The sequence below is a fragment of the Ochotona princeps genome, chromosome 5, assembly GCF_030435755.1.
Source record: "Ochotona princeps isolate mOchPri1 chromosome 5, mOchPri1.hap1, whole genome shotgun sequence".
Lineage (NCBI taxonomy): Eukaryota > Metazoa > Chordata > Mammalia > Lagomorpha > Ochotonidae > Ochotona > Ochotona princeps.
In genome coordinates, this window is record NC_080836.1 from 66,792,662 (window position 1) to 66,936,840 (window position 144,179).

General features: G+C 39.0%; 2 protein-coding genes, 1 non-coding gene and 1 pseudogene across 6 annotated transcripts; 2 read left to right on the plus strand and 2 right to left on the minus strand.

Annotated features, from left to right (window-relative positions):
* Nucleotides 1-3,094: 3,094 nt before the first annotated feature.
* On the minus strand, nucleotides 3,095-13,245 carry ORMDL1 (ORMDL sphingolipid biosynthesis regulator 1). 3 transcript variants are annotated; one of them, XM_058664724.1, is made up of 4 exons: nucleotides 13,153-13,245; nucleotides 10,879-11,059; nucleotides 7,141-7,292; nucleotides 3,095-3,824 (listed from the first exon to the last, which is right to left on the minus strand). In XM_058664724.1, exons 2-4 carry the CDS (start codon nucleotides 11,050-11,052, stop codon nucleotides 3,689-3,691), a joined length of 462 nt encoding a protein of 153 aa, XP_058520707.1. In that variant the 5' UTR covers nucleotides 11,053-11,059; nucleotides 13,153-13,245; the 3' UTR covers nucleotides 3,095-3,688. The 3 variants fall into 3 exon arrangements, with proteins under 3 accessions (XP_058520707.1, XP_058520705.1, XP_004577033.1); XM_058664722.1 differs by having other exon boundaries at nucleotides 13,083-13,202; XM_004576976.4 differs by having other exon boundaries at nucleotides 13,016-13,202.
* A 135-nt stretch (nucleotides 13,246-13,380) lies between these two features.
* On the plus strand, nucleotides 13,381-104,270 carry PMS1 (PMS1 homolog 1, mismatch repair system component). Of its 2 annotated transcripts, XM_058664726.1 has the most exons (15): nucleotides 13,441-13,504; nucleotides 14,199-14,362; nucleotides 21,752-21,850; nucleotides 22,244-22,395; nucleotides 28,497-28,679; nucleotides 39,978-40,080; nucleotides 51,096-51,259; nucleotides 77,635-77,751; nucleotides 86,137-86,259; nucleotides 87,121-87,264; nucleotides 87,425-88,314; nucleotides 95,531-96,016; nucleotides 97,801-97,931; nucleotides 103,014-103,174; nucleotides 103,916-104,270. In XM_058664726.1, exons 4-15 carry the CDS (start codon nucleotides 22,264-22,266, stop codon nucleotides 104,078-104,080), a joined length of 2,799 nt encoding a protein of 932 aa, XP_058520709.1. In that variant the 5' UTR covers nucleotides 13,441-13,504; nucleotides 14,199-14,362; nucleotides 21,752-21,850; nucleotides 22,244-22,263; the 3' UTR covers nucleotides 104,081-104,270. The 2 variants fall into 2 exon arrangements, with proteins under 2 accessions (XP_058520708.1, XP_058520709.1); XM_058664725.1 differs by lacking the exons at nucleotides 14,199-14,362; nucleotides 21,752-21,850 and having other exon boundaries at nucleotides 13,381-13,504.
* LOC118757864 (small nuclear ribonucleoprotein G-like) lies at nucleotides 29,497-30,077 on the minus strand (annotated as a pseudogene).
* On the plus strand, nucleotides 76,344-76,447 carry LOC118757913 (U6 spliceosomal RNA). Its single transcript, XR_004995424.2, has one exon. It is a non-coding gene; the product is annotated as a U6 spliceosomal RNA (small nuclear RNA).
* Nucleotides 104,271-144,179: the final 39,909 nt, after the last annotated feature.

Consider the following 144,179-nt stretch of genomic DNA (forward strand, 5'->3'; position numbering starts at 1 on the left):
AAATGAGTGTTAGTAGTTTGATAAAAAAAAAACTATTTAATGAATGTCAGGGTGAAACATAACAGCACTATATGTTGAAAACCTGATGTTTTTGTGACCATAGAATCAGTGATCAGTGGTATAAGCTAGTGATGTTAGGCTGCATTAAAGGAAAACAAAAGGCACCCAGAACAAGGGAAATGATAATGCTGTAATCATATCACATCCTAAACATCTCTTGTATTTAGCCTTAGCACTTCAAAATAAACTGGAACTTAACAATTGCTGTGAAAGTGGGAGAGATATGAAACCTTATTACATTAAAATGGTAAAGGCTGTAGCAGTGTCCATTCAGTTTCGTAGATACCAGTGTGAAAATTCTTCAAATAGCTAGAGTTATATGGGATGAGGACTTGATTTGGGCGCAATGTAAAAGGTTATGAAATGTGTTACAAAAATGGAACATAAGGGGCCAGTGTTGTAACCTAGTTGATTAAACCGCTGCCTACAAAACTGGCATTCCTTGTGGTCACTCTTTCTCTCTGCTGTTCCACTTTCTGGTCCAGTTCACTAATGCCCTGGGAAAGAAGATGATGGCCACATGCTTGGACCCCTGCCACCTATGTGACAGACAACGAGGAAGCTCTTGGATACTGACTCTGACCTGGCTTTGGCCTTGGCCATTGCAGCTACTTTCATAGTGAACCACTGGATGGAATACCTTTCAGTATCTCCTCCCTTTAGTAACTAACTTTCTTTCTTTCTTTCTTTTTTTTTTTTTATTGTTAATTATTTTGCATTATGTGACAGTTTCATAGGCTCTGGGAATCCCCCCCTCCCTCCCCCTTAGTAACTAACTTTCAAATGAGTAATCATTTTTTTAAAAAAAGAATATGTTGTATTCTAAATTGAAATTCCTCTTTTAGGGTAAAATGAACCGAGCAAAGTATTTGTCATTCCAGTTTGAGGGTTTGAATTCCATGGCTTTTTCCGGCTCAATCAATAAGCTGTATGAACTAACGTACAAAAATATCACTGAGGACATACTGTTCTTCCCTTTAGGATCTTTATAGTTTTAAAGACAGTAACATGATTCCTTTGAAAGAAAGCAGCAGCAAGTCAAAAAACTTGTCTGAGCCAACCTGGAAGAACTCCCCATGGTCAAAGTTGGAGGACATTGAGTAAAACAATGGCCTAGAACCCAAAGCATAGGATACCCACAAACTGTATTGTAGATGATTGAATAAGCTGAAGAGAAGGCACAGGTCATCTTTACAGAAATCCAACAAATACACATAAAAGGAATGAGGTGAACAGTTATTAGAATTCCACAGTAATAGCTGCTGTAAGATCCTCAGATAAACAAATGCTGGCATTAGTACAATTCCACATTCACTCCTTAAAAAATTTCTGGTATAGCTCTTGGCTTCAAGTCAGGAGCAGTTATAGCACAGTTATTTTTTCCAAATAAATTTATAATTTTTTTTAAACTGTACAAACTTTTTAAATGTATCAAGTTTTTATATTGAAATAACACAACTATTCACCTAGGTGATATGATAAAACCAGTAGTCATTTAATTCCTTCCTGTTGTCTTAGTGCATCAGTCCCATGAACTGTAATTGCAAAATATATCCCAAGTCTTGCCATTTCTCATTTCATCCCACTGCTTCCCAAGTCAGCAACTTCTAAGTTTCCATTTTTCCTGCCTTCTAGCTGTTTATTCCCTACATCAGTGACCTATAAAACAAAGTTAGATCCCTTTAATCTCATAAGACTTGCCAATGGCTGCCATGTTTAGAATAAAATCTCTTCATTACTTTGATCAGTAAACTTTATAACGTGGCTTCTCCTATGCAGGCCTCAGATCGCTATATTTGCTCCTTCACATTAACAAGATCTGTGTCCAAAACCACCCTTAGAATTCTTAGGAAAGACCTCAGGCAGGCTCCTCTGTCATCAATGTTTTAACCCCATAGCATTAACACTTCATGGAATAACTCTTTAATAATGACCTCTAATAGAATGTAACTTCCTCAGTGGAAGGGTATGGCTTATTTATATTTACAGACTTTCTGTAATGCCTAAAATACAGCAGAATAAGTCTTAAAATGTCTACAGAATATTTTTGAATCATTAGAAGGAGAAAGCCAGGAATCTACGAGAATGCAGCCTTTATCTGAGAACAGTTTCTATCTCTGAAATATGGGAGATAAATATCTTTTGAAAAAAAACTTCAAAATGAAGTACAGAGAATACTTTTAGTTATCTTAATTGTACAAATTCAGTTGCTTGAAAAATTACAGTGTCATTCTTTTATTATTGACCTGGAGAACTTTTGAGATAATTTCACACCAAGAAAAAACTTTTATTATAGTAGACTACCAGTTATTTAAAAACACATGGCAAAAAGACAAACATACAAAGGCAGTATCATACAATTATGTTTTGAAACTCAGTGTTTTTGAAATACAAAACAATGATTGTTATCCCCAAAAGTCAGTTTATTGAGTCAAACTGATTTTTAAGTTGGTCTATAACCATTTTCACTCAATTTTGCTTATAAATGTTACTCTTTTAATTTCACCTCATATCAGAACTTCACTATTTGATACTTTTCATGTAGTATATAATTATTTCTCATAGTTAATATCAACAACTACAGGAAAATTTTCCTAGCTCTAGTTTTCAATATGGTTGCTCTGGAAATAGTTATCATTTTAGGTTGTCTGTACTAAGAACCACGTAGTTAAAGGCAAAATGCTAGTATTAATGGGCAAACTTTGAGGGTTAAGAAGAGAACTTAGCAAAGACTCCATTACTGACTGTTACTATTGCTAGAGAAACAGTTACTGCCAGATCACAGATTGGATGCAGTTCTGTACTTTTTTCTTTTAATCCACTTTATATTTCCTTTACCAATGAAACTGCTCAACCAAATAAGTAAATACCTTTAAATAAATGTTTAAATTCATTGCTTGCAATAAATTTTTTTCTTAATTGGATTGGCAGCCTTGTTTCTGGAAAACAGCAAAACGCACTTTGTTCCAGAATTAGAACACTGACTCACAGGCTGCTTGTAGGATCCCTGGCTATCTCTCTCAACAGTCAGTCATGAAGGTAGACCTTCGTGAACTCTGTAATGGAGTAAATGTAAAAATGACTTACCTATCTTAGCATTGAGCCAGTAAAACCAAAAACAGACCATTATAAGGTAGAAACTGGCTTATATGAAATGAGGGTATATGTCCTTTTCTATAAGAGGAATATATATGGTAATAAAACCTATAATAAACATACAAAGAGACGATTCCAATTTACATAAGTCTGCTTAAACTGACTGGAAAGTTTCTTTTCTTAACATAATGCCCACTCATTCTAAGTTAAGCTGGTTCTAGTTTCTTTTTTTTACAACTCTCTTGTTTCCTTGGATTTATCTACCATGCCCTTTCTGCACTGCCATCAATTTATATGCTGGGCCTGCCCAGCCTGTTTTAAAAGCCTCTTCAGAAATATATCAGGTGCATTAAACCGAGGCATCTGTGAGAATTCTGCACTTCAAAACAGCACACAAAGAACCTGGAATGGGACTGGCCCTCTTAATGCCGTAACTCGTTTACGCTGTCACAGAAACTGTGCAGTTTAATAACCACTCTTTCCTTACAGGAAGCTTGGTAGCTGTAAAGCTCATGATTCAATTTCAAAACATTCAATACTTATTAATTCCAAAGATCCGAACACCATGTAGTTGTGGCATTTTGGGAATAAGCACACTCAGGAGAGAAGTTGTGTTTAGGATGAAGTGAGTTGGATCATACTTTGTATAGAAACTTGCCAGAAAATATCTGCAGAAATAAAAGAATACATATAATATCCAAAAATGAAATTTATTTGGAATTAAAACATAGATAAAGACACTGAAACTTAAATACTTAGAAATAAAACCACTCTTGAGCACTAAAATGAGAAGGAACCACTTTAGCTTAGGGCCAAGTTTATTTGACTTAGATTTAGAAGTTTGTTTAATGGAAGTACAGACTTGCTTTTCTACAATTACTTCATATTAACTCAAGGCTCCTTTGCATCCTCTAAAATGGAAGATTTTCAAACTAGGGTTCTTATGTCCAGATTTTAGATCTAGTTTTATATTTATGTATTTGGAAGATCTGGATCCAAAGCATCCATTATGTTCTCAAAGGATTCTCTGACTCACCAAAAAGTCTGAAATTCTGTAAAACTTTAATAAACAGCCTTTTTAAATATATTTGCACAATTCAGTATCTTTAAAAGAAATGCTCAGCTGTCCTTTTGAAAGTCTTGATTTTGTACTGTGGTTGAGCCAGTTTAACTGCAAACTTGAGAGACACTCTTGTAAAACCATGTTTTACTGTAACCAAATGGATGTATGTGTTCAGATGTCCAACACCTAAGAATCTGAACAAGCATAAACCATCATAAGGATCATAACTTGATGGGTCTGGAATATTTAGTTTCATCCAGGGGTATATCAGAACAGATACAGCATGTAGCTACTAAAAGACTACTGCAACAGAGATAAAATGTAAAAAATACAACTTCACACCTTACTTGATCATAACTTAGAAGTTAGATTTTGTACTAGGTGTTTGTTTAATTACTTTTAGAGAACATTGTAATTTTTTCTAGGAATACTGTCCTACTTTCTTGTAAGGGAAATAAGTATTTTATGTAATGTGGTAAAAGAACAGTTACTTCCAAGGAGAAGTTAAAAGCAAAGAATCAGACCAGTGTGTAGTGCAGTGGGATAAGCTGCTGCCTGCAGCACTGGCATCCCATATGGGCACCAGTTCAAGTCTTGGCTTCTGATCCCTCCTGATGCACCTGGGAAAGCAGTGGAAGATAGCCCAAGTTATTGGGCTCCTGCCACCCATGTCAGAGACCCAGATGAAGCTCATGGCTCCTGGCTTCAGGCTGGCCCAGTCCTAGTCATCACAGTCATATGGGGAGTGAACCATGGGATAGAAGTTCTGTTTCACTGTAATTCAAATAAATAAATAAACAACTGTATGTATAATTTTTAGAACGTTTTATAGAGAAGTCACTCTTCTTGATTCTATATACTTGAAAAAATATTTTTATACTTTTAAAAGTTATTTATTTATTTGAAAGGCAGGGAGTTAGGGGAAGAGACAAACAGAATCTTCCATTCACTGGTTCATTCCCTAAATGGACGCAAGGGCTGGAGCTGGGCCTGTCCAAAGCCAGGAGCTTCTTTTGCATCCCTGTGTGGGTACAGGGCCTCAGACACCTGCGCCATCCTCCTCTACTTTCTCAGGTACATAAGTATGGAGCTGGACTGAAACCGGAGCAACAGGAACATGAATCCACACCGATATGGGTTGCTGGCAGTATAATCAGCAATTTAATCTATACCACAATGCTTGCCCCTATGTTCACATTCTTGAAAGGCAGAGCAACAGAGAGAGATCTTTCAAAATTCCATGTGTAGATTATATGAAAATTACTTGACTCCTAAAAAAGCCAGGGGCCTCTCCAAGGGTATACAAGCACAGGTGCTAATCAGTTTGACAACATTCATTTGCCAGGAGATACGCTGGAAAGTGCCATTTGTTAGAAAATAGAAATTCAGGGTTTAATCTGATCTCTTTATTCCAAAGACCATAAGATGTTGAACAGGTAATGCATTTAAATCTTTTTATCTAAAAATCTAGGATAACAGCGCATATTGCATCTGCGGGAAAAACTGTATGATCACATGGGAAAGCACAAAAAGTACTTTGAAAGCTATTAATGTTGATAGGGATTCAATCCTTATTCTTGTTTCATATGGAATTTAATCAGAGTATCTGAATTCATACTATAGGTTAAAAAGTCTTTGGAGGACCATGGACATTGTACACAGGTTAACCTTAGCTGAATGATTTGTGGGGACTACAGTTAAAAATTCAGCATGTTATCTTTTCCACGTATTCTAGTACAATTCTCTACATTTTACAAATGAGGAAACTTACTCTTTCCCCAAAAAAGAGCTAAGAGTCACATAGCCTGAAAGTTATAGAGCCAAAATGCTAATTTAAGGCTATGTGAGTAACTGTCACTCTTGGTATTGCATTGACTTTTGTTATGCCCTTCACACAACTTTCTTTTGATGTTAACTGTATATGGGACTGTGCCAATTCAAAATTCCCCCAAATTCTGTGAATATATGGAAAAGGAAGCTTATCATTTATAATAAATATATTCCTTTTATTTGAAAATGTTTCAGTTAGTCCTACCTTAATGAATTCCTGTAAGAAGTCTTTCCAGCTAGCCCAAAGCAGTGATTCCACTGTGGGTATATTATATTTGAGCTATGTGGCATGATGTATTAGTTAACAAGTGAAACAGATCTATAATGTGCAGATCTCTGAATGTGATTCAAAGCAATTCAAGTAGTTTTATACACACACACACATATATGTAATTTTTTGTCAGTTATCTCTCCACAAGCTGGAGGGGTACAAAAAAGGAGAAAGCAGTTTAGGTAAAAGTGATTTCAACAGACATGGAATCCTTGAAATATTTAAGAAATCCTGTGAAGAGCATGACAAGCTGGGTGAGATAAAATATCCACTTGAAGGGGAAATGGCATCAGTATTATTTTGACTATCAGAAAAAAGGAGGAAATTAGATACAAATAACAGATTATACCTTTAAAAGTAGATACATCAGCATCAGGAGTAAGATAGGGATAAGGTAGGTAAAACAATGATGGCTGGGGGATACATAAAGTTTTCACACCACACTCAACTAAGGAATCTGGATATGAAATTAGGTTGAATGTCCAATGAAACTGTTCTGATCCTCTCTACCATCATTTAGCATTAATCTAATGATGCAAAGCATAATGATTTTGTAATTGATTTTTTTATGAACTTGTGAGGAGTTGGAATATATTTGCTCTTCATGTCTTAGAATTTCTCAGCACGTGGTAAGCATGTAATGTCTGTGTAGTGACTGAAATGAGAACTGCTTTATTACCAACTTGATAGAGATTTTATCTTTGTATGATAGTTACTTATTGATAAAGTTCTCTACAAAATATTGTTTCTAATTACAACTCAGTCTGATAAAAAGATATTTCTTTTATTCAAATTTCTTCATTAAAATCTCACTACTTACAGAATAATTGGAGAAATTGTGAAAAACTTTCGTGAAGATGTAAACTGTACTCCATAGTCCAGTTGTTCCCAATGAGTTAGGAGCCTTGCTTTACCTTGGTCAGGAGTTTCAAAAGGTGTTCCCTTCACTGCATGCAAAAATACATACATCCCCTGAAAAACAAGTAAGGAAGTAATAATCAATATCAAATACAAAATTCGGTTTTGCCTGTAAGTATTCACATAGTTCCAGGGATAGGCATTTGGTATCCCACCAGTGCCTGGATGTGGGTCCCAGCTCTGCCCCTGCCTGCCCTGAAAGGCTCCTGCCAACCACATGAGACTCCTGGATTGCTGACTCCCTGTGTCAGCCTGGACAGATATCTGTAAGGGTATCTGTGGAATTAGTCTGGCACATGAAGGGTCTAGCAAGATGAAAGGGGGAAGAAAAAAAATTTATATATATATAAAAGCTCCAGGTGTTGCATTGTGATTTTGCTTAACAGCTCAAGTTTTAAGTTTCCATATAATGGTGAAAAACTGGACAATTTCTTTGTAGTAAAATAAAACTTTCTGGAGAATACAAATATTACTTTGTGAAAATCAGTAAAAGATCAATGAAAAGCAGCCCGTTTTCATCCCTCCCTATTAAACTGAAAATAGGATCAGGGTAGCATTACATCATTCCATTTACATTTTCTAACACTTTTCCTATTAGGAAATAGAATTAATCCTTTTCCCAAGGCACATGAGGAAGCGTTGCTTTAAAAAATAAAATTTAAATTTTTATTAGAAAAGCAGATTTACAGAGGGAGAGACAGAGAAAAATAACCTACACGATAGTTCACTCTCCAAATGGCCACAAGGGGTGTCCCTGTATGTACAGAGTCCCAAGGCTTTGAGCCATCCTCTGCTGCTTTCCCAGTCCACAAGCAATGAGCCAAATGAGAAGTGGAACAGCCAGGATACAAATAGGCACTCATTTGGGATGCCAGTGCTTACAGGCAGAAGTTTAGCCAGTTGAGCCATTGCACTGTTTAGGAAACTTTTCTTTAGCGTGTCATATTAGTAAACACATAAATACATACAAGTTGATGAAATATATATGTCCAAAAATAATAAAATTCATGTTTTTTGAAATATTTAACTTTAGGACTATCTTTGTTTCAATTGTTCTATTCCAAAGCAACAAAGATGTTTTTATGCAAAAGGTGTAATACTGAGCTCAATTCATTTTTTTTTTTTCAAAAAGTAATGCATTTATTTAAAAGGCAGAGTTACAGAGAGAGAGAAGGAATATTCCATCTGTGGTTTCATGACCTAAATGAATGAGCAACTATGGCTGGACTAGGCAAAGCCAGAAGCCTGAAACTGGATTCAACAAACATTAAGGATTGGCTTATGTGTACAGAGTACAGGACATGTACATTCACATGAAGTTGAACAACATTCTCCATAGTCTTGAAAAAAATTATTTTCTAAGGTTATGGTACAGAAAAAATCTGATATGCATAAATAACTAGAAGCCAGGGCAGAAATTACTACCAAAGTTATAATCAGAATATTAGGAAAATACAGGACAGAAAGATTCCTTGTTGCTAAGGCAATATGTTGATACCAACCATGTCAGCTGCCTCATTTTTGAAATTTCAGCTCAATGACAGCTCCTTAGTGGAACCCTTCTCATTAGCAATCAATAGCACCTTGTATAGAATAGTACTTATATAGAATTAAATAAAAATAGCTTTATTACAGTGCATTATACTGTTTGAGTTGTTAGCATAATGCTTGTTTTCCCAGTGGCCGGACTACTGAAGGAACAAGTGCTGGCACACAGCAAGTGTTAAATACATTAGAAGGTGACAGGACGGTAAGCTACTAAACTCCAAAAAAGTTAAGGATTTCTATTCTAGACACTTGTGTGTTAGAATAGAAGGAAACAATCCTCTCACCAATTCCATCAAACATATGCTCTTCTTAGTGTCAAGAATATAATATTCAAACAGTTTTTTTGTATCTCTTCCAGGAAAGATTAAATTTTATCTGATCATATATAATCTATCCTAAGATGTTTGTTTTAATAGTTTGCATGTAAAAATATTAGTGATTATACCTACCTCAAAAATAATGAAGAAAACAAAGCATGTATGCCATAGTTAGTCCTAAAAAAAATTTACTGAATCAAAATGAAGAGAATTCTCATTCAATTTTAAGGGTAGGCCAAGAGTCTTGTAAAGCATTAATATGCATCTCTAAGAATAAACCAACACCAGATAACCTTTGTAGTTTCCCACTGATATATTTACAAAGGCAAATACTATATATTTTCCTCTGAAGGTAGAACAATTAGGCGTCATATTACTTTCCCATATTTCAAAGCATTCAGTGTGTTTCACGTTTACTTGGTTTAAAAGTAGACTATCTTCAAAGGAAACTTATATTTAGAGTCATGTAATAATGACTGCATCTATGGCTAGTTATATTAGGTTTTCAGCGTGGTGACCTAATAAAACTAAATCTTCCAGGGTGCCAATTATATATTCTTTGTCCTTTGCTTATAATGTGCCTCCAAGTCAGTCAGTATACCTCAACAGGTGGGCAAAGATGGCTTCTCAAATATATTAGGACATGGGCCACTGGAGAAGGAAAACGACTTACTTGTTCAGGATTTAACTATGTCACTGGAAAAATTATTAATTATAAAGCTAAGATAATGGTAATAGAATGGTAAAACATGGTAATAGAATGCAGGGAGTTGTGATAGCTGAGTAGAGATTTTCAGGAAACGAATCAGGTGGGAAGGAAGGATATTAAAACAGTAGAAAAGGTTTAAAAGGTCAAAGCAAAAAAGTTATGGAAAAGATGATTATCCACCAAGGACTTAGGAATGATTTGAACAGACTTGCATTTAAAAAATAATGTGGAAAGGAGGAGGGTCAATTTGGAGGAGCATTAGGACCATTTCTTTTATTGTAGTAGTCAAGAAAAAAAAATTTAAAAAAATGAGGGTTTGGGGATTAAGTTGATTGACAAACAACAACAAACAGTAGAACAGTTAGGGCATTGGCCAAAGGATATGAAATATAAAGGACAGGGTGGCCGTTATCCTAAAACAAGTGTGACCATATATAGTGTTGGCTTGCACAGGACAGTTTTACTTTACATTTTGCCCGGAGTAGTTATTACAAGAATCCCCCTGTACTCCTGCAACAGCCTTAGCTTGGATGATAACATTGTACTGATCACTGTATCACTGACATTAAATTGGCTAACTTGACTTCCTAGGCATGCAGTGATTCCTCTAAATAAAATTAGAAACAAAGGAGCAGACTGAACGTGGTAAGGAATAAATCAAGAATGAAATCAGTTTGTACTTATTTGGTGTAAGCTTGTAGGGTGGTCTGGTTGTATAAATATGATCATTATTCTAGAGTAGGGGGCATATCACCAAGACAATGGGATAGGAATGGAGCTGGAACTTGAACCCAGCACTCCAGCATGGGCTGTGGACATCCAAAGTGCCATCTCACCCCTGCACCAAACACCTGTCTCCATTCTAACCATTTTTGTAAGCGTAAACTTCAGCAATATTAAATGTTGGTTAACCATCACCACTACTGTCCATCTCTACAACTCATTTCATCTCATTAAAAAAAAATGCAAACTGTATCCTTTTAAACAGTAATTCCCCAGTCCTTCTGCCCCTTAACCTGTAGGAACCACTACCTTGTTGAGTGTTGATTAAATGTGGAATTCTTACCAGATTATGTATAATATTTGTTAAGGTCCAAGCAACAGGAACACTGAAGAATGGAATGCTGAGTAAGACTATATGCAGCAAGCCAACTCCCAGTGTGTATGTCAGCCACATGCCCCGGCTGTTCATTACGCGGGTGTTTGGATTCACCTCACTGTGAGCAACTCCGACATTCATGTTTGCTCTATAGGGAAGAAATGGTATCAGTCATCACTATATAATTAGAAATTCAAATACCACTAATTCTGACATGACAAAGTAAGTGTTACTAGGATTCTTTGAAAAAACCTTGTTTTATTTATTTGAAAGGTGGAATGACAGAGAGAGGTATCTTCTATATCCTGATCACTCTTAAATGCCCTCAAAGGCTGGTCCAGGGCCAAGCTGAAGCCAGGAATTCCCTCGGGTCTCCAAATGGGTGCAAAGACACAATTGGGCCATCGTCAGATGCCTACCCCAGTGCATTAGAAGGAAATTGGATGGGACGTGGAGTAACCAGGAAGCAAACTGGCCCAGACACAGCACTGTGTTGTAAGCTGTGAGTTAACATGGTGCTGCCACTGTGAAATACCAGATTTTATTTCTCCCTAGTTTATCTGAACTGTAATAGTGTCCAAAGTTTACTACTTGATGCAGGTGACACAAAAATCTTCAATGTCTGAACTTATAATAAAATAAGACTTTTTTTGGTCTGTGAAAGCTTATTTTTAGCATATTCATTTTACTAAATGAAATAATGGCCAGGGAAACTAAATGAGAAAATTAACATTTTTGGGTATCATGAGAGCAAAGTAAAAAGCAAGGAATTAAAACTCAAGAGAATAATTTATTTTAAAAACTGGGGAGGGGGAAGGCATGTGGCACACTATGCTACTCAGGAACACCCCCCGCAGCAGAGTGCTAGCTGAAGTCCAGGAGCCTAACTACTTTACTTCTGATCCGACTCCTTGATCATGTGCCTGGATAAGCCACAGAAGACGGCTCTGCAACTGTCCATGTGGGAGACCCGACTAGACAGTTCCTGGCGCCTGGCTGGCCCAGCGTGGCGTGTAAACGCATGGATGAAAGATTTCTATCTCTGCTTCTGTCACATGACTTTCAAATAAATCAGTCTTTTAAAAAAAAAGGAAACAGAAAGGACCCAGCCAGTATGATCTCAGTAGTCAGACACCTAAGTCTTCTATAATGTATCTGTAGAGTGGTAGGAGTCCAAAGCATTCCTTTTTGAAGAGCAACATGCTTGGACATGGTATAAAATTCACACGGTGAGGGGATAACTGTTTCTCAATTGTGTGACTAGTCAACTCCTCTAGTTCTTATTTTCTCCTTACCCCTTTACGTTCAAGATGAACAACACAGTGCGAAGTTTCAAGTTATCTCAATGATGCCAATTACTTGGCTTTAAGAATTCCATAAACAGAATCAAACTGACTTATACCATCCTGGGGACGGGAAAAACGGAGCTGGGTAACACATGGCTCCGAAGTACAAATACTGAATTTCTTTCTATTATCTAAAGAACACGGCTCCGATGTACAAATACTGAAACCCTTTCTATTAGCTACAGATGCATGGAGAACAGTTTCTCAATCCCCTCCAGTATGTTTCCCGCGGATAATGTCCCCTTTACCTGTGAAAGATCTATGGAGCAGATATCAAGGTATATGGTGATGAAAGCTTCAGTAACACACAGCAAGTCTCAAATTTGCATTATAAATCCTCGTTTTTTTCTTAACGTTACAAATTATACTAAGAACATGCCATCACTCAAGATTCATTTCCCACTTGCCACAGAATGCAAGTAAAATGCTCAAAAGCAACCTAAGACTTACAAGAGCTGGAAGACAATGCTGGCATGGTACTCAGCCATTGAAGGCCAGAAGCCCCTTCCCAGCAGGGATGCGGCGCCGCCTCCAGACCCGCAAACAAAGGCTCTGCAGGCTGAATGGAGGCTCTGCTCAGCAGAGCGCAGCCGACCCTTTCACCGGAGTCCCGGTCCACCCCCCCCCCCGCCCAAGGAAAGCTCCAAAGATGTCCCCGGTGCCTAGGCCGCCGCGCCGCGCCGCGCCCCTCACCCTCTTGCCCTCGCGGCCGCACATCCCAGCAGGTTCCTGGCCCCGGGACCGGGAGCCGGGGTTACCTGGCCCGCACAGCCCGACAGAGAGCCGCGCGTGCAGCCGCAGGCACCTCTGAGCCCTAGGACACACCGTGGTCCGTCAGCTGCCGCCTGCCGACAAAGGCCGCCGCACAGTCCCGACCACGTCCGTGCCCGCTCACCACCACAGGCGGCCGACCCGGCGCGGGACCTTCCCGGGGCCGACGGCTGTCTCACTGCGAACGCCCGGGCTGGGCTGCGGTGCTGCGCAGCTGGTGGAAGCCCCCTGGGTGAGCTTGCTGCCAGGCGATTGGCCGCGAGCAGCGCCAATCCCACGTTGACTCTGGCAAGGCGGGACCAAGCGCCGCGCGCGCCCGGTTCCCGTCCCGCCCCTCTGCGCGTCCTGGGCGCCTGGTGCGCAGGCGCGGACGGAGCAAGGGGCTGCATCCCGCGAAGCCCAGGCCTGTGTACAGGTGGGACGCTGTGTGTTGTCTGCCTGTGGACGGTGATTTCCTGCCTCGCGCGAGCAGGAAGGTAGTGTCGTGTGGATAACGGGCATTCATCGGATATTCTCGTAGCCTTGGGGGCTCCTCATAGTCCTCCAGGTCTGAGCGCTCTGCACCGGCGCCCCAATGGGCGCCTCCCCGGGGGCGGGAAGCTGAAAGCGGGCTCGCTGGCGAGCACACGTGGCGAGCGTTCCCTGGGACAGGTCTGGCCCTTTGCTGCAGCCCCCTGCCCAGACTTTTCTCGCAACAGAGTGAAAAGTTGCTTCCTAGACAGAAGTTACTATCCATGGCAACCGTAACTTGACTGTAGAGTGTGGCACTTTATATAATGTATATTGTGGCATCACTTCAGGGGTACTTGTAAAACTGTTTAGTTAATTGCAATTTTTTTTTAACCCATGTCAATCCAGATTTTCCTATACATTGGATGTAGGCTTCCTGTACCGCATCCTGTGAAGGCCGAAAGTTGGTATTATTTGAAACAGTGAAAAGCCTTGAGTTTTTCGAATCAGCTTTGAGACCAGCTTTTCTTTACCTTGACACTTCACAAAATGTGTGATTTTTATTGCTGAGGTAACTTTCAAAAGCACTTACAAATTGAAATGGCCAATACAGATAGGAATATGTCTTGCATTTCTGTTGATTCTTTGAAATTAATTGGCTTAACATTTGTTCTCACGAAGTGTCTTTGTGCTGCTTTCTGAGAGCTGTTTCTTCTTTAGGTCCACTTGCTGTCCTCAGCAGGCAGTTCCTGAGCTTCAGGACCTTGCAGGAGTGTTCCATTCCCTCTTGACAGACATGGAAGGCTGATGATCCTGACTTCCTCAGGCGTCCCGGGCTGTCACGCGTAAGCCTCACGTTAATCTTTCCCCTGTCTTCAGCAGAGGTCACTGTGTATAGAGGTAGAATGCTGTATTCCAAAATTAAGTTAGAGATGTGTAATATAAAATCCCAGTCTTCAAATCACCATGATCTGGGAGGAAGGAGCAGAACAGCAAATGCAATAACCTAGAATGAGTTTTGGGTTAGAAATAAGGAAAAGGTTTAGTGGGAGGACAGAACAAGGAGTGCCATCTGTTGAGAGTACAGGAAGGGAAGTTTGAAACAAAGAAGAACACATTTCTCCTAAGGAGTTAATACTTGAACTAACTGGAAGGTGACCATCAGTCATCCTAGAGGGAATTGTGTGAGCTAAGGAATGAGCAGTTGCCATCAGTCAGGCAATATGAGTGATGGTGCATTCGGAGAATGGTAGGATGAAATTGAAAAGGTAGGGAAAGCTTCAGTTGTTAAGATGGATCTAACCTGGTTAGCAGTTGGGAACAGCTAACTGGTGAGGAATAGCAACATAATGAAACTGCAGTTATAGGAACAACCCTGCCTAGTATGTGATTGTGTTTCCGGTCAACATTCCATAAGTGGTTTTCCTAATATTTCAGTGGGAAAATGTTCAATGTCTTAATAGAGATAGTATAGAGAGAAGACTAGTTTGAGATATATTTACATATTAGAATAGACAGGCCTGGGCACCGGCAAACAGAAGACTTTTAGGTGACTTCTAGGTTTCTAATTTTGTTGTATCTGATAGGAAAATGTTTGAGGGCATGGCCTTCGGAGACAGACATGGAGGAGTATGCCTCTGTTGTTTAATAATTGTGTTTGTTTTTTTTTAAGATTATTTTATTTGGGAAATCAGATTTACGGAGAGAAGGATCTTCTATCTGCTGGTTCACTCCCCAGGTCGCCACAGAGGCCACAGCTGAGCCAATCTGAAGCCAGGGGTCAGGAGTTTCTAGGTCTCCTGCATGGGTGCAGGGTCCCAAGGCTTTGGGCTGTCCTCAACTGCTTTCCCAGGCCACAAGCAGGGAGCTAGAAGGGAAGTGGAGCTGCTGGGATATGAACTGGCACCCATATGGGATCCTGGCACGTGCAAGGCGAGGACTTTAGCCACCAGGCCCTAGCTGTGTGATCTTGAGCAAGTTTTCAAGCCTTTAAATCCCATTTGTTGTAAGGAGTGATACTAACATGAAAATGTTATGATGTCTGATATTGATAATGTGTGTTAAGGGTTCTGTGTAATCTTATTATCATCAGAAATATGTGAAGAACATAAGTTAGGAAAAAATAGACTCTGAGATCACTTGGGGACATGTTAAGTCTAAGTTGCCTCAAAGTTGTCTAATGTTATGTAGCAGGTAGGTGGATAGGCCCAGGAGGAAGTAAGCTTCTGAAATCAAGAGTAAGAATGGTGTTTGCAGTTGGAGCTGGGCTAGGAGATGATACAGAACCATGAAGATGAAGTACACAGATGGGATGAATTGGGGCAGTTGTGGTCTAATGAGGGGAGGGCACTGCTTCTCTGCTGCTCCATTGGTGCCAGAAGAGTGCTGATGAACTGTTTGTAGTGGTCTTTCCTCAGTCCTCATGAGGCGTTTGTAGGGAGTAAACTCTGGTGATTGCTATGTGTGGCCTCTAGAGATTTGTACCGTATGATTCCCTGGACTCTCAAATGGTACAACTCACTTTAGAGGTCTGATCAGCGTCCCACAAGCTAGGCAACCACCTGCTTTAGGAATGTGTGGGCTGAGGGGAAAGGTCAGTCCTAGCTGGGTGACCAGAAAGGATTGCATTGTCCAGCATGTGGAATTGGGTCCAGACTGATAAGAAGGAAGTAAGTGTGCAAATAGAGAAGGATTGCTGGCCAAGGAAGAGTGAGGATTTTGTGAAATAGTGAAAATAAGTGAGAGTCCTAAGGGGAAGGCATCCATATAAGTCCTGTTTTACAGATTTTTATCTGAGGTGGCAGTGGCACTGTTAGAAGCACCTGTTTTAACTTGGTAAGAGAGAGATCGCTGTTAGGGAATGCAGATTTCAGTATGGGTTTTAAGATAACCAAGAAGAAGGGAGAAGGTTTGAGGAATGCTCACATTCTCAGAAGAGAGTGAAGCAAACACAGAAGTCAAGAGGTTAGGTGAAGAGATCCTTGAGAATGAGCTGGCTTCACTGCCACTTGCCTCAGGGAGGTCGGGGAGCCTGAGACCTGAGGAAAGGATCTCATGACTAAAGAGGTGACTGGTAAGCTCCAAGAGAGGGAATCCAGTCAAGGTTGCTGTGTCAGCCACTCTACGGAAGCTTTAGGAATGAGTTGGCAGCAGGGAACTGACAATCTTAAAAACTTACTAACTCAAGTTTGGTTTCATAACGAGAAAAAAGGTAAATGCCAAGGAAAAAGCATAGAAGGGAGAGAGAGGGAAGTCTTCTGTTGGTGTGTTCACTCCACAAATGGCTATGGTGATTGGGGCTGGGCCAGTCTGAAGCCAGGAGTCAGGAACCCTGGTCTGACCTAGGTGTCAGGAGCCCAGTGACTTGGGTCATCTTTCATTGCTTGTCCAGGCTCATAAGTAGGGACCCAAATTGCAGATGGAACAACTGGGACTCAGCCTGGCACTCACCCAGATGCTGATGTCACAGGTGGTTCTGCACCACAGTGTCAGCCTTGGTGTTACTGTTTTTGTATGGAATAGATTACATGCAATCTGAGCCCATAATAATCATGGTATATTTAGGAAGTACCTGGGGTTTTCTTCCCTTCTTTTTTCCCAAAGAAATTCTTCACTACAGCAGGATTGGAGAACCTTTTTCTGCCAAGGGACATTTGGTTGCTTATAACATCTTTGGCAGGTTATAAAAGCTATCAGCTTGAAAAAATTAGCCTGCTGTAAACTTACTGACTTTCAAGTTTTATCTGCAGTTGCCTTGGCAGAGTAAGACCAAATCATTTCTCTGACCTTATACAGCCTTTGGGGCAGCTACTCTCTACCCCTGCTCTAGAGGAATTGCAGATTGCTAAGCTAGTGCTTATTGTCTCAAATTAGGCATTCAAGACATGCTAAGTTTTGTATGTATGGAAATTCCATATGATTTGTTTAAACAAAGCTTTTTTTAAAAGATTTATTTATTTATTTTTATTGCAAAGTCAGATATACAGAGAGGAGGAAAGACAGAGAGGAAGATCATCTGTCTGTTGATTCACTCCTCAAGTGGCCGCAATGGCTGGAGCTGAGCCAATCCAAAGCCAGGAGCCTGAAGCCTCTTCTGGGTCTCCCACATGGGTGTACGGTCTCAACGCTTTGGGCTGTCCTCTACTGTTTTCCCAGGACACAAGCAGGGAGCGGGATGGGAAGTGGGTTTGCTGGGATTATAACCAATGCCTGTATGGGATCCCTGTGCGTACAAAGTGAGGACTTTAGCTGCTAGGCCAGCACGATGGGTCCTGAACAAAGTTATTATATGTAAAATAATTACTCCGCTATATATTTTGATCTTGAGATTGGCTTGGCATGAGAAGGACCTCTAGTGGCCCACAGAGAGTTAAGCTTTATTTTTACCTGCTTTGGGGAATTACTTGACTGTAACTGATGTTTTAGGCAAAGTAATGAAAATGATACTTATCTGACACATCTAGGATCTGTATAGTCCAGATTAACAGTAATTCTAGAGTCTGGATATCCTTGCTTCAGAGGGACTCAGCGATAGGAAACTACATTGTAATTAATCAGAGCATATGGGTGACATAGGATGTTTAGTGAATTGTCAATGAGGCACACGACTGACTTCATTATCCACTTGCCAAAGAGATGGCACCACCTGCTCTTGCCCAGCCAGGCACATCTTGTGTTAAACTCCTTGTGATGCAGTTGGTCTTACTCTTCAATTATTGCCATAGTACAATTTGTCAACCAAATGATTTAAGACTTTTTTTTTTTGTAACATGCTTGTCCCTGTCATTTCGATATTTATGTGCTTTCAGTGACATGCTGTAATGTTAGGAATGAGACTGACATAGACATTTAAGGAACTACATTTGAGATAAAGTGTTTAAGAAGACAACCACCAACAATAAACATCCTTCGGGACCAGGGAGGGGAGCTTTCTCTGGTCCTAGCCTGGTTCCGGTTCTGGACCCCCACCCTCCCTCGCAATGACCATCGGGATCGCTCCGAAACCCCTCAAAACAAACAAACATACAAACAAACAAAAAAAACCCTAGAATAAATAGACAAACAACAAAAAGTAAAGCTTAGAATCTGACAGGAAAGAGCTAACGTGGATTTACTCATACCTCACTAGGTGGGACACAAAGATTAGTCACTCCTCACCATGGTATTGAGGATTTCTCTGCACACCCCTCCAAAAACAAAATGTTCTGCACCTTAATTGTCGACAAATGTCTTGTTAGAGTTATAAGCCAGTCTAGATTATCCCAAATCCTCCAAGTTCAGCAAAATTATACTTCAGCACAACAAATGGCTAAATACTAAAATGAAAATAGACACGAGACAGCTGAATAGTACCCTATAGCCATTTTAAGGGGTATAGCAGCCGGTTCTGTATATAAACTAAAATTGAAATATCAATGAGCTAATCACAGGATGTGGCTAAGAACTTGCATTTTTTTTTTAACATATTGGCTACTCAAAACCATGTCAATTCCATAATGTTGTAAATTGCTGTTGATGTTGTGTTGGGACTCTTAATTGATTGGGACGATAATTCTGCCAGCTCTACCTTCAGACCAGAAATGGTCTCACCAAGAAACTGTTCAACATATCTAGGCAGTAAGATGCTGGACTCTATACTTGGTATATGTTTGCAAAGAAAGAATCTTGATTGAATTTGAACTGTAATACTGCATCAAGGTGGAGGAATCCACCATGGGGGGAGGGGGTTGGGGAGGGTTGGAGGAAACCCAGAGCCTATGAAACTGTCACATAAAGCAATGTAATTAATAAAATTAAAAAAAAAAGGAATTAAACAATGACAAAAAAAAGAAGAAGACAACCACCTAGGCTCAGTAACTTCATGAGTTAGATTTGGAGTTTCAAACTTTTTTTTTAATTTTAAAAATTTATGTATTTATTTGAGAGTGAGAGAAACAGAGAAATCTCCATTTATTGGCTTCACTCCCCAGGGCTGCAGGAGCTGGGAACTCAGTCTGGGTCTGCCACTTTGGTGACAGGGACATCAGGCAACACTTGTTGCCTCACTGCCAGGCTGTTCATGAGCAGGAAGCTAGAATTCAGGGAAGTGTGGAACTAAAAATTCAGGCGCTCCGATATGGGTTATTGGCATCTCAGGGACATTTTAACCACCCTATTTTTTCTGACTTTTTAAGTGGTCATTAACTATTACAGGTTAAAGGCAGAAATGTAATCCTACCAGGCGAAGTGCTTAGGTTCGTGATTCTCATATTAGATTTTTTTAAAAATGTAATTTTTTTTTTAATCCATTTTATTGTATTGTTGTTGACAATCTTTACATAGTTAACTATAGTTGAAGGAAAAACAAGAAAAAGAAAAAAAAAAGGTTCAGGGGGATAGGGAGGTGGGCAATGCTATTATGTCCATATTGTTTCCATCATGTATCTGAGGTGAAGGGGGATATTGAGGGAGAAGCCCCACCTGGTTTCCCGCCCACCCCAAGTCCCGGATGTGGGGCATGCTCTGAGATATGTGCTCAAGTGGAGTTAATAGTTCTCCAGTTATGAGTCACTGCCAGTTTCGCTCGATGAGGTGGTCCACTGATTGATATGGTCCATCATGAAGTCTCCATTTGTCCCATATTTCGCTGCCAACATGTAGCTGAGATGAATGATTGTCCTATTCTGTCTTCTGTCTTTTCTTGGTTAGAATTCTGAGTCCAGCAGTTCAAGTGGGGAGATCTCCAAAGATACTTTGAGGTATTCCCAGATTAGTTTCTTGTTTGTTCTAGCAAGCACAGGGCCCGGCACAGTCCATCACCCTGATCAGCTGGTGGTTGCAATTGCTGTGTTGGTTCTGTTTTCAGTCCCGAGTTGCACTGGAACCAATTAAAAATGTAATTTTTATCCTTTTAATTAATGGGCATAATAGATTGGGTTATCAAAGGTCAGGAATAATGTAGATTAATTAGGAAACAATTCATGATTTTAGAAGCTTGAACTTTTTTTTTTTTAAAGATTTTTTTTTTTTAATTTTTATCACAAAGTCAGATATGCAGAGAGGAGAGTCAGAGAGGAAGATCTTCCTTCCAATGATTCACTCCCCAAGTGACCGCAACAGCTGTTGCTGTGCCGATCTGAATCCAGGAGCCAGGAACTTCTTTCCGGGTCTCCCATGCGGGTGCAGGGTCCCAAGGCTTTGGGCCATCCTCGACTGCTTTCCCAGGCTACAAGCAGGGAGCTGGATGGGAAGTGGAGTTGCCGGGATTAGAATCGGCTCCCATATGGGATCTTGGCATGTTCAAGGCAAGGGCCTTAACCATTATGCTATCACGCCATGCCCGGAAGCTTGAACTTTGAATGCAAAGAGGATTTGGAGGAGGAATTAAATGTAATAGATACTAAGAAAAGCACTGATGGGTCTTAGGAATTTGTTTTTGAGGCAAGGTAAATGGAGTGCTCCGATAGAAGCATCCCGGGACTGAGAGGAGCTGGTTAGTTTGAGCTAATGATTTCAGCAGGCTCTTGGGAATGAATGATTGTAATTGAGTACAAGAAAAATCACACAAAAACCTCAAGAGAGAATAAAAGCACTATTTTTCCTGTTATATTAACATCAGTTTTCCTTAAAAATGAAAAAAAAAAACACATAAAACTTAAAAAAAAATCAGTTTTCTTAAACCCACTTGGGTCATTTTTATTCGCAAGAGGTGACTGGTTACAGTGGATTACTTGCCTGTATCTAAATCTTAGTTTTGTCTCACAGTTGGATGACTTTGAACAGGTTTTTTTTTGTAATTTCTTTGTGAATCAAGAGTCTTATAAAATAGAAGTGATAATGGCATCCATTTATTTCTTTTTTTTCCTTTTTTTAAATTTTAGATGATGTTTATTACATAGTTGATCAGGGTGGAAAGGATCCAAGTTAGGGAAAAGTAGGTGTGATCGTTGTTTCTGAATTTTCTATTTCTTCTTCCTGTTTCTGGAGGGAGAGGGAGAGATAATGGGAGAAGCCATATCCAGCCTGCCAACTGTCTCAGTAGCCAGGGATGGGGAATGGCCACCCAATATCAACCCAGGGTCCCAATGTGGTGCCCACTCCGATGGTTCTGCCCAGGTGGATGTAATAGTTCTGAAATGCTGTCGATCTCGCAATCCAAGCATGAAGAACCCCTTCCAATGTCTATTGACTGACACAGTCAACCTTAGAGTCTCCATTTACCTAGATATTTGCTGTCATTTGGCTGGGGTAGCTGTCCAGTTTGTTCTGTTTTCTTTCCTCTGCAGTGATACCAGGAGTCTTCTGCAGGGCCCAGTGGACTGCCATATCCTCTGTGTGCATCAGGGCCTGTTGTCCAATCCATCTTTTCCACTGAGCAGGAACAATTCTCACAAGTGGGCCCAAGGACTTAGGCCAAACTATTCAGACCCTGCTGGACCCCCAGCCCAGGGGCTCATGGTACTGGCACCACTGCACAGAGTAGCCCAGTACCCAGGTCCCCAGGCCAGGCAACCCAGACCCTTCTGGACGCCCCACCCACAGGACTCACGAATTTGGCACCCACCACGGAGGCAGTCCCAAGAACCTGGCCTGGATGACTTGGGCCCCAGTGGTGCTTGTTTTATAAGAGATTATTACTAAGTGAGTTGTCTAATATCGTATGTATTTATATTAGAGCTAGACAGGGAAGTTCTATAAATGTGAATCATTGATATTGTTATCATTATTACTGTACCAATTTTATTAGGAATGTTTATCAATTTGTAACTTGTGTTTTTGTATTCCAGCTACTCTGCTAAAAACTAGAATGAAACAGTTGCCTGCTGCCACAGTTCGACTCCTTTCCAGCTCTCAGATAATCACTTCGGTGGTCAGTGTTGTAAAAGAGCTCATTGAAAACTCACTGGATGCGGGTGCAACAAGCATTGATGTTAAACTGGTGAGTGGCCTTGAGAAGCCAAATATTTTTGAAGCAAAACAGAGTAGACCAATGTTTTCTACTTAAAATATCATCTTTGTTTTCTTATTTTTTAGCACATTGGATCCTTTATCTTGGGTGTAAACTTTTAACAATATGTCTTAATTTAAATCAACATGATAGTAACCTAAAGGAAATTGGAAAGCATGTTCTTTAGGAATTCATCACTTAAAACACCGATTTTATGTCCTTATAAGAGACTGAGGAAGAGGTGATTTGTGACTCCAGCGTTCTGCTGGGGGCAGGAGGTGAACACACAGTCCAAGGCTCCCAGCAGCTTGGCAGCAACCCAGTCACCTGAGCCACTACTGTTGCCTCCTAGAGTTTGCATTGGCAGGCAGCTGGAGTTAAGAGCTGGGTATCCTCTGCAGGCCTTAAGGAACTGCAGTAACCTCCTTTGCATCTGGACATGTCGTCCACTGCTCCATCTTAACCACTGAGGAGGCTCAGTTCTGACACATGCACTCCACAGTCAGTCCAGATTTCCTGCAATTCTCCACGTGGTTGGAGTTCTGAGTCCAGTGATTCAGTTGGGGGATCCCCAAAGAAACCATGTCTGAGGTGATCCTAGATCTGACTCTTGTATGTACTTGCCAGTGCTGGGTCCAGGTGAGCTCATCACACACATCAACCTCTGCACACACTGGTAGTTGCAATTGCTGAGTCAGTTCTGTTTCCAGCCCCATCTCTCTCTCTTTTTAAGATTTATTTTATTATTATTACTCTTTATTGAAAAGTCAGATATACAGTGAGGAGGAGTGACAGAGAGAGAGATCTTCCATCCGATGGTTTACCCCAAGTGGCTGCAACGGTCAGAGCTGAGTTGGTCTGAAGCCAGGAGTCAGGAGTTTCTTCTGGGTCTCCCATGCAGTGCAGGGTTCCAAGGTTTTGGGCTCGACTGCTTTTCCCAGGTCACAAGCAGGGAGCTGGATGGGAAGCTGGGCCATTGGGATACTAACCAGCACCTTTGTGGAATCCTGGCATGTACAAGGCAAGCACTTTAGCCAGTAGGCTTATGTGCCAGGCCCCTAGCCCCATCTTTTACTCAAATCAGTGGATACTGCGGCCCAACCCAACCCTGCCCACCACACGTTCGGCCCTCACATACTTCAGTGGGAGCTTCAGCCTAGTTTCAGCAACCCTGAATAACTCACACCAGGCCTGACCCCAGCCCTCCTTCCTGAGCTTGCTAGTGTTTGCAGCAGACTGGTCCAGTCTATCCCATATCCCATTCAATTGTAGTACACATCAGTGGACACTGGAGCCTAGTTCAACCCAACTGACCTCACTATCCAGCACACATTCATGCCAGTGGATGCCATTGCCTTGCTAGTCAGGCCCACCCTTCACCCTGTTTTTCATGCTCACCAGTGGGAGTTGCAAACCATCGGAGAGATGCCCACAGTTTGCCTATTGGGCAAACTCCCACTCCCAGTCCCAGATTCTCCTGTCCAGCTTGACAGGATTTGTCCCCGGTCTAGCACTTGCCGGCTCATGCTGTGGCAGAGCTCAACCAGCCTGCACCTACTGTGGCCCATGCATGCACCAGTGGATCCAGTTGGTTATCCCAGCCTGGCTCTCCCCCAACCCAATGCTCATGCAGGCCTACAGGCATTGAAGCCCTACCCAGCCTGGTCTTCCCCCAGTCCCAGTTCTCATGTTTGCCAGTGGAAGTAGTGGCCCAGCTGATGAGCCCCTACTGTCTCCCTACTGGACTTGCACCTCTCTGCCCAGGTGTCACGTGTGCTGGTGGGTACTGTGGCCCAGTCTGCCATGGCCCGCCTCACCTCCACATTTGCTGATGGGTGTTGTAGCCTGGCCCAGCCCAGTCTGCTCCCTGGTTCTAGCTCATGCTGGTGGGTGCTGCAGCCTAGCCCAGTGCAGCCAGCCCGCAGGCTCAGCCCTAATGTGAACTGGCCAGTGTTGTGGCCCGACTTGGCCTGCCCACAGACCTGAGCCTCACGTATGTCAGCAGATACTGTGTAACCTGGCCTGGTCTGGGCTGCTCCCAGCCTTGGTTCTTGCACTCACCTGCAGAGGAGCTCCCCAAGCTCCTCTTTCAGCCTCCCAGTGGCAGATTTCCTGCATACCAGTGGGTCCTTGGCTAAGACTGATTTAGTTTAACTTCTGTCCTGGTAGGAACAGTGGCCTTGCCCAACTGGCCCACAACCATTCTGATTGTTACTGTTGGGTGTTACAGCCCAGCTTCACCTGTTCCATGCCTAGACACAGCTCTCACATGGTTCATTTGGAGCTATGACTAGCTCAGTCTGTCCTACACCCACCCTGGCTCTCACGAGCATCAGTGGGTGATGGATTCTAGCCTAGTCTGGCATACCCCAAAGCCAATCCACACCCATGTCAAGGGACACTGCAGCCATGTCCAGTCAAGATTGCCAACCCCATTCCGGCTCTTAGGCCCACCCAGCTGGGGCGTCCCCTGAGCTTTCCAACCAGGCCTGTTCCCAGAAACAGATCTTGTGCATTGCAGTAATTGCTCTGAACCAGCTTCGCATAGTGCATCCCCCATCTTGGCTTTTGCCATCTGATGCTACAGCCTGACCTGACCCAGCCCACCCCCAAGTCCAAGCTCTCGCTGGCTGTTGCTTCAGCCTAGCCCTGCCCATTCTGCTCCCATCCCTGGATCATGCAAACAGGTGGGTGTGATAGCCTAGCCCAGCATGCCCAACACTCCAGGCTGGCTCCTGCACATGCCAGTATCCATCCCCCTCCAGAGCCAACCCACACACTTTCCATCGGTGGAGCTACCTTGCCTTGCCTGACCAACACCCAGGCCTGAAAAGCATGCTCACCAGCTATGGCCCTCCAGGGGTTTCCCAAGTTCGCTCACCAGATCCACTCCCATACCTAGATCTCGCGAGTATTAGGCTCTTAACTGGCAGACTCTGCCCTTTCCGTCCTGACCTTTGTATGAACTGGTGAATGTTGCAGCCTATCCTATCCCACACCCCATTTTTGGGTGTGCCTGTAGGTGCTGCAGTCTGGATCAGCCTGGCCCGTTCCCAACCCTAGTACCCATGAGTGTTGTGGGGTTCCTTGGTGATGCATGGCTCAGTCCATCATTACTCTCAGCTCTTAAGCAATCCAGCAGAGATTGCAGTTCCACAGGGGTGGGCCTACATGTCGCCTCTAGAATCTGTCCCTGGACTTAGTTCTCTTGCATGCTCGTTCGTGTCATGGCCCAGCGTAATATTTCCCATCCCCTATTCTGACACTCACTTGTGGGTACTATGAGATCATAGTACCCTGCCAGGTATGTCTGCAGCTCTAGCTTTAGTGTGCGCCAGTAGTTGTCTGTGAGTGATGCTAAGTCTCCCACATGGACTAGAACATAGGTCTGACCCTTAAAGGCCCTCTAGTTCCCGCTTCCAAACTGCTTAATTTCAGCCCCCTTGCTTATGTGCAAGTTCAGTGGTCACTCGATGAAAGTACCTCAATAGTCATTGCTCACCTGCAACATACTCCCTCAGTGGTCCTCCTTCCTACACATTCCCTTATCCCCTGCCTGGGCTGTCTACATTGTATCCTCTGCTATGGTATCAGATGTCCTTTGGAGGCCGCTATGGACTGCCATATCCCCCATGTACAGCTAGGCATGCCACCTACTGCTCTAAGCCACTGGGGAGTCTCAGATGTGCAAGAATAGTAGCCTTGTTGATGTGTGTCCCTCAGAGGTCATTTCTCACCTGGACATGAACCCCCCAGGTCCTGTGTAAGCCCACAACCCAAGACCCCGATGGACTTGTCACCAGGTGGTTTGGTGACTTTGCCCAGTACCATTGGTGCCCAGGCTGCACTGGCTGAGCCATTCCTGGCCCCCTCTGAGGCTCCTGGGCCATAATGTTGTATAATTTTTAAATAAGTACATTAACTGTGCTGCTGTGCATAGTAAGACCTATTATAATTTCTGCAATGCTAGTTGTCCTGAGAAAATGTGTTAAAATTAATTGAACATTTATACAGGCCTTTGTGTATATTTTACTTAGATGCCTGCTGAGTTATATTTCAAGATTTATAATTATGTAATGATTTTTCATAAAATTAGGCAAAGAATTTATTAGAATAACAATTTTTTTTCAAGATTGTTTTAGTTTTATTGGAGAGACAGATTTATCAAGAGAAGGTGATACAGAGGGATCTTCAGTCCACTGATTCACTCCCCAAATGACTGCAATGGCCAGAGCTTAGCTGATCTGAAGCCGGGAGCCTCCTCTGGGTCTGGCATGCAGGTGCAGGGTCCCAAAGCCCTGGCCCATCCTCAACTGCCCTCCCAGGCCACAAAGCAGGGAGCTGGATGGGAAACAGGATGGCCAGGACCAAAACTGGCATCCATATGGAATCCCATGGTGTTCAAGGCGAGAACTTTAGTCACTGATCTACCATGCTGGGCTGCTATTTTTTCCTTTTATAACTTGCATCAGTGGTCAAGTACTTAGTGGGGTCAAGCTTATTATAAAAGTTGCTACATTTGGAATATGGCATTAATAGCAATTTTGGGGGCCTGCACTGTGTCACAGTGAGTTAAGCTACTGTTTACAGCACAGCATCCCATGTGGGTACCAGATTGAGTACTTGTTCCACTTCAGATCCAGCTCCCTGTTAATGCAGGTAGGAAAACAACAAAGAATGGTCCATGTCTTTGGTCCTTGCACTCATATGGGAGAAGCTCCTGGCTCCCAGTGTTGGCCTGGCCCAACTCTTGGGATTGCAGCTGTCAGGGGAATGAACCAGCAGATAGAAGATTAGCCTCTTTCACTCTCTTTTTTCCCATCCCTCTTTCCCATCCCTTTCTTAGTAACTCTGCCTTTCAAATAAATAAATAAAATTTTTTAAAAAGAAATTTGACCACTATAGGAATTTAGAGTTTGATTTTTTTTTTTTTAATTCTTTTTATTTTGGTAATCATTACATAGTTGATTAGGGCACAAAGGGCCGAGGACTACAGAAAAATGTTAAGACCATTGTTTCCACATTAATATATATATATATATATATATATATATATATATATATGTTTTTTCATATCCAGGGTAAGGGAAGAGATATAGAGAAAAGCCCCACCCAGCCTCTCACCCATCCCAGGTCCTCGATGTGGGGCATGCTCAAAGGCTCCTGCTCTGAACTGGCAAACACATACAAGAATCAGGTCTGGGGTCACCTCAGACGAAGTTTCTTTGGGGATCCCTACTACTGAACTGCTGATCTCAGAACCCCAACCATGAAGAGACTATGTCAGCCAGTGGATTCTGAAGAGATTTCATTGAGTTTGGAGCAGTGAGATTGGTAGCAATTCAGAACTGTTGAACATTCAAAACTGCATGAGCAGGACCCTCGGAAAGTTTGATTTTTATTGGATAATTATAATTTAGTTTTAGGATGTAAAACTATGCTCTGAGTGGAATTCTGAAAAACTTTTTTTTTTTTTATTTAAAATTTAAAGCTCACAAAGTTGCCGAAATAAATGTGTTTTCCCAGTAGCTTTGTGTTAGATGACTATTTATAGAAACAAATGTAGGAAATTATAATTTAATAAATAGAACCTCAGGTTTTTATGAAAACAGTAGGAAGAAGGTCTTAGAAATTTATTTGCATAATGATATAGCTAGATTCTTTCTGGTTAGACAAGTATTATTTTGTTAGCGATGGTGTTGATTTTCTTTGTTTAGAGGGTTATATTTATACAAGATGTATCTAATTCAGAAGAGTATTTTAAGAAAAGTTTAAACGTAAGTTATTATAAATACTCATTGTATTGAAATACTTAAACATTAAAGCTCAGGCTGGCCTTCCTATGAGTCCAGAGAAAACAAGCAATTTGTTCATTGTATCATAAGATAAATAGGTAGAGCTGATTAATTTAAATTGTCTCTCTATATGTCTAACGTATCTATAATCTGTATCTATATCTGTACTTACTGTATAATGGTTACATGTCCTTAAAAGCTAAATGACAAATTGTTTCACTTGCAGTTCCTTTTGTTTTCTAAATGTGATAACTACTTCATGTTTTTTGTACTAAAGGGGCTTTTAATTTTTCACAGGAGAACTATGGATTTGATAAAATTGAGGTCCGAGACAATGGTGAAGGTGTCAAGGCTGTTGATGCCCCTGTGATGGCTGTGAAGTACTACACCTCAAAAATAAATAGTCATGAAGACCTTGAACATTTGACAACTTACGGTTTTCGTGGAGAAGCCCTGGGGTCAATTTGTTGTATTGCAGAGGTAAGGCACTTTCTATTAACTGTTTTAGTGATTCCACAGTCATAGGGTGCTAACACAGTGTTTGGTAATGTATGTGTACTTTAAATTATAATAAAATAGTAGATAGCATGAACTTTATATCATTTAAGTGTACAGTTTTAAGTGTACAGTTCACACAATGTCGTTTACATTGCTATGCATCCTTCAGCAGGATTCATCTCTAGAACTTGTACTCGTTAAACAATAACTCCCCATTCTTTTCTCCCTCATCTCCTAATAATTCCACTTCCTGTGTCTTCGAGTTTTACTGTTCTAGATAGCTCATGTAAGTGGAATCATGCAATATTTTCTGTTTTGTGTCTGGCTTGTTTAACTGAGTATAATGTCCCAGGATTTCCTCTCTTTCTAAGGCTGAGCATTGTTCCATTGTGTTCATATCACCTTTTCTTTATGCATTTATCCATTGATGGGTACTGAATTGCTTCCATCTTAAGTAGCTGAACAAATGTACAAATGCCAGAATTCTAGGCTTCAGGTCTTTGGAGTCTACTTTTTAACCCAGAAATGAGCTTAGCTATGTCATATGGCAATTTTTTGTTTAATGCTTTTTAGAAATAGCAGTGCAGTGTTGTGCGATGTTAATATTTATTATTAGAGAAACACTATTGTTTAATATTAATGTTTCGTTGGCTTTAAAAATATGTATTTTTTACTATCACAAAAGTTAATTGCAAAACAAAAAAATCAACGAAAATGCACATGTTCCAACTTTCATATCACATCATAGCAAAACAGGTCCTTTTTGAGATGGGATATAGATTTTTCTGTTGAATACTCATTATACTTGTTCCAAGGCTTCTAACATGATGATCATCATATTCCCTTGTATTATCACCATTACAGTCTTGTTCTGCTGTCCACTCTTTGCCATCTCCACACATTGATCTATCACCAAATTCATGAAGGGATCAAATCCTCAGTATTCCCTGGACATGTCTGTTGCCACTTAATTTTTTTTTAAAAGATTTATTTGATTGTTATTGCAAAGTCAGATATACAAAAAGAAGGAGAGACAGAGAAGAAGATCTTCCATCCGATGATTCACTCTCCAGTGGCTGCAATGGCTGGAGCTGATCCAATCCAAAGCCAGGAGCCAGGAACTTCCTTCAGCTCTCCTATGCAGGTGCAGGGTCCCAAGGCTTTGGGCCGTCCTCGACTGCTTTCCCAGGCCACAAGCAAAGAGCTGGATGGGAAGTGGAGCTGCCGGGACTAGAACCGGTGCTCATATGGGATCCTGGCACATTCAAGGCGAGGACTTTAACTGCTAGGCCTCTAGGCTGGGCCCTCCCACCATTTAATTTTAAAGACAACTTCTTGTCCATAAATTTTTTTCCGTTTGGGAGGGTGAATTTTGCTCATGGCAGTGGCTCGGGACACTCACAGAGCCCTGGAAACAGAATCGGCAACCTCCCCATGATCCTGCAGCAGGTCCAGTACTTGGCATCTGACCAAAATACAAACTTTAAAAATTAAACGTTTAACTGTAACACTTCTCAGAACATCTGCTGTACTAGTGTGCATTGTGAATCCCTAAGGGTGGTGGTTTACAGTAGATAGACCTATTTCACTGTGAAATTCTTGAGAAATGTAGCACTGTTTTCTTTGTTTCTTCTCTGTATTACACTCTAATCAGATAATGAGATTATGCTTTAGAGATGTGGATTGACTTGACCTGAATCCTAGCTAGTTAAAAGCAGGTTGGAAGCAGGTTGGATCCTAGAACTTTTCTCTTCTGACTAGTTGTAGGTGCTTGTAATGTCTATGAAACCCTAAGTGTATTGCCTGCCATCTTTAGTTGCATAGTACCAATTACACTGCATGACTTCTGCCCCAGATTTTATAGCTAATCTACATCAAAGTGCACGTACACCTTGGTGTCTTCATGGGCATGTTTTGCATGTGTCTGTGAAATCCGACATGAGAAGTAGACCTGCAGAATTGTAGAGATGGTGAGTTATAAGTAGGAGACTTGGCTATTGGACATGGAGGTACAGACATGTCTGGCTTATAAGAATCTAGACATTCAGACATGTTAAAGGAGGAAATCCTAAAGCTAGTGCTTAAAGACTGCTGAAACATGTGGTACATCGTGTGCCTCTCTTTCTCATCATGTCCTTTATTTAGATTTCAAAGAGTGTTTGGATAAATATTGGCAAAGACTAACTGGAGGATGGCGATGGGCATCACCTTCCCTTGTTTCCTAAGACTATATGTATACATATGAAACTGCAGCCTACATCTGACATGAAGACTCTTTAAAAGAAAAAAATGGAATGACATTTGTAGGGAATTGCTGAACCTCCCAGTGTTTATACTGTTGTTTGAGCTCTCAGTGGCTATTTCGATTTCGGAAGTCATATTTCTTCTCATAGTATGTACATATTTTATTTTTTAGATGCTATGGAAACTTCTCTCATAATCTGTAACTTTTTGGGGGGATTATTAGAAAAGTTAATTTGGCATGTGTGTGTTTGCTACAGGTTTATATAACCTCTCAGAGCTAAAGTTGACCATGATCAGCTTTGTCTGCTAGATGGCAGCACTATACCTATTCTTTGTAAATTTGTTGGTGCGTGAGTTGTGATTTTACTTCCCTGTAGTTATGATTTTAAATGGTAGTGTTGCCAAGTTTTTGGCCATCAGTCACTATCTTATTTGTTGAATTATTTAAATCAACTTGTTTTCTAGGTTGATCTTTTTTTATTTTATTTTTGAGGCATTCATGTGGCCTTGAGTGTACTTAAAAACCTTCTGTTCATCAGAATTATGGAACAATTTTTAAAGTATCACAGTAATAGAAAAAATAAACATTAAAAAGGTTTTACTTTACAAGTTGCAATGCCATGTATTTCTCTTTGGAAATATTAGGAAATCATCTTAGACACACACAGAAAATCAAGTTTTATGAGTATATATCCAAGCTTTTATTAATTTTTAATGATAACACAGGTTTGGTTGTACCTGAAAGCTGATGAGAATATAGAACTGGAAGGGGCCCTGGTGCAGTGTCCTGATACCACCCTTCAAGACTGAGCTCTCATCCCTAGATGCCAAGAGTATTGGTGACTAAACCCTTTAGAGTTGAGTTGTATCTAGAGATTGTCTGTATCTCAGCTGAATAGGGCTCCTTTGCTCAGGTCATGCAGGACGAGCAGCATCTGGTGACTGGTTCAGGAGAGGTTTTAAAGACGAGGTTCCACTCCAGGACAAGAAGTCATGAGAAGTAGCATCCTCAGTAAACTCCCTATGCAGCAGTCTGCATCATGGGTGTGGCAAGGTACAGCAGAGGTGGTCTGTGACTCAGTGTTCTTATGCTGATGGTGAGAAAATAGGGTCTGGGGAAGCCAAAATCCAGGTTATCCCAACTTTAAAACACAGGTTCTAGAAGTCTCTTAGTCTTTTATTGTCTAGTACAAACAGGTGTTTTGTGAGCTAATTTGTTTCAGGGAAACTGCATAGCAGAGTAAATGGAGTATGAAATTTATGACCTACTTATGGGTGCAGAGTGTATCCATGTCAAAGCCAGAGATTCAGTTTGTTTTGTACCTCTACAGTATGGAGTTTTGCACAAGAGACCATGTTGCTTTCTTCCTCGTATGGTCTTAAAGGTATTTATAAGTTTAAAAAAAAACACTGCACGTTAATATAATAAATGTACCCTGGCTAGCAGGGGTAGTAGTCTTGGGAGATACACTGTCAGGAGTGGTCAGGCGTGGGAAGACTTTTGTGTGGGTGTTTCAGAAATACAGGCTGTAACACCAGTATTTGCTTATTTAAATCAGTTATGTTGAAAATAAGCACTGTTTTTCAGGATAACATTAGTGAATGCTTTTTGAGGGAAAAAAAGATCGCTTTTTAAACTTAAAGACTGCTCTTCAGCATGCAGAAAGACTTGTGAATTTATGTGTAGAAGTTACATACTTGTTTTGTAGCCTCTGGTTTATTCTGAGATTTTAAAAGCAGAAATTGTGGTAACATCATAAACATTAGTGATCTAATTATACTATCCACCAAACTAACTTATACAGACAATTTTTAAGTCATGTAGTTGGATAAGGGAAGATTTAAAAACAGTAAGTTCTTTATATTCTACTAGAACCACTGAGTACTTTATAACTAAGAGTTATAACTAAGAGACTAAGAGACTAAGAGTTTCCTGGGATCCATCTCTGTTGCACTAAATTAAAATTGAAGTTGGTCTTTAAGCCTACATTTTCAGTAAACATATCAGTTAGCTCTTAGATCCATTAAATGAGAAACTTGGATTGTTATCTCTTTAGAGAATATGTCGATAAAATAGAATTTTTAAAAATCAAAAAAAACCTTTGAACTAGGATTTAGAAGCTCAACTCTGAATTCCAGTGTCCTGGGGTGCACACTGTGGCTCTACAGCTTAAAACCACTTGTTAGGATGCCTGCTTCCCATTTCGAAGTGCTGATTCAACCCCCTGCATACCCACTTAGAATCCACCTTCCTGCTTACCTTTCCTGTGAGGCGTTGGATGATGATGGTTCAGGTGCTTTGGCCCCTGCCGTCTATGTGGGACACCTAGTTGGAGATCCAGGCTACTGACTTTGACCTGGCTAAGTCCTGGCTATTGGCAGCAATTTGAATTTGGGGGTGACATCAGTCGAAGGTTTCTCTCTCGCTCGCTCTCTTATTCTGAGTAGGCGTGAGAGAGAGAGAGAGAGAGAGAGAGAGAGAGAGAGAGAAATTGCTTATTCTTGTGTCTGCAGTCAGTAGTTGATTTCAACTTTCAAAGCTTATGCATGCTGGTCTGTGTTTTGGGGAAATGCTTTCTGTAGTTCAGCTATAGAAATTCATTGGTAAACAATTCATTGGTATTCTCCTTCTGATTTAGTTTAACAGTCATTCATTGGTAAACTCCTTCTGATTCTACTGCTTCTGAGTCTTCTTTAATTCTGCAGCAGAAATTTATCTTTTCCTTTTATTTTTCCCTCAGAGGAAACAGAAGAATATAGCATTCATATTTATAGACCTATTCATGCATCATTTTAAAATGGTTACTGCATTAGTCTGTCCTGTCATATTCATTTCTCATAATTTTATGATGAGATCATGGGGGACCTGTATGATTTTTGTTTTTAATTTTATTTATAATATTGTTCACATAGTCGAGAGGGATGGATGCTTGGGGAAGGTTGAGGTATGGAGGATGGTGGGTGGAACAAATATTTGAATTTTTTTTCTCCTGCGTCCAAAGTAGGGGAAGGAGAGGGAGCTGCTCATTGTCATCAAAATACATCAACACCTATGGTTGGGGGACTGTCATTTGGTCATGCCTTAGAGACCCTAATGTGGGAAAGAGTGTTCTGAGGTTGTTAACTTGAATGGTTTTGATAGTTCTGATATGTCATGGACTTCTTTGCACCAGGATTGAGAAAACTTTTCCAGGGTCTATATTGGCTGACCAGATGTGCTTTAGTGCATTCACAGACTGAGACACTGGCTATAAAGCTTGGCTAGGAGAGCAGTTCAGCATGTTCTATTTTCCATCCTCTGACAAGACAGTTCCCTACTGGCCTAGATAAACTGGCCATCATGTGCCCCTTGTGCATTTGAGCACACTGTCACTGCACAGGCAGACATCAGCAACTGAGGAGACCCCATTCCACCAATACCTGTACTTCAAGGTTGGAGCACATATATTGTTATCTTGTCTATGTCTGGGGTTTGTGTCCAGTGATCTAATTGGGTAGTCTCTCAACCCCATCTCTCACAACCTCATAGGTGCTGGAACCAAGCCCAGCTAAACCTGCCACAGACCTGATCTTCATGCACACCTGGATGGTGCAGCCTTGTGGGGGAAACCCTAATAACCCCCACCAGGCCCACCCCCATACCCTGGTTTTTGCATGTGCTGGAGTGTGCTGCAGCCTAGCCCAGTCCCTCCAACATCCCATCTGGCTCTCACAGGTGCTGCACTTAGCTCAGCCCAACGTACTCTCAGACCTGACCCACACATATGCTGATGGGTTCTGCCACCTTGAGCAGCCTGACCCAGTCCCAGCCCTGGCTCTCATGTTCACCAGTAGTTGCTGCAACCCAGCAGAGAAGTGCCCGCAGTTCCTCTACCAGACCAGCTTCCAGTCCCTGATGTTGCACCTGCCAGGGGATACTGCAGTTTAACCTGACATGACTTACACACAATCCTGGCACCTGCCAGCAAGTGCTATGGCCTAGCCCAGCTTCCCTGTATGCATTCAGATTTTCATGCACACCATTGGGTATAGCAGCCTAACCCAGCCTTGTCCTACCCCAGACCTAACCCATATATCAGCTGATGGGTGCTGTAGCCCTAACTGGATGGCCCGTCTCCAGTCCCAGCTCTCACACTCACCAATGAAAGCAGCAGCCCAGCAGGGGAATTCCTGGAGATCACCTACCAAGCCCATTCTCAGCCTCTGGGCTTGTGTGTGCCAACAGGAGTTGTGTCCCAGTCCGAGATGGCCCACTCCTAGTCTCAGCATTCACCAGCAGGTACTATAACCTAGCTCAACCCAGCACACCCCCAGTCCCAGTTCTCACTGGCAGGTACAGCAGCCCAGCCCATCCTGGCCCAGCTCCAGCCTTCATGTGAACAGGTGGGTGTTGCAGTCCAATCTAGCCCGGCCTGCACTACATCTTGGCTGTAGTTCACTCACTATGTTCTGTGGATTTAACCAGTTTGACCTGCCTCTCAGACCAGGCTCACACAAGGTACTACAGTGAAGCCTAGCCTGGCTTGTCCCCAACCCTGGCCCGTGCCTATTCTGGCTTTCACTGATGGGTGCTGTAGCCTAGCCTCATGATCTGCCCTCATTCCCAGCCTTTGCATGCTCCAGTGGGTGACGCAGCTTGGCCCCAACTGGCATATTCCTCCTAGCCCTGATTCCTGTGAGTGTCAGGAGAGTTCCAATGTCCAGCCTGGCTCAGCCTCTTATCATCCCCAGCTCTTGTGCAAACTGGTGGTTGCTGCAGTCCTACATAGATGAGCCGCAAGTCCCCTACAGACCCTACCCCCAGATCTGGTTCTTTTGCATTCTGCATTTGCAGGCAGGTAATGTGGCTTAGCTCATCCTGGCATGCCCTCCCAGCCCCAGCTTTTGCATGTGCTAGTGAGCAGTGAGTGGTGCTACTTAGCCCAGCCCAGTTTCCTCACATGGGCAAGTGCCTTGACCTGACCCAAACATACCCTTTGGCTTTCCTCACCTAAACCACATGAGCTCAGCTTGCTCACCTACTTGAAAGTACAGTGGCCTACTCTGTAGAAGCCCCTAGAAGTCATCTTCCCCTGTCAGACATTGTCCTCAGTCACTTATACTACAACATGTTTCCAGACCACCTTCCTCAGGTCATGTGCGGCCCCCCAGCCTGGGACTAGAGGGGTGTCCCAGCCCATCCTGGTATTTTCCACCTTCCCCATATATCTTTTTTTTTTTTTTTTTTAACAAAGAATAGCTAACTATGCTGGCACACTGGTAGAGTTATCACACATTTGGCATTAACCAGGTCCAGAATGCTCATCAGGTGTTGTCTGCTTTTTCACCAGCTTTGTAACACCTGTCCAGTACAAGGAAGCCTAGATAGTTGTATGTTTTTTTGTTTGTTGGTTTACGTTACTTTGAGCCTCCATGGTTTAGAGGAAATGGGAAAGCAGATCATCCTTTTATAAAGGATGTAGAAGTTGGAAATCCCTAATTTGTGGTCCCGCTTGCTATGAAAGGTAAGGAAAGCCCATAGCATCATAGTGGTGATTAAGTCAGGAAAATGCTTCTTGACTCCTTTCCCTGTATAGGTTGCCTCTTCTGTTTTATAGTCTTTGTAGCAGAGGTTTGGGTAGAATAGGCATCCAAGTTTTGGAAGCAGTTTAAATATACTGCTTCCTAAATTGAGCTTCTTCACAGGTGCTAGAACTCTGTTGAAAGGTGAAAATCCAGGGCTAAGCTCTTTGTGTTGCTGGTCTCCCCATGGCAAGCTATCTGGGTGTACTTCTGAATCCAAAGTATGCAGCCTATGTAGGTATACAGCTCTGCACAGGAAGGCAGACATACACATAGACAGTTCAGTCCATCGGCAGAAGTGCGTATTTCATCTGAATTGTGAAACAGTATTCTGGGTTTTCAAACCTATATTTTTGGTGCCATAAAACCATGTGAAATCCCAGAAAACCAATAGGCTTTGTTTTAATCATAACAAGTAAATTTTTGTTAAGATTTTTTCCTGAATTATCAAGCAATATCTTACATTTTTAGTTTACTTATTGTCTGAAAATTACAGAAAAGCTGTGGTTATCTAAAATGTCAGTACATTTTTGTAATTAAAATTTTATAACACTAGACTTTCTTGAAATCTAGTAGTTTAGTCAGTTTTTCATAATTGATAACCTCTAAGGCTTTTTAAATTTCTGCTTTTGAAATGCGAGTTTCTTTGTGTTCTCCCTTGAATACTCAGTGTGACAGTTCCTCAAGGTCTGCCTGCCATATGAATCAGCAGTTGCAGTTGGTCATATCCAGGGTTCTCTTGATGATGGAGTTACTGCAGGTTCACATGCCGGCCACTGCACTGCTGACACATTGAACCTATGCCTGCTCCAAAAAAAGGTTTCCTACATACCACACAGGGTCATATGGTGAAATGAATTCTTGAAATACAATTCCTTCCTCTGTGGAACACATTGTATTTCATGAATTTGGGAACCATTTAGCCTTGATTCAGAAAGCATTTCCTCAGAAAATGTTCACAACACCTTGCAAGCTTAAATTTTTTTTATATGTTGGTAAATAATGTGTTCTTTTTAGAATTTTAGCAAAATACTAGTCTGCGCATTAAAATTCTGTTTTGGTTTTTTGCACTTTAATTTATTCATTCAGGTTGGTTTTTTTGCCACACACTAATATTTTTTCAAGAACAAGATAGTATCTTACGAAATGCTTTGAAGTCATTAAAGCAAAAATGCTGTGTAACCTTGTAAAACACTACCATTATCTTATCGTGCTCCCTTAAAGATGTTGGTGTGATCATTTATTCAGGAGCTTCTGGAAGCCATTAGCAGAGTTAGCACTGAAACTCAGAGTTCCAGAGCCACCTTTGCTGAGTCACCCTGACTTTATAGCAGGTGTCTGGCTCTTTGGATTACCTTGGCTTCTAGTAGTAGTGCTTGGATACATATTGATGTGCTTTTAACAGTCATGGAATAATTAAACAGAGGAATCTATTTCTGTCCTCTTTGAACAGATTTTACTAAAGGAAGTAACTTTGGACATATAGGAATTGTGATTAGGAAAGGTTTTTTTGTTTTTTAAACCAGGAGGCTTAAGTAGCTGAGTCCTTGCCACCCACATGTAAAACCTGGTTGAGTTCACTACTTCAAGCTTTCTCCTGGCCCAGGCCTTGTCACTGTGGGTTTCTGAGGAGTGAACCAACAGATAGAAGACCCCTGTTGTCTCTCTCTCTTTACCTTGCAAATGAAAGATTATTTATCAGGAAAACTTAAAATGCTTCAGTTTTCCAATCATGGAATGGATTTTTGAAAGTAGAAAAATTGCATAAGAGTGGACAAAAGTTTACAGCTGTTTGGGATACATGTCATTTTGGAAACATCTCGGAAGTAGTGGATTGACACAGTGCCACCTAGAAGAACTTTACAGTTCTATAGAGAAAAATCTGATAGACTGTACTAAATAGTGTAAGCTAGAGAAGCCATATTGGTGGAGGGTACGGTGGGAGGCAGCTTGTGGTGTTGCTTGCCCAGCCAGAACTCACACTTTTCACAGAACCGGGTGGCCTGGAGTAAATGAACTTGGTTAGAAGAGGACGTCAGAGGGCTCGGCAGCGTGGCCTGGTGGCTAAGGTCCTCGCCTTGATCCCATATGGCCGCTGGTTCTAATCCCGGCAGCTGCACTTCCTCTCTATCTCTCCTCCTCTCAGTATATCTAACTTTGTAATAAAAGTAAAATAAAATCTTAAAAAAAAAAAAAAAGAAGAGGACGTCAGATCCAGCGAATGTAGACGCAGTGCACTCAGGCTGCTAGCAGAGGAGCCAGATCTTTCTGGTTTTGAAATTAGGTAGATTTCTTGTAGGCTATCTGAGTCTGCTGAGGGCGAGGATGATCCGAAAGATTCCTTCCAGTTTGGGGTCGTTTGCTCGCCACCATGTGAGGAGGCTCCCCTCACCAGACTTCCTTGCTTTTCTAGTCAGCATTCCCACTTCCCATCTTTGTGTTTTTCTGACAAGGATAACATTTGACTCCTGACAGACTGTCTTGCCCTTCTCCTGAGTGTGATGAACACGATGCCAAGGGGGAGGGGTAGCTCAAAAGAGCGCAGACATTCTTTTTTTTTTAAAGATTTGTTTATTTTATTACAAAGTCAGATATACAGAGAGGAAGGGAGACAGAGAGAAAGATATTCCATCTGATGATTCACTCCCCAAGTGAGCCGCAACGGCCGGTGCGCGCTGATCCGAAACCGGGAACCTGGAACCTCCTCCAGGTCTCCCACGCGGGTGCAGGGTCCCAAAGCTTTGGGCCATCCTCAACTGCTTTCCCAGGCCACAAGCAGGGAGCTGGATGGGAAGTGGAGCTGCCAGGATTAGAACCGTGCCCATATGGGATCCCGGGGCGTTCAAGACGAGGACTTTAGCCGCTAGGCCACGCCGCCGGGCCCAAGCGCAGACATTCTTAAAAATGGATCTCTTAGATGAAAATCTAAGGGAATATTTTCATGCTGAATTTCCGTTTCCTCTCAGCTTACACTTACATGTTTTAATGTTTTCTAATTAATGAAAAATTTACACTTAAATAATGAAATTAAACCTTGGGTTTAAGAAAGTTTATAAATATCTATGTATGTAATTTAAAATTTCTTGTGTTTTTCAACTATAATCTCAAAATACAAGAAGTATGGTTTACACAGAATTTAAAGGATGAGGAGATTACAAAAGTATAGTTTACTTACCATCAAGTTTACAGAAATAGTCTTAAAAAAATAAGTTTCTCTGCATAGTTTGTCTCTTCATCTCTCTGTAACTTTGCCTTTCAAGTGAAATAAATATTTTTTTTAAAAATTAAAGAATAAGCTGGTGCAATGCTTATTAGTATAAACCTAAGGAATATTAAAAGGAAAGTAATCTTGAGAATTTAAGTAAAATGTTTTCAGTAAATGCATTGTATTCATTATTTCAAATGTAATTCGGTAATGCACCCATTGTATTATCTAAAATGATAACTTACTAGAATTTTTTTTTAAACTTCCAGGTTTCAATTACAACAAGGACAGCTGCTGATAATTTTAGCACTCAGTATGTTTTAGATAGCAGTGGCCACATAATTTCTCAAAAACCTTCACATCTTGGTCAAGGTAAAAAACAAATTTTGTGTCTTTGCCTTTTCTGTGTTAATTGTTTAATACAAATGTTTTCTTGGATGTAAACGTATTGCTTTGGGCTTGGTCTTGGTCCAGGCTGCTATAAGCAGTGAGCGATGCCTCTAGCCACCAGCCTCTTCACATGCTTAGGGTTGTCCTCTGGAAGAGCTCCCCACCAGAGACCGAGGACAGCTCCGTGGATTACCCACTCTACCATAAAATGTCTCTTCTTGTGGCATGGCCACTGTCTTCTTTCTCTACAGGATATAGTATATTATTCAAGCACCTGAAAGAGCATTGATTTAGTAATTACGGTAAAACAATTATACCATCAAGATCATATGATCAAATCCTTTAAGATACATTTGTTTACTCACCAAAAACTTCAGACCTACGTAACGGTAGGAATAGGGTAGTCATTGTTCAGTTTCAGCACTTACCAACTCATTGCCAAATTCCTCCTATCTAATACCATCACCCATTTCTCCTTTTCTGTTATTTTGAATTAAATGGATACATTAAATTAATGTTTCTTTATTGCTGTATTAAGTCATTTTGTTACATTTTAATTGGTGCATTCTAAGTTCCTCTGGAAAGTATTATTAAAGAAAAAATTCCTTAGGCATGGTTTTCACACATTTCATCTTTTCATACTACTAATTTCTAGTAATAGGATGATTAAAGAGCCTGTTGAAAGTATTGATTGCCTTTTTAGAGTCATATTCAAAAGAATTATTAATTTATGTTGTGAATTTATAATTGATTTTGTGGCTCCCATTATAATTTATCCAGCAACTGCATTTCCTTTCCTGTTGCTTCTTCCTTAAATTATTAGATTTATGTTTTTTAAGGAAATAACTTCTGTCTTGTTGAAATTTATTTTTTTATACTGCTAAAACCAAATTTTCTCACTTTTTCTTACTTATAAATCTTCAGCTTAGGTACTGATTGTTTTTGCCCTTTAGGAAGTAATATTTTTATGTCCATATTGGGGAAAGTGGAAACTCCTAAGGAAATACATTCATTTTTTCCCATTTATTTGGCTAATGATATAGAACTCAAGTCTAACAATGTTGTGACTCAATGTGAAGAAATAAATATAGTACATGTTTGAATTAATATAATAATTTTTATGTATTTAAGATTATTTAAGGTTTATACTAATAAGAGAAGGCATTTAAAAAAAAAAAGATCCTTTTCCAACATTGTTGTGAATGCATCTTAGGAGTTCAGATTAGGAAACCATTAGATTTGTGAGTAGCTGTCTAGTGTAGTACTTTGAAGTAATCTAGTCACCTTATAAAACTTGAATGTTTTTATTTTTATCTTAGTAGTAATCGGTCTAGTCTGGATGGCCAATGCTTCTGCATCACTCATGCTTCTTGTGCTTTTCTGTGTTCATCTCCATGGGAACTGTGAAACAGCAATCCTTCAGTGGGAATGCACCTGATCTTTTGCTGGCTGATTTTTCTGCCCTTGCTGACCTTAAACTTGTACCTTGAATTAGTGAGACCAGGTGTACATATTACGCATTTTGATAGTCAATAAAGGAACTTGACTTTATTCAGCATTATCATTTTATATTTACAGACAGCATACTTGGAAGGTCAGTAGTTGCCTTTCATAACTCTTTTTTTCCCCACATAATTACCATTGATTGGTTAGAAAAACCAAAAAAGATCAAACTTACTTTAAGTATATTTATGGGCACAAACTCATGTTATGAAAGTGCACAAATGCTTTCAAAAATCCTTTACATTTATTTGGCCTTGGTGCTGATAGTTTTTGAGTGATTGAGTCACAGACTCACATTTCACCAACTGTCATTCAGCTTCCATTTGAATATTTTCTGTGTAAGATAAAACTACAGTTCAACTATCCTAATTTATGCCTATGCTTTTGGGGTTCTTATAGATTACTTTCTGCTATGGTGTGAACATCATACTTAGCATTTACTTTTCAAGTCCTACGATGGGACAGTAGCTGTAGATAGCATCATTACAGCTGAAAAACAACCTAAATGAAGTCATATTTAGCTGTCATTATCCTTTCAAAAATAATTTTTAAATGCTTAAAATTATCTTCTTGAGAATTCCAGTTCTGGTTCCTTGGTTGTAGGTATTTGTTTTATACATTAATTCAGCTAATTTTGCTTTGTGTGTTTAACAGCATATCATTTTGAATTGGTTTTACCTTATGATTCACTTCTAGTTTACATTTTTGCTAAAAACTAACAAGAAATATAAAAATGTCCCCAGCCTAGAAATTCTTTTTTCAGGAGTGCTGACCAAATTATGTTTTAGTTACATCTTTTTCTGTCATCACTTCTATTCCTTTACCCTAGATAATCAGAAGTAAGCTTTTAAACTAATGTACCCTCCTGGAATACTGTTTTAACACCTCCTAGTTCTTCTGCTTGAGGAATTTCTCAAATATCAAAAATAGTATATGTTTTTTGTACTTTCATCGGGGTATTTTCTTTCCCTGTCCTGTTACTAGAGTAGAGCATCATGTTCCTTGTAAATTCCTGCTATGTGTGATTGTATATATACTGAAAGATCTTTTCATTGTAATTTAAGAATGAAACTTTCATTCAGAAATTCAAGAAAACTTTCAGATGTATTAAAACACATAACTTCCATGTTAGGAGCATAAAGAACTACCTTTAAATGGCATAGCAGGGTCAGGTTAAAAAAAACAAGGAGCATATTATAGAAAGATATTTAATTCTGGTATCTGTGGAGTGTGCTGAAGTTACAGAGCTAAGCAAATCTCTTCATTTAGAATCTTACAAATGATTACTTTCAGTAAGTTTTATTCATACATGATAATTCTGATTAGTAGTTCCCAGTTTATTCTAAGAAGGTAAGTTCAGATGCTAAAATAATACTATTCAGTTTAAGTGTATTATCGTGTTTGTTGATGAATTATATACATTTAAATTAACAAATTTTTTTGCTTTCATGAACACATCTGTTTTTGCCATGTTGATTTCTGCCTTCCTTCCCTCAGTCCACAGCAACAACAGATGGCATTGTCATGTAGAAACTCAGACTCACAGGGAACAAAGACAAATAAAAATATATTAAAATGCAGCATCAAATTGTCTAGAGAGAGCTTATCAAGTATTTCAGAAAAGATGCTTTGCTTCTAGATGAATAAGTAAGAAAGTATGGAACTATAAACTTTTTAGCAAGAGAGGAAAGGCGTATAGTTTTCAAAAGATCATTGCTGTTTGTGTGTAGCAATTAAGAAAAAGAAACCATATTTTTAAAAATTTGTGTTGTTTTTTTTTTTGAAAGACGTTGAAAATCTGTGTCACTGGGAGGAACCAGCTGAATTTTGTTTTTTTAAGTATTGACTTGCTTGATAGGCAGCAGCAAAATCTTCCGTCTGTCCGTTTACTCTCCAAATGTCTATACCAATCAGGGCTTTCACTAGGCCAGAAATGCAATCCAGGCCTCCCGTAGGGATGATAGAGACCCACTTACCTGAGTCACCACTGCTGCTACCTAGGGTGGGGAAGAAACTAGACTCAGGAACAGAACAGAGACTCTAACTCAGTCTCTCCAATAGGGAATGCAGACAGCTCAAACTGGCTAGGTCAACCGTATGCCTCTCTATTTGAACTTTTAATAGCCCCATGTGGGCTGACATAACAGGTTGTAATATGGGATCCTCAAACACAGTGCTAGTTTGCCCTTCACACTGAATCTCATAAGGACTTGTGCTGAATAAGCAGTGATGAAGGGGGGGGTGGGACTGAGTTGAAGACAGAAAACTCTTAAAGCCTTGCTTGAGAAAGAGAGCTGAGTCCATATTCAAGACATCTGAAACCAGAGGTGAACTAGAACTAAATAAAGGGGTGGCTTAGCTGCAACTCAGAGAAGTTCCCAACTAGATCGGAGAGATTTTCTTCCTAGTTAACAGGAAACAGAGCACTTGGTGGAGAGGAAGGAGTGTGTATTTATTGTTTTCCATGTCTCTATATGTATATAAAGTGTGGAAAATTTAAAAATTTGGGGAGGAAGGAAAAATAGGATCCATTATGAGGAGAAAAACTGCATCTAACTGCAGATGACCTGGCATTTGAACTTGAAAGCTTTAACTTTTAGGTTAATAATTTAGAAGAAAACATACAATAAGAAGATAGAGAGTTATAGTAAAGAGATAGAAACTAGCAAAGAACCAAGTAACAATTTTAGAATTCAAGAAATTAGAATAATAGGCACTTTACTGGCTCCTAAATGCCTAGATCTCATATAGGGTACCAAAGTTTGGGCACTGAGAATTTAGGTTTGGATCCAACCAAATATTGATGTGCATTTGGAAGGCAACATTTGGGTGCCTGTTAACCACATGGAAGACATGGATGGGCTTCTGGCTTCCTGGATTCAGCCTTACTGTAGTGCTTAGTATTGCAGGCTTTGGGGTGTAAATGGGACAAGATTTCTGATGTCATTTTCCCTCTCCATTTTCCTCTCTTTCTGACTTCCAAATAAAATAAATACATTAAAAAATATATTGTATCTGAAGTAATGGAATGGGCTTAAAAATACATAGCAGAAGAAATGATTGAAACTTGAAGTCAAGTTTGTAGAAATTATGTGAACTGAAGCATGGAAAAAATAGATTTGAAAAAAGAATGAAAAAATAATGGAGGGCCTGGCACGGTGGCTCAATTGGTTTATCCTTCCTCTTCAAGTGTCAGGATCTCATTTGGGTGCTGGTTTGTGTCCTGGCTGCTCCGCTTCCCAGCCAGGTCCCTGCCTGGCCTGGGAAAGCAGGGGAGGATGACCCTTGATACCCTGCAGCAGCATGTGAGATCCAGAAGAAGCTCCTGGCTCCTGGCTTCAGATTGGCTCAGCTTAGCTAATGTGGGCACTTGGAGATTGAACTAGTGGATATCTGTCTCCTTCTCTCTCTAAGTGTGCCTTTACAATAAAAGTAAATAAATCTTTAAAAGAAAGAAAAAGAATAAAGCGTTAGAGATACATGGAAAAGTATTAAACAGCTTAACGTTCATGTGACTAGAGCCAATACAATAAATCTGAAGAGAAAGTGAGAAATTTCCAAATTTCTAAAAGACATCAAGGCACAGATCTAAACAATTGTGTGAATCTGAAGTAAATACAAACAAAAGCACAGGGGAGCAAATGAGCAAAATGCTGAAAAGAGAGAGAATACTAAAGCCGCTGGAGGGAGAAATATACTCAGGAGTACAGTAGTGAAAATGACCAGTAGCATCCTCAGAAACATAAAAGCCCAGAGAAATGAAATGACATCATCTATGTATTTTTGTGGTTTGAAAAATGTATCAGCCCAGAATTCTATAGCCACTGAAAATGTCTTAAATAAAGCTAGTATTGAGCCTTCCAGTTCTTTGTTTTACATTAAAACACATAAGTTAGAATCCTTGCTTTGGGACAATGAGAAGCATTGTGATGGGGTCAAGCAGTTGAGCCCCTGCCTTCACATGGGAGATCCAGATTGTGTGTGGTCCTGGTTCTTGGTCTTCTCTTGGTCCAATTGAGGCCTATTGCAGAGACTTGGGGGATAATCCAGTGGATGAGAGAGTGGTGTTCTCTTGTGTTTTTTCCGTAATTTGTTTCTCCCTGACTTGCTAAATTGCTCTCTCTCTCTCTCCCCCTACTCTCTCTGTTACATAAATTTTTTTAAACATTTATTTTTATTGTAATGGAAGATTTACAGAGAAAAGGAGAGACAGAGAGGAAGGTCTTCCGTTCACCAGTTCATTATCCAAATGGCTGCAATGTTCAGAGCTGAGCCAATCTGAAGCCAGGAGGCAGGAGCTTCTGTTTGATCTCCCACACAGGCGCAGAATCCCAAGGTTGTGGGCCAGCTTCTTTGTTTTCCCTGGCCCTAAACAGGGAGCTGGACAGGAAGTGGAGCAGCCAAGACACAAACTGGCTCCTGCATGGGATCCCAGTACTTAAAAGTGGAGGATTGGCCAATTGGAGTCATCGTGTTGGCCCCTCAAATAAAATTCTTAAGTGAGGACAAAAAGGAGAAAATTGCCATGCAAGTGACAATGTTACTATTGACATACACCACTGAAAACACTAAGGAAAGGAAGATTATTCTGGATGCAATAGAGAGAAAAGCATTTGGTAAAGTCAGATATACAAAAAAAATTAAAACTCAATTATCTAAAAATTATTTTACAAAAAGAAAATGCATTGTGGAATTGATAATATATTGGAAGTAAATACATGCTAAAAATTCTTTGGAAATTGAAAGAATAAATGTAATTATATTGTGAACAGTATAAATTTGTAACATAAGGATTTATATTATAATCTCTTGGAGTAACCGCAAAGAGTAACGCAGTGAAATACAACTAAAAAGGCAACAAAGTAAATGAAATGGAATACTAAGGATGATGTACTGAAAATCGGCGGGAGGATTTGAGGGTATTGGAAGCAGAATAGTTTAGAAAAGGGAGCTTGGGGGCCTGGTGGTGTGGCCTAGCGGCTAACAGTCTTCACCTTGAACACACCGGGATCCCATATGGACACTGGTTCTAATCCAGGCAGCTCCACTTCCCATCCAGCTCCCTGCTTGTGGCCTGGGAAAGCAGTTGAGGATGGCCCAATGCATTGGGATACTGCACCCGCGTGGGAGACCTGGAGGAGGTTCTAGGTTCCCGGCTTCAGATTGGCACAGTACCAGCCGTTGCGGTTCACTTGGGGAGTGAAACATCGGACGGAATATCTTTCTCTCTGTCTCTCCTCCTCTCTGTATATCTGACTTTGTAATAAAAATAAATAAATCTTTAAAAAAAAAAAGAAAAGGGAGCTTGGGTGTTTGACTGAAAGCTGTTTTATGAATGTTAAAGAGCTTATACTGTACTTTGCAGGTGACAGTGAGTCACAGAAATTTTGCAGGCAGAAGATTGTTATGCTGTTTACAAAATTGACTGGTAGCACACTGTGACCTCCTCCATAAATTATGTATTACTATACAAGGTGTTACCTTGAACTAATATTTGAGAAGAGAAGGGGCTTAACTAAGATTTGAGAGAGATTTTTGGGGATAGACTAGATGGGCCTGGATTATTTACGCAATATTGGTAGCAAAATGTAGAGGGAAGAGTCAGTTAAATACGAGGTACCTGCCTTTGGAAACTGTTGTATGTCAATGTTGAAAAGTTAGGTTTGTTAAACACAAGGAGGAAGGCAAGTTCAGCCCTCTGTGTGGTTAACCTGAGATGTCCTGGGGACATTTGGGTGGTGGTATTAAGTGATCATCTGTAACTTGAAGAGTGCTGTGTGTCTTAGCTAATTAGTTCTTGGAAGTACATTTTGTCACATTTTGTCATCTGGAAACACTACAGATAATAATTAAGAGTATTTTTTTTTAAGATTTATTTTTATTACAAAGTCAGATATACAGAGAGGAAAATCTTCCGTCCGATGACTTACTCCCCAAGTGAGCGCAATGGCCGGTGCTGCACCGATCCAAAGCCAGGTACCAGAAAGCTCTTCCAGGTCTCCCACGCGGGTGCAGGGTCCCAAGACTTTGGGCCGTCCTCGACTGCTTTCCCAGGCCACAAGCAGGGAGCTGGATGGGAAGTGGAGCTGCCGGGATTAGAACCAGCGCCCATATGAGATCCCAGCATGTTCAAGGCGAGGACTGTTAGCCACTAGACCACGCCGCCAGGCCCAAGAGTATTTTTTGAGCAGGTATTATTGTTGAATGTTCTTATAGAACTTGTGCAATTTATCTTGATTGAAGGAATAACTAATTTTATGTTTTATTGCAAAATAAATGCTTTATGAGACTTAAGGGTAGATAGGCACAAGCAGATGAAACTGTTAAAAATTACAAATATTGCTATCATGGAAAACATTGACACTGAAAATAACTGGACTAAATTGCAGTATCCTAGGGATAGGTAAAAAGCATTTCTCAAAGCATTAGGAGGCTGGTGTGACTAATGCATGTTTGCACACGACTGTTGTTAATGCGTTAATCAAATTTAATTGATGGTGTTTTTAATTTTTTTCTTTTTGGAGATTAATAAAAGCGGTGCTGCTTTTTAAATAAAAAAGTCATTGGACTATAGAGAGGAACTGAAGCTTTGGAATGGAGGAATTATCTAAGGAGAATAGAGTGAAATGAGTAAGAGGCACAAGAGTTGTCCGAGTAGGTTGTACTCTGAATTCTGGTTTGCATGCTTAGCGGTGGAGGCGGAATGTATAGCTGTTCTGATTGCTAAGTGCAGCCATTCATTGCTCTGTATCAACTTCCATCGAAAACTTGACCTGTGACCTTTTTACTTTCTTAAAGCAAAGAATGTTATCACCAGTGTCACTAGTGAGGGTTCCAAGGCATTTAATAATGTGTATGGAAGTGATACATGCAGATAGGGTAAAGAAATACCCTAGACAAAAATAGCTGGGACCAGCCAGCATTGTGGCACTGAGGGTTAACGCACTGCCTGAGACACCCACATCCCATCTGGATACGATTTTCTGCCCTGGCTGCCCCATTTCCAATCCAGCTGTGTGCTGATTTGCATGGCAAAGCAGAAGAAGATGGCCCAAGTGTTTGGGCCCTGCCATCTATGGGGGCATCTAGATGAAACTCCTGTCTCTTGACCCTTACTTAGCCTTCTCCCAACTATTTCAGTCCTGTGGGGAGAGAACCAGAGGAAGAATGATCTCTCTGTCTCTCTTTTTTTGTAACTATGTTTCAGATAAGTAATTTTTTTAAGTTGGAAAGCAAAACACAAATTATTACCAATGTAATTACTGAATAAATACAAGATGAAGGGAAAACACCAGAAAAATATCATATGTGAGCAAAATAGAAATACAGCTTTTTTTCCTTTTGTCTTTTTCCATAAGTTTTGTTTTCTCAAATCTTGTTTTTCATTCAGGAAATTTTCTTTAATAAATTATGAAAGTACCATGAGTTCTTATAGATAAGAAAGCGATCTCTTTCTCTGTTGTTCCTCAGTGCACTTAAAAATTTGACAGTTTTCAAAATGAAGTGGCTACAGAAGAAGACATTGTCATTGTTTCAGGTGTGAGGGCATTGTAAGGCAAGCAGTAAGTGTTAGGGTTTCTAAATCTTATGTTGATTATTTCCTAAATAGTTCTTGTATTTCCCCCCACTTTAGTGATTTGCCCTTTGCTGTAAGCAATAGGATGAAGACTGAACAATAACTGTGAGCCTTTTTGATTTCACAGTAAGAAATAAATTTTTAATTGCAAACCATTCTGTTCAAACCTATTTAAGGCAGAAATTTGTGAAACGATATATACTCTTACTGTGATTGACTCACTTTAATTTTTGTTCTGGTTTACTATACCTTTTTAGTCTACCTAATTTTTTTTAAGATTTATTTTATTTTTATTGGAAAGTCAGATATACAGAGAGGAGAAGAGGAGGAGACAGAGAGGAAAATTTGTCCATTGATTCACTCCCCAAGCTGCACTGATCCAAAGCCAAAAGCTTGGAGCCTCTTCCGGGTCTCCCATGTGGGTGCAGGGTCCCAAGGCTTTGGGCTGTCCTCCACTGCTTTCCCAGGCCACAGGCAGGGAGCTGGATGGGAAGCAGGGCTTCTGGGAATAGAACCAGCACCCATATGGGATCCTGGCACGTTCAAGGCGAGGACTTTAGCTGCTAGACTACTATGCTGGGACCTATCCTATCTTAAAGGAGAAAGAAAAAGATGCTAGATGCTATGTGCTGTATCAATTTTTCATAACTGTGGTCAGCTTTAGGCATGAACAGATGTACTGCAATATTGGAAACACTTCAGTGACACAGCTGGTGAGGGTCCAGTAGAATGCAGAGTATAAGAAGGCAAAGCTCAGGTCTCTTAGATTTTTCTAGTGAGTGCTGCTACTCACCAAAAAAATGTGATCAAATGTCAGAAGTGCCAAGTGTGAGAAACGGAAGGATAAGTTGTTTGTTTGTCTCTTTAATGCAGTGGTTTTGAATTCTGGCTATACATATACCTCATTAGAATTGAATGGGAAAATTGAGGTAATAAGTTAGAAATTACCTAGGGATTAGGAGATTTAAAATGGATGTTTAAAAATTAAATAATAACAATAATAGTTATTCAATCTATTACATATAGCCATGACAAACATCCAGTCCTCTGCTTGTTTTATTGTTTTTAAACTAAAAGCTGCTCATTAACAATAAAGTAATATAATAGGTTACCCATTTAACCTGATAGGTAAGCACTATAATTTTCATATTTATTCAATTTTTAGTTAAATTAATGTATAAATTAAAGAAAACCTTCTGCTTTTATTATATTGTGCTTTGAATGCTTTTTGGATATGAGAAAAATTAAGTCATGTTTTTAGATATTAGTTCAGGTAAGGTTTTTCAAAGCAGAATTAAGGGTATCACATGTACTACATATTTCTTATATCAAATATATATGGTATTTTAATATTTCAAGAAATGTACTTAAGAAACAGAGGCAGACAGGAATGACAGAGGAGGGAGGGAAAGATGAAGAAGGAAGGAGAGAGAGCATACTCCTACCAAATGCCCACAGAAGCCAAGTTCTAAGCTAGATCAAGACTTTGAGCCTAAAACTCAATCCACATTTCCTGTTTGGGTGGCAGGGTTCCAATCGCTTGAGTCATCGTCAACCTGTTACCCTCCAGGGTCTGCATTAGCTGTTGGAGTCAGGAACCAGAGCTGAGATTTGAACCCAGATACCCCAAAATGGAATATGAGCATCTTATCTGCTAGGCCAAGTGTCCCCAACCCTACGTGTTATGTTTTAAAGGGCAGAATAAGTAGCATCTCCAGCTGGGTTTGAAAATGAGTGGAATATTGTAATAAAATATTACATCCTGGTGAGCCCAGTGGGGAATCAGCCTTATTTGAGTTAACCAGAGTTGGAGAACTGACCTTCAGTGGTAGAAGCTGTCACTAAGGATTATTTATGGCTTTGAAAGTCTGTAATGTTCTTTCCAAACTAAATCTGCTTTCCTGTTAACTGCCAACAGGTACAACTGTAACTGCTTTAAAATTATTTAAGAATCTGCCTGTAAGAAAGCAATTTTACTCAACTGCTAAAAAATGTAAAGATGAAATTAAGAAGATCCAAGATCTCCTCATAAGCTATGGTCTCCTTAAGCCTGACTTAAGGATTGTTTTTGTGCATAACAAGGTAAGCATTATTGTACTTTTACAACATTTTTTTTTTTGTTACAAGGTAAGGGACTGCTTAGTTTTCCCCAAATCAGATGTGTGTTTGACAAAATATGTGTATATTCCCTCTCCCTCCTCCCAACTCTTGCTGAAAACCTGATCAGCAATGTGACAGTTGAGTTGGAACCTTCGGGAGGCATTTAGAATCAAGAGGGAAGTTACTGCATGGATGAAATTTGTGTGTTCGTAATAAAGAGCCCAGAGAGCTGTGTTCCTTCTTCTAACAATGCAGACACACTGAGAAGGTGTCATGCTTGCACAGTGAGTCGGTCCTCGTCGCACATTCTACCATCACCTTGATTTTAAACATCCCAGCCTCCAGAATCATGAAATAAATATCTGTTGTTTATGTGAATCTGCTATAGCAACCCAATGGGAATATTTAGTTTTGTTTTTGAAAACTGAGCCTGTGTTCATTTAGCTTTATCATAGATTATCTTTAATTTGTTATCTAACCTTTAATTTATTACCTAATGCCTATATGAAATTTGACTGAGGCTTTTGTTTCTTAATCTGTAATAAGATCAGTGATTCAAGATTATGTAACCAAAGTGTTTATGTTCAAAATCTTTGGTCATCTTCAAGAAAAATAAGAAAAAAATTAATAGTCAGCCACCTGTTCCTGCTGGCACAGAACTCAACCAAACGATACCTTGAGATCCCTTCCAGTTCTGCCATGCTGTGATTCCCCTGGATGTTGATGGATGGAGGCTCATCCTGCTTATATAAATAACCCATAGCCTCTTGGTCCAGAGTACATTTAGTAAATCAAAGTTGAATGTCCCCATGTTAACACCAAGGTCAGAGGAAACAAAACAATCAAAAAGGAGAAATAGATAAAAAGATAAAAAATGATGACAGAAGTTATATGTTCATGAAAGAAAATGATTAGAACTAAAACAGTTTTTGATAAGAAAAATGTAACATGAGAAAAGTTGATTTTCTCAAGTAATTAAAATGAGCACTCATTAATGCATATATATATGTCTTTTTCAGATGTTTGTATCATTCTGCTGACCAATGTAAGATTATTTTTTTGAGTCAGAAAGCAGAGTATTTTAATATGTCACATTTTACTATTTTTGGAAGACATGAGTCTGAATTTACATTAAGCAAATGCAAGTGTTTCTGTATCCTTTGTTAATTAACATGCAGTTTAAATCCTAGAGAGTTCTGTGGTATACTTTATGCCATCAGAGCAATTTAAAATGATTAGATGTCCTGTGATTAAATTAAAAATCAGCTATTGTTATGTAAGAAAACTCCAGACTATCCATCTTCAAGCTTTTTTCTTAGTACAGTTTATTTTTCCTTTTTAAAAATTTTTTAATGTTATACCTCAAAATGTTAATATAAATAAAACAATTAAAAAAGCACATCTTCTAAAATCTGTTTGAATATTAGTACTACTCTGGTCTTTTAAACATATCATTCTCTTTGTGCTTTTGTAAAGATTTTTTTGTTTTTGTTTAAAATTTAAGCAAGATATTGGTTTAATTTTTTACATTAGAAACAAACAATCATATTGCACATAATATGAGAAGTAGTTTTGCTATTTTGATAACTTGGATTAGATAGTGTTCCTTCTTTTTATGAAGGTTTAACCTGCCAAGACATTCTTTGAATACTGATAATGTTGATGTTCTTGCCAGTATGGTTATGTTAGAAAGAAGTATTTTTCTTCTTTCATCACCATGTTCCTTGAAAGCATATTGAATAATGAGACAGCCAAAGGGAAATTTACAAGTGGATTCAGTGAGTTTATTTAAAGTGGATATTATTTGGAAATGTCTGATGGCTCGCTATTCCTTAGATGAGCGCTAGTTTTCAGCTTTAGTAATAATAACTGAATCATTGTGAGATCCTACTGTATATATTCTCATTATAAATTATTATTTCCAGAATTAAAATTTTTTCTCAGTGTGTTTGTATCTGAAACTCAGTTGATATTCTCAGCTGTTTAAGATGAATATGAATAATGTTTTAGATTACTAGCTCAATCCATAATATTAAATAACGTGATTTCAAAGAGGGATCTTCCCATACTTGGTAACTATTGGTTTTCATGAATACTTTGTTTTTCTTAAAATACTGCCTGTGGTTTTAAAATTTTTCTTTAATTGACTTTTGTTTTAGTAGTAAAGATTGCAATAGCTCAATTGGACATTATTATAACTGGAAGTTTTTAAGCAACTACAAAGTTGTGATGTAATACCTGGACCCAAGGCCCAGCTCTGCTGTTGATTCTAACCCTCTCCCTCCACTGCCCCTGTTGTGCACTAGCAGTCAACAAGGGATGACTCAAGTGTCTGCATCCCTGCCACCCTGGTAAACAGCGCAGCTTGAGTTCCTGGCTCTTAGTTTCGGCCTGTGATAGCCCAGTGTGTTGTGGGCATTCAGGTGGAGATCCAGCTGACAGATCTCTCTCTCACATTTTTCCAAGTAGCCTTTTTTTTTTTAAAAAGACATCTTGGTTTAAAGAATGACCCCCCTCTTAGTCTCATCTCTTATTTTCCAATGAGAGTAAAGCCTTATTGGAATTAGTTGATGTTTTTCATTTTTTAAAAACATTACTAAGTGAAAGCATTGCTGTTACATAATTAATTAAGCTGATACTCATAATGCAGACACCCTATATGGCTGCTTATTTGAGTCTCAGCTGCTTCACTTCTGGTCCAGCTTCCTGCTAATACGTCTGAAAAGCAGCGGAAGATGACCCAAGTGCTGGGGCCATGCTTCCATGTGGAAGACCTGGCTGTGTAGTTTCAGTCTCCTGACTTCACCATGACGCAGCTTCAGCTAAAATGACAATTTGGGGAATGAACCAGTGATGAATGGTATTTTCTCCACCACCCCCTTCTCTCTTTCTCTCTCCCTGTGTAACTCTGCCTTTAAAAAAAAGAAAAAAGAACTTCCTTTTTTTTCCCACATTCTCTTTTTTTTATTATTAATTCATTAATTACATTGTATTATGGGACACAGTTTCATAGGTACTTGGATTCTCCCCACCCCTCCCCAAACCCTCCCACCATGGTGGATTCCTCCACCTTGTTGCATAACCATAGTTCAAGTTCAGTTGAGAATCCCCCATTGCAAGCATATACCAAACATAGAGTCCAGCATCTTATTGTCCAGTCAAGTTCAACGGCTTCTTAGGTAGACCCTCTCTGGTCTGAAAACAGAGCCAGCAGAGTATCATCCCAGTCCATTAAAAGCTTCAACATACCATCAGCAAAAATTTCCATCATTATGGAATTAATTAACATAGTAATGAGTAACCAATATGTTAAGAGTAAATGCAAGTTCTTAACCACCTTCTGTGACCACCTCATTGACATTTCACTTTTGGTTTATATACAACATATAACATACATAACATAATATGTTATACATAACATCATATCATCTTAAATTAAGGCAAACATGTGGTATTTAACCTTTTGGGATTGGCTTATTTCCCTTAGCATTATGGTTTCCAGTTGGGCCCATTTGGCCACAAAGAACTGCATTTTGTTTTTTTTAATAGCTGAGTAGTATTCCATGGAGTAGATGAACCATAACTTTCTTATCCAATCCTCTGCTGATGGGCATTTTGGTTGCTTCCATGTTTTTGCAATTACTGATTGTGCTGCTATGAACATAGGGGTGCATGTTGGTTTCTCATAGAACAAGTGTTCTGGATATATTCCTAGGAATGCTATTGTTGGATCATACAGTATGTTGATTTTGAGTTGTTTGAATGTTCTCCATACTGATTTCCATAGAGGCTGTACCAGCCTGCAGCCCCACCAGCAGTGGAGTAGGGTTCCCTTTTCCCCACAACCTCGCCAACAAGTGTTGTTGGTGCTTTTATTCATCCCACATTCTCTTTATTCCTTCCTATATCTGGTAGAGGAGAAGGGATGAGATAAAGGAAGAAGCCACACCCAGCCTCACAACTATCTCAGGGTCTCTGACATGGGGCATGCTCCGAGGGCACAGCTAAATGGTTTTGATAGTTCAACAGCTCTGAATTGCTGCCAATCTCACTACTCCAAACATAATGAAATCTCTCCAGAATTCACTGGCTGACATCGTCCACCTTAGAGTCTCCATTTGCTTAGATTTTCACTGCTAACACTTGGCTGGTGTGGTTGATCAATTTGTTCTGTCCACCATTTTCTATTATGGTACCAGGTGTCCTCTGTAGGTTCTAATGTACCATAGTATCCTCCATGTGCATCTCATATGCTATCCACTGTTTCATTTAAGCCACTGAGGAGGCCCAGCTCTGACATAAGCACTCCACAGTCAGACCATGGACTCTGCAATTTTCTCCATGGTTGAAGTTCTGAGTCCAGCAGTTCAGTTGGGGGATCCCCAAAGAAATCTCATCTAAGGTGATCCCAGACCTGATTCTTGTGTGTGCTTGACAATAGAGGGTCCAGCACAATTTGACAACCCAGTCAGCTTATGGACACGCTGGTGGTTGCAATTGCTGAGTCAGTTCTACCTCCAGCCCTGTCTTCTATACAAATCAATGATTATTGCGGCCCAGCCCAGTCCCACTCACCATACACTTGGACACATAAGCCAGTGGGATCTGTAGTCTTGTTGGGGCAACCTGCAATAACCCCCACTAGCCCTGCCCCTGACCTTGTTCCCATACCCACCAGTATGTACAGCAGACTGGTCCAGTCTATCCCACATCCCATTCAGTGGGCATTGAAACCTACTTCAACTCAACCAGCACTACCCTCCAGCCCACACAAATGCCAGCAGATGCCATTCTCTGTCTAGACATGCCTGCCCCAGTCCTGGTTCTCATGCTCACTAGTCAGAGTGGCAACCCAAAAGGGAGGTGCCCACTGTTTCCCTAATGAACCCACTCCCACTTCCAGATCGTGCACTCCCAGGTGATTCTGCAGTTTAACTTGGCAGAATTTGCCTCTCGTGCCAGCATCTGCCATTTAATGCTATGGCAAAGCCCAACCAACCCACACCCACTCTGACTTATGCATGCACCAGTAGGAATAGTCAGCCCAGCCTAGCTTCCCCCTGATCCAGCTCACATGAAGGCAAAAGGTGTTATAACCCTGCTCAGCCTGTTCTGTCCCCAATCCCAGCTCTCATGCTCACCAGTAGAACTAGTGGTCCAGCAGGGGAGCCCCGTGCAGCTGCCCTACTGTGTTTGTTCCCTACCTCCCAGGACTCACATGTGCTGGTTGAGTGGTGCGGCCTATTTTGGCATGGCCTTTGTTACCTCAGCATTTGCCAGCGGGTGCTGTAGCTTGGCCGGGCCCAGTGCCGCCTCCAATTCCAGCTCACACTACAGCCTAACCCAGCCCAGCCCAGCCCGGGCAGCCCCCAGTTCTGGTCCTAATGTAAACTGGCTGGTGTTGCAGCCTGACCCAGCCTGCTCCCCACACCATTCTGGTTCTTTTATTTGCCAGCGGGTGATACGAACTATCCTAGCCTTGCTTGCCCCAAATCTAAGCCAAATGTATGCTGGCGCGTATCATTACCTGGCCTGGTCTGGGCTGCTCACTGTTGTGGTTCTTACAGTCACCTACAGGGACTGTCCCAACAGAGGAGTTCCCCCAAGCTTTTCCATCAGAACCTCTTCCAGTGCTAGATCTCACGCACACCAATGTGTCCCTGGTCAGCTTTACTTAGTCCACCTTCTGTCCTAGCAGGAACAGTTTTTTCTTTCTTGAGCAGCCCTTACTCTTTCTGGTTCTTTCTATTGGGTGCTACAGCCCAGCCAATCCTGGTCTACACCCACACACAGCTCACACCTGGCTCAGCAGGGGCAGAGACCTAGCCCACACTGTCCTACACCCATCCTGGTTCTCATGAGTTCCAGTGGGTGCTGGAGTCTAGTCCAGTCTGGAGCACCCCAGACCCAATACACAGTTGTGCCGAGGGAGACTGCATCCCTGTCCAGACCAGACTGCATCCCCTACGTGGCCGCTACACTCACCAGTGAGAACCACAACCCAGCCAGGGCATCTCCTTAGCTCCCCAGCCAGGCCTGTTCCCAACCAAAGATCTTGCGTGTGCTCGAGATTGTTCTGACCCAGCTTGGCATAGCCCCCCACTTGTTTTGACCTTTGTCTTGGGATGCTACAGCCTAGGTGACCTGTGCAGCCCCCAGTGCCAACTCTCACTTTTTGGTGTTGTAACCTGGCCTTGCTCAGTCTGCTTCCATTTCTGTCCCTTGCAAAGCAGCAGGTATGGTAGCCTAGCCCAGGATGATCTGCACTCCAACCTGGTTTCTGCACTTCCAGTGGAGTATGTCTTGTTCGGCCCTGCTCAGTCTGCTCTCTTCCAAAACCAACCTACACACTTGCTGATGGATAGGGCTACATTGCTTAGCCTGCCCAATACCCAAACCTGGACCATGTGCTTACCTGTGGAATCTATGACCCACTGGGAGAGTTGCCCAAATTCCCCCACTTGGCTTACTCCCAGACCCAGATCTCACACAAGCCAGTGGGTGCCAGGCCCCAACCCGGCACAGCCTGCCCCCTCCATCTCACCCTTTGCATGAGCTCGTGGATGATGCAACCTGGCTTTAGGGTGTGCATGCGGGTGCTGCAACCTGTACCTGCCTAGCCTGTTCCCAGCCTAACTGCCTGTGAGTATTGGCAGATTCCAAGGTCATACCTAGTTCAGCCCCTCACCACCACAACTCTTAAGCTAACCAGTTGGACTTGTATTTCCACAGGGTTAGGCCCACATATCCCTATAAATCTCTTTTTAAAAAACTCATAATTTTGGTCATGTATTTGACCTAGGGCAGCAGAACAGTGGAATAAGAGACCCATGACCCATGCTCCAGGAGCCCAGAATGTGATCCATGATTTTTAATGAGTGGTGGGTGCTTACTTAAGCCATTTCTGTTGTCTTGCACCATCTGCATTAGATCATGGGCAGCTAAGATCATGTGTCAGATTATGGTATTTTAACTTACTTTTTTTGGAAATACTCCTTGAATCTTTGAATGTTTGGTGTTTCTAATTTCAGTTAATCTAGGAAGGGTAGGGCCTCAGCCATGAACAGAAATCCAAAAAGAAAAAAAAAAAGGCCATGGGAATTTGCTGTTGAATATAGAAATTCCTTTTATTGATGTACTTTTCTTGGGGGTGATTTGTCATGGTGGCTGAAGATTGGTATTAAACTAAAGATAACTATGTGATATCCTGTAATCTGTATTTCCTACATTCATGGTATTCTATTTCATCCTTCTTTATGCCTTTCAGCCTTTTACTCAAATCCTTCTGAATGTCCCATTATTATTTCAGCTGTACTAATGAAAATTCAAGGCAAGGTCTTTTACTACAATTGTATAGAAAGGTGACTCAATCTCAGTAAGTGACAGCAAGGGTCATGCTGTCATGACCCTTGTCATGTATACGACCATGTCAACCAGGAGAGATTCCAGCTCAGGGCTAGGGCTCAGATACCTTTGCTTAGAAAGAAAGAACTTTTCTAGGGCTAACCTGGAATATGCTAGAGTGTTCCATGTGTCCTTTGCCTTTTATTTTATTTTTTTTTTAAAGATTTTATTTATTTTATTACAAAGTCAGATATACAGAGAGGAAGAGAGACAGAGAGGAAGATCTTCCGTCCGATGATTCACTCCCCAAGTGAGCGCAACGGCCGGTGCTGTGCCGATCCGATGCCGGGAACCTGAAACCTCTTCCAGGTCTCCCACGCAGGTGCAGGGTCCCAAAGCTTTGGGCCGTCCTTGACTGCTTTCCCAGGCCACAAGCAGGGAGCTGGATGGGAAGTGGAGCTGCTGGGATTAGAACCAGCGCCCATATGGGATCCTGGGGCTTTCAAGGCGAGGACTTTAGCCGCTAGGCCACGCCACTGGGCCCATCCTTTGCCTTTTAATTGACAAAGTTGAACATCTCTACAGAGATATTTTAAGGTCAGCTTGGGGCTGTTCATCAATTTTGGCTGTTTTTCTTTGGGAGGTATTTTTTGTTTCACTACCTACCAATTAATGATAATTAATTTTTGCGATTTTTCCCTGTTAGATTAATTTCTTTCACCTAAATTCTGTGAAACACATAGAAAAAAACAAGTCAAATTTCAGAGCAGTTGCCCTCTGATTGATATTTGCACTACTGTCTGTGAAGTCATCCACTGTCCCTCAGCAAGACCTAGTTATTCCTCAGCTGTTCTCATAGCATTTCCCACATGTTTGTATTATGTCATTTTTGCTTTTTTGGCAGTGATTTTTCATTCCGGCTTCATTATTTGACAGACAACTTCCTATGGGAGGGAGGCTGCCTCAAACTTAGCAAAATTCCCCTGGGTACTCAGTGCACAGCAGAGGACTAGTAATTAATTAGGTAGTACTAATGGCAAAAATAGATAAATGTATAATGTGCCAGTTTTAAACACTGGCTTTTCAAAGCTTCTTTGTAATATTTACTCATCAAATGAATCCTTTTTGGAGAATTCATCTTTCTGGATTCCCCAGTGACCACTTAGATTTTTGCAGAGTATGTTTTCACTTGTATTCTTATGTGCTATTCTGTCTAGTCTGTTTCCTTTCCTGGAAGCTAAGTCACCAATATGTTTTCATTAGAACCAGGCTGGGAATGGATAGAAACTTTAGATGAGGCAGTGACAGGGGTGGGAATGCAACAGTTGACAGGCATAGTCTCCAAAACCTTGCAACTTAGTGTATTGTTTTAATGAACTTAGTCAAACAGACTACATAATTATTCTTTTAATTTTTTAAAAAAAATATTATTATCCTCATACATTTTTCTACTCCAACAGCATAGATACCTACAATAGCCAGGACTGGAGCTGTACAAAGCCATGAACAAGGAATTCCATCTGAATCTTCTAGTTGGGTAGTTTGTGAGGTTCGCATTAGCAGGAAGCTGGAATTAGCAACAGGAGAGAGTCTTGAAATCAGGCTCTGATATAGGATGTGAGTGTCCCAACATGTGTGTTTCAACCACTACACCAAATGCCCTTCCTGTGTCTCTTAATGTGTATTGCAGCATTCATTCATTCTCTTTAACTGTGCCTAAGGTTACATGAAGGCCTATGCATCGTAAAGAAGCTCATCATTCAAGGAAGCAAGATATGAAAATGTAAGAGCAATAAATAGATGAAAACTTGAGTTATTGTCAGATTATATTGATATATGGTAAATGCTATGAAAATTGAGGAATCAAAAAAACATTTATACATGACATGTATTGACTAGCTTTTCAGTACTGTTATATATACCTGAGGGAAGCTATTTAGGAGAGATTTATTTGGTTCATGGTTATTATGTATGTTCACAGTTTAAGACTAGAGACCCTCATTGGTCTGGGATCTGATCAGAAAAGAAGATGGCAAAGTAAATGCACATAGTGAGCCAGGGAGCAGAGAGAGACAGGGAGCTGCTCATCCTGGCTTCTGTGGTCTCATCAAACCATCAGGATTACATCATGACACCTGCATACTGAAGATCCAATCCAGTCATTTCCCTAAGACCTGACCTTCTGACACTTTAATTGAGTGAAGCCTCAACCCTATAGGTATCATCAACTGAGATATGGGGGTAAATGTCTCAGTGAGTTGAAGAAATGTTCTGTTCAAAATGTAGGGGACTGAAATTGTCAGGGAACAATTCATGGTGCAAATGTTCTGATCTGGGTCTCAGAGTTTAGCAGGTGTCCAGGTTGGACTGGAACTGATTCTCTGGTACATATTACAGTTTGGAGCTAGGTCTTAACCCACCACAAAAGTTCTTTCTCTGAACAAATGAAACATCTTAGCTATTTTTTTTTTTTAAAAAGTGCTAGTTATTGTCAAATGTCTAAGAGTACTTGGTCATACCCATGATTTGATTATTAAGGCCTAAGAGATTATGAAAGCAAATTTAAATTCTAGAATTCACTGCTTTACTAAGCATCACCTGATAAGGCAGGAGAGGCACACAGAACCTCTAGAAAAGTCAGTATGTATGAATGATAGAAATGTGATTTGGGCAGAGAGTAACACTTGTTTGGTAGGGGTCAGATTGGATCCCAGTGCAAGATGAGACCTCTTCTCTATAGATTGCCCTTGTAGGAATCAGTAGAGATTTTGTTCTCAGAACAGAGTTCAAAATTGTGGTATCAACTGGGCTTTCCAGAACCCTGTAGTATTAGCAAGACCTCTGCCTCAAAACTGCTAATTGCTTTAGGGCTTTCAGAAACAATCACTTAATTTTTTTTTATTCCTATACACACAAGAAGCCCAGGTCTCCCAGATCATCCCAGATCACCTTGGATTCTTACACAGATAATAATTTTCCACCTTTTTTACATTGTCCTCACTTCATGATCAATTCTAAGTAAAATCTCCTATGCCCCTGACCTTGCTTTTGCATGCCTTGCTTGCTCTGAATGAAATGGAGCACTCCCTGATGACCCCGCATCCCTTACAGCTCTTTGATGCTGTGACTCATTTTTCTCACCTGTTCTTTTCTTCACTTTATCTCTTTGCTGTTTCTAAACTTGTTCTTTGTTCTCTCCCTGTAAAAATTCCACTCAGCTTTGAATTTCATGTCTTCTGACTCAGACCACTGCCATTCCCCTGAGTTCAGTATCTACATAGGCAATTATATTATGTTTTTCACCTTACATGAGCCATTTATTCTTGAAGCTATACTGAACCCACAGAATCTAAGCTACTAGTACTGTCATCAGCTGGCTCCCTTTTAATTACCTAATGCTGTTACCCTTTTTTTATATACCCTGCCTTTTTCAGGCAAAATTCCCAACAACATGCTTGTTTATTCTTTGAAATCTGGGTACTTTTTTGAGCTAAAAAAAAAATCATACTAAGCCTAGAATATTAATTCTGTCTTTAATCTCCCCAGATAAACAGAAATTCACTACTGCTGTGATCACAATTTCACTGTAGAAGGGTTTGGTTGGTTGGTTGTTTAAGATTTATTTATTTTTACTGGAAAGGCAGATATACAAAAAGAGAAGGAGATACAGAGAAAAAGATCTTCTCTCTGCTGATTCACTCCCCAAGTGGCTGCTATGGCCAGAACTAAGCTGATCTGAAGCCAGGAGCCAGGAGCTTCTCCAAGGTCTCCCACACAGGTGTGGAATCCCAAGGCTTTGAGCCATCTCAACTGCTTTCCTAGGTCACAGTCAGGGAGCTGGATGAGAAATGGAGCAGTCAGGACATGAACAGGCATGCATATGGGATCCTGAGCGTGCAAGGCATGGACTTTAGCTACTAGGCTACTGCACTTGGCGCCACTGTACAAGTTTTGTTTCTGGAAGCTTTATTTTGGAATGAAATCAGAATTATTTCAACATAATTCAAGAAGGTAATCTATGAAGGAGAAAATCAGATGTACCCACTGAATGAATGTCAGAGTACTACTCTTCTGGGTGGGAAAATTAAATATCTTCTAAGTTTTTCTGTCTTTATTTTCTAAAGGTAGGCAGTCAGTCCCATTGATTGTCCCCTTAACTGGCTGCTACAGTTACTTGGTGCTTCCCAAGACATGATGAAAAATAGTTAGATTTTAGATATCTCCTGAAAGTAGAATTTACACTTGAGTTAACTTATAGTGTAACTGAATCAATAGTCAAAAAGCATCTAAAGGCTTCTTGGTTTCCCAGCAGAAGCAATAGAGTTCCCCTTGAGAAAAGGATATATTAATTTGATAAGAATTTGAGAGGGAAGGTACAGAGATCTCAGTTTTATTTTGGTTTTTATTTGCTTGTTGTAGATTTATTTATTTGAAAGAATAAGGGGGAGACAGAAGTCTTCCATCTGTTAGTTTGCTCCCCAGTTGGCTGCAACTGGGCCAGGCTGAAGTGAGGAGCTCGTTCAGGTCTCCCACATGGATGATGGGGGTCTCAAAACTTGGGCCATCCTCTGCTGCTTTTCCTAGGCCATTAGCAGGGAGCTGGATTGGAAGTGAAGCAACTATGGCATCTACTGGTACCCATATGGGATGATGTCATCTTTACCCATTACACCTTAACAGTGGCCCCTAGGCCTCAGTTTTTGATATGTTGTTAGGGTCTTCTTAGTAGATGTCCAGAAATACTGGGGTAGTAGGTAAATCTGTAATTCTATACTTAGACAGTAGTTGCAGAATGAGATACAAATCTAGTAGTTAGCAAAGTATTGCTGATGTATAGAATTATGCAACTGAATAAGTGGCACACCAGAAAAATGAGTATACCTAGAAAAGAGAGGAAGTTCCAGGATTGAGCCCTGGGACAGACACTATGTTTGAAAGTTAGGGACATGGGGCAGAACTAGGAGGTTGACAACAAATGATTGGAAAGATGAGGTGGGAGATGGGGGTGAGAGAGTGCTGCATCCAGGAAGCCAAGTGAAGCGTATCCTGGGTGGGGAGAGCTGTTGTGCCAAATCATAAGGTAAGGCTGACCTAAAGGGCCTTGAAAAGGATAGGAAATAGCAGGCAGAGGAAAGAATTTCAAATTTTGTCATATTTTGATGATAGTAACTTATTTCCTTAAGTTTTGGGCCTTTTGGAAATAGACTTTAATATTTGCATTAGTTATTTAATGCATTTGTCGTAACACATTTATTGTACATTTTAAATAAGGCTTGCCAAATGGATACTGCTCTATTGAGCATCTTCTGAATATAGTTATTAGAATGTTAAAACCAACCATCTCTGTCAGCTTTGTTTTGAAAACAGGGAAAGGATGTCATAAATTTTAATGCAGTAATTGAGCCGAGGGACCACTGGATTGCAGGTTTGCATGCCAGGAAACAAAAAGGATTTATAAAATTCTTTTCCAAGACCTAAGAACACACAGTGACCAAACTTTTTTCTTCTTCTTATTCTATGCAAAAATTAAATTATTGTTCAATTTGCTTCTCATTGAATCTTTTTGAGGATCTTTCTTTACAGTTGTCAGACTTATATTGTAAGCTTGAGTTAGCTGATATTGGAAGCAAAGCTTGCTTTTCATTCATTAATTAAATACAAGTGTCTAACATAAGAAGAAAATTTACCTTAAATCAGGTAGTTAATATTTCATGTGTATCAGCTGGTGCTTTTACTAGACTTTGCTTATAAGCTCTGATTATATTAATTTTTTTTATTATAAGTTTGGGGGCAAGTGTTGGGCACAGTGGATAAAATATGACTTGGGGTGCATGCAGCCCATTTTGGAATGCCTGGGATTGAGTGCCAGCTCTTCCCCAGGTCCTAAGCTTCCTGGCAATATACATCCTGGGGTACACCAAGGATTCTCCCTCCAGTAGTTAAATGGTCTGCTACCACATGGGAGCCCTGGATTGAGTTCTCAGCTTCTGGACAGTAGGAGAATGAGCCGGAAGATGACACTGTCTCTGTTTCTCAAATAAATAAAAAAGTGAAAAAAATTTAGGAACATCTGAACTAATGAACTCACCAAAAAAGCAAAAGCAAAAACCATAATGTAAAACTCTGGGAAACATATCTTAATAGGGGTATAATAATTTCTAATTAATCTTTTTTTTCTGCCATAGGTAAAAATTGGTTCAAATCTTAAATGGTTTTAATTTTAAGGAAGATGATATTACTAGAGAACTTTTGAAAGTATTCTATGGAAGTTTCAGTCCATGATCCTTCTTTCATCTGTTGGAAGGCCTTACTTTATCAAGAAAGTAGACTAAAATTAAACAGGCATGATTTTAGATTTTAACCTTGTATTTTATTGCCGAATGGCTTAAAATTACCTGTCTTTACTTCGAGTTCTTCGTCTTTAAAATGGAGTAATATAGGGCTTGGCAGTCTAATCCTCTGCCTACAATGCCAATATCCCTCACAGGCACAGGTTTGAATCACAGCTACTCCACTTCCAATCCAGCTTCCTGTTTAAGGCCTGGGAAAGCAGTAGAGTGTGGCTCAAGTTCCTTAGGCCACTGTAGCCATGTGAGAGACCAGAAAGAAGCTCCCAGCTCCTGGCTTCTAGCTTTGTGTCTGCTCATCTCTGGCCATTGTGTCCAGAGTGAACCAGCAGATGGAGGATCTTTCTCTCTCTGTCTCTCCTTCTCTCTCTGTAAATGTGCCTCTCAGATAAAAATAAATTAAAATTTAAAAAATGCCCCATTTTAATAAAATGTAGTAATACCTGCCACAGAGTAGGGTTTTTAAATGAAACAGTCTTAGCGTAGCACCTGCCACTTATTCCATAAACATTAGTTGCTGTTTTGTTTATGGTGTGAATATTCCTCAAATCTATTAAGACTCAAAGAGGATAATTAAAGCTCATAGCTTTAGAACTTTCCCAAGAAGAAGAATGAGGTGAGGAGAGGCATTGGAAACCGGGAGAACAGAATGTGCAATGTCAAGGAGTCATCAGAGGCCAGAGAGAGCTAGTGTGGGAAAAGAGATGGACTGGAAAGGTCACTGGGGGCCAGATTCTGAAGGACCTTGTGTACTTTACATGGGAATGTGGACTTCCTGTGAGGAGACCAAAAGGGAACCAGATGAGGAGTTTCAGTAAGACATTTATAAAATAAGGTGATTCTCACAGTTGAAGGTTGTACAAAATTATCTTTAGTCTGTATGTAAGATTGTAGAAGCTGATTAAGTGGTCTAAGCAGTTGTATGGGGCACAGAGAAGAGTCTAGACCAGAGAAGCAATTCTGATGCAGTTAAGACTAGCATTTGATTATGAGTTGGAAATTACCTTTCTTCTTTTGTAACGGTGGCCAAGAAATGATTTTCTGTGATCTCCATTTGAATGATATGCAAAGGTTGTATTTTTAAATCTATTAAATTTTTTTAACGGATGCTACTTCCATATAGCTAAAAAATCAAAAAGTATGAAAAGGTAGAATGAAAAATTCACTTTCATCTTTTTTTTTAATCTGGCTAGTTTTTATATATATATATATTTTTTTTTATTAATTATTTTGCATCATGTGACAGTTTCATAGGCTCTGGGGATCCCCCCCACCCCTCCCCCTCCCCTCCCCCCTGGTGGATTCCTCCACCTTGATGCAGTATTACAGTTCAAATTCAACCAAGATTCTTTCCTTGCAGACGTATACCAAGCATAGAGTCCAGCTACTTATTGTCCAGATGGGTTGAACAGTTTCTTGGGGAGACCATTTCTGGTCTGAAGTTAGAGCTGGTAGAATATCATCACAGTCAATTAAGAGTCCCAATATAACATCAACAGCAATTTGCAATATTATGGAATTGACATGGTTTTGAGTAACCAGTATGTTAAAAAAAAAAAAAAAGCAAGTCCTAACCACAACCTATGATTAGCTCATTGACATTTCAATTTTAGTTTATATACAGGACCGGCTGCTATATACCTTAAAATGGCTATAAGGTACCATTCAGCTGTCTCGTGTCTATTTCATTTTAGTATTTAGCCATTTGTTGTGTTGAAGTATAATTTTGCTGATCTTGGCAGATTTTAGGATAATCTAGACTGGCTTGTAACTCTAACAAGATATTTGTCGACATTTAAGGTGCAGAACATTTTTTTGGGGGGGGGGTGTGTGCAGGAAAATCCTCAACACCATGGTGAGGAGTAACTAATCTTTGTGTCCCACCCAGTGAGGCATGAGCCAATCCACACTCTTTCCTGTCAGATTTCAAGCTCTACTTTCTGTTGTTTGTCTATTTATTTTAGGTTTTTTTTAGTTTGTATGATTGTTTGTTTGCTGTGAGGGGTTTTCAAAGCGATCCCAATGGTCATTGCGAGGGAGGGCAGGGTTCCAGAGGTGGAGCCAGGCTCAGACCAGAGAAAGCTCTCCTCCCTGGTTCCGAAGGACATTTATTGTTCTTCTGTTTCTGCGGACCGCTCAGGGCTTCTGTTTGTCTTTCCGATAACATTGGTTTCTGCACGGTAGTGTTTGGACTTCTTCCATCCCCTGCAGAAGCTCCGGTTGGGGGTGGGTGACCTCAGAGTACTCGGCCTCCGAGGGCATCCAATTCCCTGTGGCCTCCTTGGCAGTTGGGATATAGTCCTAGTTGCTCATATTAATAGTTTGTGGTGAAGGTCTGGGAGTCTTCGTGGTTGGGATCCAAGCTTCCTCCTTAGCACCTGCCCCACTCTGGAGCGCCCCCCTGCTCCACGCACATGACCTCCTGTTAAGAGGTTGTCAGGATCGCACCCGATTCCCCCCTCATGCATTGGTATAGTAGTTTTATTGTTTAGTGCCGCTTTGAGTCTGCTGTCTATGAATTACCAGATTTGATCTTGATAGGCTATATTGTACTTTTTTCTCACTCTTTTTATGGTCCTGAAAGATTTCCCTGCACTCCCTCCCCATTACAGGTTAACATAGCATATTGAGGGTATAGTAGGTTTTACAGTTTTTTGATGTAGATCTTAAGTATTCTGACATTAATTGTTGGTTTATAGATTATATCGCATTATCTTATTGCATTGGATACAGGTTGTTAGAGATTGCACTAATATTACAATATACAGGTACTATCTTCCAAGTTGTCATCTTTTCATCTCAGATTAAGGCAGACATGTGGTATCTAACCTTTTGGGATTGGTTCATTTCTCTTAGCGTGATGGATTTCAGTCGGGCCCATTTGACCACAAAGAACTGCATTTCGTTTTTGTTAATAGCTGAGTAGTATTCCATGGAGTAGATGAACCATAGCTTTCTTATCCAGTCTTCTATTGATGGGCATTTTGGCTGCTTCCAGGTTTTTACGATTGTAGATTGTGCTGCTATGAACATAGGGGTGCATGTTGGTTTCTTGTGTAGGAGATCTTTTGGATATATCCCTAGGAGTGCTATTGCTGGATCATATGGTATGTTGATTTTCAGTTGTTTGAGTATTCGCCAAACTGATTCCCATAGAGGCTGTACAAGTCTGCAGTCCCACCAGCAGTGGAGAAGGGTTCCCTTTTCCCCGCATCCTCGCCAGCAAGTATTGGTGGTATTATGTATGTGTGCCATCCTTACTGGCGTTAGGTGGTACCTCATTGTTGTCTTCATTTGGATTTCCCTTATTGCCAGGGAACTTGAGCATTTTTTCATATGCTTGTTTGCCATTTGGGTTTGTTCCTTTGTGAAATGTCTGCCCATTTCCCGTGCCCATTTCTTGAGCAGTTTGTTTGTTCTGGTGTTTTGGTTTCTCTGGAGATCTTTGTATATTCTGGAGATCAGCCCTCTATCTCCTATGTAGTGTGCAAAGATCTTCTCCCATTCTGTAGGTTGTTTTTTTACTTTGTTGATTGTTTCTCTAGCTGTACAGAAGCTTCTTAGTTTGATGAGGTCCCAATTGTTTATTTTGGTCTCGATTTCTACTGCTTTTGGAGTCTTTTTTAGGAAGTCAGGGCCTACCCCTAAGTGTTGCAGTGTGTTTCCAGCATTTTCTTCCGAAAGTTTGAAGGTTTCTGGACGTAGGTTTAGGTCTTTTATTCATTTAGATTCGATCTTGGTGTATGGTGAGAGATGTGGGTCTATCTTTTTGTTTCTGCAAGCTATCAACCAGTTGTCCCAACAGCATTTATTGAACAGACCTTTCCATTTGCTTGGGTTGTTGTCTGTCTTTTTGTCAAAGATTAATTGACTGTATCTGTGTGGGTTTCCATCTGTTGTTTCTATTCTGTTCCACTGATCTTCCTCTCTATCTTTGTGCCAGTACCAGGCTGTTTTGATGACCACTGTCCGATAGTACGTCCAGAGGTCCAGTACTGTGATTGCCTGTTCCTGTTCTTCAGAGTGGTTCTGGCTATTCGTGGCTTTTTGTGTTTCCAGATGAATCTGTATCATTTTTTCCAGTTCGATGAAGAATGCTGTGGGTAATTTGATTGGGATTGCATTGAATGTATATATTGCTTTTGATAGTATAGACATTTTGATGATATTAATTTGGCCTATTATCTGGCTAGTTCTTACAAAGTGTCCTTATATAGATAAAATGTCTGGTTAGATTCTTTTTAGCCATCAGGAAAAACAGTTCAGTGTGTTCTGTGTCTGTTATAGTTGGAATATAAAATAAGAAATGTTTCGGTAGCGTAAAGAGACTTTAAAATTCAGAATTGTGTTGAATAAATTGTATCAATATAGCATCATTTCTGGGACTTGAGGCCACATAAAATAATCCAATCGTCTTCATGTGTATTACATTAGAAGGTGGTGTTCTTTAAGCAGTCACTAATATTTTGATGAAATTCAAAATATTTGATAATGTCTTAGTGATAAATTGCTATAGCTAATATTTTATAGCCAGTTTGGGGTGAGGGGAGATTTGCCTCTTTTTACCTTGTGTTTGTGCCTTTTTATCTAGAATAAGGACACAAACATATCCAGGTGTGATTAGGAGATACATGTCCAGTTACATTAGTTTAAAAGATCTTGGATTAAGACTTCTGACTTTTAAGAAATTTGAATGTGAGCATAGTACAGTTGTGTGCATACTTTGTAAGAAAAGTTTGAGGTATTTTGTTATGGTACAGTGGGTTAAACCCCCACCTAAGACATCAGCATCACTTATAAGCAAACACTGGTTCTGGTCCAGGCTGCTCCACTTCCAGTAGGGCACCCTGTTACTGTGCCAAGGGAAACAACAGAAGATAGTCCAAGTACTTGGGCCCCTGACACCCACATGGAATATTCACGTGGAATACACACATGAAGTTCCAGCATTGGCCATCACAACCATTTGAAGAGTGAACCAATGGTTACAAGATTCTCTCCCTCTCTGTATTTCAAATACATAAATCTCTAGAGAAAGAGAAAGGGAAGTGAAGGAAGGATAGAATGAAAGGGAAAGAACAGGAGAAGAAGAGAAGGACAAAAGGAAGGAAGAAGGGTGGGAAGTTTGGTTTGGTTTTTGTGTTAAGCTGCTGAGTGAATTGTACATAGTAGAAATTGATTTGGTGTAAAGTGCTGGCAGCTGGGATGTCCAAGATTGAAGGCTGCCTCTGTGGAGGGCTGCCTTACTCTTTTCTTCATCATGGCACAGCAGAAAGCATTGCATGGTGAGACGAGGAGACACAAAGACAAGGGAACCAACCTAACTCAGATTTTTATCAGGAGCTCTCTCCTGAGAGAACTAACCCATTTCCATTTCCAGGATTATGGCATCAATGTGTTCATGAGGGCAGTACCCATTACCTGATCTATTACAGGTCCCATCTGTTGTACTATTGCAATGGCAGTTGAATTTCAACACAAGTTTTAATAGACATTTTAACCATAGCATTTGCATCCCAGGCCAATAATGCTTATTTCATGTAATAGAAGTTGCATTTGTTCAGGTAATCTTAGCATTTTATTTCTAAATTAATTGTGTATCATCTGTGTGTAACTTGCTTTTTCTAGCAGTTGAGATTTACTAATTAAATAAGTGTTTTCATGTAACTTCATTTTGCTCATGTAATATATGCCAATGAAGTAGGATCAGGAGCAAGATATATTTGACTAGGGCCCGGCGGCATGGCCTAGCGGCTAAAGTCCATGCCTTGAAAGCCCCGGGATCCCATATGGGCGCCGGTTCTAATCCTGGCAGCTCCACTTCCCATCCAGCTCCCTGCTTGTGGCCTGGGAAAGCAGTCGAGGACGGCCCAAAGCTTTGGGACCCTGCACCCGCGTGGGAGACCCGGAAGAGGTTCCTGGTCCCGGCACCACATTGGCACGTACCGGCCCGTTGCGGCTCACTTGGGGAGTGAAACATCGGATGGAAGATCTTCCTCTCTGTCTCTCCTCCTCTCTGTATATCCGGCTTTCCAATAACAATAAAATCTTTAAAAAAAAAAAAAAGATATATTTGACTAACTTCAATCAAGCCTAAAATGGTGTGCACGTAATAATATATTTTTGATTGAAGTGTTTTTGCACTGTCATCATACTGACTAGAGTCATATTCTTACTTGGCACATCCAGATGCTCCAACTTTGTGTGACCTAGATAGAAAACATATGGAGGTTTGTGTGTATTTTTAGTACATGTTAAGCTTTCAGCCTAAGGCTAAGATATACAAAAAACACTGGGAAGTGAAAAGAAAATCTCTATTTTTAAAAATGAGATAAGTTGATGAGATGGTAGAGAAAGTGAATTGGAACTGCTTTGTATAGAAATTAATTAAAAATTCATTTTCTTCTGGAGCCCCAATTTTTAATCACATTTTATTTTTAGTTTCTTGGTAAGGCATTTTATTTTGAAATTAATATTGCCTAAGTAATAGCAAAGATTTTACTTGTTGACAGACCTCTTTATCTTTTATTACTAACCCAATGATAAGAATTAGCTCTGTTAATCTGAAGCAGTTATTGCTATGTGTGAAATAGCATTCCTAAGCTACAACAGTATCCACTTCAATTTTTTTCTTTAAATCACATTTCAGAGTTCTTGTTTCACAGCTTTTCTAGAAGCCCTCATTTCCTGAAGTGATGTTTTTACAATTCTGTATACTAACTGTTCTGCAGGCCAGGCAGTGAAATAGCATCCTTGTATTAATCAGCAGCTAAGATTTATATCTGTACCTTGGGCATCACTCTACTATAAACCAAAATAAACAGTCTGATGTTTACCTTAGTAGGGTCACAAAATGTATGGTTATATTTAGCACAAAAATTTGGAAACATTTTAGAAAATATTTCCTTAATTGTTTTCAGTGTTCACAGAATTAATGTAGCGTTAACAAGGTAGGATTTTACTGCCCTACTATTCCTTGTTGTAGGAGACTTTTAAAAAGATTTATTTATTTATATGAAATGCAGAGAAGGGAGGAACAGAGATCTTTCTTCCTCTGGTTCACTGTCCAAATACCTGTGACAGCTGGTATTGAGCCACAGTGAATCCGGGAGCCAGGAACTCCATCTGGTCCTTCACGGGGGTGGTAGGAAGTCAAGCACCCAATCCATCATCCACTGCCTAGCAGAGGCAACAGCAGGAAGCCGAATTAGAAGGGAGTGTGGGAACTAGTATTGTGGCCGAGTAGGGTAAGTTGCTGCCTGCAATGCCAGCATCTCATATCAGAGTTCTAGTCTGACTAGCCACTCTACTTTCAACCCAGCGTCTTGTTCATGCTCCTAGGATAGCAGTGGAAGACAGCCTAAGTCCTTGGGCTCTCACTGCCCATGTGGCAGATGAAGATAGAGTTCTGGGATCCTGGTAGTTGTGGCCATTTATGGAATGAGTCAGTGGATGAAAGATTCTCTCTCTACATATCTCATTTTTCTCTGTCACCTTTTCAAATAAGTAAGTATTTAAAAGGAAGGAAGAGAAAAAAGATTTCTTTGCATTCTTTAAAGTAATGGACAAAGACTGTAATTTTGAACAAAAATGATAATGTGACAAGGCAAAGTCTTAGACTTTAAAAACAAAGAACCCAGGTTTTGTGTGTTGGCTCAACTGGCTACTCCTCCACCTCCATGCATTGGCATCCCATTTGGGCATTGGTTCATGCTCCAGCTGCTCTGCTTCCCATCCGGCTCCCTGCTTATGGCTTGGGAAAGCAGCCGAGAATGACCCAGTGACTTGGGGCACTGCACCCACATGAGAGACCCAAAAGCAACTCCTGGTTCCTGGCTTTGGATCAGCTCAACTGTGAGGCCATTTGGAGAGTGAACCAGTGGATAGAGGATCTTTCTCTTTGTGTCTCCATTTGTAAATCCACTGTTGGTGCTAATATAGACTAATAACGTCATTATGAAAGACAGTATGGAAATTTTTCAGAGATCTGAAAACAAGTCTACCATAAGATTCACCCATCCCACTCCTGGGAATTTACCAAAAAGAAATGAAATCAGCATACAAGAGAGGTATATGTATCCTCATGTTTATTGCAGCTCTATTCACAATACTTAAGATATGGGATCATCCCATACTCTGATGGCTCTGTCTTCAAACCAGAGAGGGTCTACCTAAGAAGCCGTTGAACTTGACTGGACAATAAGATGCTGGACTCTGTGTTTGGTATATGCTTGCAATGAGGGAATCTCAACCGAACTTGAACTATGGTTATGCAACAAGGTGGAGGAATCCACCATGGTGGGAGGGTTTGGGGAGGGGAGGGGAGAATCCCAGTACCGATGAAACTATGTCACATAATACAATGTAATGAATAAAAAAAAAGGTATGGGGAAAAAAACGAAAATAAAACAATTTCTCCATATAATAAACTTCCGTAGCTAAGTGTTCAGTCGGTCCTAGTGGGTTCCTAGTTCTCTCCTCAGTACCAGGGATGTAACAGGAAATAAGCTGAAATTATCCTCTTACTACCACCAGACATGTTCTTCTGAGCTTCTTAGCTTGGTGATGCTGCTACCATTACAGTTTCCCAACTCAGAAACCTGGGAAATACTCATGTCTCCTTTTCTTCCACTCCCACATGCAGTCACCATGTCTCCTTTAGTCTGTCCTGTCTTCTCCATCCATGTTACCATTGTACTAGTTCTGTTACCTAGTCTATTGATGCTCAGCCAGTATTAATACCAGTTAAGTACTACAGTTTACACATGGCTTATCTTAATAATATTAAAACATTGAAATAATAATCTTATAAATATCACTTTTTCTGACTTGCAGTCTACTATAAATTTGTGAGTGGAAGAGAAAGCAACACTGTAGTAAATATACCAAGGCTTACACAAAGTCCCGGGTTACCTGTGGGGATTCATCATGAATATAAACTTCATGCATTTTGCATGTATTTGTCAACTTCCCACTGCCTTAGATGAAGTACTCGGGAGGAGCTTCATGGGAAGGAAGATGTTTATTTTGGGCTTTCAGTTTGGAGGTTCACCGGTCAAGAGCAGACAGCCCTATTAGTTTGGCATCTGGTAGTGTCAGCCAGGGTAGAGCATGTATGGAAGAGCAATCACATGGTGAGCCAAGAAGCAAAGAGGGAAGCGAAGACAGACTCAGCTTAAATAACCAACACTCTTGGAAGACTGACCTTTAAAGAGCAAATCCCCAGTGACCTAAAGACCTCCCGCTGGCCCCATCCCTTTCTCCCCATGATGAGATCAAGTTCCCACCATAATCCATCTACCATTAACATTAATCCATTAACTGTTAACATTAGACTTTGGGGTTCAAATGTCTGCATAATTTGGGGAGCCAAGTGCTGTTAATCCATAACAGCTCCTTTGCATGACATGCTGTCATTCATGATTTTGCCCTGATCAATCTACCTTCATCTCCAGCAAGACTTTGTGTACCTAGAACCTAGGCTTACTAGAGCAGTTCCAAGTTTAAAATCTGTTTTGTTAATCTTTAAATATAAATCCAGTCAATAAAATATATTGGTTTGTTTAGAAATTTGCTGATTGAACTGAACCTCTGCTTTCACTTAAATTGTATAAAGTTTATTTTTTAACTTCGATTTTTTTACTGTATATCCTCTTCTAATATGGGCCACAGTGATATTGCAATTTCAAGTGAAACTGTGCCTGAATTATTTTTCAAGGTCTACCATTTAATTGTGTATTTTTAACCAAATATTTTGTGTCCATTTTTATGATTATCAATAAATATGAATTTCTGAGAATTTTGATCTCTGCATAGTAAGATTAAGGTTTGTGTCAACAGTTGCATTCTCAAAAATATTCTTGTTTGAGATTTCTAGGATAGTAGCTCTCAGACCTTTTGGAATTTATTTTTCTGGTGCTATAAGGAGGCCAGTTTTACTCTTTGCCCTTCTTTTGAAGACAAATTATCTCTCAATGAAAAAGTTAAAAATAAATTTATATTTTTATTTCATTGATAACATCAGGATAATTGGATATAACATGGCCATGAGAGTGATCATATGTGAGAAATCAATTTATTGGGCAGGAATTTTACTCTTTGACACTTCCTAGCTAATGTCTGGAGTTGGTTCTGACTTCTGTTGTTTTTCACTAAGAGGAGAGAATTGGCAAAATAAAGCATGAGATTTTAGAGCAGTAAAGACTTGAATATAAATGTTGGCTCTGTAGCTATCCATGAAGTATTGCTGAGATTGTAAGACCTACATGAGATGGCTGTGAAGATTAACAGGAGTTTGTCAGACAAATGGCTCCTATCTGATTAATATCATTAAAATTCTGGGAATAGGTGAGCAGTCTTCCATTACATAGAATATTAAATAATTTGTTATATTGAATAATTGTTAAAATATTTCTGTTTTTTCCAAGCAGTTGCTCTTTGAGATTCTGAAAACAAAGTGATTTATAAATGGCCTGGATGTATAGGCAGAATCAATGGATTGTCATCTCATTGCCCATAAGTGCACATGCCTTTACTTCTATCCCTGCTGTATAAACTGGGGACAGCATAGATATTTCTGCTTTATCCTTCATTTCATGTATGCAATTTCATTGATATTTCTTTCTTCCTCCCCCGGTAGATTTCTGGTCATTGTTGAAGATTTCATTTGTCAAATTTCTTTGATACCATCTCCCTCTCTCTTTCTCTTACCTGTCTTTTTTAGACTAGGCAAAGATAACGGTATAATCTTTCAAGATTTGTCAACTTCATCGATTGTCAGAATCACCTATGTGGAGTAGAAAGCAGTTTCATTACTCATCTTCAGTAGATCAGTTCAGTGATTTTTTTTTTTTAGTGCAACTATTGCCTTTCTGGACTTCCGTCATCCATATAGACAATGACAGTCCACCTCAACTGGGTGTCACCTGACCAAGTTTTTATTTCTTTATTTCTCTCAGTATCTTACAGGGACTGTCAAACCTTCTTCGTAGTCCTTACATATCGTAAGCACTGTAGTTTGACAAAAAACCTTGTTCAGTTACAGAAGGGAGTGGAAGCCAAGAAAAATAAGCCGCCCAGTCTCCAACCTCTGTCTGCAAAGAGCTTCGCTGTTCTTCTCTCGCTACGTGCTAGCCGAGTGTGTTCATATCCCTGCCTCCTGTCTGTGTGCTCTTCACCCAGTCTTCCCAAAGAACTTTCTTGGTTCACTTTCCTATCTCCTGCCCATAATCTCCATCTAATCTGCACACCATGGCCCTGTTTACTTCTCAAGAGGTGCCCTCGCTGCCAGTACCCACTCTTTCCCGGTTCTTTAACTGCTTTCTCTTCATTGGCCACATACAATTACTTCTTTCTTTCTTTAAAAACAAACTTTGGTGCTCGCTTCAGCAGCACATACACTAAAACTGGAATGATACAGAGATTAGCCTGGCCCCTGCGCAAGGATGACACACAAATTCGTGAAGCGTTCCATATTTAAAAAAAGAAAACAAACTTTGTGAAAAGAGAATAAAGCTAAATGTTTTATAAACAAAACTTTGTTAAAAAATGAAATTAACTGCTGTTCTGTGCACAACTGTGTTCTGCCCCTTTTCTTTTGTTTTAATATTTATTTATTTTTTATTGAAAAGGCAGATTTACAGAGAGAAGGAAAGAGAAAAAAGATCTTCCATCCAGTGGCTTACTCTCCAGGCGGCTTTAATGATCAGAGCTGATTGATCCAAAGCCAGAAGCAAAGAGCTTTCTCTGCAGGGTCCCAAAGCTTTGGGCCGTCCTCTCCTGCTTTCCCAGGCCACAAGCAGGGAGTTGGATGGGAAGTGGAACTGCCAGACACCCACATGGGATTCCGGCAGTTCCAAGGCAAGGATCTAGGTGCCAGGCTACCACATCAGGCCCTTTTCAGTCCCTTCAGTTCCTTTTCCTGCCATTTAACTGGTGATTTTGCTGTGTGAACATTGTTTTAATAAAGGAATGGTTTCTCTAATGATTTGACTGTAATTGGACCTTGTTAAATGAAGAAATTATACTACATCAAACCTGATCATTTACTTCACAGCCACATTTTGGTTCAGTGTATGTGCAGCTTGAGTCTCTTAAATCGATTCTAATTCATTTATGCTGTGGAAAAGCTGTAAGCCACTCAGCTTTTTGTTGATTAGGTTCAGTTAACATTTTGTAAGTATTCTGTGTCCAAAAATAATTACAAAGATATTTTTAAAAAAGCATTCTTTTTCTAATGTTTATGCCTACTGATTATTTTCATGAATCTTATAGCATAAAATAGTAGTATCTTACTTGGAATAACTTTAATTTTATATACTTACTGAAATGTGTATTTTGAAGAATATAAGAAGAGATGAGAGATTTTAATATTACTTGACTCTGTGCATTGCCTGTTTTATGTATTTTCACCTTCCAACAGCCTTGAGAAAGAGCAAGTTATCTTGTAAAGAGGAGATAACTCAAATGGATGAAATTTCAATAGATTGTATACTGCAGTATACACAACTTCTGAAAGTGAGAACTTGAGTTTACAGGCAGCCATTACAGGTTACAAATCTCGTAAAAATGATATTAAATGTTTCAGCTGAGAAGGAATACTCAGTGTATTCTTAAGCAGTGGATCTAAATTGCGTTACAAGGGTTTCTTTGTCATTTTGTCTGTAGGCAGTTGTTTGGCAGAAAACACGAGTATCTGACCACAGGATGGCTCTCCTATCGGTTCTGGGGACTGCGGTCATGGGCCACATGGAAGCCTTCCAGTACTGCTCCCAGGAGAATCAGGTATGCAGAGAAGTGCCCTTCAGGATCCCGTTTGCCAGGGAAGCCGTTGAAATCCTTCCTTTCTGGGGACTTGGGATCATAAGATGTTTTTCTTTTTGATGTTTATATACCAAATACGCATGTCAGATTAAAAGGAAAATACATACAGTGCTTATGTTAAAATTTTTCTCCTACTATTTTTTTCTTCTGTTTGTTATTTATAGTGATTTAAAGGTTGTTTCTATTTCATTTTGTTTATATGAAAGATACAAACAGACCGATTTTTATACCCTGTCTGCCAGGAGCCCACATCTTAGTCTCGGTCTCCTACATGTTTGGCAGGACCCCATTGCAGCAGCATCACCTGTTGCCTCCCTTGGAATTGGAGATGGAACCGGGACATGACCTAGGCAATGTGAAATGGCCATTTTCCTAACTTCTGTGCCACATTTCCTCCTCATTGATTTTTTAAAATAACTTTCAATGTAGTGTCTTTTCTCTTTTCCCTATGAAGGAAGAGAGTAGGCATGCTCATTTCTTCCATTTTCCTAGATATATAGTCACATTTTCTTTTCTTGAGCTTTCAGCCTTAGAGTTTTTTTGACTCCATGTAATATTGGAAGATATTCCACCTTCCTTACTGGCTCCTCTAATAGATTCAAAATGTATAAGGAATGTACATTGTTGTGACTAAGTAATCTTCCTTGCAAAGCCCTTCCTGTGCTAGTGTTACACTCCTTCTGTGAGGATCCAATTATATCTCTTGCCACCACACAAATGAAAACATTCTTAGTGTCCCAGGTAAATGGACTCTGTTTATTCCCTTCAGTTGCTCAAATTCGTCATGCTTTTCTTCACTTTCTGTGTGGAGTGCCCTGTGTATGTTGTACATTTTCTGGACTTCCCCTCCAATGTTTTTTAAATGTAGTTTTGTTTAAGCCACTAGTAACGTCCATTCTTATAGCTCTTCTGTGTAGCTGATAGTCCATTCTGTTCTGTCTCTGTGAAGTCATTGTTCTTGGTACTCACTTATTTTGCATTAGTCTTGTGGCACAACAGGTTAAATCATCACCTGCAGTGCCAGTGTCTCATATGGGTACTGGTTCATATACCAGCTTCTCCACTTCCAGTGCAGCTCCCTGCTAATGGCCTTGGAAAACTGTGGTAATAACACTTGTATGGAAGACTTGGCTCCTGGCTTTGCCCTGCTCTAGCCCTGTCCATTTTGGCCATTTCATTTGGAGAGTAAACCATCAGTTGGAAGTGCTCTCTCACAGAGAAAGGAAAAGCACAGCTCTGATCCTACCTTGCTTTCTTAGCATTTATTCTCATTTTGCTGTGGCATATCTGTAAGTAATTTCCACAAAAGAAAATAGGAAAGGTAAATTTTGATTTCTGAGAATTGACTTTCTTTTGCATTGTCTCTGTTAATTATTTAGTATATATATAATTTTAGATTGGAAATAACCTTTCTTTCAAATTTTGAAAAAATTGAATATTTTTGACCATCTGTTGTTACTGATGAGACTTTTACTGTATTCCAGTTATTTATTTCTAGATGGTGTGCTTTTTGTATCTGAAAGTACTTAGAATGTTTCTTTTTCTTTGTTTTTAAAGATATGTTTTAGTATTTTTATTTATTTATTTTTGATTGGAAAGGAAGATTTACAGAGAAAAGGAGAGACAGAGAGGAAGATCTTCCATCCGCTGATTCACTCCCCAAATGGACACAATGGCTGGAGCTGAGCCAATCCAAAGCCAGGAGCCAGGAACAACTTCTAGATCTCCCACATTGGCACAGGGTCCTAAGAGTTTGGGTCATTCTCTACTGCTTTCCCAGGCCACAAGCAAGGAGCTGGATGGGAAGTGGAGCAGCCGGGACATGAACCAACACACATATGGGATCCTGGTGCTTGAGTGTGGAGGATTAGCCGACTGAGTGATTGCACCAAGCCCCATTTGTTTATTTTTACTTGAAAATCAGAGAGAGAGAGAGACAGAGATCTTGCATCCTCTGCTTTACTTGCTGAATGGCTGCCAGTTAAGATCAAGAACTTCTTACAGGTCCCCCATATAGGTACAGGGGCTCTAGAACTTGGGCCGTCCTCTACTGTTTTCCAGGCCATTAGCAGGAAGTTGGATCAGAGGTACTGCAACTGGGACTAGAACCAGTGTCCATGTTAGATGCTGGCACCACAGGCAGAGATTTAATGTGGTATACAACTATGCATACTATATTATTTATTTATTATTTGTTAATTTATTCTTAAGTTTTGCAAGGATATATCTAGGTATGTGTCTTTCATTACTCTTTTCTTGTTGTTATTGTGCTGAGCACTTCATATGAACTTTTTGAATCTGAGTCATTTATTTCTTAGCCTTGGATTATGTACTTCCCTCCATTATCATTTTGGTAATTTCTGATTCTTTTTCAAACTCCCTATTATTAATTAGAGTCTCTTTACTGAGTTTTTGGATGGGAGTTGAGTCATAGATGGGGACTTATGCTCACTTCATTCTTAGAGTTCTGTGTCTGAGGAACAATGCCGTCTAATCTTAGTGGGCAGTTAGAGTGCCTGAGGCAGCAGGGCTGTGATCTGGTTTTTTTTCAGAGCTCCCAAAAGAGTTGTTGACATAATATTGACATGTTTCAGTGCTGTCTTAGACTGATTATGATGACTGACTTGGGCTGGTAAGGATACTATCTAAATTCTCCTGGGTTTCCCTTAGCTTCCTGGGACTTTGTGCTACACAGAAATCGTATGTGTCATCATCATATGGTAGATACTGCAGCTGTAATCCTTTGATCTAAAGATAAGCACTCTTTTTTTTTTTTAAAGATTTATTTATTTTATTACAAAGTCAGATATACAGAGAGGAGGAGAGACAGAGAGGAAGATCTTCCATCCGATGACTCACTCCCCAAGTGAGCCGCAACGGCCGGTGCTGTGTCGATCCGAAGCCAGGAACCTGGAACCTCCTCCAGGTCTCCCCACATAGGTGCAGTGTCCCAATGCATTGGGCCGTCCTCGACTGCCTTCCCAGGCCACAAGCAGGGAGCTGGATGGGAAGTGGGGCTACCAGGACTAGAACCGGCGCCCATATGGGATCCCAGGGCGTTCAAGGCAAGGACTTTAGCCGCTAGGCCACGCCACTGGGCCCAAGATAAGCACTCTTGACATCATCTATAAACTTGTTGGAAATCAGGACTATTGATGGATTTATGACTGCTTATGAAGGACTGTACTATTGTAATAATATAAGGGAGATCAGTGGGGGGGAGGAAATTGAGGAGGGAATAAGTGAAATCCCAGAACCTATTGAACTCTATCATAAAATTAAAAATTAAATTAAAAGTCAGGAAGTCAGGAATATTAGATATCATCAACCATCAACTGAAGTAGAATCTGCATTTTAATAAGATCTCCAGATGCACATTAAAGGGTGAAAAGCACTGATGTATATTTTGGCCAGCTGTGAATTTCATTTGTGGATGGGACTGTCAAGTGTGGTAGTCATGTAGATGGGAAATTTTTTCTTATGTTTATGTGTTATTAGATTTAACCCTAACCTTTTTTAATTTCTAAAAGACAAAATTCTTGAGATAGAATGGAATAAAAACTGTTGGTAGTCTATCATAGATACTGTAATTTTTATTGCACCTCCATGTAGTTCTTTTTGCATGGAGGAATGGGGGAACTTGGAAAATATTAGTTAGTATTCAGTGCCATGGATTGTCGAAATGATAATGAAGTTTCTGAGGCTCTCTCTGGTAACCAGATCTTTTTTCTGTTTTTGTGCTGTGTGGTTAAACAGGTGTGGTATTTTGGTTGCCATCAGCTACCCACCTATACTCAATGCTTTCTAGGCTTGTGTGGTTGGCAAGTTGTCCTATATCAAGATTTCTTTGAGTTCCTTTTCCCCTGGGTCACAACCAATCTTTTTTTTTTTTAATTTTAAGATGTATATTACTTACTTTTATATGCATAATTATGGAGAGAAGAGACAGGTCTTCTGTCCCCTGGTTTGTTTCCTAAATGGTTAGAATGACCAGGGTTGGTCCAGGCCAAATCAGGGAGCTTAGAGTTCCATGGGTGGTGGAGCACTTAGGACCATCTGCTGCTGCTTCCACAGATTAGAAGTAGAACAGCCAGGACTTGCACCTGTGCTCATATGGGATGCTGACTTCTTAGGTGGTAGCTTAGCCTGCTGTACTACAACGCCTATCCCAGCAATTTTGGTTTCTAAAGGCTAATGGGTCTCATCTCACCTTGACAAACATACCTTGAAACTGTGCAAGTTGACCACCAAGGTCTCTTCCCTGGTCTGGGGTGACAGATTCACTGGCTAATGTTTTCCTTCTCATACAACAACAGTCTCTTTTTCATGTATAGTGATTCCACATAGGGTAAATCTTATAATTGTGGGTGTTGGTCTCAACTGGGCCACGATTGTGATGGCCTTTGTTGGGCTTTTACCACTGTGACTTTGTCGGCTGAAGGGGCTCATCAGATTTTTCTTATTAACATCTTTCTTCCCTTTGGGTATTCTTTCCTATACTGAGTTCTCAGTTAATTCCAGATTTTTGTCCACTCAAAGCTATGTTTTCCATGATTCAGGATATAATGGGTAGGGGGTGGGTTTTGTTATATGTTCTTTGAGTTTTATTTCTGACTACTGGTTTTCGTTTCTTTACCCTCTGGTTTTGATGGATGGCATTTTTACTTTTTAAAAACATGTTGCACATACTAATTTAAAGTCCATTTCATGTTTGTTGCTTTATTATTTCTGTTTTCTGGAGAGAGCACTCCCTCATTTACTGCTATTTTAAATACTTTGAAATGAATAATTTGCAAAATCGTCTTGAATATAGGGTTTGTATGTTTTATTTCTCCTGTTCTCCTCTCCCCCTGCCTTCTCACAGCATGCCAGCAATTCTCTGCCCCCAGCTCAATTCAAAAACAGGTGTTATATTAGTAGTTGAAGTCTCTTATCCTGCCTGAATTTTCCAGACCCCTTTTCATACCAGTTTGGCTTAACCTTAGAACTGGTTTTGAAGTTGTCTCTTGTGACCCTGGAAAACAGTTCCAGGTGGTAATTATAGTATTGTTTTCTTTCTTTCAAGAGGAGGTACTACATGACCCCCCCCCCCCGTTTCAAACGGAAAGATTGATTTCTGTCTGCTGCCACACATAGGGTATTTTCTGTTTTTACTTCCAAACCAAAACTGAATCCCCAAGTAGCACATCTTGTTTTTGATCCTTGGTCACATAATCCTGTTGGCTTTAATTATCACTTTGTTATATGTTTTACATCCATACGATCACATTGTCGGTCATCCTGCTGTGGCTACTGGTGTTTTGAAAATGTTTTTGAAATGTGTTTGGTCTATGCCAGCATTGTGGTGGTACATATAAAGCCACCGCCTGTGACACTAGCAATCCTATATGGGCACTGGTTTATGTCCTAAATGTTCTACTTCTGATCCAGCTCCCTGCTGATGAGCTAGGGACACCAGAAAAAGATGCGTCCCTGCCACCCAGCTAGGCGACCTGGATGAAACTCCTGGCTCCTGGCATTGGCCAGGCTCAGCACTGGCTGTTATGTCCACTTGGAGAATAAACCAGTTGATGAATAGTGTCTCTCTCTCTCTCTCTCTCTCTCTCTCTCTCTCTTTCTCTCTCCCTCTCTCTCTTTCTCACTTTGTAACTCTGATTTTAAATAAATAAATTGAAAAACAATTGGTTTTGTCTATTACTGCTATGTAGTTTGAAGATGTGATGGGATTTCTGCCTGTATGCATCCCATTGATCCTGACAGGAGTATTTAAGTTACTGCTTTAGAAGTATAATTCCATGCTTCTATGGAGATTTACCTGAAGGGAGAAAAATGGATGTTAGCCAGCTTCTCAGGGTTTTGTCAGGGCAGTCAGGAACAGAGAAATAAACATGGGTTTGACAGACTAAGGTGATGACGGGTGGATTTTCATCATTAGGAAGGAAGACAGGCTGGGATAGCGGATAAAGCTGAGTGAAAAATTTTGGATGTATGAGACTGGGAATATTGTGAAGGCAGTAAAAATTAGTGAAGTGCTTAGAAGTGAAAGAAATGAGAGCTACAATGTGTGTATCTTAGCATCACTAGCATGTGAGTAGTTTTTGAAACAGTAGATGCGAATGAAATAATCTGAACAGTAAGCAGTAAGCACAGGAAAATGGCCTGATAGTAGAACTCATAGGGGTTGTCACCCATTACAGTAGGTAAGACAGTGAAAAACCAAACCAGATTGGAGGGCAAGTGTCAGAGGAAGCGTGGAGAACAGAGAGAACATAGAAACAGATTCGCACAATGGAACGCTTGCTGAAGAGCGTTGTTGGCATTAGGGGCTGCAGGGTCAAATAAGAGGACTCAGTAGTGTACACTGCAGTAGCAGCCAGTTACAAAGGAAGTTGCATCTATGGAAAAAGGACAGCGAGGGGCCCCTAGTTGAGGAGCAGTCAGGGGAGAGATGTTCATTTGTATTTTGTTATTCATTTTTGTTTTCCTTTAAGTTAAAGACGACTTGACTATAGCATCTTATAATGTCCATATCATTTTTAAAAATTTTTGTCATATCAATTTGAGATTTTATGTTTGTTTTCCAAGAATAAGATGGTCATTTTGTTCTACTTTTCCGTATAACTTAAATACTTCATTTTTTTTCTTAAAATTATTCAAAACCACGCTGAAAGCTGAGTATCTATAAGTAATTAGGTAATGATCAACCAACATGATGAGAATGGAAATCAGTGGTAGGCATTTTTTCTTCATTTTGTTATATTCATGGCAGGTGCTTTTTTTTCCTTTTCATTTTCCTTTTTCTCTCTTTCTTTCTTTTTTTTTTTTTTTTTCCTGTCTACAACCCCAGTAAGTCTTTCAGAAGCTAAGCAGTCTTTCCCTGTTGCCCAGCAGGTGCTTCAAGAAGGAGCTCATGTTTCCTGGTAAATTATACAACCATTTATAAATGCTGTGAAGTTTTACAGTTAATTAAGCCATATCATTTTGTAATGGATTATCCAGATTTATTAATTTATTTTTTCAAATTGGCACAATTTGGCACTGTGTCAATAATGCACTTAGTGTTCTAAAATTGGTAATGCGTCTCCTTACACACTTACTCCCCAGGACAGGGACAGCCTGAGATTTCGGTGGCAGCCTGCAGGCTGTGTTGGTGAGGAGCCTCATGGAGTCTGCCTAACTAAAAATAGCACCCTGACTGACTGACTAGCTTCTCCTTCCCTAAGCTTAAACTTTATTTTTAATGTTTTACAGATAATTAGTACATCTAGTTCCATTGTTCCAGATAAATTATAGACTTATATTATAAATAACTTGATTAAATTATGTGATTGGTAATCCAGGTGGGTTTCAAATCTTACCAGTTTAGCTTTGACCTGTGTTTCTAACAGCGCTCCATCCTGTCTTCAGCTGTGTTAATTAGCAAAAAGAGAAGGAACATGTGCCATGTTTTCTGGCCTTAGTATCTGTTTTCTCCCTGGTTGTCTTTCCTAGTATCCTTCATTTTTCTCCCATTTTCTTCACCCAGTTATGTTATGGAAAAACATGGCATGTAATTAGCAAAATTTCTGTGGAGAAGTTTGCCAAAAAGAAAGGAAATGGGAAACACTTTGTGGCGTTGCATGTTAAGTCACTGCTGGAGACACCTGCATTGTGTATCAGAGTCCTTCCAATTCAGCTTCCTGCCACCGTGCCTTGGAGGCAGCAGATGATGTCTCAAGTACCTGGATCTTTGCCATCCACATGGGATACACAGAAGCGGAGAATTCCTGGCTCCTGGGTCAGCCTTGGTTGTTACAGGCATCGAGGGGGAGGGAACAGTAGACAGAAAAACCTCTGTATTTCTCCTCTCTGTCACTGCCTTTCAGATAAATAATTCTAAAAAAAGAAAAGAAAATAAAGTACCACTGCAATCATTATTTAGCACTGAGCAGGTTAATTCAAAAACTAAAAAAGATTTTTTTTAATCCAGAAGTGTGAAAACCCAGTTAAGATTAACAGTACTACATTTAAACAAATAAAGAACCATCTCTTTACAGGAAAAGATGGTTAAATAGAAGACACACAGACTAGAAACAAGTTATAATGTGAGCAAAGAAATTTTTAAAACAAAACAAGCTGAGAACAGATGCTATTTTTCCTGATAAATATTTGAAAAGACAGATCTTTCGTGAAGATTCTATAAGTAGTAATGTTTAAGACATGATCATCAGGAAGTAGATGGTTCTTTGGCCTTAACAGAAAAACCTTTTTTTTGTAAACTTCCTTGTACTTTTTGATATGTTCTGTAGCCAGATCTGTGGAACCACAGTGCTGACACTGCATATTCTGTCACTGTTACAATGATAGGTTTATCTAAGTGGATTTCTTCCAAAGCATGACGCAGACCACTCTTTGACAAGTCTTTCAACTCCAGAGAGGAGCTTCATCTTTATAAACAGTCGACCAATACATCAAAAAGACATATTAAAGGTAATCAGAAAAAAATTATCACTTGAATTAAAAATTAAAAACTAGCTTTGTCATTTGTTAAATTGTCTCAAGGACAAGTAATAAGAGTTTTCTCTAGAATAAGAAAAAAGGAGACAGACACAATATCTGTCATACCTTTTATATAAAGATATCTGTTATATCTTTACATATAACGTTTCATTTGTTCTTTGTAACAATTGTGTGATAATATTATCACCCTCATTTGTAATGAGAAAACAAATGTTACATGACTGGGTCAGTGTTGTGACATAGCAGGTAAACCACCACAGTGCAACTCCTGCATTGCAAGTGGGTGCCAGCTCATGTCCCAGCTGCCCTGCTTCCAGTCCAGCTCCTTGCTAATGGCCTGGGAAAAGCAATGGCAAATGCCACCCATGTAGGAGACTCTGATGAAGCGCCTGGCTTCATACCTGGCATAGTGCATCCATTGCAGCCATTTGGAGAGTGAACGAGCAAATGGAAAATCCTCTCGCCCTTTCTGTTTCTGTGTGTGCGTGTCTGACTTTCAAATAAGTAAATCTTCAAAAAAAAATTGAAATACACGGAATTTGAAAGTAGAGTTTTGATTTGAACATAGATATTTAAATTTCCATGACTAATTTTTAATCATGAAGCAGCTTGCAGTGAATGCTTGTAATTTCTTAAGAGTGCTCGTGACATTTATGTAAATGTAGGGCGGGCACTAAAATGAATATGACTACTACTGAGCTATTGCTTTTCCTAAGCAATGTCCATATCTATTCAGTTTTCCACTTGAATTTTTTCTTTTTTGTAGTATTTTAGGTTATAAATACTATGTTTACATAGTGTTTTTCTTGTATTTATGACATCTATTTCTAGTTAATCCGACATTATTACAATCTGAAGTGTCTAAAGGAATGTACTCGTTTGTATCCCATTTTCTTTCTGAAAATTGATGTTCCTACTGCTGAAGTGGATGTGAATTTAACACCAGATAAAAGTGAAGTATTATTACAGAATAAGGTAACCTTTTTCAGATAATTTTTTGTGTTAGTTTGTAACTTTGGCAGTCTTAATTGTTTTCACATAAAAAAAGATTTACTTCCGTATGTTTTTCTTTTTTCTTGTTACATCTTGTTTATTTTTATAACTTCCTCTAACTTGTGTTAATTTGTGTTTTTAGGAATCTGTTTTAATTGCTCTTGAAAATCTGATGACGACTTGTTATGGACCACTACCTAGTACAAATGTTTGTGAAAGTAATAAAACAGATGTTTCCTTAGCTGACATCGTTGTTAGTAAAACAGTAGAAACAGATGTGCTTTTTAATAAGATAGAATCATCTGGAAATAATCGTCCAAATGTTGATACTGCAACTGTCCCTTTCCAGACTGATGTGCCTAATGATGAATCTGGTGAAGACACTAACCATGGTGTAAATCAGCAGACAAGTGTGGGTGACCATTGTGATAGTCATTTGACTAGAGAAATTGCTAGCATTGAAAAGAACACTAGAAATGCATCTCAGGAAATTCCAGTGAATAATTCATCACGGGAAAATGCCCAAAGTGAATACAGTGAAACTTGTTTTGTGGGTTCCATAAAGCATCCAAAACCAGACAATGGCAGTAAAATCCCTACAAATCAAAGTGGAAGACATGAGGAAGAAGCAGTTCTTGAGAAGTCTTTGGAAATTTGTGCAGATGAATGGAGCAAGGGAAATGCATTTAAAGATTGTAGGGGAGAGAATATCGAACCTGTGAAAATTTTAGTGCCTCAAGAAAGTTCATCATGTAAAGGAAGTGAAAAGAATAATCCAAGCCCTGAGCAAAAACAACTCGGTGAAGGTCCTGATAACAAAAAATCAAATGTCATAGGTAGCAAATCTGGACAGCTCACAGCTTATGATCTAATCAGTAATCGGGCAATCAAGAAACCCCTGTCAGCAAGTGCCCTCTTTGTTCAGGATCACCGTGCCCAGTTTCTTGCAGAAAATCCTAAGACAAGTTTGGAGGAGGCAATGGTGCATATTGAAGAACTGTGGAAGACACTGAGTGAAGAGGAAAGACTGAAGTAAGTTTCCAGAGTTTGCGTGTGATGATCTCAAGTGGGTAACTTTCCATTCTATATGACTCACTGCTTTGAAAAAAAAATTTTTAAGCTACTTATTTATGGAAAAATAGAATGGAAAAGACCTTTTTCTCTTTTTTTGGATTGGCTAGAGTACCTTTTTAGTATCATTTTTATTTGTTAATTGAGAGGTATTTTTGTTTAGGGATTTGTGGATTTTTTAGTTTTTCTGGAGAAGAGTTTTTTGTTTGGTATAAGCCTTAAGTGCTTTCTGATTAATTTTCTTATTGAAGATTTTCCATTCTCTGTTGCAATCTTAAACCACCATTTTGTACTATGTTTTTGTTTTATGTTGAAGAACTTTTCCATACTAATACTTTAAAAAACCTTTTGCATGACAGCAGTTGTAACACTGATGTTTTTAATATCTTGACTCTTCCCTTCTTTAGATTGGTCTTCAAAATACCTAACTCAAGAGCTGGGTTTGCCCAGCAGTGAAAATGCCCGTTTACTGTACTGCAGTTCTTAGTTTCATTCCAGGCCCTGGGTCCAAACTGCAGTTTCCTGCTAACGCAGACCCTGGGAGATGGCAGTCATGCCACAAGCAGTTGGGTTCCTGCCACTGATGTGGGAGGCCTGGATTGTGTTCCTGGCTCCCAGCTTTGGCCATGACTTGGCCTTGGACCAGCTCCAGCTGTTGCAGATGTTTGGGAAGTGACCCAGTGGATGGGAAATGTTTCTCTGTCTCTTTCCTGTGCCTCTGAAATACTTTTTAAATTAAAAAAATAATAATTCAGCAGCTTTTAAAAGTGGTACAATCCAAAAGTTATATTATTTTTGTAGGTTACATTTTGTGGTGTTAGTACTGTCCCTGTTCAATATAATTCAAGACTTCTAAAATTTATTGTTTGGGGGCAACTTATGAACTATAGTAAGATTTGTTATATGTAAATAGGTGGTTTGATTTACCTTTGGTTAAAATATTACTTGCTGTTTTTAAATCAAGTGACCTGAATAAATGTTCTAAAATATTATGGCTGTTTCAAATTGACATATCAGATGTATAATATAAATAGAATTCTTGAATGGTCTAACCCATCAGAAAATTAAGAAATAAAGTGTCAAATATATGAACAAAAATGTTAATGTAACTCATCATCCAGCATTTATATTTGATAAGCTGCATCATGAAGTTCCCTCAAAAGTATGCAGAAAAAAATTAAGATAGATTTATTTTCTGTGAAATTTTTTATTTCACCTTGCATGTAGAAATTTTTGCACGTATTCTTTTAATTACATTTCTTGTTATCTTTTTGAAGTTTTCCTCATACTTGGCCAATTCTTTCTTAATTTATTAGCTTATTCAGTCTTATAAGACATATTCAGTTTAAAATACTACCACCATTAACACCCAAACAAAAATATACCATTAACACTTTTAACATAAAGACTCCATAAATTTCCTTCTCTCCAGCTTTTTTTCTTTAAATGGGAATGACTGTTTTCTTATTTTAAGTGCTTACAACAGTAGACAAACAGTGTAATGAAGGCATCACCCTATTTCACCAGCCACCGTCTTATGCCTAACCAGGCCTGCTTCATCCATACTTCTACTCACTTGCCCTTTCTTGATTATTCAGAAGACAGTTGTAGGCACAATATCATCCATTTCATAAATACTTCAGTGTGTGTCTCCAAAACACAGAGAATCATGTCTTAAATACAGCTCTAAAACAATTCTCAGAACTTTTTGTGAATGCTGAAATCCCTTTGAACTAAGTAGTCAGTGGTTAAATTTCAAATTTTTTTCTAAATATCAGACTTTTTAGGATTATTTTGAGTCATGATGCCAATGAAGTTTCATATAATTGCAATTACCTTTTGTTTTATCTAAATGATGCAACTATGTAGTCTCACCAATGCTTAAAGTGAAGTATGCTTAAGATGTAAGAGATAAGAGGTAAGAAATAGGCCATGCAATGTAGTACGCTTGTGAAAGAAGAATGTGAGCTTGAGGAGAATTAAACATAAAAAAAGGTTGAGTTAGGCATAGAAGCAGGATTTTTCAGCTGTGAAGCCAAAGGGACGGACTATAGATAAAGTAGAGGACACTTTAGTTTCTGTTGTCCTCACTTGCCAGGCTTTCTATTGTTCCTTTATTTTTATGTTTGTTTGTTTGTTTGCTTTGTTTGTTATTATTGTTGTTTTAATGTTACCTTGTGTTCTTCTCCTTAGCCCTATGGGATCAGAATCCAGACTAGGACTTGGGGCCTGGGGCCACGTGCTCAAGCACTGGGGTCCCACATCAGGATAACTTAAAGTTTCAGTTTGGGTAACTACAGATACACCTCAACTTAAAATAACTAAGTAAAATTACAATTGGAGTGTTATTGAAACTGATAAATAAGCTTTATAAGTTAAATACACTCTTTAGTCTCAAAACAGCATTTGGATCTACTGCTGATCAAATCAGAATTAATACTTTCCATTCAATTTCAGAATCTCTTAATGACATTAAGTACAAAGGTAGCAGCTGTTCTTACTTGACATTTGATTAATATTTCTTTGGACTTAACTTTTTATGTTTCCCAAAAAGCTAATTAAATTGACTTCTTGAGCAAATCAAAAGATTAGTACCATATGTAAAAATTTGCACATTTTAATTAATTACAAATGGTGACCTTTGTTCTGAACTCATTTTCCACTACACAGGAAAAATCTTGATTTTTAAATGTCGAAATGCTAAAAATACTGAATTCTAATATCTATTGAAATAAACTATTCAAAATCATGTGTTTCACATAGTTCATTCAGAACCTCGGTTTCTAAATAGAATTGGGAATAAATAACCTTAAAATCAGTTTACCATGAAACAAGTTTTTTGGTTAATATTCTCTCAAACATTCTTCTTTAAACAAGTATGTTATATTACGTGGTATATCTCACTTCGAGCATTTCCTACAGTTCACACAATAACATTTCATCTCCTATATCATGTATTCAACCTTAACTCCTTTAAAATGTTATAGGCATACTACTTCTAACACAATTTACCCAGTTTCCCTAAGTGCGGGAGACTAGAAATGATGTTAATTCTCTGCTCTCAAATTTTAATTTTCCATTTTGGAAATTTATCAAGGATACTAAGTTATAATTCTTTAGTCATTTGTCCTACTCATTTTAAGATTTGTGATTCTCAATCAAAAATAATGGCAGCTAATAGTAATCAGGATTCACCACATACCAAGCACTGTTCTAAACACTTAACACAATGTAACTCGTTTTATTCCTAACAACAAAGTTATGAAATAATATCAGATTAACTGTGTGTTACAGGTGAACATAGTGAGACAGAGAAAGATTCAGTAATTGGCCGTGAGTTTACAAGGATTCAAAGGGGCAGAATCAGACTAGACAGACTCCCTGAGACCTGTGCTCTTACCTGCCACAGTCAACTGGACAGAGAGCAGGAGCTTCCAAGTCTGAGTCTACACTGAGATGACCTGAAAGGCCTTTAAATGCAGAGCAAGGAGCAGGCATCCATCCTGTACAAAACGAAAACTAAACTTCTTCCCATTTTACCCAGTATAACTTTGTGAAATTGACTATCTTGTAACTTTGAAATAGAATTCAGTTGGTTGTTTGGACTTGTGTTCATTTTCTCGGTGGTGGTTTTAAAATGATCATAGCGACTGGAAAGCACTTAGCTGTGATGAAGCTTTTGTAAATTTACTCATACTTTTTATTTGGTGTAGTGACTGATGTTTCTACTGTCTAGCTGCTAAATGAAGTACTTTTGCTTCATGTCAGTCGAAGCTGTTATTAGGTACCCACACATTTGTAATTGTCACCACTTCATAATAATCCCTTTTATCAGCATGAAGTGTTTCTCTTCTTGTACTGAAATCCACTTTATCTTATTAGTAGCCTCTTTGACTTCCTTATACTTACATTTTGCGGTATGTGACTTTTTTTGGCTTTTCTTCCCTGCCTTTTTTTTTTCTCTTTTCACTTTCTCTTTTCGTCTTGAAAACAGAAAACTAGAGTTGTCCCATCTGTTGGTCCAATCCCTGAATGCCCACAAAAGTCAGGAACCAGGAACTTATTAATCAGGGTCTTCTAACTGGGTGTCAGGAAACCAGCAACTTGAGACATCATGTATTACCTGCCTATGTGCACATTAGCAGGAAGCTGGAATGGGTAGCAGGACTGAGCCTCAAACCCAGGCAATGTGAGGGAATGCAGGCATCCCCGAGTGGCAGCTTAATTGCTGAGTCATATGCATATCTGTGCTGCAACTTTTTCATCCTTTTAATTTTATGCTATCTATGTCTTTAAAGTCAAATTCTCATATATACAAAGTTGGCTGTTACATTTTAAATTCAGTTTGATAGTTCTTGCCTTTTGTTTGGAACATATAGTCCGTGTAACATTATAATGGATACAGTTGGGTTTAGATTGGCCAGTCTCCTATTTGCCCCATATCTTCTCTTTCTCTGTTTTTTTTTTTTTAAGGAGGTAGGGGTGTTAAAGGAATATATTTTAGTATCTACTTTAATCTTTTTTATTTGAAAATCAGAGTTACACAGATAGAAGGAGAGATCTTCCACCTCCTCATTCACTCCCAGGATGGCCACAATGCCTGAAATTGGGCCAGGCAGAAGCCAGGAGGCACGAGCTTCTTCTAGGTCTCCCACATGAGCAGATGAAACTGAACTATTTGGGTCATCTTCCACTGCTTTTTCCAAAGTCATTAGTAGGAAGCTGGATCAGAAGTGGAGCAGCCGGGCTTGGCAGCGTGGCCTAGTGGCTAAGGTCCTCGCCTTGATCCCATATGGCTGCTGGTTCTAATCCCGGCAGCTCCACTTCCTCTCTTTCTCTCCTCCTCTCAGTATATCTGACTTTGTAATAAAAATAAAATAAATCTTTAAAAAAAAAAAAAAAAAAAAGAAGTGGAGCAGCCAAAACAGTAATTGGCACGCCCATATTGGATGCTGGCATTGTAGCATGGATGCAGCTTTACTCATTTCCCTACAATACCGGCCTCTGTAGTATCTACTTTTTTTTTTTAAAGATTTATTTTTATTACAAAGTCAGATATACAGAGAGGAGGAGAGACAGAGAGGAAGATCTTCCGTTCGATGTTTCACTCCCCAAGTGAGCCGCAACGGGCCGGTATGCGCCAATCTGAAGCCAGGAACCTGGAACCTCTTCCAGGTCTGCCACGCTGGTGCAGTGTCCCAATGCATTGGGCCGTCCTCGACTGCTTTCCCAGGCCACAGCAGAGAGCTGGATGGGAAGTGGAGCTGCCGGGATTAGAACCAGCGCCCATATGGGATCCCGGTGCGTTCAAGGCGAGGACTTTAACTGCTAGGCCACGCCGCGGGGCCCTGTAGTATCTACTTTTAATTCCTCTCTTGACTTTGAATTATTAATTCTTTAGTGAGAACAGTACGCATCCTTATTTTAATCATGTTTTGCAGAGTCAATAATATATATCTTAATAATATTTAAAAACCTCTTAATTGTGATTCCATGTATTTCCTGGTATTGCTCTTGATACTCTAAACATGCTGGCAACAAATTCTCATCTGTTATCTGAAAATGTGTATTTCATCTTATTTTTGAAAGGTATCTTTGCTGGATAGAGTAGATTGCTAGGAGTTTTTGCCACTTGAAAGCTTTCATTGTCATCTGGTTCTGCACTGCTCTTAATACTATCCATTCTATTGTTTCCTTTTTGTATTATCATTTTCTCTGCTTTACAAAATTTATGTAACTTTGGTTTTGACCAGTTTGAATCTAATAAACCTACCTGTGGATTTCTTTGCACGTATCATACTTGAATTTGATTCTCTGACCTTCTATGTGTAAGCTGTTATGTTCCTTCACCAAGATTCTGTTTTTTCACCTGGATCTTCAGTTAATATGTTTGATTGTTTTTTTGTGCCAAAGGTCACTGAGGTGCTTTTTAAATTTTCAGGTTTTTTCTCTTGCTCAGATTGCATCATTTGTATTCATCTGTTTTTCAGGTTTGCTGACCTTTTATTTTGCTGTCTCTGTTCTACTTTTAAACCTATGCAATTCATGTTTCATTACATATACTTTACTTTTTTTAGTTCCAGATTTTCCATGTCTGCTTTTTTACTTCTAGGTTTTCCATGTCTGTTTTGTTCATACATGCATATATATGTATTCTTTTTCTTCTTCTGATGAGATCCACTGTCCTGTTTGCCCTATCATGTTGTAAATCCTTAAACATTTGTAAATACCTATTTTAATGTTAATATGGAGGTGTTTTTTTTCCTAACAACATCTGGATCATTTTAAAGTTAACTTCTACTGACCACTTTTCTCATGATCATGACTCACATTTTTCTGTTTTATTGCTTGAGTGGTAACTTTTTGTCCTGTATGGGCATTGTTAATAATGTGTTTAAAATTCTGGATTCTGCTATCTTCTTCTGAAAATTGTTGACGCTTGTTCTGCCAACCATTGAGAATTCCAAAGATCACCTTTAGCATGCTTTAGGGTGTTTTTTGTTCCTTTTTGCTCTTTGACCTTTGCTCTTTGAGGCAACTTCCTTAGTTCTAGGACAAAGTGTTTTTACTGTAAAATACGGCTTTCCTCAATTTTAATTGAAAGCCCAAGGTGTTTACCAACCATGAAACTATGTGGAATTCAGACTTTAAATTTTATTTTCCCCTTGTACTGGATAACATCTGAAATCTCTGTTCAAGTCATTTAGCTTTTTTGTGGTTGTTTTCCTCTTGGATCCCACACATTAGATTTTCTGGGATTTTTCTCTCTCAAGTTCTATTTGTTCTGGAAACAAGTAGCTCTGTGTTTTGGTGACTTAGGCTGAAAACAGTGCAGCTTCCTCACTTGAGTTCTGGTTACCCAATTCCGCTTAATGTTGGGGACTCCCTCTGAATGAAAGCTGTATAAGTGTGCATCTCTTTTTTCCCCCCAAAGATCAAAGCCATTTTAATCTCTACTAGCTTTTGGGTGTTCTTCAGTGCCTATTTTATTTTGTTGATATTGGGTTTTGTTCAGAATTTGTTAAATGTAAGGGGATTAGTCCAGTACGCAGTTTGTTGTCATCACAGTGCCTGGAATGCCAGCTTTTCATATTTTTTTTTGGTAATACATCTGCTTCTGATCATTAATGTATTTCTGATTATGACCTCATTAGTTCTGTTTTATATCTGTCTCTAGATATGAAGATAAAGCTACAAAAGACTTGGAACGATACAATAATCAAATGAAAAGAGCCCTTGAACAGGAATCACAAATACCATTAAAAGATGGCAGAAAAAAAATGAAACCTACCAGTGCATGGCATTTGGCACAGAAGCACAAGTTGAAAGCATCATTATCTAATCAACCAAAACTTGATGAACTCTTTCAGCATCAGGTTGAAAAAAAAAGGAGTGAGAGTATTAAAACAGTACCTATCCCTTTCTCTATGAAAAACTTAAAAATAAATTTTGAGAAACAAAATAAATTGGACTTTGAAGACAAAGATGAACTTTGCTTGCTCCACAATCTCAACTTTCCTGATGCCTGGCTAATGACATCTAAAACAGAGGTGATGTTACTGAATCCATATAGAGTAGAGGAAGCCCTGCTGTTTAAAAGACTTCTTGAAAATCATAAACTTCCTGCAGAGCCACTGGAAAAGCCTATTATTTTAACAGAGAGGTATGTAGGAGTAATATAACATTTTAATTCTAAAAACATTCATTCATAACTGATTAGAAATTGAAGATAAAGAGTGAAAGTTTTGAAAGAAATATTTGTAAAATGTTATTTCTGATATTTAAAGGAATTTCTTGTTCATAAATAACTTCACAATATTCTATGTGTTTCACTTCTGCATTTAATAAAATTTTCTGTATGTTAGTGATTTCAGTAGGATAATTCTGAGGTTACACTGCCATGATCATCTTTTATTCTATAACTCTCAACATTTTTCAAGCATATATCAAAATAGAATGTCTTTATGAACAGTTAAATTTTTCCACATTTCTTTAGCTGTCCTGTATCTACGTGTATTTTTTTTTCTTTTCCTCGTTAAATTAGAACAGTTCCATCTCAGTCTTTCGCGCTTCTGTTTTCTTACCTAACCACAGTATCTTTTCCATATCTGATGCAATAATTTCTTGGAATTATTCCTCATTGTCCCAAAAATGTCTTTGTATTTAGCTTTAAAAGTTAAAGTATATCTGCAAGATCCACACATTTGTATGTGCCTCTTAAATTTTTTATTATCGCCTGTTTAGACATGTATAAAGTACGAAGTGCTCCCAGTAACAATGATGATGGTTAATGCTTATTGACTGTTCACTATGTAATATGGTATATCCTTTTGTGATTTGCACTTACAGTAAAGTTAAAAGGTAGATACTGTCATTTATATTTCATAAATGAGGAAACAAACACAGGATGGTTATTTAATTTCATAAAATCAAAAAGGTATTAAGCAAATGTAGTCAAGATTTTGGTCTGGATTGTATGACTGTGGCACCTGCACTGTCCGTTGTGCTGTATGGTCATTTCAACCACCACTACCAGCTCAGAATGAGTGTTAGAATGTTGGCTAAATGAGACGGAGGACACTGAATATGGCCAAAGCTCTATTCTTTGTGTTCTCATAGCCATGGAATCATCATCCACTTAAAGCTATCAGTGAAGACATCGTTTATTCATTTGCTTTTTCAATAATTATGGGATTTTAATGAAGTAGTATATCTTCCTATAATGAAATATGGAATAGTATTTTTTGGTACATGTGAACTGGCTACCGTTTCATAGGCATTCAGATATTGATTGAATGGCAAGAATGGTAATTATTTACATGTCACCTCCAAGAGACATTTTATGATGGCTGTTGTATGAAACACCCTGGCCAAACCTAAACCAACACGAAAGGTTGGTTTCTGCCCTCGATAATTTTTGTTTAGGGACTGCACCATTCAGAATCATTCCCCTATACCAGTTTTGTCAAATATGTCATGCAAAAGACTGAAAGAAACTATCGTAAACTGAACTAATAAATGTATAAGTCCCTGGGAGAAAAATACATATGTCTGTCTTTTTGTTACTGAAGAAAACATCACGATCATTGGAAAATTTGGAAGGATACATCACTTGAATAACTTAACACTGTATTATCATTGTCATTAATATGTTGTAAAGGTATGAAATGGCATTATTTAAAGATTTCATCTGTATAGTATTTTTAAGAGAATTTTTAATTTCACATTGAGTGATATTCTAGAAGATATAATTTGTTCTTCCTCCTTTCTGTACACTCTATACAATAGGACTTTTATGAAATGTTAATGGGAATATTTTCTCACAAGGATACTTAGATACTTCATATTTTAGTTAAAGATAACTATTTCCAAAGGTTCATTGGATTAACTTGTGACTCTTCTTCCATTCTGTGTGTTTAACTTAAAGGGCCATAATTTCTTTTTCAGTCTTTTTAGTGGATCTCATTATTTAGAGGTTTTATGTAAAATGACAGCAGATGACCAGAGATATGACGGATCAACTTATCTGTCCGATCCTCGTCTTATAGCAAATGGTTTCAAGATAAAGCTGATACCAGGTATGAGAATGTAGTTTACTGTTTCCTGACTTGTGGTTTTGTAGTTTATAGAAATCATGATGTATTTTTGTCTCACTAATAAAGCTACTTTTGGCTATGTAATCACACATTTTAAAGACCATCTCTGCCCGAAACAAGTAAGTTTGGCATCTTTTCATATATATATATATGTATATATATACATATATATATATATGTATGTATATATGTGTGTGTATATATATATATATACACACACACACATATAAATTTTAATGATGTTTACGTAGTTGAGAAGGACATATACCCGTAAGGACCACTGATTAGGGTGGGAAGGGTCAAGGAATGGGGGAATGTAAATGAGACAATTGCTTTTGATTTTTTTTTCTTCTTGTATTGGGGGTAGCATGGAGAGAAAGCTAGAGGGCTGCTCCCAGCAGCCTAACTACATCTGTACCTGGGGATGGGGAGTGCTACTTGATGTCATCGTAGGTTACCGGATGTGGAGCATGTTTTAAGGGTATTGCTTAAGTGGTTTTGATAGTTCTGAGATGCTGTTGATTTTTTTTGCTCTAAGGTTGAGGAAATGCTTCCAAGGTCCATTAGTTGACGTTGTCCACCTTAGAGTTCACTTGCCTAGATATTTGCTGTCAAAGCTTGGCTGGGAGAGTTGTCCATTTTGTTCTGCCATCCATGGTACTGGATGTTCTCTACAAGCCTCAATGACTGCTGTGTCTCCCATGTACATCTGGATATGCTATCCACTGCACAGAGTTCAGCAACCAAGGAGACTCAGTTCTGAGAGACTATATCCTATGATTTTCCCTGTGGTTGGAGTTTTTGAATTCAGAGGCCCAATTGGGGAAGTCCCCAAAGAAACCTCTCCAGAGGTGACCCCAACCTGATTCCTGCATGTGCGGAGTCCGGCTCAGTCTGTCAACCACATTAGCTTATGCATACACTGGTGGTTGCAGTCACCCTGTCAGTTCTGTCCCCAGTGCTTCTCATATGCAATCCAGTGGATGTTGCAGCACATCCTAACCCTGTCTACCACATACTCAGCCCTCCCATACCAGCAGGAACTGCAGCCTAGTCAAACACTCCCATAATACCTAGTTAAATACTCCCACCAGGCCGCCCGCAGCCACGGTTCTTGCACATGCTGGTATGTACAGCAGACTGGTCCAGTCAGTCTTGCATCCCATTTGACTCAAACACATAGTTGGGTGCTACAGCCTAGCTCAGTCCAACCAACCCCACTATCCATCCCACACTTATGCTGGAAGGTTCTCCACCTGTCCAGCCATCCTCAGCCCTGGTTATCATGTTAACCAGTAGAAGCTGCAGCCCATCAGAGAGGTGCCCACAGTTTCCCTGTCAGTCCAACACCTTGCATTTCATTTTCAAAACTAGTCAAATAGGTGGCTTTATTGAAATTTTTGCCACCTTTTAGCACAAAATTCAGACTTCCTGCCTGCTTTGATTACACTTATCAAAATACTCTTTTAGATGATGATACAGAAATAGTGTGATACTGAAAAGGCCTAACAAAAATAATTTCTTGCTTCTTCAAAAGCCTTAACAAGTTTCACCAAATAGACATGTGACTTTAGCATTCTTATTATTGGGAAAGTGAGTGATTTGATTTAACAGATTTACTAAAAGACTGATGGTCCTCATTTCTTAGTATGGACTTCATTGTATAGTTAGGGGAAAAATCCATTTCTTTTTTTAGGTACTACACTGCTTTCTACCCTTGCTTCCTCAGTTGGTGTTTTCCAGTTGCTTTCTCTTAACCTGGTATTAAGGGGACACAGTGACACCATGAGATATAACTCCCAAACCCATCCTCCCCCTGCACTTGTGATATGTAAAGTGTAAAAGAACAAAGTCCAGCTGAAAAAAGCATTGATAATCTTTAAAGGAATATTTACTGAGACAAGAAAGTCTTAAAAAAATATATAAAAGCTTGGAACTGGCTAAACATACAGCAGGTGCTTCATACCTCAGTTCTAGGGATTTAGACTTGGAGTGCAGTGAATGAACTGAATCCCAACTCTGGCTTTTGAAAACAATTTGGGAGAAAGAAAGTTGCCTCACTATTTCCTCAGCCATAACAATTGTTACACAATTATGTACAGGGTTCTAACTATTAAAGGCATTAATACTCTTAATTAAAATACTTCATTCATTTCGGCACTATTATAAACGCCCTATTTTAAAAAATAGTATTTATTTATTTGAAAGGTAGAGTTACAGAGGAATGGGTGAGTCAAAGAGAAAGATCCTGCATCTGCTGGTTTAATCCCCAGATGGCCACAATGGCTGGGGCTAGTCCAGGCAAATAGGAATTTTCATCCTGGTCTCCCGTGTGGGTATCGGGATTCAAGCCTTGACCATCCTGTGCTTTCTTAGGTGCATTCGCAGGGTGCTGGATTGGAAGTGGAGCAGCTAGGCACCTGTATGGGTTGCTGGCATTTCAGGTAGCTGCTTAACCTACTGTGCCACAATAGTGGCCACAAATATCCATATTTTAGGGGCAAGGAGTTTTCCTGGGGGTGGAGTGGAACAGCAATTAGTAATAGAACCAGGTTTGGACCCATACAATCTGCCTTACAGAGCATACCTGTTAATTTGTTAAATTGCCTTCCTGTTAAAGCTGAGATATTCACTTGATGAGTTTCTATGAGCACTAAACAAGGTAACGTCAGTAATCATAGTGTTTGGCAGTAGGGGATGTTCAAATACTCTATTTTCTTACCATCCCCAGCTCTGAATTAATTGACTTATAGACATTTCTTTTAATCCTCCTATAAGTCTTTCTTCTCAAGGCTCATAGCATTTTGTTGTTGTTGTTGTTGTATTTGACATGTAAAGCAAGGAATATGTATGTTTATGCAGAAAGGTGTCTTTTCCGATTAGCTATTTTATATTGGTGGCAGGTGCCATTTCTTTTTCCATGAAAATCAGCAATTTTTAAATAGGATAATTGTTTCATGTGTCCTGAGAAGACATTTATGTTTGAGGTACCTGGTATGTTTCTGGCAGATGCTTTCAGCTCGAAGCTTGTAAATAATGAATGGCCTCTACATGGCTGAATGCTAGGTACTTCACATGACACCAATGATGACTAAGACAGTCATCTGCAAGCTGACTTGATTTGGTTGGAATTAACTTTACTTAGATTACCTTGGACATTGTTTACTTCATCAGTAACAGATCAAGCTAATTTTATTCACGTTTTCTTCCTTTACATTTTGTCTTTCCCCTTTCCCACTCTTTTTGAAAGAGAGGGAGAAAGCAAGAGCGCTCTTTTCCCATCCATTTCCTCATTCCTCAAACACCCACCATAGCTCCAGCTGAGCCAGGCTGAACCCAGGAACCAGGATCATTTTCCAGTCACAACATGGGTAACAGGCACCTCATGTTTACTGCCTCCCAAGTGCGTTAATAGAAAGCTCTATGGGAAGCAGAAGTGAGCCTCTGAGCCTCCATCCCAGAAACTCCTAATTAGGATGCAGGCAACCCAAGCAGCAGCTTAATCCTTTGTGCCACAGTGCCTTCCACAGACCCTATTCCTTTCTCTAACGTCCCAGTTCTCACTCTTGGTGAGAATTTTGTTGCATTATACTGACTTTTACTAAGTAGTTGGCCAGTTGTTACAAAACATCTTTGGATAAGGAAAAAAGCATTTGAAAGTTTATTGCTGCCACTGAGAAGGAAAGAAAAATTCCAAAGGTGAAACTAAGAACTGTGGAGAATTCTGTGTTTTAGGAAGTGAAACTTGTCAAACTACTTACTCATTTGACATTTTCCCTGAAAATTGGGGAGCATTTCACAACATTATATATGGAAACTCCTTGAATGCTTACGTAATTCCAAATGGTTCTGTGCTTTCTGTACCTAAATTTTTCAAATTCAAAGATTTGCTTAATTTTGTCATTTTTTGGCATATTTTCTACTCATTTACACAAGTGATTTTGTGAAATGTATATAATTTTCTAGGGCAACTGTGGTTAATATTGGACTTCTCATCTAATCACGAAAAGTTGTAAGTAACAGTAATGAGCAGTCTTAGACTGATTTTTTGGTAAGAGGAGTGAATTAGAATATTCTACTTCTTTGACTATCTATTTTCAGTATCAGTTAAATTTTGCTTTTGAAACTCAAAATGTTGTCGTCCTTTATTCAACTCTGCATCTTATCCCTTAGTGTTTGATGATATATTATTATTCTCCAGTTGCTTCCTGAGGAAAATAGGAAAACTGCTGCTGTTGGTTCTGAAACCATTGCATCTGCCATTAAGGTTAAGGAACTAGTCTGCAGCTGGGAACAAATCAGGGATTGGATCTTTAAAATTGGACCTTTTTTGGTTCATTGGCCTGATTTAAGCATGGTGTATACTTCCATAGTAAGAACATTGTCCCACATGTACCAAGTTGACAAATCTCTGCTATTTTCCAATATCATGTTAAATTTGAGTATATGTTCTTATGGGTTGTACGCCTAAGTTGTACATTCCATCACAAAGGTAATTTTAATTATTATACTATTTAAAGCAGTTGGAGTGATAATTTGTAAGTTTGAAACATTGTCCTAATGAAATATTTTCAGCAAAAATTAATGTTTCATTTTTTTATGTCAATGAGTTACCATGTGACTTTTTGTAATTTATTAAAATAATCACAGACATAATTTAAGGCTTTACATTAGCTACTCAAATACTGGACTGCAACCTGAAGAGCAGCAGTTGTTTAAACACTTATACCAGTTTTGTTTTAATAAATGTCATGGGACTCCATTTTCTCTCCAAAGAAATGTTCTAAACAAATGTAAGGAGCAGATCAACAGTAACAGATTAAATTTAATTATATAAAGCACATGTGGTGTCAATGAGCAGTTATGACTTAATGTGAAATCCTACGGGAAATTGGAAAAGTACTATTTGTTTGCCAACTAAGGAACAAAACTTTGTCCTGGCTGTATTAAATTCTACTGAAGGGTCACTAAATGTTTTAGCAGTGATGTTGTTTTTAATGGATATAGTCTGGAATATAATTTAAAATAATCTAACTATATCTATATGCGTGTTTTTTTTTCCAGGAGATTCCATTGCTAAAAACCACTTGGAAATAGAAGGAATGGCTAATTGTCTCCCTTTCTATGGAGTAATGGATTTGAAAGAAATTCTTAATGCCATATTATACAAAAATGCAAAGGAAATATTTGAATGTAGACCTCGCAAAGTAATAAGTTATTTAGAGGTACACATTACTAGATTATTTCTTAGTAAAATAATAAACAGTGTTAAAATAGTAAATTTTTTCTGTATTATCTGTTATTGGAATAACAGAAACACTGTTAAAAAAACTCCAGTGAAGGTTTCACATCATAGACTGGTTGTGGTAAACCCTCATGAATCCTTAGCATAACATCTGAGAGCATGACAGAGTTCTAAAAACATGGTAGTAGGTGATGGCTTAAGTGCCTGGACTCCTGATACTCACATGGAGCGTGGAACTTGCTGGAGTTCCTGGTTCCTGGGTTCAGCCTGGCTCAGTAATGGCTCTCGTGGCCGTTTGAGGAGTGAGGGAGGGGATGGAAAAGCTCTCTCACGCTCTGTTGCTCACGCTTGCTTCTTGCCTCTCTCTGCCTTTCAAACAGTCACACATCATTTTATGATATGCTGCCCAGTTTAATTTTATGTATCATTTACTAAAGTTTTATCTCTTTGTCACAGAAAGAGGGATTTTGTTCTTTTGTTCACTACCATATCCTACAGAATAGTTGCTGCTCATGAATATTTCAGTGTGAATAAACAATATAGTCAATTTTCCTTCTTCTTTCTGACTCGAATAACATGGTTTTGCTTCCCAGTGTGTGTATATGTGTGTATATATATACACACATATACACACATACATATATATCACAGTAAAATACAGATATTAGATATATAAGACAAATATATATCACAGTAAAAGTGTATATGACTCTCTTCACAGGGAGAAGCAGTGCGCCTATCCAGACAGTTACCCATGTACTTACCGAAAGAGGACATCCAAGATATTATCTACAAAATGAAGCATCAGTTTGGCAGTGAAATTAAAGGATGTGTTCATGGCCGCCCATTTATTCATCATTTAACCCATCTCCCAGAAACAACATGACTCCTTACAACAAGATCCCTTACTAGATAAATTGGCTAGGTCAGGAAATGAGTCTGTTTTTAAACTGTGTTTGTATCAATCATGTATCTAATTATTATTTTGTAAATGAAAACCTATTGGCTTTGTTTATTGAAAAAAGTTTCAGAAATTGTAGACAACTTAAATAAACTAATATAGACCATTCATTCTACACTGCAGATCACCTCTCATAATAGTTATTGCCTCCACATTGAAAACAAGTCTTGATTCATTAATTTTATTTTATAGTCAGCGCAGGGCAGGGGGAAGGCATACATCACACCGACTTAGCTGGCATGTCCAAAAGAAGCGACCAGTCTTTTTTAAACAGGGAACCCAGCGCAATGGCATAGCAGCTGAAGTCCTAGATCCCATATGGGTGCCAGTTATAATTCCAGTGAATCCAGTTCCCATCCAGCTCCCTACTTGTGGCCCGGGAAAGCAGTCGAGGATAGCCCAAAGCCTTGGGACCTTGCACCCGTGTGGGATACCTGGAAGAAGCTCCAGGCTCCTGGCTTCGGGTTGACTCAGATCTGGCTGTTGCGGCCACTTGGGGAGTGAAGCATCAGACGGAAGATCTTCCTCTCTGTCTCTGTGTACCTGCCATTCCAATAAAAATAAATAAATCTTTAAAAAAAAAATAAAATTGAATGGGAGGATAGGTGGGGCGTTGAGAAAACAAAGCTCATTATATATGTTGACTTAAAAATTACTGGACTTTGGGGTCAAAATTTGTCAGAATGTAGACAGATTTAATTTTTTTTTTTTTTGTCAAGAGATAATTGTGTCCCCTTCAGGTCCCACAGGACCACCAGAATGCTTAATTTTCGAAAAGCTGCAAAATGATTCTTAATAATTGTTATGTAAAGTGAAACTTGTTTAAATGGCTACGATGTCTACACTCACACCATATTGTGGAAATTTTGAGGATTATTTTTAAATTCCTAAGACTCTGTGTGAAATGGTACTGATTTTGATGCCTGGAATTCTGCAGGTGGCCCATGCCTCCTGGTCTTATCCCCCTCATTAAACCCTTTGTATTCCGTGGGACAGCTACCTGGAAATCTATTTAATTGATTAGCTATAATGAGGGAAGAGAAACCAGGTGTAAAGAATGGTTAAATTTGCATCATCTGTAGCATAGCCCAGGAAGAATCGTGTAGTAACATTACAGCCTGCATTGGTCCTCCTATGGCCTCAGAGATGATGGAGTTCATGTTTTCTTTCCAGACCTGAGTTCTTCCAAATCAGGTTAGTAACCACATCACGTATTAACCACCTATTTGCGAGAAATGCAAAACAGGTGCTTCACTTAATCTTTGAAACAAAGTTAAGGTTTAAGGTTCCACTGTGAGTAATGCAAGCTCGTGTTCTCACACATCCTTCCCATGGCTGCCGTGAGAAACAGGCGGACCCTGTGGATTAACAGTCAAGACCCCAAACAGTCCCTGACACTGCTGTAATGGGCTCCCGCAGCAGATCAGCTCTGGGCAACTTGGTTTTCCAGAAACTGGAGAAGCAGAAGGAACCGAGCTGGGGGCCCTTCGGCGAGCAGGGTGCACGTGGTTGTTAAGGGCGTCGCTGGCGCCAGCCGACTTGGAAACCACGCAGCGCCCGCCCATCCCCCACAATCCTTTGCAGGGCCCCAGCACCGCTCACTGCCGGCCAAGATGGCCGGAACGGGCGGCGGCGACGGGGATGCGGTGGCTCCCAGGAAGGAGGTAACAGCTGCTGCCGGGTGGGAGACTGTCCCTCGGAGGGAAGGGCCCGGCTGAGAGAGCCTTACCCGTCCTCACGCGTTTCTTCCTCCATGTTTGGGAAGGAGGACTGTGGGTGCTGAGTTACCCCTGCTCGGCCATAGCCACAGCGATACCACCGAGGTGAGGCCTGCCCGCCTGTTGCGGTGTTCGCCGGGAATGGAGTTGTGCCTACAGGGTCTTCGATATTTAATGTACTGAGGCGTGTAAGGCCTGACTTAAGATGGACGGATTTTTGTAACACATATTGGCTATTCATGATGTTACCAGAGTTTTTTTTTTAAACTTGGGTTGGAGGAATTGGAGGCAATACCACTGCTGCCTGAATTTCTTAACTAGAATACAAACACTCTCCATTCTTTCCTCTTCAAGCTTGGCTTACCTGTTTACTTTTATTCTCAATAAACTTTTGCAAAATTCCTCGTCTTTGGAGGATGGAAAGGACCTGTCAGAACTGCTGAATAGACTTAGGTTACCCTAAAGAAAACCAGACTCATAGTTCCTACCTACTGCAGGGCACCCACACGTTGATCAGTAGCCTAACCTAAGTTGCCACATTGGCTGCCAGCAGTGACCTCAGAATGTTTGTGGAGTTGGGGCACAGGTAAGCTAATGTGGTAGGTTCCTATGGGGTAAAAAGAACGTTGCAGGTTACCCAGCCGGTTTTGTGAGAACATAGAAACCGGGAGTGGTTACAAGGTTTACCTGTGTGTATGCAACTATTTTAGTACTCTATTAGACCCACCTGGAGAACCCCGCCTCATCAATGTCAGAGTTAGCCATCTAGCTAAAATCCATTTCTTGAAACCTGTCCTTGTTTTTCTTCTGTTTTTGTTGTTTGGATTTTTTGTTTGTTTTTGCCATAACCTGCCATTTCAGTTAACAACAAGCAAGGATTTAGAAGACCTTCATTCTACTGTTCGAGAAATCCATTTCATTTTTGAAATTAAGATATCCTAAACTTGATATTTAGAAGCACAATTGTTAGTAGCGGTTGTAATTTCTTTTCTTTCCTGTTTTGTACTGAATATTCATTAGCAGACATGGAATGACCTCTTCTGAGTGAATTATATCTACATTACTATTAACCATTAAAAGACTGCCAGCTCACTTTTTAATAAAATCTTTTAAATTGGGTAGGAGAATAGATTTCTTCCATGCTGCTCAAATTGTACTCAAAATTACCATAGAAACACCTTCATGTCTTGTCAGTTATATATTCATTTCTTTGTTTTTCAGTGACACTTATTGAATGTCATGCCCAGGACTGAATACAAAGACATTTTGCTCTCTCTAAAGAAAACAAAATAATTGCAATATAAGTTATAGTGCATATAAACTTGTAACATACACCATATACTGTGGAAGTAGAGATGGGTACTACTCCAAACTTGGAGAAGCCTGTGGAAGAAATTACTAAGCTGAATCTTAAAAAGGGATTCTCTAGAAGAAAAGCAGAAAAAACAGCATGTGTCAATGAATTAATGTTACAGGGAATCGAGTAAATGTTGATTAGAGAGGTAGTACCTTAAGAAAGAATCTCATAGGTATTTGGGAATTTTTCCCACATAGGGCTGTGGGAAGCCTTCAACATTTTTTAAGGTTTATCTAGGTATTTGAGGGGGTGGGGGAGAGGAGAGAGAGAGAGGCAGATCTTCATGTGCTGGTTCACTTTCAGGATGGCTGCAGTGGCCAGCACTGGGCCAGGTGAAAGCCAGGAGCTGCTTCTGGGGTTCCCAAATGGATGGCAGGGGCTCAGGCACTTGGGACATCCTCTGTTGCCCTCCCAGGCACATGGGCAGGGTGCCGGATCAGAAGCAGGAAATGAGGTTTATAAAAGAGCAAGTCCTAAGGCTCCCTTGAAAAATTTAGGCAATTTGAGTGAAAGGGGGAGGGGTGGTAATGCTGTTGTAGTAACAGGTGGAGAAAGTTGACTAGGGAGTTGTTGAGACTCACACGCTTAGAGTCCATGGGATGGTGCTGCAGTGAACCATCCCAGATGAGTAGAAGGTTTTTTTGCCCTTTTCTACACTAAAGTCAGTGTAATTTTGGTTTAAGTTCCACATGGACTAGGAAAATTGTAAGAAGAAAACCATGGGTTTCAGTTTTAAGTTGAGCTTGTATCTGCTGCTTTGTGGAAACAAAAGTGAAGTTTCAAGTTGTGCCCTAAGTGAAATTTTTATTTATAAGGGATTGAAACACTCAAATATAATTCATATAATTTTATGGGTAGCCCTTACAGCTAGATTATTGATATTTAAGACAGATAAAGACTAAAATTTGTCTTTTTCCATTTCAATTGATTTGCATTTTGGTAGTAGAAATAGGCAATATTTCATTCAACAAAGTAAAATTAAGTGTTCCAAATAAAGTGATGGTTAATGTTGAACTTACTTGATTTTTTAAAAAGACTTTTCTTATAGATATTTTAATTTGTTTTATAATTTAGATCATAAGGATGAATGATACATTAAGAAGAAACAGACAGGAAACGCTGAATGAATTGAACATATTTTTAGAAGAAAATGGTATGATTATGCAATTTTATTCTTGAAAGATAATTTTGTTTTTGCATTTTCTTTAATTTTATCTATAGATGTAAATTGTAGCAACTCGCAAGGAATATCAAATATTTAAGTATTTCCTAAACAATAGCAATTTTTCATGTTTTTCCTTATAACTCATTAAGTATATCTGGTGCTTCTCTGTTTTAAAATTCTTTGCACTCTTGTTTTCTGATATTTTCAGTTTGATGAAAAACTATAAGATAAGCATTTCCCTATTTGTACCAAAAGACAGGAATTCCCCTGAACATACATAGTTTTTAAATTGCCTAAGATCTAATAATAAAACCAGAATCCTCTGCCACCAGAGTTGGGAGGAAAGTATTTCATGTTTCCCACGTTTCTTCGAATCCCAAGTTTGAGGAATGTCGTTGTAGACTTGAATGTTCGTAAGTGTCTCTCTGCATGTCTGATTTGTTCAGTCTTAGGCGGAGTCTGACAAGTTCCCAGGTGATGCTCAGGCTGCTGGTTCAGGGGCACAACTGAATTCACTAAAGCACACGTGATCATTTGGCCAATGTTAGGCTTTGAAATACAGATACATTTTAAATATGTGGATTTATTGAAAATCAGATTTATGAATCTAAATAAAATGTTCATAAAATCTTCATGAATGTCAAGTTTATACTTTCTTATCAATTCATTCCTTAACAAGTTCAGTTTATATAATCACTGAGATAGTTTTTGCTCCAATCCACCAGTAACATCTTCCTTTTTATACACACGTCATTCCTCTACTAAAAGATGGAAATCTGTTCTTCCACTCCCTTGAATCTGTTTTGGTTTCTGATTTTGTCCAACAGTTTTTAACAAAATTGATGTTGTGTAGTAATCCAGTGCGTCAGAGATGCCTTGCAGCTTTCCTTCTAGGTAGCTTGAAATTGGATCCTCTGTGGAAACTGATCAGCTCTTAATAAATTAATCTAAGGTTGGGCACTGTGACACAGCTGCTCCCTAGGACACCCACAACTCATTATCAGAGTGCTAGCTCACTTGTTAACTATTCTGTTACCAATCCAACTTCCTGCTATTGCATCCTGGAAGGTAGCAGAGTCTTAAGGATCTATTAGTGTCGGAGATGCAGATGAAATTCTGAGCTCCAGGCTTTGGTCTGGCGCATCACTGGGTATCTGGATGTTGGCATTTGGGGAACAAACCAGTCGCTGGAACATTTTGTGTGCTCATTCGCTGTCTCTCTGTCAATGTGCTTTTCAAGTGGATGAAAGTAAGTGAATGAACACTTAAAATGAAAAAGATCGTCTACCCGAGTCTTGCACTGTGTGAGAAAGCACAAGCTAACCAGATAAGAGGCTAAGTAGAGAGATGCTTGGTTAGTTCCTAGTTGTTGAAGCCATTCCAATTCATGGTTAAACACTAAGTAAGCAAGGTAGCTGCACCCTCAGCTGTCATCCTGTTACAACTATATGAGAAAGCTCAAGTGGAAGCCACCCTGTTTAACATGTCATACCACAAAACCACAAAAGGTAAATTGTTAAGCTACAAAGCTTTAAAAGTGGCTAGTTATACAAATGAACATTAATAAATTTACTTGTGTAAATGTAATGTGATCTACTACATGTATATTTAATGTATATTATATGATAACATAATAAAATGCTCCAGGTTTTCACAATGTAATATATTGTTGATTTTCCAAAAAGCTATAAATACAGGGTTTCAGATTCGTCTAAATGTTCGTACAAATAACATGCTTTTCATTTTTTGCTATATATATTTGCTATGTCAATATTTACCATTCTATTTTTATTAAAATGCTCTAGTATTTGAGCAGTTTGTAAATATCTGTTGGAGTTAAAATTTTTTAGACCTTTCTCCCTTCAGTTGTATCAATGCAAGTATTAACACCCTAGTACTACTCCTAACTGTCCTGATTCACAAGGAAAGAGAATCATAAGAAACAAAAAGATTGATTGAAAACCAGATCTTCAAAGGAATAAAGGGTTTGGGCTTGGGTAAAAACAGCTGGAAGTTTTTGAATAAGAATTCATCCAAAACAGTACATTAAAATCTAGCTTAAAACTATGTTTAAAGTTTATTGGAGTAAGTAAGAATGGAGGTGAGAAGTCAGTTTTTAAAAATACTTCTAAAATTCCACATGTGTTATCTCAGTGCTTTAAATCATCTCTTGTTCACTGTGTTCTTTCAACATAGAAGAAGAAGTTTCTTTAGAAGAGCTTGAAGAAGAATTTGACATTCTTGAGGTATAAAAATATATTCTCTCTAAGTTAGAATTCAAAAGAAAGCTTTGATTTTCTTTTTCATCTTACAGTTTTTGTATTTGCCAGTAAAAAATGCTGGTTAATTTAACAAGAACGTTGAGGTAATAGAATACCTGGACAAAAGGATGCTTTCAGTGAATCTGACTTTGTGTTGATTTCCCAGCAACAGATAGTCTGATTTTTGTCTTGGGATAAAGAGCGTTTACTTTGTTCTTTGTGACATGACTTTCTACATTCCTTGGACTTACTGCTGCCCTGGGTGCTCTCCTGCATTCCATCTGGATCTGTTTCCAGGTTATCTCTTGCTTTTTGTTTGTTTTGTCAATCACCGACTGTACCTCCTTTTCCTTTAATCTGGTCATTCATGAATAAGTGTCAAAGGAAAAGAAATAAAAATAACATCAAGATGCATGCTGTCACTGAGAGCAATGATTATGTGAATAACTGGGATATTTGGATTTTTAAAGAAATCAGTTACCCTAATTTTACGTCTTTCTTTCCTTGAAGGAAGAAGAAACAGAAATTATAAGTGAAGATGTTAGTTCAAAAGAATCACATGATAAGTCAGTAAAAAACGCAAATTTCCCTTAAATTTATAATGTATTCAAATATAAGATATATATATTTTGTACTTTTGAATCAATAATACAATATAATGTAGGATGGGCCTGATAGTTGGACATTCAGGATTATATTCTAGCTTTTTTACTATTGGCTGTTATCGTAGACTACTTAATTTCTATATGATTCCTCTGTGTTTAATCAGGATAATGTTTATTTTTTAGAGTTTGGAAAGAGTAAGTGGGAATTTAAAGTATCTACTACAATGCCTGAGACACACATAAAAATGATAGTTAATGTAAATTGTCATTTATATGGTAAAGGAATTTTGCAATTAAAAAGCAAAGCAAATTTAAAAACAGAACCTGATGTTGCTCCTAGATATAACAAATGTAGATACATATATCATTTTAGTAATGTGCTCATCATGTATTATCTTAGAATGAGGTGCCATCTTAATGATTACAGCCCTTTGTTAAAAAAAAATTGATGTGCTTAATGCAATTTGTGTTGGAGTATGCATTTTTGGAGTGTACGCGTTAAAGAAAATAATGAACACTTTGAAGGTTCATCTCTGGCAGTTCCTAGACCTGTATTGATTTCCTTTATCCTCAAATTATTCTCATATTTGCAAGTCCATTTTCGAAACATATTACATTGACATTCATTTTCATGAAGATTTTTTCTAAAGCAGACAGGGAAAAACCCAGGTCTCCTAGATCAAATAAGCAGTTGATGAAAGCCCTATACCTGCTTTCCCATTCACTTACTTCTATCCTCCTTTCTCATGCATGTGTTACCTATATTATGTATTTTGCCTAGCTCTTTCCAGTAAACCATAGGCTTCTCCATCCCTATCTTTCAGTGTTCTGTTAGTTCATGTATACCTATACATATGCCCTGTATTCACATTACACAGTCCATCCACACAAATTAGGAGCATCAGAGCCATTTTAACAACTCCAAACCCCATTGGTTCTACTTAAAAAGCTTCTAAGTCTCTTTCCATTGCTTCATTATTGTTCAAGCTGTTTACCTTTCTTTGACCTTTAGCATTTTAAGCATGCTATTGAAAGGCTAGGTTTTATTACTATTTGAGACAGCAAAAGAGTTCTCCTACTTAATAATTCACTTTTCAAGTACCAGGAGCTGGGCTCACCCACCAGATCTCCCACGTGGGTGGCAGGAATCCCAATACTGGAACCATTGCCTCTTGCCTCCCAGAATGCACGATAGCGGGAAATTGGAATTGGAGGTAGAGCCAGGCCTCCATTATTTGTATTTTTTATGACATTTTTTTAATTGATTACATTGCATTATGTGACTCAGTTTTATAGGCATTGGGATTCCTCCCACCCCTCCCCCCATGGTAGATTCCTCCACCTTGTTGCTTTGCCAGTTCAGATTCAATTGAGCATAAAGTCCAGCATCTTATTGTCCAGATAAGTTCAACGGTTTCTTGGGGAGACCATCTCTGGTCTGAAGGTAGAGCTGGCAGAGTATCATCCCAATCAATTAAAAGCCCCTACATAACATCAGTAACAAATTTACAACGTTATGGAATTAATTGACATGGTATTGAGTAACCAATATGTTAAAAAAAAGAATGCAAGTTCTTAACCACATCCTGTGACTTCTTCATTGACATTTCAATTTTAGTTTATATACAGCCGGGTTCTATACACCTTAAAATGGCTATAGGTTACTATTCAGCTGTCTCGTGTCTATTTTAATTTTAGTATTTAGCAGTTTATAGCGTTGAAGCATGATTTTGCTGAACCTGGCTGTTTTTCTATAACTCTAACAAGACATATGTCAACAGTTTAGGTGAACGGTTTTAGGAGGGGTGTGCAGAGAAATCTTCAATACCCTAGTGAGGAGTAACTAATCTTTGTGACCCACCTAGTGAGGTATAAGTGCATCCACGCTGACTATTTCCTGTCTGATTCTAAGCTTTCCTTGTTCTCTGTCTATTCTAGATTTGTTTGTTTTGAGGGGTTTCTGGAGTGATCCTGATGGTCATTGCAAGAGAAGGCGGGGACCCATTCCTTTGTATTTTAATGAGGGATACTGGTGTACCAATTGATATCTTAAGCACTGTGCAAACACTCATCCCTGTAGTCACTTTTGGACTTAACCATTTAAAAAGTACCGTCAGCTAGTCTTTTTTCTTCTTACCTTACCATCACAGAATCCTTAGCAAATTCAAGATGATAAAATTACTTTCTTAAAATTCTTAATTTTTATAGTCAAATTTCTTAACCTGATATATATAAGGAGCTTCATAGTCTGGCTTCTCTATACCTTTTCTATCTCATTCTAACTATGTTCTCTTGTTCCTGAAATTTGTAGTGCTGGGTTGCTTGAAACATTTTCAACCCTTGTTCTTTCCTGTGTCTGTATAAATCTTTCTCCTTAGAATATTCATCTCCTAATACCTCCTGCTCTTTGCCATCTGAGTCCAGGGCCGCACAGCAAACTTTTATCATGTGAGACTCAGAATTTGGGGACAGCATTATTGCAGAGTGGGTTAGGCTACCACTTGGTATTCTATATCAGACCATTAGTTTGAGTCCTGCCTTCTCTGTTGCTAATCCAGTTTCCTGCTTAGTGTACCTGGAAGTCAATAGATGGAGTGTGTACTTTTGCCCTTGTTATTCATGAAGGAGACCAGGATGGAGATTCGGGCTTCTGGGTTTGACCTGGGCCCACACTTGGCTGTTGCAGGGAGTGAGCTGTTAAATGGAAGACCTCTCTCTGTATTTTCTCCTCTCTGTTTGTCTTTCAAAAAATAAATCTCCCAACAAAGAATGTGGCAGTGCTAACACTTAAAAAAAAGTCTAAGAATTCACATTGTTTTGGGACTTCTTCCTTGAGCGTTCTCTTTAATGTGTTTGCATACTGCCTTATATATGTTTTATTATCCATGCCACCTCAATGATTTTTCACATTGCACAGTCTTTGTGTATCATTCCTGATTATATGTTTTTTTTTCTGGGTGATCACATCTGTCTTCCCATCAGAAATATTTAAATATATCAACTTATTGATTATATAATTTATATTAGTATATAAATTATCTATAGTCCCCAGATTTTTTGATACCCTGAAAGACAAGATAGTCTGATTTTATCTTTATATCCCTTAGAGTATTCTGATGTACTGGTATTAGGTCACCAGGTGAAAAAAAATTTTTAAACATATTTTTATTTTAAATTTTGAATTATGTGGTACGATTTTGTATAGGCTGGGATTCCGCCCAAACTCCCACCCCCTGACAGATTTTTCCCTGTTTTACTAAAATAGTGTAGTCCTTCATAGGGAATCATAATACTATTAGTCTCTTATTTAAGTGTACCCCAACACTGTTGGTACAGATAATGTACCAGACAGTCCAGCATCCCATTGTCTACATATATCCAGCAGTTTCATTGGGAATCTCTTTCGTCTGAAAACAGGGATGCATGTTCCATTATTCCCCCAAATCTGTGTATGATAGACCCCAGTACTCCATCACTATACATTTCCATAATTGAGAAGCCATGAAACAAGGTCAACAACTGGTATGAGTTAGAACAACAACAACAACAAATTACAGCACCATGAAAAAACGCACCACTGAGTAACCAACACATGAGTGACAAAAAGGAAACACATCGGTTTTGTCATTTGGCAGATACTTATTAGAGACTTTATGTGCCAGTAGCATTTCTAAATGCTGGGAAAAATGATGGAATACAGAACATATCCACTCTTGGCCTTCTTGGATATTGTATTCTGTGTTTAATGCTCACTTCCTAAATCCACTTCTTCATATCTAGAGAGGTGTTTTTAAGGCAGAGTTTTTTCTTATTTATGTGACATCATTTACTTAAGTTAACCAAAGTATTGTCCTAAATTACTAAATTTTAATTTTTTTTAATTCATGTTATCCCATTTTTTTATAGCATGAGAACAAGTGAAAAAATATCCCTCAGGAGTGTCTCTTCAATGACAGATGAAGAGGTTTGGATTACATTGATTTATTAACTTTTAGGGACTTAATGATAAAATGAAAATATTAGTAATTCCATATAAAATGATTCTGCAAGAATTGAAGTTACTGTCATGACATTTTTTCCTTTGGTCTCTAATTTCATTTTCTAAAAAACGATTTATTTTATATTGGAAAGGCAGATTTATAGAGAGAAGGAGAGAAAGATCTTTCGTTCAATAATTCACTGCTCAAGTGGCAGCAGCGGCCGAAGCTGAGTCGAACTGAAACCAGGAGCCAGGAGCTTCTTCTGGGTCTGTCGCACAGGTGCAGAGTCACAAGGCTTTGGGCCATCTTCCTGTGCTTTCACAGGTCACAAGCAAGGAGCTGGATGAGAAGTAGAACAACTGGGACGTGACCCAGCACCCACATGGGATCCCAGTGTATGCAAGACGAGGATTTAGCCAGTTGATCCATTGTGCTGGGCCCCCAATGCCATTGTTATTTTCATGTATTTTGATGTGTCACAAGATGATAGCCTCAAGCTGTAGATGCCAGTAAGAGCGGGATTATTCATTACCACCTGCTTGGTAGTGCCTTCTGAAAGTTGCTGGAAGTTCTCTGAACTTTACTTTTATTTTTTATTTGTGAACTGTTTAGTCATATAGCAGATGTCAAACACCACAAGTTGCGTAAATCAGCCAATTTTGTTTAGACCTGAGGGTTGATTTGAAGAATGATCTGTGGCCAGGTGGGATTAGCCTCACACGTAAATTGACTAGAGCCACAGAATGTAGCTCCACTCCCACCTCATTTCCAATCCTGTTGAATCAGCACTTAAGAACATTTCATAATTATTTGGGATTTTGCAGTGAATCTTTTTAAGATGTACAATCAGCCGTACGTGTACAACTCGCTTTCTGTCTCACCTGTGTCATTACTCCCTTCAAAGCAGTAATCATCCTAAAGTTGATACTTTTCCTTTTTATTAGTTCAGGTGTATATCCCTAAATATGCATAGTTTTTTAAGCTTTGTGTAATTATGGGTGGGAGGAAGGGTTGACAGCTCTTGGCAGCATCCGTGTTTTGGTATCTGAAAACACTTGGCAGGTAAGCCAAAGTCTCATACTCTGAGGAGATTGATTTCGCATAGGAATATTTGACAGGTGACCTTTTGTCGTTAGTTCTGGAAAAACAAAAGGTAATGTGATTTCTCAGGAAACAACATTCATATGACATTTGACACTTTCATATTTAAGAATTGGATGCGTCTACAATTTAGTATATATTGAATGATCAGGTATTTTGCTTTTTATCATATGGATGTAGTTAGTTTTCATTTATCCCAATGATGCTTGTTGTTATTTCTCCAGTAATTTCTGAATTTCCTTTCCTGTTTCATTGGTCTGTTTGTCCCAGAGTTCATATGCAATGCAATTGATCAGTTCCAGCTGCCCCATACAGGAATTAATTTTTTTTCCCCTATTAGGTGTTGCAGAACAGTAAGAAAACTATGAAAACACGAAAGCATTTATTTAGTGACCAGAGAATAGAAGAAACAGGAGCTATTGCTTTCAAATCAGCTTGTTAGCCTACTGGTAGTTGAGGCGTCAGTTATTGGGGCAGCAGAAACTAGGAAGAGGAATATTCATTGTTTTTCGGGGAGAGGCCTAATTGTCAGAGGTGAACCACCTCTTGTGGTCCACTTATGGTCTCTTCCCATGATTATCATGGTGATTAATGACTGTCAGGTCTCTGGTGGGAGTGTTGTTTTGCTTGAAAATTAGATTGTAATGCTGTTTGAGGTCTTCTGAAGTTCACTCAGGAAGCCACATTGTGTCTTCCAGCTCTTGCAGCTTAGCTGGAGAAGGGCCTTTTGAATGCAAGGATGTACTGTTATCAAAGAAACAATGTTAGGATAGGAATGAAAGCCTAATACATCACAGGCATCACCCTATGTAACAATGTAGAATTGTTGAGTACTGAGCTGTACATGGGCACAAGTGCATACAAGGATACTTATGTTAGTATTTTATGAGAAAACTATGGATTTCAAATTCTGTACAAAAATAAACTTGTTTTAATCCTGTGTTTCTGTTGAGTAAACTCATAACATCATGATTAAACTTGTTAATTTTGGTGTTAACATGAATATTCATGAATCTTTGTTTTACTTAGAGCTGAAGATAAATGTTAAAATCTTCCATTTGTGATTGTGAATATTTTTTCATCTTGTGTTTTTGTCGAAAGGCAGAGGGATACAGGCTCTTGTCTGCAGCACACCAAGTAATTTAAGGATGAGACAAGATGTAGATGAAGGCTACTAGCAGAGGGCTAAGAGTTATTAACAAAGTGAAAGTACATACCCAGCAGGGCATGTGGCCTGACTCCAGGTTGAACAGTTCATCCCTTTATGTGACCTGAAGGCATAGAGGGTGTTGCTTTGAGTGGAGTTTTCTAGGAAAGGGCAGAGAGCTCCAGGAATTTGGTGACTGGAGTTTTTGGGGAGTCTGAAGTGTCATGACATCAGGAGCATGAGGAAAGTGGGGGAGTGGCAGCCATGGTGATTTTTTTTTTTTTTGAATCATATTGTAATAGCTTATTCAACATTGTGGGGATTCCATCAGCATCAATTCTTATGTTGGAGGGAGTAAAACTTTGTACTTCATATTGAAAAACTATTACCCACTTATTTTGTATATGTAACTTGGTGGTGATATATTTTGCTATGCAGATATTTTTGGTTTTTATATATTCAAATATATTACAGATTTCTTTTGTGGCATTTGCTCTTGGAATTCCTTGTAAAGAGTATAATTATAGTTCAAAATTATTTTCTTGTGCTTTTTAAAAATTCACCTTGAAATATGTATGGTTATTATTTTTCTGTAAGAAGTATCGTGGCTGGTATTTTGGTGGGGCAGTTTTAACCTGATGCCTTCACCACCGGTATCCCATATTAGAACTCTAGTTTGAGTCCCTGTTGATCTGCATATGACCTAGCTGTTTGCTAATGCACCTGGCTTTAACCTGGCTCAGCCCTGGGCATGATATCTCTCTGGGGAGTGAATCAGCCAAATGAAGATCTCAATATTTCTTTCTTTCACTTGTGCTCTCTCTGCTCCTCCTTTCTCTGTAACTCTGCCTTTAAAGCAAATAAATCTTTAGAAAGTAAATACCATAAGTATCTACCTTTTTTCCTGAAAATTTATTTTTGTCTTAAGTGTGTACACTCAAGAGAGTATACATAATAACTTACCATATATATAAATAAATCAGTATACCTTTGACTGTTACTGTTGTCTAACTTCAGATTTTTCTCATCAGTAATATAGAGATGATAAATGCAGATTTTACTTAGCAAGTACTAATTTCAAGTCACTAATTGTAAATATGATTAAAACTGATGTGTAAAACATTTAACCCAGTGGTTAGCCAATATTAATGATCAAGTAATGCATGATTTACTTTTATTAATATGAGTGAATCTGTTCTGTTACCAAAACTACCTTTCTTATAATTATCTGATTGCTGTATATTTAATACGTGGTAGGAAAATTTTACTGTTTTATATTTCTGTCAGGTCCAGGAGATTGGATTCTTAAGGTTTCATCTATCTGTATTTGGTATTCTCTACATAGTATTTGATATCTGAGGCTCTAAATGTTCTTAATTATTCTACTCTATTCTGTTTTCCCCTAAGAATTATTGGTCATATTATTTTGTTACATCCAATGATAGGCTTTCTCACACTTATGAAATATTTTATTTATCCATACATTTGCAGAGGCTTAATATGAGAATTAAGAAGTTTGGTATAATTACAAATGAAGAATTCAGAAAGTCACCAGGAACTTCTTGGTAATTCTTATTTTTTTCAGTTTTTAAAGGCCTTTTAAAAAGTTTAAATGTACAAGTAGAAATATGTTTTGCATAATTTGAATTTCTCAAAATTTTTCTTTTATTTTTTCTTAAAGCGTTGGAATCAATATGTCAACTGGTATGTACTGTCACCATTAAAAATATTGCAAGGATATTTACAAATATGCTATTAAAGTAAACACGTAGTACATAAATATCTGTAATAGGTCTCAGAAATTATTCTTTCTTGTTCAGGCAGTGTTCAGAACTACACATGAGAAAACTCCATCTTTAATTGTTTAAGATGTCTGTATATATTTTTTCATTATTTAAATTGGGGACAGACCTGTGGTACAGCGCTTAAGACATCACTTAGGAAGCCCAGGTCCCACTTAGAGTGCCAGGTTTCAAGTCTGACTCCTATCCAAGTTCTAGCTTACTGCTAAGGTGCACCCTAGGAGGCAGCAGGTGAAGAGTATAGCACTTGGGTCCCCATCACTTGTGTTGGAAACCAAGGTTCTTGGTTTCAGCCTGGCCTAGGCCTAGCTATTGTATGCATCTGGGGAGTGAACCAGAGAATGGGAGATTTCTTTCTTTCTCTCTGTGCCTCTTACTTTTCAAATAAAGTAAGCAAATAAAAAGGTTAAAAAACATTTTTGCTCACTTAAATTTAGCCAAGGGGGACTAATAGAAATAAGGAAGATTACTAAGTGTAGTGCAATTTGGCAACATTAGTTTTTTCCTTCTCTTGCACTGTCAAAGCACATTGAAGAAAGATTATTATTTGTTAATGATATCTTAATGCCATGTGGGAACAAGAGAAAAACTAACAATTGAGAAAAGGAAGGAAATAAACAGTGGGTATTAACAGAATGGATGTAAGAGGATAAAATCAAATTTTTGACAGTCTTAAACATATGAAGACTATTAACAAGATCATGGAAGATGAAATTGTAAAAGGTGGGAAGGGTAATTGTATTCCCTGTTTAAATGCACATTCTTTATAATTTTCTTAATTAAAATGGAGATTTATTAATATATCTGATTCTCAGAGAGCAAATGCATAATTACTATAGCACAGCTCATCAGTTCTCATGTTAATGTATTAATACAAAGAGAACAGATTCAGTGTAATTCCTGGATACTGGTTAATTTTTCTTAAAAGACAAAAAACTGGACATTTATCAAATGGTAATTGCAGTAGGACTTATAGGTTGATAAAAATTCATCCAAAATAATGTAAAAACGTGAAAAAGTATATGATTCCTCTATTAAACACCTTTTAAGATTCCTAATTACTGTTCTTGAATTGCTGGTTTGTTTTTAAAATAGTATACAGTAAATCCATAATGAATCTTGGAGCATGGAAGATCTTGAAGATTAAATGCTTTTCATTATCTTTTTGGCTTTGATTCTTGAATAATCATTAGTCAACATTCTCTACTGTTAGAATCAAAGAATATTGAGTATCATTTATGTGTAAATATAAAGTGAATTCGTGCTGCTAAAGAAGTCCCTGCTAGAAAGGGAATGATCCTGCCTGGAAAGACTATTTAGATGATCCATAACATTTATAAAAGAATGATTTTTCTCTTTACTGATTAATTTATTTGAAAACTCTAGAGAACAAATTTTGTATATTCCAAAGGTACAGTTCCAAGATAATCATACTTTTCTTTCTGTCCTGTTCCCTTTCCCCTGATATCGCTAATTCTCTTCCCTCTCTTTGACAGCATTTGTACAGACATTTTAATCTAAATGCACAGGCTTAATTTGCCTCCAACCATGGCATCCAACAGAATAAAGTTAGAAGAGCACAGGACTACATATCCCTTGGAGTATATATAAACATAGGCTATAAACTAATCATCCGAAAGTGACCATTTCATTCCAACACATTTTGTGTTGTATAATAGCTGCTACATATCAGAGAAATTACATAATTTGTCTTTTTCAAAGTACCTTAATGGTTTTCAGTTGTATACATTTTGTTGCAGAACACAGGATTTTGTTCATTTTTATGGGTGAGTAGCAGTTCATAGTGTATAGATAACACTTTAGATAGCCATCTGGATTGATTATATGTCTTATCTGCTGTGAGTTGAGCTTCATTGAATATGGGTACACAAGTAGCTGTCTTGTATGCTGATATCATTTAATCCTGGCAGATTCCCAGGAGTGGGATGGCTGGGTCATTTGGTAGGTCTGTTTACAGATCTATGAGGAATCTTCCTACTGTCTTCCTTAAAGGTTTTGCTAGTTTTCCGTCTCACCAGCAGTGGCTTAGGGTAGAATATCTTTTTTTTCCCCACATCCTTATCAGCACTTACTTTTTGGTTTGGTTTTGTGTGATACCCATACTGAGATGCAACCTTACTGTAGTTTTTATTGACATATCCCTGGTGGCTAATGGGCCTCTGCCAGCTGATGCTGTGGGTAAGCCCAACCAACCCCCACCCACTCTAATTTATGCTTGCACCAGTAGGAACAATCAGCCCAGCCTAGCTCACGTGAGATGTTGTAGCCTTGCCTGGTCTGGTCTGCTCCTTCCCAGCTCACGCTCTCCAATGGGAGTGGCTGTCCAGCAGGGGGCCCTCCACATTCCCCCTACCAGCTTTGCCCCCTCCCTCCCTCCCTGCTTCTGCGATTCTCCCTGGTAGCTGCGGTTTAATCTGGTATGACCCACTTCACCTTGGCATTTGCCAGTGGGTATTGTAGCCTGGGCAGCCCAGGCCCGGCCCACCCCGTTTCCAGCTGATGGTGGTAAGGGTTATAGTCGAGCACAGCCCAGCGGGCATCCAATCCCAGCCATAAAATGCACTGGTATGTATTGCGACCATACCTGGCCCAACCCACACTCTGTCCTGGTGCTTGGATTCGCCAGCAGTGATGTGAATTGGTTCAGCCTGGTCTGCCCCTGCCCTATGCCAAATGTATGCCGATGGGTACCTGTCCCTGGCCTGGTCTGGGCTGCTCCCTATCATGGTTCTTACACTCATCTGCAGAGCCTGTGTCCTACCAGAGGAGTTGCCCAGGCTCCTCCATCAGAACCTCCCCCATTGCCAGATCTCACGCATACCAGTGGGTCCATGAGCCAGCCCTAGTTAGTCCACCCCCTGTCCTAGCAGTAACAGTGGCCTGTCCTGATGGGCCTTCAACCAGTTCCGGTTCTTACTGTTTGATGTTTCAGCCTAGCCAAGGCTCGTCCATACCCAGACACAGCTCACACTTGGCTCAGTAGAGGCAGAGACCTAGCCTAGTCCATCCTACATCTACCCTGGTCCTCCAGAGCACCAGATGGTACTGGAGTCTAGCCTGGCCTGGTGCATCCAGTCCCAGTCCACACTTGTGCCAAGGGAGACTGCAGCCATGTCCAGACCAGAATACAGCTCCTACTCCAGCCCCTGCACTCACCAGTGGGAACCCCAACCCTGTTAGGGTGTCTGCTTAGCTCCCCAATTGGACCTGTTCCCAGCCATAGATCGTGAGTATGCCAGTGATTGCTCTGACTCAGCTTGGTGCTTCCCCATACCTGTCTCAGCCTTTGCCTTCAATGCTGTGACCTAGTATTCCTGTCTGGCTCATGCAGATCAATCAGTGTAAGAGCCTAGCTTGGCATGACCTGTGCTGCCTCCTGATTTCTATTCTTCCTTGTGAGTTAAGGTTTGCTCAGCTCTGCCAAGTCCTCCCCCTTCCAGTTGCAGCTCGGCCCACCCCACATCCTGTGATAGGATGCACATTCGGGTGCTGCTGCCTTGACCTGCACACACTGATGTTGGTTCCTTTACCCGTAAGTGATGGTAGGTTCCATTGTCACACCTATCTCAGCTCATCACCACCCCGGCTTGCGAGCTAACCAGTAGGATTTGTATTTCGAGAGGGTTAAACCCACACTTCCCCCAGAGAATCTACCCCCGGATCTGGTTCTCTCGCGTGCCGGTTAGTGTCCTGACTCTGCCAAGTGTGACCCATCCCCTGTCCCACCACTCAGTCAGGTACTGGTACCTAGCCCTGCCAGACAGGCCCCCATCCATAGCTTTTGTTTAGTGTAGCTGCTCTACACTAACAGCCCATCTCAGGATTCCCTTGTAGGTTGGTCAATCAGTCTGGCCCAAATAGGACTTAAGGACTCTCCCCTCCAAACCCTCAGATCTCAGTCTCCATGCTTGCAAGAAGTTCCATGACCCCATTGTTAGGAATCACACAGAATTCATCCCTCACCTATACTTACACTATCCTTATCCCTGGATGTCCCTAGGCAGCAATTACATACCCTAAAAACCCTAGAGCTCACCGCTGGGCAACCAGCAGGCAGAGCCTGGCGTCCAATAGGCACATTGGCTGCCCAAAGCCTAGGACTATTTCACTGTGTGGTGAAGGTGCCCAGGGGCTGAGTCCTGGGCATTGGGTCTGACCTGGCCTGGGTACTCTCCGCAAGTGGGTCGCCACCACTGCAGAGGGCTACTGTCACCCAAGCCGCCAAAGTCAAACTCCCACCCCCTAGTTTCCTGCTGCTACAAGGTGGTGGTTGCGGGAGGGAGGGAGGGCGGATAAGGGCCTTAATCCTGTCCCAGGATTTCCTCATGGTATACTCACCATGGGGGGAGAAGTCTCTCTCTCTCTCTGGCCCGTTTCTACTCCTATTTCTTGCAGTTTCTTCAATATTTTTCTCTAGTAATTTGATGATATCAGTTTATAGATTTAGATTTTTGATTCATTTCAAGCTGATTTTTGTATAAGGTAAGCGTCTTATTATACATCTGCAAAATCCACTTTCCCAACATAATTTATTGAAAAGACTGTCCTTCTGCCATAGAATGACTTAAGTTTCACTTGTCATAAATTAGTTGACTGTGGATGTGTGGGTTATTCCTGGTATTTTATTTTCTTCCATTGTTCTTTATGTCTGTTTTGTGCCAGTACGAGACTGTTTTGGTTACAACCGCTTGTTGATTATCTTGAAATTTAGTGTTGTGATACCTTTAATTTTGCCTTTTGGCGTTAAAGATTGCTTAGCTATTCAGGATCGCTTGTATTTTCATATGGATTTTACATTTTCTTCTAGATTTGATTAGAATGTAGATATTTTCATTTGGATCACACTGAAACTGTAATTTGCCTTCAGAATATGGATATTTTACTAATGTTAATTCTACCAATCTATGAACATGGAAAATTATTCTAATTTTTGGTGTCATCTTCTATTTCTTTTAAATATTTTATAATTGTTATGGTAGAGATTTCTCAAATCCTTGGTTAAATCTATCCCAAGGTATTTAAAATTTTTTATAGCTATTGCAAATTAGATTTGTATTGCAAGTTCTTTCTTACCCAGAGAATTTTTCACATATACAAAAGCCTATTGGTTTTTGTGTATTGATTTTATATCGTGCAGCTTTACCCAAACTCTTTTATGAGTTAAAATAATCTCTTAATAGAGTCTTTTGGTCTCGCTATATAGTGAATAAAGTCATCTTCAAACAGGAATAGCTTCACTTCATTCTTTTTCATTTGTACCCCTTTGATTTTTAAGATTATTTTATTTTATTAAGATTATGTTTATTTGTATTGGAAAGGCAGTTATACAGAGAGGAGGAGACACAGAAAGAAAGATCTTCTGTCCGATGGTTCACTTCCTAAGTGGCCGCAACGCCTGGAGCAGGTGCGGGGTCCCAGCAATTTGGGCTCTGCTCCACTGCTTTAAGTATTGCTAGAGGTGTTTTTTCTTCCATTCTGTAGTCAGATTTTATATCTGTTAAATTCAGAGTAGTAGGAAATATTGAGCTTTAGTCATCTATTTGAACCAAAGGAGATTTGAGAATTCTTCACTGGAATTTGCATTCTTTTTGGGAAGAGAATTTTTACAGCAATACTGAAATTTTTTCCCCAGTATTAGGGAAAACTTAAAGCTATAGGTGCCTCAAATAGGAAAAGTAACAATTGGATTTGTCTTTTATATTAATGTTGCAGTGATATAGTTTTTTTCTCATAATTTATGGTAGTAGCTAAGATTTTTCACATTTTTAATTGAGTGTTCTTTGGAAAATTTTGCATCTTACTTGAAATATAAATTCTGAGAATGTCAGATTTCTATATTTGTATAAGCAGATAATATCAGTTTAACAAGTTAGGAGCCATGTTTTGTATAGTCCTTCTTATAGTCTTCAGAGTCATCCTGTGATAATAACAATATCATTTTGTAAGTGAGAAGATTGTTATTTAGAGGAGAAATTAGTCCCAGCAACAGTTAGATGGATCCTTTAAGTTTTATGTCATTTAATATTTTCTTATGTTTAGATGCTTCAGTGTTGAATGACTTTATATTTTCTGTAAATTTAATGTATTGGCCCTCTAATCATAAAGGCCTTCTTTGTGTTCTCATAGTTTTAAAATCTGTTCTGTCTCAGAATAGACACCATTGCTTTCTTCTGGTTACAATTGCGTTTTGTATTAGTCACCTTTCCATCACCATCACTGAGGCACCAGCTTATAAAAAGAAAAGGTTTTTTTGTCTCAATGATCTGAAGGTTCACACTGTAAGATCAGATGTTTCAGCATCTGGTGACGATATTCTTGCTGTCAGCATCCCTGGCAAGGGACAGGAAGACACTCATCTACATTGCGTCTGCTTGTGGAGTCCACATTCTCACATAATTCAGTCTTCCTAAAGGCTCCATCTGTACATACGTCTGGAATAAGTTTCCTTCATCCTAATATCATTAACTTAATAGTTTGGGGATTTAAATTCCTGAGTGAGTTTGGGGCCAAATCATACTCAAACTGTAACGTACAGGCTGTCTTTTCCACAAGAATGGCTTTCAGTCCATGTATGTCCTCCGTGTTCGTGTGAATCTACCACAGACTGCTGCTGTTTTTTAAAATATGTTCAACTGCTCAATGTCTTGTGATTGGAGAAGTTAACTCATTTATATTTCAAATAATTATTGATAGATAACACTGTTTCCATCTTGTCATTGTTTGCTGGCTAATTCATAGATTGATTTCTCCTCTTTTTTTCTAACTTTACTTATTTTATTATTCCATGATACAGTTCCATAGGCTTCGGATTTTCTTTTCCCCCATCCTCAACTCCCTGTCCACTACCCTTTGATTTCCCTCATGTCATTATAATTGTATAGTCATTCATATCCAGAAGTCCTTAATTCTAATTAAGTGTAGCTTGGACATTGGCAGAGAGTCTGGCATCCTATTGTCAAGATATATTCAACAGTTTCATTGGGGGTCCATATTTGATTTGGAAGTAGAGATGCACACTGCATTATATTTTTACAACTGTGTGTGATAGTTTCTACTACACAGTTACTATACATCCCCTTAAATGAAAACCCATAAAACAAAATCAGTAACAGAGAGGAAAAATAGAAAATTTATAAGATGAAGTTAAATATAATGCTACCAAATGACCAATGTGTTGCTAAAGAAATGGAAAACAAAAAAAATCGGAGACCTTCCTGAAGCCAACGATGCTATTGTGTGTCCTATGAGTCAGTGAGGAAGTAAGAAAAAAACTTTCTTGAATGAATGAAAATAAACAAAAATATAAAACCCATGAGATGTAGCAAAAGCAGTATTGAAAGGGGTATTGATCTCATATTTGTATTGAGGTTGCCTTATATCAGAAATATGATATTTGCCAGTTTGAGATTGATTTGCTTCACTGAGCATAATGTATTTGGTTGGGACCATTTGGTTGCAAATGGTAGAATTTCATTCTTTTCAATGGCTGAGTAGTGTTTCATGGTGTACTGTATGCTGTATTACTTGTGCTTTGTTGAATTTATATAGTGATTTTTTATTTTGTACAGTATAATATGTTGATTTCATTACCTTTTGTGTACCTATATTTATCATGTGTATATATGTATGGGTAGGTATGTATATAAGGTTACCGTGACACAAAAATGAAGGGAGATGATAGGCTCTAAATACAAAGAAAATTAAGGAACTGCTTGCCAGCTTGATGGGTTTAGGTTATGTACAAATGTGAAATGTTGCCATGTATACCATAAAAAATAAGAATTACATGTTAGTCAAAAATTTAAAAATAATAATTTAAGAAAAAATAAGGAAAGGATAAAAAGTACAACATGACTAGACATTTTCTAAAGAAGGAAGAATGAAATGATAAATACACGAAATGAAAACCAGAAAGAAGAAATGGCATAGATACAGAAGAAATATAAACACAGCTGTTTCTTCAAGAAATCGAAGATTTTTCAAATAGAATATGAAAGATCAAAAGTTGATCTTAGGAAGGACAGAAATTGTACAGGCTCATTACTTTGGATGAAACTGAGAAAGTTGTCACATCCTTCTCTCAAAGTCAGGCCCAGATGATTTCATAGGCAAGTTTTTATTCAATATTCAAAGAAGATTATTTTCGTCTTTATTGTTTTGGTTTGTTGTGAGTATTTTTATTCGTTATCCTCCCTAAGCAACCATTCTAGTGAGTTTAATGTTACATTAATGTTCCCAAGCTGAGCATTGTTTTGTGATATTATGTATTCAATTTTAAGTAAATATGTATATCTTAAATCTTACAGTATATATTTTAATCTATTATTAACTAACACGGCATCCAAAAGCTGGTTTCACTACCAGGTTTATATTGTATGTATATTCATACTTGAAGGCAGAGCAATAAAGAGAGGGGAAAAGAGATATCTTAATCTATAGGTTCACTTCCCAAATGTTTGCAACAACTAGGGCTGACCAAGGATAAACCCAGGCTCCAGAAACTGCTTCTGAGTCTCCCATGTGAGTGACAAGAAACAAAGTGCTTGGGTCATCACCTGCTGCGTCCTAGGTGCATCGGAAGCAGAACTCAATTTCAGACTCTATGGCACGTATGTGCCAGGAGCAGCACATTAACTCACTGTACCACAAAATCCACCCTGTACATTTTATGTTTTTGATGTCACTCTTATGCCTTTAGGTTGCATATCCATTAACAAAGTATTGTAGCTATAGTTTTCAAATATTTTTTCTTTAAGATTTCTGAATTATCTTTTTTCCTTAGAAAAAGAAAATACTGATACGGTAAGCTATAACATTTAATGTACAAAAATTGAATTGATAAGTTTGGCTTTTACAGTTTTCTGTGTGTTTTTATCCCTTTGGTGAAGAAATGAATTAATGATGATAAGTTTTCATTTAGAATTGTGTCAGTGTTTTTCTCTCTAGTACGAAAATTCTTTCTATAACATAGGACAAATTTCCGTAATAGAGACGTAGATTTTGCTTTAGTTTTATGCTTGGATTAGCTATATAATATGTAATTGGGCATATCCTCACGTTTGTGACATAAACTTTATTGGTTTAGTAACTTATTTTGAAATAAAGAGGCAGACATTAACCTGGATTAGGAAAATTCTAAGTAAATTAAAATGCAGTTGCAAGTCAAGCTGGTATTTTAATATATGTTAGAACAAACACAAAGATATATTTGCATATAAGTCACAATAATTTATGATGTCCTACTTTTTGTCATGGAAACCTTGAGAACAACAAGAAGTTTGCTTTTTAGGAACTAGTTTGACAATACATAAAATTACACTTGCAGAATTGGGTACTGTGTGTCTATTCCAGACCAGTCTGAGAAAAAATAAACAGCCCCATGTAAAACTACACTTTCCTTAAAAAATTACTAAATTATACATCTTTGTGCAGAGAAGGCAAAAAATAATCATCTCCATGATATCTATTCTTAGTCTCTCTGTGCACTCCATCTCGCAAATAGTAAGAGATGAAGCACACAAAGTTTTCTTTACTAAGCATCCGCTATAAAACAAGAGTCAGAAATTTAGTCATTTATATGGTAGTAACAAAAGCCACTTATTGAATTTCTTGTAGAAAAGATTTATTTATTTTTATTGGAAAGGCAAATATACAGAGAGGAGGAGAGACAGAGAGGAAGATCTTCCATCCAGTGGTTCACTCCCTAAATGACCACAATGGGGCTGAGCCAATCTGAAGCCATAAGCCAAGAGCCTCTTCTGGGTCTCCCACGTGGTGCAGGTCCCAAAGCCATCCTGAACTGCTTTCCCAGGTCACAAGCAGGGTGCTGGATGGGAAGCGGGGCTGCCAGGGTTAGAATGGTGGCTATAAGGGGTTCTGGTGTATGCAAGGCAAGGACTTTAGACACTGGGCTATCATGCCGGACCCTGAAAGCACTGTTTTTAACTTACTACCCATTCTTGAGATTGAACAATATTCAATGTAAAATCTCCCTTGGTATATGTTTCCTATTGAAGCACTGTTAACATCTGTAGTGGAGGTTGAATTAATTAAGCATCTGTTAAACCTTCCTGCAGAAGAGTTCATGTGCATTATTTTTTTGTGAGTTTACATATTGAGGCAAAAAATATTTGAATCTTAGGAATTTGAGGATATTTATGAAGAATTTTACTGCATTTGAAGCAATGTTGCAGACCGGAAGGCAGACCTGAGGGAGAGTCATGTTGAAATTTTCCAGATGATTTGCCACATCTTGGTTGTAGAAATTATTGAGGAATAATTCAATGTTTTTTTTGACTCTAACTTAATTTTTCTTTTCAAAAAAGTTTTCTAGAACAGAAAAACCTGAGCTTTGTAATATTGTTACCATATTATTGAGACCCACTGAAAATGGCTATAATTATGTGTTTATTGCTAAACATATGTCCAGTTTTTGAAATTGAAGTGACAGGTAAAAACATTAAGATTATGGGGGGGGGGGCTTGTTATTGTGGCATAGCAGGTTATCCCAGCACCTGTGCAAGTTCCAGCTTTTCTGCTTGTATCCTGAGATACGTGCAAGTGCACCCAGGAAGGCAGAGGAATATGAACCAAGTACCTGGGCCCATTCCACTCTTGAAAGACCTGAATTCCAAATCGGTCAATCATTTTATCTGTCTGTCTGTCTATGTATGTATGTATGTATGTATGTATGTATGTATGTATCTATAAATGATTTATTTCTTGAAAGAGTTAGAGAGGGAGAGAGACTGGAAGAGAGATATCCTCCATCTGCCAGTTCATTCCCCAAATGGCCACGATGGCCACAGTTGAGGTAGTCCAGGGCCAGGAGCCAGGAGCTTCCTCCAGGTCTCCCAGTTGAGTGTAGATACCCAAGATCTTAAACCATCCTTCGCTGCTTCCCATACACTAGGACATGAACTGGCACCCATATGGTATGCCAGCACCATTGGCAGCTGATTAATTGTGCTGTCATGCCAGCCCCACGTTGTGCTTATTTACAGTTGGTGTTCCATAACATATACATAATTGTAAATAATACATTTAGTTCTTGATATAAAAATGTTCTTAGACTGTTATAATTGAGTATGATAAATATTCAGGTGGTTTGTATAAATGATAGCATACAGTAATTCAATTCCTGAAAGTAAGGAATATATAAAGACTCTAAACAGATCATGGATTTATGTATTACATAATTTATTTTTATTACTTTATGAGTCAGACAATCCATGATGTTTCTAAGATAACATTTTATCATTTTTTCACATTTTAGGTGTAATTAAGCCATATGTATCCCACAATGAGATTGTTTCTTTTGATGTGAATGGTGGGTTCCTGTATTTCTTCTGAAAACTTAAGCAGGAAATTAAAAGAATAATTTCTGATCATAATTTGTTTCCAAAAGTATCAGAAAAGCTGTTGTAACATAATGACCTGGCTGAGGACCAACACAGTGCTGCAAACCTATTGGACATTTTATTCAATTTGAAATCATTTATACCTGAATGAAAGAGGGAAAATGCCTTTTGTTATCTGGAACAATTAATATATACATATATTTGTGTGTATGTGTTACGTATTCGTCTAATATATTTAGTCCCGAGAGCACTTTAAATGTACATGTTCATGAGTCTCTTTTTCTAAATCTAATTTGACAAATGTCTTTATTTTAGGAAAAGAAAAGAAAGCGACTGGAACGTTTTGGACTCCCTTGATACTCTCTTAACTTTTCCTCCCTAAAGTTTGTATAATAAAAGCATATAAAGTGGTCAGGTGAAAATATTTCATAGTATTTTTTATTATCAATTCTCCAATATTTTCATTGGTATTGTAATTTTAATGTCACTGGCACAATTTGAGTCAGTACACTAATTTTTTGTATTAAAATATTAGCGAGGAATCAGTTCTTTCATCACAGTCAATTTGAGATAATGTAAGATTATGGTTAAGATTATATAATTTACATTTATGATATTCAGAAATTTTGGTTACTTTGTCATGGCTTAGGTGGACAATAATTCAGAATTTGTTTTAAAAATATTGAATTTGCTTATGGTACCCTTGTAAAAGTACAGATGGCTTCGAATCAGCTCAAATGCTTGTCAAAATAAATGATAAAATCAAATTTCAGTATCACTTATAGTTTGAACACAGTGAATCTGATACAGTGATATTTCACAATTTTGATACTCTCAGTAAATTTGATATATAGAACAGTTGCTAAGGAGACAGTGTTCAAATATGTGACCATTTTTATGGAAAACATCTGGGGTAGTTATAATTAGTTCAGGCATACTGTTTAAAAATAATTTGTGGTAAAAGAATAATATCATTTCCACAACGACAGGAGAAGCCCACATTAATATTTTAAAAACTGAGCTGTTGGTAGCTATGCTTAGAGTATAATTTTAGGGTAATTCAAAAGGAAATGAGTAATTTATATGTAAAATGCCAAATTGGCACTTTACACCTGTTAGTGTGTATCCTTTAGAACAGCTGTGTCTTTTATTATCAGTAAACAGATGCAGAAAGTAATGGAATGTTTTAAAGCAATATGTTAATCCCGTCTTCCACTACTGAACTGTCTCACAATATAGTGATTAAATATTGACTGTGCAGCTGTTACTTACAATTATAGAATTTCTTAGTTAATTTCTCCTTCCCAGGCCCAAATGCTTTAATATTGGGAGATCTAATTTCTCAGCTTAGTGTGTTTCATAATGTAGTTTATTACAAGTTGATTTCTAAAGGTAAGTTATCTGAATATTATGAAGACAAACTCATTGTTATAAAACTTTTATTAAATGTTTCTGTGAATTGCCTAAGTATGAAAAGATACACAATATTTAAAATGTATTTTTTACTTATTCATGAATATGAAGGTGGTTATGAATATAGCAGTTTTATTTAAATATATGCTTGAAAGCTGCCATCAGTAAGCTAAATTGAAATTTATAAACTGTAGTACATAATACTTAGAAAAATGTATTCAGGCAGGGAGTTTGCAAGTTGTTTCATTATAATAATTCTATTGCAGCTTAATTATTTTTGGTGTGACATACATTTTCTTTTTTAAAAATGTAACTTAAAATGAACTCTTGTATTTAAGGCTACATTGTGACATTTACTACATATATACAGTGTGCGTTGATAAAATTAAAGTAATCCAGATATTTGTTTTAATTATTATATTTGTCTCTTCATTGCCTTATCATATTTAGACTTAAGCTTGGTAATTAATTTTAATAGTGAAGTTTTAATAGGTAATATTTATCATTCTCTTTACACATGAAAGATATTGAACAGTGTGCTATATTTGGATAATAATAATCTTGCCCTAGTTTGTAAATTTTTAAATTTTGCCTTCAAAATTTTAAAGTCAGTTGACCAAAATCTTACAGTTGGAAAATACTGGAGCCTGTATTTAAATCCAGGTGTTTTCATGCTCAACCCTCATGCCAACTACTTTGCATTTTACCTGCTTCTAGCATATAACATGTAAATTATACCCAAAGGAAGTTATGTGCTGAGTGAACACTGACCTTTTTGTTTTAGAAACCACTTTGCGCATATTATTTTAGAGGCAACTTACTTGAAAAGAAAACATAATTAAAACCTTTATGGAACAATAGTCCAGTCCTTGGTGTGTCATGACAATGACTGTGTCAATAACTTAAAAGTGTCCCGGGTGTGGAGGTTTGACTAAACTGTTAAGCCACCACTTGGAATGTCTGTATCCAAATAGGAGGGCTGGGATTTGAGTGCTAGTTCCAATCCTGATCCCAGCTTCCTGCTGATACACACATGGGTGCCAAAAGAAGAGTTGAATCCTTGCCACTTGAGAGACCCAAACTGAGTTCTCACTTCCAGTTCTAGCTGTCCCTGTCATGTATCATGGGTATTTGAGGAGTGAATCAGCAGATGAGGATCTCTCTCTCTTCCCCACCTCTGCTCCCTTCTCCTCTGTAGTTCTCTCTCTCCCTCCCACTCCCACCGTAAGTAAATAAAAATCATTAAAAAAAAATCTACCAAATACCAGGCCTAGTGGTGCAACACATTAGCATGTCACTTGGGACACCCAAAATCCCATATTGGAGTGCCAGTTTGACTTTCCATTTCTGGTCCAAATTCCTGCTCATTCCCACTTAGAAGACTGCAGGTGTTGGCCCAAATACTTGGATTCTTACTGCTCACAGGGAAGCACTGTTTGGAGTTCCTGGCTTAGAACTTCATCCTGGCCGAAATAGAGCTGTTATAGGTATTTGGGGGGTAAACTATCACATGCGCTTCCTGCTGCACCCCCTGCCTCACATTCTGCCTTCAAATAAATCAAATTAGAAAATCTTTATAAGAACATTTCATAAGTGATTTTGTGATGCAATATATAGTACAGATGCTTTAAAAACCTTTTATGTTTGCCTCAGTTTTACTTTGCGACACAACTCAAGCATAGCCTTTCTTTGAGTCCTGTTGAAGAGCAACATGACATAATCTCTACATGAATTATTTATGCCTTAACTTGAAAGTGTCAGATTTTATAAAAATTTGCTTTTAATAAATTACTTCCCTCTGGTGTGTATAATTACTAACTTATGTTCTTAATTCACCATTTCTCGTCACTTTATCCCCGTTCTATATACTAAAAAACAAAAAACCCAGACTTTGATTCTTAAAAATATTAGGTATATTGGCCAAAATCGCAACTAGAAGATGATGTTTTCATGTTTTTTTTTTAAAAGCCAAACTGGAAATCTGAAAGTGCCTACCTAATCATTTTTGTAGAGGGTTTTAAAATTTCAATCTCCAACAGATGGTTCCTTCAGTGTCGCTTCCCCTGACACTGATGAGAATGCTTATAAGATTAACTAGGATCAGTAATGTCATGAGTTATTGCTAGAGGAAATTTAATAGAGCAGGAGTCCATTAAGGTAGTTCTTAAGAAGCAAAATGTTCTTGCATGCAAGCTGTCTAAAATACCATAGGAATATTTGTATCTTAGTTGCATGCAATAACATGAAGTCATTTTTATAATTTCAGATTTTAAATTTAAAAGCATACATATTTTTGCAAACTTTATAACCAGTTATGTTCAACATTATTGTTTTGTTCAAATTACTTTACCGTATTTGCATCAAAGCTAGTTATCCAAACAGAAGAAAATAAACAAAGTGATCATTTAATATTGTATAGCCAAAAGCTTTCCAAAATGGTGATGGCTGTTTTGCTTTGTTTCTGTTTTACATTTTGTTTTAAAGGATGTTTTGAATAATAATTTGAATAATAATTCCATGGTTCACTTATTCCCATTGTATTTATATACTTTGTCATCTCATAAGTGTTATATAACTGGAATTGCATGCAATTTTGGAGGATTGACTTTTTCCATTTAGTTGAATTCTCTGAAGTGTCACTCATCCAGGCTTTTGGGTGTGTCAGTAGCTCCTCTCTTACTCCTGAGTAGAAGTCTTTGGTGTAAATATAGCACAGTTCAACTATGCTGAAGAGCATCTGAATTCTATATAAAAGATGTAGGATCTGGTTTTTCCCACAATACTAAGACTTGTGGTTTTACATTTTCTATTTTATGATGAACTTTGGGTTAATATTTGTATGATGCATTGGACTTAAGACAAGGGGTTTGGTTGGTTATTTGCCCATGGTAACCATATTGGTCCAGCATCATTTCTTCAAAAGGTTATCTTCCATCTATTGAGTTGCATCTAGTAAAATGTTAGCTGTTATTTTTCTATTGGCTTGTTTCTTAGTTCTTCTTTTTTCTTTTTTTGTGATTCTCAGTTCTTTTAACTTCTGTTGATCAATACATGTATCTACCTACCTACATAAAAAAACTGGATTATTGAAGCTGTGCAGTGTCTTCGAGTTCGGTAAACCAATGAGTCGTGGTACTTTCCAAAATTATATTTAGCTGTTCTAGTGCATTTATTTTTATAATTTTAGAATAATATGTGTATAAAATTTTGATAGTTTCAGTGGGACTTGAATATATTCCATATATCAACTTGGGGCCTATGTTTAGTCATTCAGTGTGTGAACACAATTTTTTATAACTTTGATTTCTTTCATCAGCATTGAATTAGTCTCATATAAACTATTTATGTTTTGTTAGATTTACATACCATTTCCATTTTTCTTGAATGATTATAAAAGGTATATTTTCTCCATGTTATTATCAAATAGCTATTAGTAGTGTACAGAAAAGCAAAGTTTTATCTTGTATCCTGTCACTTTACTGAACTGTATCTTTTATGGATTCCTTTGATTTTTCCACTTAGAGAACGTGCTGTCTGTACATAAAGATTTTTTGTTTTTTTTCAGTCTTTATGCATTTTACTTGCTTTTCCTGCCTTCTTGCACTGGCTCTAACTTCTAACAATGTGTTGGACATGGGTGGTTTAGAAAGGTCTTCCTCTGCTTGTGCCTCATCTTAAGGACAGAGCACTCAGTTACAATAGAAACTAGGGGCTCTGTATTGTGGTAGAAATTCTTTAGCTTGTCGAAGAAGTGGTCTTTGTTCCTGTTTTTTAAGAAGGTTACAAATGTATTGAATTTTATCAAATGTGTTTTAAAGCATAAGCTGATATAATCATTTGACTTCTCTTTATCTTGGCAATATACTGGAACACAATTGAATGGTTTTCAAAAATTGAACCGTGGAGAATCAAGATGGTGTAATAGGGTGAGGACACGTTTAAACGGACAGAGAAACATTAACCAGTATGAAGCAGAGAGGGCACATTCCAGGAAGTAGGAGAGGATAGAACAGCAGAGGGGTACTGGAGACTGACAGACACAGAAAAGCAGCAAAAACAACAGTGTGGTGTTGCTTTGAATTAGTATTGTTTTTTTCTTAAAAAGTTGGTGAAATTTACTGAACTTGTAGATTTCTTCTCTTGGGCAGGTTTTACATAATGAATTCAGTTTGTTCACCAATCATAGTGCTTCAGTTTTAAGTCCCAGCCATTCCACTTCCAATTCATCTTACTGCTAATGCAGCAAAAGGGCTCAGATGATGGTCCAAGGCCTTGGATCCCTGATAACTCGGGAGACATTAGTGGAATTTCAGGCACCTGGCTTTGGCCTGTCCCAGCTCCAGTTGTTGTAGGCATTTGGGGTGAATCAGAAAAAACAGAAAATGTTTCTGTCTCTTTCTCTCTTTCACTCTTTTAAATGAATATATTTTTTAAGATATGAGACTTTTCAAATTGTGTATTTCATATTCAATATGTTAAGATTTATTTTTCTGTGTTTTGAGGAATAGTTGTCAAACTTATAAGTAAGGACTTTTAAAGATATTTTATTATTACTTTTTTTATTACATTGCATTATGTGACACAGTTCTATATACTTTTAAATTATGACACAATTCCATAGGCTTTGGGATTTCTCTTCCCCTCTTTCCGTATCCTCCATCCCCACACTGATTTCCCCCATATGTTTATAATAGTATCATCCTTCATAAATGGTCATAAGTTCATCATTTTTCTATTTAAGTGTATCCTGACATCATAGGCATAGCCAATGGCAGAGTCCAGCATCCTGTTGTCAAGATATATTTAGCAATTTTGTTGGGAGTCCATGTTTGATTGGAAGTGCAGATGCTTATAAATCTGCAGGGTCTATAGTCATAGCCTTGTTTTATTCTTGATATTGGTGATTTTTATCTTCTGTTTTGTTTTCCTTGTCAATTTTGTTAGAAGTAACCAATTAGTTTTTTTAAAAATGTATTTATTATTAGTATTATTTATTGAAAAGTCAGATATGCGGAGAGGAGAGACAGCAGAAGATACCTTGTCTGCTGATTCATACTCCAAGTGGCTGGAACAGCCAGAGCTGATCTGATCTGAAGCCAGGAACCAGGAGCCTCCTTCAGGTCTCCCATGTGGGTGCAGGGTCCCCAGGCTTTGGGCTGTCCTCAACCTTTCCCCAGGCCACAGGCAGGCAGCTAGATGGGAAGCAGGGCTGCTGGGACACAAACCGGTGCCCATATGGGATTCCAATGTGTTCAAGGCAAGAACATTAGCCACTAGCCCACTGTGCTGGGCACAGACATAGTCAATTCTTTATTTGTTTGATAATCTATATTCCCTGTTTTCACTTTCATTGAGTTTAGCTTTTGCTGCCTTAATTATATCCTTTCTTCTACTTAGTTTTTGTTTATTTTTCTAGAATTGTCTTTTGGGAGCATATATATATATGTACGTACATGCTTTATCTGTTTCCTACATGTTTTGTATGTTTTTTCCTTATTTTTGATCATTTCAGTTTTTTTCTCTTGAGACCATATCTTTAATGCATTATTTAAGGGCAATATGTAATTTTCAGATTTTTAAACTTTTCCTATTATTATTCTGTTCTTGAGTTTGTTTGATTTTACTATAAGAGCACACTATATATCAGTTCTTACAAATAGTTTTGAATTTTATTTTACAAACAGATGTGATCTGTGTTGATACATGCTCTGGGCATATCAGTAGAGTGCTTATTCTGATGTTATGGGATGGAATAGTTTATGTTGTTTACATCTCATTATTGGTTTTATTGTCACATCTTATATGTCATTCTTGATGTTTTAAGTCTGTTAGTTGTTGATAACAGGGGTTTGGAAGCCAGTATAAACATGTCTATCTCTCATTTCAGTTCTATGCATTTTTGCGTCGCATATGTTATAGCTGTTTCTTGAATGGGCGTTTTAGATTATTTCTTGGCAAATTGTCCTCATTATTGCATAATGTCAGTCTGTTATACAATAATTTATTAACTCTTCAGTCTACTTTACCTTGTTAATATAACCACTCCTACTTTGTGTCAGTTGGTTTTTGCATGTCTCTTATTCCATCCTCTTAATTTCGGAGTGTCTGTATCATCATACGTTGAATTTCTTACTCCAATATGATGTAATTGAATAATGTCTTTCTAATTTTTTAGTGACACAAAGTTGTAAATATATTAACAGGGTACAATGTGATATTTCAATACAGGTATATATTTGTAATTATAAAATCATAATAATTAGCATAATCATTTCCTCACTCATTTCCTTGTGTTGAGAACACTGTTTTTTTTTTCCCCTTTAGATTTCTTGAGGTATGTATCATTTTACGTTTAGCCATAGTCCACCCTACAGTTAAGTAGGACAACAGAACTTTTTCTTCTTTCTTTTGGTCACTTTGTACCCACTGACCATCCTGTCCCCAACCCCCATCTCTAGCCTCCCTATTCTCTAGTAACCACTGTTTTTAAGTCTATGAAATCAATGTTTTAGCTTCCCTATTTGAGTGACTTTCATGTAATACATGTCTTTTTAAAATATATTTGGTTCAATAAAACTGTATTTATACCTTTGCACACAAAAGTATTCAGCCACAGATAGCTCCACTAGTGAAGTCTAATAAACATTTCAGTAAGAAATAATAATAAACAGTTTGAAAAAATCAGACATGTGACTTGCTTTTAAAAAATTTGAATTTTTCAGATTCCAGTGCAGCTAATTGTAATTGGCCTCAGTCTAAAAGGCCATAGCCAAAAGTCTCTAGGTTCTATAATTTAAAAATCTGTTTCTTTGCTACAAGCTTTTCTGCTTTGTTCATCTCTCCTTCAGCTAACCTGAGGTTATCTGAAACAATTGTCTTGAGTATGCCTTGAACCAGCTATAGGAAATTTCTAGGTGACATAACTGCCCAGACCCTGCTCCTCCACAAAAACAAGCAAAGAAACAACAAAAAATCCTCAAGATCTCACATCAATAACATACATTTATTTATTTATTTATTTATTTTGCGTTTTTCCTGATGTTTACATAATTGATTGGGTGGGATGGAACAAGGATTAGGGAAAATTTGGTGAAACCCTTGTTTCCAAATTTTTTCTTCTTTCTGTGTCTGTGGGAAGGAGGGATTGAGGCCCCCCACCACCTCAGTACCCAGGGATGGGGAATGGCCACCAGATGTCACCTGAGGGTCCCCAATGTGGAGAGTTCTCCAAGGGTTCTGCTGACATGATTTCAGTAGTTCTGAAATGCAGTCCATCTCACTGATCCAAGTATGAGAAATCCTTCCAAAGTCCATTGGCTGACATTGTCCACCTTAGAATCTCCATTTGCCCAGATATTTGCTATCAATGCTTGAATGGGGTAGTTGACCAATTTGTGTTATGCCCCCCTTCCTCTGCTATGATACCGCATGTTCTCTGCAGGTTGCATGGTTTGCCATATCCTCCATGTGCACCTGGGTATGCCACCCACTGCTCCCACTGGGGAGACCCAATTCTGACACATGCATGCCAAAGTCAGATCACAGATCCTGTGATTCTCCCCATGGTTGGAGTTTTGATTCCAACGGTTGATTTGGGGGGATCTCCAAAGAAACCTCAACTGAAGTGATCCCAGATTGACTCTTGTGTGTACTTGCCAGTATGGTGTCCGGCTATGTCCATCACTCACGTCAGCCTGTGCACACGCTGGTAGTTATAATTGCTAGATCACTTCTGTCTCCAGCACTGTCTCTTACGTAAACCAATAGAAGGCTGTGGCCCAGCCCAACCCTGCCCACCACACACTTGGCCCTCAGGTACACTCAGCAGGAACTGCAGCCTGATAGGTGTGATAGCCTAATCCAGCATAACCCACACTCCAGTCTGGCTTCTGCAGATGCCAGTGGGCTAAGGTTGGTTCTGCCTTGGCCAGTCCTCCCCCCTCCAGAACCTGCCCACACACTGGCCATCTGGTGGAGCTAACTTGCCAAATCTTACCAACACCCAGGCCTGAATCACATACTCACCAGCTGGAGCTACAGTCCACCGAGTTTTCCCCCACTAGGCCCACTTTCTGACCAAGATTTCATATATGCCAGCAGGTGCTAGACCCTTAGCTGGCATACTCTGCCCCTCATTCCCAGCCTTAGTATAAACTGGTGAGTATTGGAACCCTGACCACTTTATACCCTGTTCTTTGGTGCACCTGTGGGTGCTACAGCCTGGGCCAGCGTGTCCTGTTCCTAACCCCAATACCCATGGGTGTCAGAAGGTTCCAAGGTCATACCTAGCTCAGCCTATCACTATCTCCAACTGTGTGTGTGTGTGTGTTTTCTAAATATTTGTTTTTCTTGGAAAGGCAAAGTTAGAAATATCTTCCATCCATTGGTTCACTCCCCAAGTGGCCACAGTGATGAGAGCTGAGCTAATCTGGAACCAGGAGCCTCCTCTGGGTCTCCCACATGAGTACAAAGTTCCAAGGCCTTGGGCCATCCTCTACTGTCTTCCCAGATCACAAGCAGGCAGCTGGTTGGAAAGTGGAGCAGCCAAGACATGAATATGTGCTTATTTTGGTTCCCAGGGCATGCAAGGGGAGGACTTCAGTCACTAAGTTACCACACCATCCCCCAAACCCCCAGTTCTTAAGTAAACCATCGGAAATTGCTTTTCCACAGAGGTAGGCCCACATATCTCCCACAGAATCCACCCCCCAGACCTGGTTCTCTCATGTGCTGGTTAATGCCTTAGCCCAGCCTGACTTTACTCATCCCATTTTGACTCTCACTGGTTGGTACTGTGATCTAGCCTTGCCAGGTAGGCCCCCATCCCTAGCTTTTTTTTTTTTTTTTAGGATTTATTCATTTTATTACAGCCAGATATACAGAGAGGAGGAGAGAGAGAGAGGAAGATCTTCCATCCGATGATTCACTCCCCAAGTGAGCCGCAATGGGCCGGTACACGCCAATCCGATGCTGGGAACCTGGAACCTCTTCCGGGTCTCCCACGTGGGTGCAGTGTCCCAATGCATTGGGCCGTCCTCGACTGCTTTCCCAGGCCACAAGCAGGGAGCTGGATGGGAAGTGGAGCTGCCGGGATTAGAACCGGCGCCCATATGGGATCCCGGGGCTTTCAAGGCGAGGACTTTAGCCGCTAGGCCACGCCACCGGGCCCCCCCATCCCTAGCTTTAATGTTTGCCAGTGAATGTGTTCAGCTGTGATCCATGCTAACTAACCCAGTTCAGGTCTCCTGTGTGGGGTGATGCATCAGTGTGACCCATATATACTGGAGACCAGCTCCAGCTGACTTGAGAGCTTGCCAAGGATGCATGGATTGGCGAGAAAAGAAGAGGAAGAGAAGGCATGAGCCATTGGCAGGATGCTCATAATACACGACTCAGAAAAGTTACCTTCTTTATTTATACACAAATCATCACAAGCTTTTGCACAGCATCCAGTTGTTTCATTTTTACTTCATTATAAAAGAATGATTACAAAATCAATCCTAAAAAATTATTATTTTACTTCAGAGAAAATGTTTTCAGCAAGCTATTACTCATTCAAGCCTGCAGTGACTTGGCTGAAGCCTGGAACTCCATGGTTGGCAGCACATGCAGTTACATAGTGATAAGTGGTTTGCTTATATCCAAAATCAGTTTTCACTAGAACTAGTATTACTTAAAATATCAAGAGTACAGAATTAAAAGCTCATAAATGAAAGGAATATATAAAAGCATATATCATAGATTCTTTATTAAGTCTTATAATCAATGTGCATTAATAACCATCACCTTCACTTAGTATTGATTCAATTGTCTTTTGTTCTTTGAAGGGCAGCGAAAGGGATCAGGGCAACTCAGCCCTTCCAAAGAGAGGGCTTTTACAATAAACTTCTTTTTGTCTTTATAAACTGTTTTCTTTCCCTAAATATGAGTGTCAATATAAGATAGAAATTTTAAGCCATTTGGAGGGGTGTTCACATTTGTCTCCCTTTAGCAGATATATTTTCTGCTTTCCATGGTGAGAAACCAAAATGCATAATTTCATGTGTTTTAACAGTTCAAGGCAGATGGTAAAACTCTGTACCTCCATGATTGCCATCTGTTCCAAGATATTATCAAGACATTTCTTAAGGAAAACATTGCTTATATTAGGGCAAGCTCCAGGATGAAGGTGGGCACATAAGAGGATGTTTAGAGACATTGTGGGCTCGATTGTGTTATTGTATGCTTTTAGCTGTGTGTCATTGCCTTAAGTTGCTAAAGATGCTTTTACCATAACATGATTGATCAGTTTGAACTGTTATACTAGTTACAGGAATCATTTCACATTTGCAGAAAAACAACACCCTCAGGAGAATTCTATGAAACATCAGAGAAGTGATTGAGTGTCCATACAGTGGGATGAGGCAGCAATGAGGTGATCAGAGACATTCTGCCGGGCCTTGCCACACAGCCAGAAACTCCTCATAGCCTTGCTAACCGAGGAGCAGTGCTCATCCCACATCCATGCCATCTGACCCAACTGCATGGCTTCCCGCATCTGCCCCTCTCATAATTGAGTTGAAGGGTGCGAAGTTCTCTGCATGTGGTTAAGCGTCGGATGGAGGCTGGGACAAGAAATAGTACAAGAAGGAGAACAATTAATGTAGCTCCTAAATTAATAAAAAATGAAGTAAATGTTTTACTAGAAACAAAGGATGTAATAGATTGTAAAAATTGATTAGTAGGGCCCGGCAGCGTGGCCTGGCGGCTAAAGTCCTTGCCTTGAAAGCCCCGGGATCCCATATGGGCACCGGTTCTTGTCCCGGCAGCTCCACTTCCCATCCAGCTCCCTGCCTGTGGCTTGGGAGGGCAGTCGAGGATGGCCCAAGGCTTTGGGACCCTGCACCCACCTGGAAGAGGTTCCTGGTTCCCGGCTTCGGATTGGCGCGTACCAGCCCGTTGCGGCTCACTTGGGGAGTGAAGCATCAGATGGAAGATCTTCCTCTCTGTCTCTCCTCCTCTCTGTATATCCGGCTTTCCAATAATAATAATAAAATCTTAAAAAAAAATGATTAGTAACGTCTGCAGAAAGGGCTTGAAGATGAGAATGTGAGATGGCAGAAATTCGGGAGTGTAATTGTTGAGTACTAAGAGTAGTGGAGGTACTGTTCCCTATACCTCGAAGATGAGTTTTAATATCATCCCAAGTCTTGTGTTAATCATTATAATAAAGAGTAGTAACAAAAATTCATTTGTAATTGTTATGGCAAGTGGTACTAAATCTAGTTTTTAACTGTCAAATTTCATTGCCAATATAAATGACAGCTTTTTTAATGCATTAATTTTGTCTCTAAAATTCTATCATTATTTTTGTGTGAATAAGCTGTAACTAATGTAAAAATAATTAACATTGGTTATATGAAATTGTTGCACTAAGATAGCAGTAGAGGCTGCTAGAGACCCTATAAGAATAATAAATGGAATGATAACTAAAATTAAGGAAACTATAAAACATTGCAAATATGACAAGGCTATAGGAATTGACTGTAAATTATAAAGGGCAGTATCATTATACCATGGTTCAATTAAGTTTTCTGGCAACAGTATATATGAGTAGTTATTTCTCATAATAAATTTGGCAGGCATTAGGAAAGAAGACAATTGATAACAATACACTAGGTGCATTTGCCTTGGAGGGAGATGATTCAGGCAGGCAACTTGAAGGCATGTCTTAGAATCCAAATTGGCGAGCCTGAGTCCTCTCGAGAAACAAAGCATATTCTCTCCCAGGAGTTATAAGAAGCTCAGGTTCTTTTTATTCTGTGAAAAGGTCTTTCCATTTTATTAAAGGTTTAAGGGAGGGTCCAGTATGAGAACAATGTCAGAGAAAGAACTCTCACCATGCTGATCCAAATAAAGATGGTTAAGTACAAACAATGCATGATTTAAAATATGGTGAGGAAGCAAATGTTTAAATTTACCCTGTTGTAGTGTAGAGATCTAAGTTTTTTTTTTATTAAATTTGTTCATTAATTACATTGTGTTGTAATTACATAGAATCTGGGATTCTCCCCCGCCCCCCATGGTGGGTTCCTCCACCCCGCTGCATAACCAT

What these genes read in the sequence shown, in the direction of transcription:
- ORMDL1 (XM_058664724.1), bottom strand. Translation starts at nt 11,052, where the DNA reads ATGAATGTCGGAGTTGCTCACAGTGAGGTGAATCCAAACACCCGCGTA. An exon ending in CAAATATTATACATAATCTG is followed by an intron (nt 7,293 to 10,878) that starts GTAAGAATTCCA and finishes CTTGTTTTTCAG; the next exon opens with GGGATGTATGTATTTTTGCA. An exon ending in ACAATTTCTCCAATTATTCT is followed by an intron (nt 3,825 to 7,140) that starts GTAAGTAGTGAG and finishes TTATTTCTGCAG; the next exon opens with ATATTTTCTGGCAAGTTTCT.
- PMS1 (XM_058664725.1), top strand. Translation starts at nt 22,264, where the DNA reads ATGAAACAGTTGCCTGCTGCCACAGTTCGACTCCTTTCCAGCTCTCAG. An exon ending in CAATTTGTTGTATTGCAGAG is followed by an intron (nt 28,680 to 39,977) that starts GTAAGGCACTTT and finishes TTAAACTTCCAG; the next exon opens with GTTTCAATTACAACAAGGAC. An exon ending in AAGTAATAAGTTATTTAGAG is followed by an intron (nt 103,175 to 103,915) that starts GTACACATTACT and finishes CTCTCTTCACAG; the next exon opens with GGAGAAGCAGTGCGCCTATC.